General features: G+C 45.1%; 3 protein-coding genes across 3 annotated transcripts in view; 1 reads left to right on the top strand and 2 right to left on the bottom strand.

The window, feature by feature from the left end:
- The window catches only part of LOC120927931 (carbonyl reductase [NADPH] 1-like), an 11,940-nt gene extending 4,207 nt beyond the window's left edge, over positions 1–7,733 (bottom strand). Inside the window, exon 1 of the mRNA XM_040338948.1 lies at positions 7,400–7,733. Coding sequence (XP_040194882.1) covers positions 7,400–7,685 — 286 coding nt within the window. The 5' untranslated portion in view covers positions 7,686–7,733. The remainder of the gene's footprint in view (positions 1–7,399) is intronic.
- A 21,202-nt stretch (positions 7,734–28,935) lies between these two features.
- LOC120927930 (carbonyl reductase [NADPH] 1-like) lies at positions 28,936–43,936 on the bottom strand. The gene is made up of 3 exons (XM_040338947.1): positions 43,544–43,936; positions 34,260–34,367; positions 28,936–29,987 (listed from the first exon to the last, which is right to left on the bottom strand). The coding sequence occupies exons 1-3, from the start codon at positions 43,827–43,829 to the stop codon at positions 29,551–29,553; spliced, it is 831 nt and encodes a 276-aa protein (XP_040194881.1). The 5' UTR covers positions 43,830–43,936; the 3' UTR covers positions 28,936–29,550.
- Positions 43,937–67,020: 23,084 nt separating this feature from the next.
- Positions 67,021–137,119, top strand: SETD4 (SET domain containing 4). The gene is made up of 11 exons (XM_040338945.1): positions 67,021–67,247; positions 72,443–72,560; positions 79,636–79,731; positions 82,376–82,413; positions 92,789–92,877; positions 100,833–101,262; positions 107,285–107,459; positions 107,900–107,981; positions 124,611–124,691; positions 131,066–131,189; positions 136,835–137,119. Exons 2-11 carry the CDS (start codon positions 72,497–72,499, stop codon positions 136,964–136,966), a joined length of 1,311 nt encoding a protein of 436 aa, XP_040194879.1. The 5' UTR covers positions 67,021–67,247; positions 72,443–72,496; the 3' UTR covers positions 136,967–137,119.
- The last annotated feature ends 7,060 nt before the right edge of the window (positions 137,120–144,179 follow it).

Below are 144,179 nucleotides of genomic sequence, written 5' to 3'. Positions count from 1 at the left end.
AAGGCTGGATTCACACCTATGCATTTTTGTGCTTTTTGCATTTTTCAGATTTGCATTACAGAATGTGTTCCATATGAAACCATGATAACCACTTCAGCTCTGCACCATTTGGCTGGCCAAAGACCAGAGCACTTTTTGCGATTCGGCACTGCGTCGATTTAACTGACAATTGCGCGGTCGTGCGACGTGACTCCCAAACAAAATTGGCGTCCTTTTTTTCCCTCAAATAGAGCTTTTTTTTGGTGATATTTGATCACCTCTGTGTTTTTTTTTTTTTGCGCTATAAACAAAAATAGGAGCGACAATTTTGAAAAAAAAAAAATATATATATTTTGTACTTTTTGCTATAATAAATATCCCCCAATTTAAAAAAAAAAAAAAAAAAAGATACATTTTTCTCAGCTTAGGCGGATATGTATTCTTCTACATATTTTTGGTAAACAAAATCGCAATAAGCGTATATTGATTGGTTTGCGCAAAAGTAATAGCGTCTACAAAATAGGGGATAGATTTATGGCATTTTTATTATATTTTTTTTTACTAGTAATGGCGGCGATCTGCGATTTTTATCGGGACTATGACTTTATGGTGGACACATCGGACACATTTTTGGGACCATTGTCATTTTTACAGCGATCAGTGCTATAAAAATGCACTGATTACTGTGAAAATGACACTGGCAGTGAAGGGGTTAACCACTAGGTGGCACTGAAGGGGTTAAGTGTGTCCTAGGGAGTGATTCTAACGGGGGAGGAGCTACCAGTGACATGTCATTGATCACTGTTCCCGGTCACAGGGAACATTCGATCAATGACATGTCACTAGGCAGAACAGGGGAATGCCTTGTTTACAAAGGCATCCCCCTGTTCTGCTTTTGCTGTCCGCAATCGCGGGCCGCCCGGGAACATTGAGTTTTCGGGACCCGTGAGCACACTCACGAGGCACGCGCGTGCACCCACTGGGCAGCAAGGTTAAAGGGACATGCAGGTACGACCATTTGCCTGCCCGTGCCATTGTGTCGACGTATATTGCCGTGCGCTGGTCGCCAAGCGGGTAAATGGACTGTAGTGCAAATCTGCAAAATGCAAAAAGCATTAAAACTGCAAAGGTGTGAATCCAGCCTAAAGTTACTGTGTTACATGCTGGTACCTTATACATACAAAAATAAAGATAACTTCTAATGTGCATTCCTCCTGTTATATGTTCCTCAACAAAAAACGGGTGTAACATGTTCCAAAGGTAAATTTATCCTTTAAAGGGGTTGTAAAGGTTTGTTTTTTAGTTTCTAAATAGGTTCCTTTAAGTTAGTGCATTGTTGATTCACTTACCTTTTCCTTCGATTTCCCTTCTAAATTTTTTTTTTCTTTGTCTGAATTTCTCACTTCCTGTTTCTCCTCAGTAAGCTTTCCACTATCATCCGAGCCTTTCTGGCTGGGGGTTAGTCAGACAGAACAGCTTACTGAGGAGGAACAGGAAGTGCGATCAGCCTATCAGCGGCCGCGGCGGGACATTGCTGCGGCCGCTGATAGGCTGAGCGCACGGTGAGTCACCGACCCGCAGGAAGAGGAAGCTGACAGGAACCGGAGCACGGGCGGCGATAATGGAACAACGGGGGATCGTAGGCAGGTAAGTGAAAGTTTATTTTGTATAGTTTTACAGCCCAGGCACAGCGGGGGTTAAAAGTTTTAGCTTAGAGAACTCCTTTAATGCATCCTATGCATTAAGGTGAAAAAACATCCGACAGTACAGGACCCCCCTGAACCCCCGTTTTACTTACCTGACCCCTCGAAAGTCCCGCGCGCGTCCACGTGATCCTCTTCGGTTCCCAGCCTGGCCGTTGATTGGCTAGGCTGGACGGATTGATAGCAGCGCAGCCATTGGCTGGCGCTGCTGTCAATCACAGCGGATGACGCGGCGCGCCGGGGCCGAGTGATACAGTCGGCGGCTATGCTCGCTTTATACCATGCTCGCTCGCATGAAGGTGGAAAGCTTTTGCGAGGAGGAGCCGAGACAACCGCCGAGGGAGCCCAGAAGACAGGGTTAGGGGACACTCTGTTCAAAACGAGCTGCACAGTGGAGGTAAATATAACATGTTTGTTATTTAAAAAAAATAAAATAAATGTTTGCCTTTAGTGTTCCTTTAAAGCAGTGGTTCTCGTAAACCCTTGATAACATTTCACAAATTGTGGGGACCCCTAACAGTAAAATAATTTTCATAGTGTGGTGTCTCGCAGCAGTGACACCTATGCTGAAATCAGGAGATAGGGTCTCCTTCAGCCCCTCCCACTTCACTTTCCTCACCAGTCAGCTGACTTATAGTTTCTGCCTCCCAGCCTTGCCGTGAACTGAATGGCTGCAAAGAGGCTAAGTGGGCGGCCGCGAACTCTAGGAACAGCCCAGCAGGGCGGCCGAGAAAAGGCTGGGAGAGCGGTGTGGGCTTCAGAAACAGGCCAGGATTTGGTGACCCCTGGCAAATCGTCATTCGACCCCCAGGTTGAGAACCACTGCTTTAAAGGAACTTATTTAGAAAATAAAAAAACAAACCTTTACAACCCCTTTAATGCAATTCAACACAACACAGAAAATATACAAATGTACAGTATATAAGTAAAATAGTACAATCACCAAAGGTCCACTAAGGGGAGAAGTGGGGGTAGTACACCAAGATTGTTACATTATAAGAAGATCTGAAGTAAGATTGGTGTTTGAGGAAATCACGATTGCACAGATCTAGAAGGAGTGGCAATTCAACTGTGACCTGCTTGGCATGGACTACCTTGTATTTACTACTGCACTTTGCACATTGACTGTGGAATGTAACTTTATACAGTATTGTTGATAATCAGCAAATTTGACACATTCGTGTCTTTTTCGAAGGTATTAAACGTGATTGAATGCACTATTATCTATTGGATATAGTTTAGTTCTCCACTCAATGTAATACATTTTTTTTTTTTTTATTCAGTAATTGTTATTGGTATCATATCCATACAAAAGTACATTATAGGGTATATATCTATATATCTGTAAAGATTTACAGTATCCTGAATTGGTGTTTCATAGGGTTGTTAATAATTACAAAATCCTTAGACATAATTACAGTTTATGTTACCCAGATTACTAAAGGGAGGGGAGAGCTGTAAAAGGTATGATGAAGTTATGTAAGTTTAAAAGAAAGTAGGGTTGTCCCGATACCACTTTTTTAAGACAGAGTACAAGTACCCCCCCCCCCCCCCAAGTACTCGCCGATAACGATACTTTTATTTAATCGATACTTTTATTTAATCTAATGTGAATGAATGAATGACTTGTATAGCGCTACTCATGCGAACTGAATCGCCTCTGGGCGCTTTTTCCAGCCAGTGTCTGCTTGGCTGTTGCGGTCATTTTACCCCGTAGGATCGTGACACGCTTGGGACACACAGTCATACACACACAGATATACATATATATACACTGGGCCGATTTGGCAGTGGCACATGTGTCAGTATTTTTTTTTTACAATGCTTTCTTTTAAGGGGGTGGGGAATGGACTGTGTCAGTGTGTTGTTTTTTTTTTTTTTTATTATTATATTTACAATTATTTATTGCAATTATTATTTTTATCAGCCCTGTTGGGGGGCTATGGTGAGATATCAGGGGTCTTAACAGACCTCTGACATCTCCCCTTTAAGACAGGGAAAGGGACTAGGGGCACATATTCCCCAGTCCCTTTCTCAGCAGCCACCACTGCACTGAAAATGAATGGAAAGAGGACAGCCGCTCCTCTTCATTCATTAACTGAGCCATCGTAATCACAGGAGGTTACAATGTTTCAGTTATGTGAGTGGACAGAGTCAGTAATCACTGACTCTGTCCATTCAGAGAACTAAGGAGCCGGGTTTACCGACTCCTACCTCTGCTCTCCATCCTGACAGATCGAGGGGGACGGCAGCACGGAGGGGGAGAAGAGAGGGGGACAGATGCACAGGAGGGGGAGAAGAGATGGGGACAGATGCACAGGAGGGGGAGAAGAGATGGGGACAGATGCACAGGAGGGGGACAGATGCACAGGAGGGGGAGAAGAGAGGGGGACAGATGCACAGGAGGGGGAGAAGAGAGGGGGACAGATGCACAGGAGGGGGAGAAGAGAGGGGGACAGTTAGATGCACAGGAGGGGGACACGGAGAAGAGAGGGGGACACGGAGCAGCATGGAGGAGAACAGAGGGGGACAGCAGCATGGAGAAGGACACAGGAGAATGGAGGGTCAGTCAGCGGTGATCGTGTGTGAGAAGAGAAGCACCGATCACCGCTGAAAGCCTTGGGGGGGGAGGGGAGGGGGAAGAGAGAGAAAGGATCGGCTGTCAGACTTTGAAATCATTACAGGGTGATCGGTGCTTGGAACTCTCCCACTGCACAGATCACCGTTGACTGTCCAGGTATCCGGTGAAGCATCGGAGCATTTTCCCAAGTACAAGTACTCTGGCAAATGCTCAGTATTGGTACCGATACTAGTATCGGTATCGGGACAACCCTAAAAGAAAGTAATAAATAAACTACATGTACGTATTGTCATAGAAACTTGACATAGTAGTTAAGAATATACAGTATATGGAAAGAAATAAAAGCAACAAACTGGGTGTCTATAGTGTAGAAGGTGACATTTTCAAAAGCCCATTTATAAACCATCTTTTCATCAAATTGATACATGAACATTGGAATGGTGGAATGGTGGAGCCAACCTTCTCACGTGGAGTGGAACATATTACATTTATGTTGTCTACAAGTGCATTGTAAGTTGACCCCGTGGACAATACCACGTGTCAGGTGCCAGGTGACCTCCACTGACAAGATATTGATGATCTAGCAGCAGTTTGTCACCATAGTCTAGTAGGTATGGGGGTGCAGCTTGATTCGTATATTTAATTGTGTTAATTGGGAAGTAGGGGAATTTAGAATATCTGTAATTTCAGTGTAAATATGACATTGTAAAAGCTCTTAATGCTTCTACAGGCTCATAAAATACAGAATAGGACCTGTTGGGCCACAGTTTCTCCAACACTGTGAGGAATGCAACAAAGAAAACAACCGGATTACCAAATGAGGGGACGTCTGAGTGCACAAGCATTGAGTGTCTTTCATACACCCAAACTGTAGAAAGAGAAAAAGTAGGCAGCCAGCAGATCGAAGCATCCACATGTGAAAATTATTTTATTTGCTACAGGGTGATTGCAAAGAGAAAATCTTATGCATTTCAGCCCAAAGCCTTAGTCATAGCCAAGAACAGTGACCAAGGCTTTGGGACGAAACATGTAAGCTTTTATTTTTGTAATCGCTCTGTAGCAAATAAAATAATTTTTGCATGTGGATGCCTCGAGCTGCCGGCTGTCTACTTTTGCTATTGTGAAGAACGGCCTGGGAAAATTTGGAGAAGCTGTAAGGAGTCAGATACCATCTTCATAGAATTTTATGTGAGACCTCCCAGTGGTCTGTGTATCTAGACATTGATAACTTCACCTTAATGCCTGTCAGTCACTGCCTTTCCATAAAATCTTATTTTATTTCCTCCTCCCATTTACGCATAGAGGGCAATTTGATTTGTTTTTAAAAGTGTGGTTTACACATTGAAGTGATGGCCAGCCTAATTAGGTAGGGAGGTGGGGTACAGCATGAACATTTTTTTTTATTTATTTAGCAATTCATTGAATGAAAAATAATGCATAAAAGAGAACCTCAACATTTCAGGACAAAGTGGATGAGAGGCAAATCCTTTTGACCTACTGTATGTCTAGCTGAATGCTCCATCTGAACTGGCTCTCATATGACTTGATTCTTTGTACACTAACCAGGACAACTAAAGCATCTGTCCCCTGCCAAGCACCCCAACACCCAGGGCTGGTGCAAGGATTTTTGACACCCTAGACCAGGAGTCTCCAAACTGCGGCCCTGGGACCGGATGTGGCCCTTTGCTTGCCTTAATGCGGCACTTGGGGCACTATTCCATCCAACTCCAATGGGGCATAATTCTTGTTGCTGACACCAATGGGGCAATATTGCTCCAACTGACACCATCAATTCTTTCCATTGACACCAACGATGGGGCACTAGTCCTCCCACTGTCACCAAAGATATGGTATTATTTACTCCCACTGGACACCTGGACATTTTCTACTCCCAATGGCCCTAGCCTGGCCCCCCCTAGAGTCTGAAGGACCGTAAACTGGCCCTTTGTTAAGAAAGTTTGGAGACCCCTGGCCTAGACGAAACCTAATTTTTCTATCCCCTTTGCTCCACCCCTGAACTCATCTCCTTTTCCCTGCCCATGTAAATCCCACCTTTTTAATGAAGCGTCCCTCAAATGCAGCCTCGCCAGCGCCCATTCAACGCAGCCTCGCCAGCGCCCATTCAACGCAGCCTCACAAGCGCCCATTCAACGCAGCCTCACAAGCGCCCATTCAACGCAGCCTCACAAGCGCCCATTCAACGCAGCCTCACAAGCGCCCATTCAACGCAGCCTCACCAGCGCCCATTCAACGCAGCCTCACCAGCGCCCATTCAACGCAGCCACACCAGCGCCCATCCAACGCAGCCACACCAGGGCCCATCCAACGCAGCCACACCAGCGCCCATCAATGAATGTTTACTTGCTTCCATTGATTCGGGAGTCAGGACACAGACACAGTCCTCCGCCGCCGCTGTGCCTCTGCCACCACCTGAGACTTAGTTGCTTGCTGCAGAGAGAAGAGAGTAGAATCGCCAGTGGCTGGGTGCCCTAGTTTGCCTTGTGGTAGCACTGACCCTGCCAACACCACCTCCACAGACTTATGGACCTCTCATTCTAATGCCCTGGAGCTTGACTCAGGAGCCTGCTGAGTAGCTAAGGGAGCTCAGACCTTCCACACTGGTTGACACATACAACTTTACACATGGTTAACATCCTACAGTATGGTGTTGTCACCCTAGATCAGGATTTTTTTCTTTTCGATCATCATGTAAAAATAGAGGAAAAAAGCTCCCCCCCCCCCCAAAAAAAAGAAGCAACCACCACATCTAAGGACTTTAGATTAAGAATTTAGATTTAATGTTTGTTCTTGAAATTAGATATCAACACCTAAAGTACAAGTGTTCCTTTTGCGCTGAAAGTCCTGCAATCGGTCAACCGCTGGGAGCACAGTGTTAAATTTAGAGATACGCCAATTAAGTGAGGTATTGGGCAAATCTAATAATTTAGGCAGAAAATGTTTGATTCTCCTTAGAATGTGCAATGCGGTGTCTGATATGCAGAGAATTGTGAAATTAATGAACCCAGACAATCACAATTTTTTAACTCAATGACCATTTGCAGCTTAAATAAATATTATCTAGAAGAATCGGAAACTCACAACACACCTATTCCATTCTCCAAATTGAAGAACTCACCTTTAAATGCAATTCCGGCGTTATTGATCAGCACATCCAGCCCCCCATACTTTTCTTTTACGAAGTCTCGCAGGCATTGGATGCTTTTCAGATCATTGATGTCCAGCTGATGGAATAGCGGAGACAATCCTTCCTTCTTTAAAGCCTGAACAGCTTCTTCTCCCAGCTGAGGGTTCCTGGCTGTCAGATAGACATCTCCCTGGAACTGCTTACACAGAGCGCTGACTATAGCCAGGCCTATCCCTTTATTGCCTCCTGTGACCACTGCTACCCGGACACTAGACATGCTGCCAGTCACTGTGAAGGACAAAACAAATTAATAGCACAGTGTCAACTGCAACTGGCATTTATAATGAAGGCTCCACCCCAGGCATGTAGATAAGGAGGATCATATTCTGTCACTGTAACCAAGCACTACATATACACTTCATGCTGCTTTATTATAACACAAGTTTACTGCCATCTAGTGCTGAAAAAGTAAACTGTCGCAAATCACAGATACATTTTTCTCTTAGATTTTATTATTATGTTAAAAAAGGTTGAATGGGTTTGGGACTTTGTATGAGGCATGTGGTATACACTACCACAGGCCTCCATCCCTGTAAATGTGTAAAAAGGGTGGAGAGTTGGGACTTTAAATGAGATGCGTTTTTAGCATCATGCAATTAAGTATATATATGGAATATAAAAAATGTTTCCCTAATGACCAGGCTCAAAATTACCAACCAAAAAAGCACTAAACCAAATTAATCTGTCTAACTGTGTGTAATTAAAAACAGAGGTTTAGTTGCACGTATTTGGTAGGCATGTATTGGTTCCACTCCTGTTTTTGGTCTTTCCAGTGCTCTTTTTTGCCTGGCCAACTATAGGTAGGGGCAGGTTTAGGTTGCCACCTGCCCCCTATCTATTGATTAGCACACCTGTGCTCCTCTTTAGGAGGCTTTAAAAGGGCCCTTTCACATGGGCGGACGAACGGTCCGTTTTTTACAAGTCCGTTTACGGACTTGTAATGCTTCCCTATGGGATTGCAGACGTTAGCGGATGATGCATCTGCTAACGTCCGTAAGGATCCGCTTTTTCAAACAGAAGAAAACCCTATTTTTCTTCTGTCTGGCGGAACGGATCGGATGAATATGGACACACGGTCCGTATTCATCCGATTCCCCATAGGGGAGAGCGGAGGAAAGACAGGGCGGTCTCTGCACAGTGTGCGGGGACCGCCCTGTCCGCCGACAGCTCAGCGGGGATTTACGGATGATGCCCGCTGAGCAGACGGACACACACGGGGGGAGATCAATACGGATCCGCTCTGTGTGAAAGAGCCCTAAATCATAGCTAGGACTGCAGTTACACAGAGTGCCTTGAAGTTGGCGCTGCAGCTTACCAGGTATTTGCAAATACGTGCAACTAAACCTCTGTTTTTAATTACACACAGTTAGACAGATTCATTTGGTTTAGTGCTTTTTTGGTTGGTAATTTTGAGCCTGGTCATTAGGGAAACATTTTTTATATTCCATATATATATACTTAATTGCAAATTGCTAAAAACGCAAAAGTCCCAACTCTCCACCCTTTTTACACTAATAAAATCTATTTTATGAGATGAATATTCCAAAGAATTTTTTATTTATTTTTTATAAAGTCAGTCTAACTATGGTTAATCTAAAACGTGCGCAAAACCAATATCTCTGTGGAGATCAACACAAGGTTATATGAGTAAAAATATTTAATTAATTCATAATAACCTTAATAAACAATGTGCATTTCATTAAATGGCGAAAAAACAATAATATGACAAGGAAGGACAAGTTTGGAAATTTTCTGCCGAATGAACAATAAATTGAAAGGTTAATGTGGTTCCCGTCCAAACTGTTTTCACTAGGTATATGTGAAATAACTGATTCATTTATGTCCATTGAACGAATTATCGGTCATTACATAATGGCACCATCGTTTTCTCTCGCGGCCGAATGTTAGTTTTTCGAAAATGGGTTTGAACGATTTTTCATATAGTGTATGGCCAGTATAACACAGGCAAAATATACCACACCAGAAATCTACAGTGGGTGTACAACATCCTATACCACTGGCCTCGCCCTAGGTGTGACGAAATACATAGGGCGAGGCCAGTGGTATATGGTGTTGTACACCTGCTGTAGATTTCTGGTGTGGTATATTTTGCCTGTGAGTATATCTGCCTTCAATAAATTCCAACAGTGCATGGAATGCCTCCAGGTTGCCATATTGGAAGGAAGCAACATTGAACAGTTTCAGAAAATTACAGCAGTTGCAGATTAAAAGGAAGAGTTTATAACATTAAATTTCAAAATGGCTTTAGTACGCATAATATATGTCATATTTTTTATGAAAGTGGAGTTTTCCTTTATTTCCCTTATTTCTTTGAGGGATGTATTTTCTGTGTATGTATATATATAACGGAAAATTGTCATCAAATACTTACCGTAATTTTCCTTTCCTGGCCCATCCTCAGGTCAGCACACAACAGGTTAACATCTCCTCTGGAGCCCCACATTACCACCTGTATAGCTGAATAAAAGACAGCTCCTCCCCCAACTAAGATGTTCGATAACTTAGCGTGCGACAGGCCACTAGGGAGGGAGTCCTGTGCCGACGTGAGGAAAGGAAAATTACGGTAAGTTTTTGATAACAATTTTCTGTTTTCCTGGCCCACCTCACGTCAGCACACAACGGGATATACCAAAGCCAAAATAGGGTGGGAAAGAAGAAATTAAAGTGGAGTTCCACCGTGAATTTTTTTCCCCCAAAAATCCCACCAAAACAAAAAAAAAAGATGAAAAAAAAAATAGATTTTTTTTTTATACTTACCAGAAATAGTGGTTGCTATGCGGAAGTCCGTAATCTGCCTCTTCATCATCCGCGGTGGGTCTTCTTCCTCCTCGTCCTAGTCGCAGTGTCTTCTGGGGAATGGGGCACGCTGCCTTCTGGGAACTGTGTATATCCCAGAGAGCAACCGGCCCATTCACAAAGAGCCGCGATTGCGCAGTAGGAGATGGGCAGTGAAGCCGCACTGAGGATGGCGGCACCGGGAGCTGCTAGGATTCAGGGATCAGCCTTGGGGGGGGCCGACATCGCTGGCGAGTAGGACAGGTAAGTGTCCTTATTAACCACTTAAGGACTACCTCCTGCACATATACGTCGGCAGAATGGCACGGCTGGGCACAGGCACATACAGGTACGTCGCCTTTAAGAGCCCAGCCGTGGGTCGCGCGCACGCGACCCGGTCTGAAGCTCCGCGGCCACGGGACCTGATCGCCGCCGGTGTCCCGCGAACGGTCACAGGAGCTGAAGAACGGGGAGAGGTATGTGTAAACACAGCTTCCCCATTCTTCACAGTGGCAGTGTCATTGATCGCCTGTTCCCCGATATAGGGAAAGACGATCAATGATGTCACACGTCCAGCCCCGCCCCCTACAGTTAGAAACACACATGAGGTCACACTTTACCCATACAGCGCCCCCTAGTGGTTAACTCCTAAACTGCAATTGTCATTTTCACAGTAAACAATGCATTTTTATAGCACTTTTTTTTTTTTTTTAAATTGTTTATTTATATATCACATGAGGCCGGTCCGCACGAACCACAATACAAACAGTACATCTGTTGATGCTAACAGGCGCATATAACATTAACAGCATACAGTGGATATGCATCTCAACAGTTATAGCACTTTTTGCTGTGAAAATGACAATGGTCCCAAAAATGTGTCAAAATTGTCCGATGTGTCCGTCATAATGTCGCAGTCACGAAAAAAAATCGCTGATCACCGCCATTAGTAGCAAAAAAAAAAAAAGTATTAATAAAAATGCCATAAAACTATTCCCTATTTTGTAAACGCTATAAATTTTGCACAAACCAATCGTTAAACGCTTATTGTGATTTTTTTGTTTTACCAAAAATATGTAGAAGAATACGTATCGGCCTAAACTGAGGGGGAAAAAAAAAGTTTTTTTATCTCTTTTTTGGGGATATTTATTATAGCAAAAAGTAAAAAATATTGATTTTTTTTCAAAATTGTCGCTCTATTTTTGTTTATAGAGCAAAAAATAAAAAACGCAGAGGTGATCAAATACCACCAAAAGAAAGCTCTATTTGTGGGAAAAAAAGGACGCCAATTTTGTTTGGGAGCCACGTCGCACGACCACGCAATTGTCAGTTAAAGCGACGCAGTGCCGAATCACAATAAGGGGGGAAGTCCTTAACCTGCATATTGGTCCGGGTCTTAAGTGGTTAAAAGTCAGCAGCTACAGTGTTCGTAGCTGCCGACTTAAAAAAATAAAATAAAAAAAATAAAAGAAATTGTGGGTGGAACCCCTTTAAGAGATATCCTGACATCTAAAGAAAAGCTGCTAAAGCCAGATGGAATTGATCTCTCTTGACCCAAACTTGCTGGTCACATTTAGTGTGTAAGGTTAAACCAGACCTTCAAGCTAGCCCTTACCTATATCTCCCAAGCGATCCTGGCATAACTGCCTCAAAGATGATGAGAGGGGGTGTGTGCCTTTCCTCCAAATCAGCAATTTTCGCTATCTTGGCTGTATGCCCAGAAATCACTCTGTGTTAAACAGGAAGAGAACATTTCCTAACACGATCTGAACTTTCTAAACAGTATATAAATGTTAAGACAGCAGATATACATGTAAAACTTATGTAGGGAGATTTGGATCATCTCTGTGGATCATCTGAGGCTCTTCACTTCATTGGGTTTATGGAGGGTTTACATCCACTTTAATGAATGTGACAACCTGCTAGGTGTCATTGTCCTGGTCAGGATAAGATGATTGTTGGAGGGTCTTATGTTTCTTTGTTTTTTTTTTGCGTTTAGGGTTTCTGCTCCTAAAATAATGCAAAACCCCTTAATTTGCATAATCTCCTTGGGCACTCTTTTAAGAACCGTGTCCCACGTTGCCCCCTCCTAACTGCTAATCTTCTGTGTCACCAACAGGTGTGGAAAGCTCATATTTGCACAAAATATATGGAGAAAAGCATATTACTGTCTCTTTAACCACTTGCAGACAGTCGCACACACATATACGTCGACACAATGGCATGGCAGGAAAATGGGCGTACATGTACGTGCCTTTAAATTTGCGGCCTGGTGGGCGCACGCACTTCCGCCACGTGCCCCCTGAGTGTGCTCGCGGGAATTTTTTTTTTATATTTTTTGGAGGGATATTCATTATATCAAAAAGTAAAAAATATTGCATTTTTTTCAAAATTGTCGCTCTATTTTTGTTTATAGCGCAAAAAATAAAAACCGCAGAGGTGATCAAATACCACCAAAAGAAAGCTCTATTTGCGGGGAAAAAAAGGACGCCAATTTTGTTTGGGAGTCAAGTCGCACGACCGCGCAATTGTCAGTTACAACGACGCAGTGCTGAATCACAAAAAGTGGCCTGGTCTTTGGCCAGCCAAATGGTCCGGGGCTGAAGTGGTTAAGAGCCATCTGTCTTCATCCACTCACTTAGAAGCATCAGGTGAGCTTCAGGCAGCATTTCCAAAGGCAGACATCAGACACAGTTAAGCTGGATACACACTATACAATCTTCTCTGGATTCTTCCTTCAGATTCACCAAAACCACACAACAAGAGGCCAAACCTTAAGAGTCTCGATTTGTATGCAATCAGGCAGGCCCCTGCACTACATGGGTCAGCTAAATCTAAGGAAACCAGGCAACAAAAGTTGCATGGTGTGTATGGGGCCCCAGAGTCTGAGACAAAAAAACAGTCAGACCGTCAAGCCCACAGGTGTACACAGCATAGCAAGGGAGCCAGGACAGCACATCCAGAGACCGACAGGAGAGTCAGAATCTGAGGTAAGTCCTTACCTAGCAGGACTGCAGAGAGAAAGGGACAGAAGCCCTCAAAACTGCAGACCCCCAAGCAGGGCCGACCCGCCCTATAGGCTCACTATGCAAGGCGCTTAGGGCCCCTTGGTGAGAAGTCATTTTCGCCCCCTTACCCCGCTTCTCAACTCGCTGGCTGCATGGGAGAAGAGGTAAGAAGTCAGCACCCCCCGCTTCTCAATTTAATGTAAGATGTCATTTCCGACAGCAGAACACCCCCGCTTCTCAACTTTCTTTAATGTGACATGTCACTGTTGTCAGCGCCCCCTGCTTCTCATTTTTAATGTGCCATGTCATTTTGCTTAGGGCCCCAGGGAGGTCACGATCGGCACTGCCCCCAAGGTCTCATTACACCATTGCATGGCATCTGGCGGTCCCATCCTGTCCCTGCACCCTGTGACACCATTCACAGCTGCTCTTAGACTGTCAATAAAGCCAGGAGAGCAGTGCGGTGTGCTGCATATAAAGACAGGAAAGAATAAAAAACAAAAGGGAGAGACAGGGATAAAATTGCAGAGCTCTTCTAATACCACACCTGTACAATATATCAATGCTTTTTTAAAGGGGTTGTAAAGGTTTGTTTTTTATTTTCTAAATAGGTTCATTTAACCACTTCAATACCGGCCATTTTCACCCCCTTCCTGCCCAAACCAATTTTTAGCGCTGTCACACTTTGACAATTACGCGGTCATGCGACGTGGCTCCCAAACAAAATGGACATCCTTTATTTCCCATAAATAGAGCTTTCTTTTGGTGGTATTTGATCACCTCTGCGGTTTTTATTTTTCGCGCTATAAACAAAAGAGCGGCAATTTTTTTTCTCTTCAGTTTAGGCTGATACGTATTCGTCTAAATATTTTTGGTAAAAAAAAATCGCAATAAGCGTGTATTGATTGGTTTGCGCAAAAGTTATAGCGTTTACAAAATAGGGGATAGTTTTATTGCATTTTTATTTATTTTTAATTTTTTACTAGTAAAGCAAACAACTTACTTACCAACTGCAATGAACAGGTAGCCTGGAGCAGACCAAAAAAGAACAACTTAGTTGGGGGAGGAGCCGTCTTTTTTTCAGCTATACAGGTGGTAATGGGGACCTCCAGAGGAGATATTAACCCGTTGTGTGCTGACCTGAGGATGGGCCAGGAAATATATATCATCAGTTGCGTCACTAGGGTTGGTGTCGCCTGGTGCGAAAAAAATGGTGTCGTCCCCCCACAGTATAGACCCCCCTCCATTAATATAGACCCCCTCCCTTAGTATAAACCTCCCCCCTCAATACAGACACCCCCACCTCAGTGCAGACCGCTCCATCAGTATAGACACCCCCAACTCAGTGCAGACCCCCCAGCAGTACAGACTCCCCCTCAGTGCAGACCCCCCTCAGTTACAGACACCCTTACTCAGTGTAGTCCCCCCCTCAATGCAGACCCCCAGCAGTAAAGACACCCCCCCTCAGTTGCAGACCCCCCTCAGTGCAGACACCCCCAGCAGAACAGACACCCCCCTCAGTGTAGACCCCCCCAGCATTAGACACCCCTCCTCCATCAGTATAGATGCCCCCTTACCTTACAGACCTCAGAACAGCATATACACACAGCGGTGTGTCCCTCGAGCGCGGGCTCCTCCTCCTTTGTGGATGTAAAAAGAGAGGAGGGGGCGGCGGCTTCGTTCAGCTCCGCTGAGGGACACAGCCGCGGCATGAGCCGCGAGGCACAGGGCAGCGGAAGGGCGGTATTAGCGGTGCCTCTAGCCACGGGTGTCACCCCTCTGGCGAGTGTCACCCGGATGCGGCCCGCACCTGCCTAGCAACGCCACTGTATATCATCATCTTTATTTTTCCTGTTTACCATTATCATTAAAAGTGAAAGTAAAAGAAAACCACACATTTTGGGTTGCCCCCAGAAAAGTAATAGAGGGGAAATCTTCCAATGCGGACACTAGTTCTGCAGACCTTGAGGTCCCCAAGTAACCTATGAGACAGGAAGAGAAGGGAAATCTCTGCAATGGGATAAAGGTGGTGAACAAAAATCTGACGTGTTATAACTAGCCCAAAAAAAAAAATTGGATTTTCATCCGTTTGCAGAATCGGAGCATAGTGGACACCCATGAGATCGGGTGTCAGCGGATGATCCGCTGACACCTGCTATCCCATAGGGATACATATATGTTTGTATTTCATCTGAAAACGGATGGATGAAAAAACGGACATACGGTCCGCTAGTGGGAAAGGGCCCTAAGTGGCCGGGTTGGCCAAGTACTACCTCTGGGAGTCATGCTGCCCTAGTGAGAAATCCAGCCCTGGAGACAGAAGGGGGACATCAAGTCTCCGTGAGGCTGCTAGCGATGGGAGGAGCGTTCATCTCTGGTGTTTTGGACCTTGTTAAGAAAAGGCAGCGCAAGGCCGGTCTGCTCTGCCGCTGCTATAAACAAGGGTGGATAGAAGGCTTCTTGAGCAGTGATTGGAGGGGAAGTTGGAAGGAGTCCCATGCACCTGGCCTCTCACACACAACGTGTGAGCATCTGGTGGGGGGCTATGGGTGGCAAACTGCATCTGGTGGGGGGCTATGGGTGGAAAACTGCATCTGGTAGCAAGCTACGGGTGGCAAGTGCCACACTGCATCTGGTGGCAAGCTATGGGTGGCAAGTGCCACACTGCATCTGGTGGCAGGCTACGGGTGGCAGGCGACATGCTGCATCTGGTGGCAGGCAATAGTGAAAAGTGACACGCTGCACCTCGTGGCATGCGATGGTGGCCAGTGACACGCTGCATCTGGAAGCAGGCGATGTTGGCAAGTGGCATGCTTCAAGTGGTGGCAGGTGACAAGCCGCATCTGGTGGCAAATGGCACACTGCATCTGGTGGTAAGTGACAAGCTCAGAGCTCCCAATGATTTGCATTATAGCAAGTTGAACCACTTCACTGTATATTACAATAATAGCAATATAAATAATGTCATTCAATCATCTTGACACCATATCAAGCAGGGTGTTGGGGTGATTGAAGTGCTCATTCAACTGCCAAATTCCTCATCAACCCGACTCTCTCGCCCCCCCCCCCCCCCCGGTCCTTGGAAACATTTTCTCCACGAAACCGATCCCCTGTGCCAAAAAGATTGAGACCACTGGGTTACATAGTTAGGTTGAAAACATATTGGACATATGCTTTAGGGCAGAATGGGGCCCTAGACAAAGTGGCGGCCTTGGATCTCGACAATTTATTTTACTGGCATTGATTGCAATATGAAAAACCATCTCCTTTGCCTGTACCGGCATGTGGCTCCCATGTGACAGGCAGGCGCACAGCTTTGATCAATTGCAAGATCCTCCCTCTAATCATTTACTTCTGAAACATGAATATTGCCCTGTGGCTGTTGGTCTAAGTACCAGGCAGGAATGAAATGGAGAGAAGGGGACTTCATATGAAAATCTGGTGCCTCTGGATTGTGAAAGAAGGACTCGGATACAGCATTGGGTTGCTATGTAAACCTGTCTTGCTGCTTTTTAGTGGACAGCAGAGTTTTGCCTTTGCGTAATGATGCTGCAGATTTTCTAACAAAGCTTCAGGATAAGAGATTGCACAGTCATGGCCATCCTGCAGAATGTAGAGGTGTGCTTAATTCATCATTAATGGCAACATAGTAAATGTTCAACTAGGAGTTGCCATTACATACACCCCCAGTTAAATTTATTGGGCCAGATTCTCAGAGTTAGGCCCCTTTCAGACTGAGGCAGGAGCTGCGGTGGCGGTATAACGCCGCTAAAAATAGCGGCGCTATACCGCCGGGATTGCCGTGGGATTCGGCCGCTAGCGGTGCAGTATTAACCCCCGCTAGCGGCCGATAAAGGGTTAATACCGCCCGCAATGCGCCTCTATAGAGGCGCATTGCGGGCGGTATTGCCGCGGTTTCCCATTGTTTTCAATGGGAAGGAGCGGTGAAGGAGCGGTATACTTGCCGCTCCTCTCACCGCTCCAAAGATGCTGCTGACAGGAGATTTTTTTGTCTCCCGCCAGCGCATCGCCTCAGTGTGAAAGCCCTCGGGCTTTCACATTGAGTCTGCAGTGCAGGAGTTTTTCAGGCGGGATAGCAGCGCTATTTTTAGCGCTTTACCGCCTGAAAAACTCCTCAATGTGAAAGGGGCCTTACGACGGTGAATCTCAGGAAACACCGTCGTATCTCTGTTTTTTGACCCGGCCCGGGTATCTATGCGTATGATTCCTAGAATCATTTTCGCATAGATACGGCCAAGATCCGACAGGTGTAAGTGACTTACACTGTCGGATCTTAAATGTAATTCGCCGCTGGCCGCTAGGTGGCGTTTACGTTCAGGTCTCATTTGACTATGCAAAGGAGCCTGATACGCCGATTCCCGAACGAATTTGCGTCGCGTAGTCGTCACTTACGTAGTTTCCGTAGGCGTAAAGTTACCCCTGCTATATGAGGGGTAACCTTACGCCAGTCCGCCGTATGCCATGTTAAGTATGGCGTCGGGTCCGCGTCGTCTTTTCCCGTCGGGTACGTCGTTTTCCTAAGTCGTTCTTGAATACGACTTTACGTCAATGACGCACATGTCGGCGTCATTGACGTTTTCCGTCGTGAGCTGGAGCATGCGCACTGGGCTATTTTTCAGCCCGGCGCATGCGCAGTTCAATCGACGCGGGGACGCGCTTAATTTAAATACAAGCCGCCCCCTTTGAATTACGCAGGGATACGCCAGGCCATTTACACTACGCCGCCGCAAACTACGGAGCAAGTGCTTGAAGAATACGGCACTTGCTCCAGTAAGTTGCGGCGGCGTAGTGTAAATGGCTTACGCTATGCCGCCGCAGAATCTACCAGAATCTGGCCCATTCTGCTTAGTTATCCAGAACTTTCAATCGGATTTCAGATTTCTAGAAGAAATTAAGAACTAGAAAATATCGAGTCCCGCGGCCACGGAGCTTCGGACGGGGTGGCGGAAGCCCGCCGGCGGCGCGCGCGACCCCACGGCTGGGCTTAAAGGGCCACGTACATGTACGTGGATGTGCCCAGCCGTGCCATTCTGCCGACGTATATCGGCGTGAAGGGGTCCTTAAGTGGTTAACTCATCATTAGTGACAACATAGTAAATGTTCAACTAGAGTTGCCATTACATACACCCCCAGTTAAATTTATTCTGATTAGTTATCCAGAACTTTCAATCGGATTTCAGATTTCTAGAAGAACTGAAAAATCTTTGACTTGCTGCTCTCTGAACTATGGAAAAATGCCTTGAGCTATAAAAGGGGTTGTAAAGGTAAAACAAATTTCACCTTAAGGCGTTCTATACATTAAGGTGAAAAAACATCAGATGATGCCGGCCCCCCCCCCAGCCCCCGTTTTACTTACCTGACCCTTCGAAAGTCCCGCGCTCGCCCCCATCATCCTGCTCGAGTCGAAGCCCGGCCGTCGATTGGCTGCAGTGGATGGATTGAAAGAAGCGCAGCCATTGGCTGGAGCTGCTGTTAATCACATCCAATGACGCGGCGCGCCGGGGCCGAGTTTTACAGTGGCGGCTATGGCCGCCGCTGTATCACGGGAGCGCGCCCGCAACAGCTACACTCCCTTGCATTTCTGTGTGTAGTTGTTGCAGGGAGGAGCCGCGACAGCCGCCGAGGGACCCCAGAAGACCAGGATCAGGGGCATTGTGTGCAAAACGATCGAACTGCACAGTGGAGGTAAGTATAATATGTTTGTTATTTAAAGAAAAAAAAATACTGTCCGCTAGACATGTACACACTGAAATATTTTGTTTCGTAATTCTGTTTTCGTCCGAAAAATACATTTAGTTACTCCCGAAATTCGTTTTTATTTATTTTGTTTAGTTAAAAATGCATTCATGTGAAAATCCGAATTAAAGGGGTTGTAAAGGAACATTTCTTTTTTCATAATAAGCATCCTTTACCTGCAGACATCCCTCTTTTCACTTCCTCATTGTTCATTTTTGCTCAGAAGTTGCTCTATTTCTTCTCTGTTCTGTTCACTTCCTGCTTGTCTGATTGTTACTCACCACCGTGAAGGGAGGCTTTACTGCGGTGGTCAGTGACATGCTCGCCCCCTCCTGGGAACTACATCTGTGTGGCAGGACGCTCTCTATGTGTTAGAGACTTCAAGGTGGTGTGAATTACTGGGCGTGGCGCAATGCATACTGTCCACTGCATTCGTTTAGCATCATTAAACCCCTGCTGCAAAGAGCCCCCATGAGGTTACTTGTTCTGAACTGCTACTACTAGAGTGCGTTTGTTGCTGTGCCCACCAGTGTCCAGTTTTTCTAGTTTTTGAGCACTGCATGTCGCTGGAACAAGGGGTTTGTGCCCTGGGCACAGCAGAGCAAGGGGGTAGAGATTGAACACAGAGCAGTAAACCCATTCTACAGCATGCATGAACAGTGGAGGTGTTTCGTCAATATCTCCAACCCATCAGAAGCTCCAACCACGCCACTTCTGGTTTACTTAAAACCTTAGTAATTTCAGATTTTGACGAATTGGTGGTTGGACACAACACTGACAACCGAATAGAGTCCGGTACAGCCAGGAAGACTGAACTGTTTTGACAGCACAGTGGGTAATGAGGACAAAGTTGTTGCCGCCTCAGAGGTGGCCATTTGGTTGGCTAGTATCGGAGCAGAGTAAGAATCTCCGCTCATAATATCCTGCACCGGACTCTAGTTGCCAACATTGTGTCCAACCACCAATTCATCAAAAACTCCAATCACTGCTGGTTTTCAATAAAAAGTTAAGCGGTTGGAGAACTTGACAGAACACTGGAAAGGACTCAGTTCAGCATCCTTGCCCAGGGTGCAGGACGAACCTGCCCCGATACTGGCTGAGACCCAGAGGGAGGGTGACTGTCCAATGCAGGCTTTAGTAGCAGGCCCAAGGCCTTGTGGGCTACCTTTCACCTGACTTTATTTACAGGCTTTTCTTTAGTTCCAACCTACACCCACCCTGAGTGTGCCTATGTAAAAAAAAAACTATCTTCACCACCGTTATGCTTCCTTCTTCGAGCAGCTGCCTCTGTAAGATTTTTACAAACCTGGAGATAACATCAAATGGAGTAATGAAAACAAGGTAAAAGTAAAAAAAAAAAATAATGCTGGGAGTGGTAGTTTGGGGTCAAGTTTTGGTAAAGCCTAGGTAAATCCTTTAACCACAACAATACCAGCCCATTGTCATATGACGTCCACAAAGGACCTCTACCGATCCGGGTGGACGTCATATGACGTCCTGGGCTTTGTGGGGGGATATCTGAATGATGCCTGCAGCTAGAGGCATCATTCAGATATCCTTCTCTTCTGCCGGCGATTCTGCACAACGTAAGAACGATCATAGTGGCGGTTCCTTCTTACAGGCAGCGGGAGGGGACATCCCCCCCCTCCCACCGCCATCCGGTGCTTCTCCGGGCTCTCCCGTGCCATCGGGGGCCCGGAGAACGAATCATCCGGCGCTGGCAGGAAGCATAGAGATGACTGGTGACCAGATGGTCACCAGTCATCTCTATGACCGTCGGAGGACCCAGGCGCGATGTGATGACGTCACGCCTGTGTCCCCGTAAGTAAACAAAGCCACAATTGCGGCTGCTAAGCAACAGTTATCATGAGATTGGTGAATTTTTTTTCACCGATTTCATGCTTTCCAGCCTGGAGGAGAGATGTGGGGTCTTATTGGCCCTGCATCTCTCCATAAAGAGTACCTGTCACACACATTCCTATTACAAGGGATGTTTACATTCCTTGTAATAGGAATAAAAGTGATAATAAAAAAAAAAGTTTTTTAACGCCCCTGTCCCCAGTAGCTCGCGCACAGAAGCGAACGCAAGTCCCGCCGACATATGTAAACGCCGTTTAAACCACATATGTGTATCGCCGCGTGCGTTAGAGTGCCAGCAACAATTCTAGCACTAGATCTCCTCTGTAAATCTAAACTGGTAACCTGTAAAAATGTTCAAAGCGTTGCCTATGGAGATTTTCAAGTACCGAAGTTTGGCGCCATTCCATGAGTGTGCGCAATTTTAAAGCGTGACATGTTAGGTATCTATTTACTCGGCGTAACATCATCTTTCATATTTGACCAAAAAATTGGGCTAACTTTACTGTTTTGTTATTTTTTTTAATTCATGAAACAATTTTTTTCCAAAAGAAAAGCATTTGAAAAATTATTGCGCAAATACCGTGCAAGATAAAACGTTTCAATGACCGTCGTTTTATTCCCTAGGGTGTCTGCTAAAAAAACATATATAAATGTTTTCGGGTTCTGCGTAATTTTCTAGCAAAAAAATTATGATTTGTACATGTAGGAGAGAAGTGCCAGAATAGGCTCGGTATAGAGGTGGGTATAAAAGCCCTGTATGGAAGTGGTTAAAAAAAAGTTCCAAACATTAGATACCAACTTGAAGTTTTTATGTAACCTTTGTGATTTATTTTTTACTTGTGGTCATATGCCATCAGTCTGATTAAAAAAACATTACAGTACGTAAGAGTGGTACCTATGAAGTTTCTCCATGGAACTGCTCAACTGGCTTAATCCAGATAATCCCATTTCTCTTCTTCAGAAGTTTGGAAGCACTGTGGAAGTTTTCCTTCCAGTTACAAAAAGTAATTTGAAGTGGTCTAGGCATCTGATGTGAATAGCCAACCGGACAAAGCTACAGCTAATGAAGGACAGGTGCAATATCCCCCCCCACAAAGCATAATTAAAATTGAAATGAAATAGAAAAGTTTACACCTCAGGTTAGATCCAAACTATTCACACTATCGACTTGCTCGTCTATCTGCAACCAATACCAAGAATCTGGATATAAATGACTTTCTCACTGGCATCGCTCCCCTAAATTGTTACACTCAATTTACCCGCCTATTTCAGATTCCTGTTGCCATTGCAACAACCCACAAGCAGACCTACTACATATTTTCTGGACTTGCTGCTCAAGATTTTTGGACTCGGGTTCATACCATTACTCAGAGGTTCACCAGTCAATCCTACGCCTAAAGACCCAGGTTTCTTTCTCGTACACCACAATGACCTTCCTCTCAAAACATACCAAAATTCGGTCCTCATTCACTTAGTTAATGCAGACCGCTCCTGCATCCCATCTCTTTAGAAATTCTCTTCGCCACCCACTGTAGGACAATGGCTCCATTGAGTTCATGATATTGAAGCCCAGGAAGCCCTTGTGTGACATACCAAACCGGGACAGGGGCTTTTGGAGGGGACTGCAGGGTAGCCTCTTGCCTACCGACTATGGGCCCTGGCTTTTGAGGGGGCTCTACTCTTGGGAGGTGTGTGCCTGGGGACCCTTGGAGTGGTCTTGCTTCGCATTTCGGTCCATGTCTCCCCAAACACACAGACTCTGCAACGCTAGGACCCAGAAACAGATGTGGGGCCTCTGTGCCTAAACCAGCAATGACTGCATTCGACTGTGAGACTCAGAGATTTTAATATACCGTATTTATCGGGGTATAGCGCGCTCCCGCGTATAGCGTGCACCCCTAAACTTGACCCGGATTTCTGTGAAAAAAATATTTTTTGTACTTACAGTTTTGGTGTCTTCCGCAGCGTCGATCGGCGGCCTCGTCGGGTCCGGCGTCCGTCTGCGGCTTCAGGTGTCCTCTTCGTCGGGTCCGGCGTCCTTCTGCGGCGTCCTCCCCACTCGTTTCCCGCGCCGAGTTTGAATACTGCGCCGACATATACCAAGCGCAGTACACTCGTGTATCGTCGGGCAGGCTCGGCTACTCTCGCGTCCAGGACGTCAGCACGAGAGGCGCCGAAACTGCCCGAAGATACGAGTGTACTGCGCTCGGTATATGCCGGCGCAGTATTCAAATTCAGTGCGGGAAAGCGGGTATCGGCGTATACCGCGCACCCCCGATTTTGCCCTGATTTTCAAGGCAAAATAATGCGCGGTATACGCCGATAAATACGGTAATCAGTTCAAAACAACCTGATGCTGGTGTCTCCTGCTATAATCTGTTTAAGGTGTTAAGTGTCTTTGCCTCATTGTGTGCCTCCTAGGTGTGAATTCCCATTGTTAACTGAGTCACCTATTGTTTGTCTGTTGGTTAATCCTCCCGGAGGTTCCTACATGATGGGATTAATCTTGTATCTACCTTACCTCGTTATCGAACCATTGTTTGATGTTTATGCTTATAATGTGTATGTATCCAGGGTTGTGGGCTTTTTTCCCGGGTTGTCTGGGTACCCCCTGACTAATCAAGGCTTGTTGTTAATTAGCATACTGTGTACGTTTATGTTTTCCGTTCCTTAGATGTGCTAATTGTCTACTATAATATGATCAAGCTCTTAACTGATCTTGCATGGTATATATTCTGTGTGAATTTACAATAAAGTCAGTTCCAGTTTGCACCTAAGCTAGCGTCGTCTAGTCCTTGGGTGCAATATTCAGCTACAATACCTGGTTCCAGACTGGAGGAAGCTATATCTTGATGGAGGCTTCAAAGCTGGGTGCTGGGCGGTCCATACCACATTGACACAACCGTAATTTATATTGCTCATCACCTATAGATTATCTTTCTGCATACATATTGACCTATATATCTTGCCGATTGGGCAAGAGATCTTAATTCCCCTCGCACCCCCTTTCTTTATCCCCCTCTATTTTCCATACAACCCCCCTTGCCCACTCCCCCCCTCCTTCCTCATGCCTTTACATACAGTTCATCACCTTCCCTTTTGCTTTTTCTGATCTTTACTTGTAGACGGCATTATGTCATCATCCATCTCAGGTTGTGATTTGTCATAACAATAATTTCTTATCTCATTATTAATGCTTCAAAGAAAACTTATTTTAGTGTCCTTACATTTGTTTATTGTATATGCTTCCTATACATTTTCTCTGTATTGTAATACCTTATAAGAATATAATAAAAAAATGTGCAAGTGCTCCTGTTTAGGGCAATTGAGGAAGGAGGAGGCTGGTGCACACAGCCCCATCCTGAAGAAACAGAGCAAGCTTTTTCTAACCTTTCAATTTCACAAGAAAACTCATTCATAAATACTATTTGCTTCCCTATAGATACTGGATGATGGCTTGGATCTGATCAGGTTGAAAGCATATCTGCTAGTGTGTGTGTACCTTCAGGACTCACCTGTTAGTTACCTGCTGTACTGGCTGCCCCCCCCCCCCCCCCCAGACAAATTACACGTTATCAGTTAGGGCCCTTTCACACTGGTGCGTTTTTGCCACGTTTTCGCGGTAAAAATAGCGCTATTAAAACGCTCATAAAACGCTCCCCATGCCCCCTCCATTGAAATGAATTAAAAACCGCTGTAAAAACGCGGTAAAAACAGAGCGTTAAAATTGCGGTAAAACACCGAGATTTTACCGCGATTTTACAGCGTTTTTAATTCATTTCAATGGAGAGGGGCATGGGAAGCGTTTTAATAGCTATTTTTACCGCTAAAACGCACCAGTGTGAAAGGGCCCTTAAGGTTTTAATTTTCATGTTTCAACCATACCCGGCACACATTTACTTCATTTGTAGGATCAATAAAGCTACACCATCTTTAAATTAACTGCTTGCTAACATTGCTATACTGTATATGTTGTCCCAATGTTCATATAATAGATTGGTCATGCACACACACATATAGACATGGTGTGGTTTGTTTTGTTCCAAATTGAAATTCGGACAAATTTTTCATTATTTGGAAATGCAGTATCCGAATTACAATAGTAATGAATTTAAACTAATCCGAAAGAATGAAAAACACAATTTCGGACCAAATTCACACTCAAATCGTTTTCAAATTTGAATAGTTTTCGAATGGCTGAAGAGAATAAAATAGAAAAAGAATAGAATAAAAAATATAATATAATAAAACACAACAACATAGAAAAAAAAAATAGAAAAAAAAAAAAGGGGATAGAATAAAACAGAACAAAAATAAAATAAAAAATAAAAACAGAATTAAATAGAAGAGAAAAGGAATAGAAGAGAATAAAAAAAATTGAATAGAATATAACCATTCTTCTGAAATTCGAATTTCAAATACAATAGAAAAAACAAAAACAAAAATATAATAATAAAAAAAAAAAAAAATTTAATAAAAATAGAATAAAAAAATAGAAGAATATAACTTTCTTCCAAAATTCAAATACAATGAATTAAAATTTTAATAGAGCAGAAAAGAATAGCAAATTTTAATAGAATACATTTGAATTAGAATAGATTAAAATAGAATAAAAAAAATAAAAGAATAGAATAAAAAAAAAACACGAATACAAATATGAATATAACAATCTTCCAAAATTTGAATTTTGAAGAGAATAAATTAGATTTCGAATTGATTTGAATTTTCTAAATTTGAATCAATTCGATGAAAAAAAATGTAACTTAACAAAATGTATGTAAATACTGAATTGAGACGAAACAAAACCATTTTTTTCCATTCTGTTCATGTCTACACATTCTCCATATTTGTGAAGTCCATTTGGAACCATGACATTGTGACCTAATGATGTATTGTCATTCTTCACGTTTGCCAAGCCTCGCTAAACCATTGCATACACTTATTATTGTGTACACATTATTAATGCAGTAGAAATGCGCATAAAATTAACAACCTACTTAAGTGATAAAAAAGTTTGTTTTTTTATAATTAAAATAACAAAGATGTTTTACTTAGCTGCTCTGTGTAATGGTTTTGCACAGAGAGGCCCCGATCCTCCTCTTCTCAGGTCCCCTACAGGTTCTCCTGCCACCTGCTATGGGGGGCACTCGCACATGCTTGTTCCAGATCGTCGCTCCATGTGCCCATAAGATGCATAGATCGGGGCTCGGCCCCACCACCCACTCCCTCATCACTGGCTGTGATTGACAGCAGCCAATGGCTCCTGTGGCTGTATCCGAGACAATGTAGAAGGGAGAGAGCCTCGGCTCTTGTGCACATTGCTGGATCGAGATCAGGCTCAGGTGTGTATTTAGGAGGGCTCCTGGGGGCAGGGCCATCTTAATGCAAGGGCACTGCCCAGGGGCCCAAGGTACATGGGGGCCCCACAATAATCTTGCATTACATCATACTTGCCAATTGTCCCGAAATTGCTGGGACAGTAATGCTTTTTACTAAACTGTCCCAATATGGTCGTGTCTCGGGAAGCATCCCACAACCTATTCTGTGCCCTCCTGATCCCAGTATTGTGCCCTCCTGACCGCACCCCCCCTGTACTGTGCCCTTCTGCATTCCCCCCTGTACTGTGCCCTTTGTGTTGACTAGTCTTTGTTTTCCTTTTTGTAAAATCGATTTTATTGAAAGCACTAATGAATATATGTTTAATTCTATCAACTATTTATACTTTATTTCTTGAAAGTATATGTGTAAATTGGGGCAAGCTGGGGCCCCAGTGCATTGCTTTGCCCAGGGGCCCATGTTGCTATTAAGACGGCCCTACCTGGGGGGAGACTTGCATGAAGACGTTTTTTTTACCTTCTGCCTTTACAACAGGGGTCTCAAACTGGCGGCCCTTTGCGAAACTACAAATCCCATGAGGCATTGCAAGGCTGACAGTTACAACCATGACTCCCTCAGGCAGAGGCATGATGGGACTTGTAGTTCTGCAACAGTCAGAGGGCCACCAGTTTAAGACCCTCTGCTTTACAACCACTTAAAAAGAAAAATCACTATTTCCCATTAGCCATTAAAGGAATGTAAATTCACACTTTGCTATAATATTTTTATATTTTTTGTAGGTCGGACCGTTCAGGTCCGCCTGTCAGTTTTGTTGGCGGACCAGAACGGCCGCTCCATGCAATCCTATGGAGCGTCGGATGTCAGCTGAGACCCGATAAAATCAGAGGTATGGCGATACGTTCCCCATTCATCAATGGCTGATTGGATCGGGTGAGATGCTGTCCGTTTTTATCAGATCTCTCTCCATAGGAGACAGCGGCACTCAGTGACTTATCATCCACCGGCTCAGCGGAGATCAGCGGAGAGATCTCCCTCTGAGCAGGCGGACTCCGTAGCGACAGAGTCCGCCTCGTGTGAATGTAGCCTTAGATCAGGGCTCGACAAATCCCGGTCGCCATGGCGACTAGAAATAGGGTCCTGGCGACTTGGCTTGGAAGGGGGGGGGGGGGGCAAAAAAAAAAATATTTTTTTTTGTGAGCTGGCGCCATCTGGTGGTGAGCCTTTGGTATTACAAGTTATTACCACCAGATGTGTAAACTGGCGCCATCTGGTGGTGGCCGTTGGTATTACACGTTAAGCATTACAAGTTAAACAGCAATTCTAATGTCATTTTTCACTATTTTCACTGCCATCTTCTTCCCTCTAATTAGAACCCCCAAATATTATATATATTTTTTATCCTAACACCCTAGAGAATAAAATAGCGATCGTTGCAATACTTTCTGTCACGCCGTATTTGCGCAGCGGTCTTACAAGCGCACTTTTTTGGGAAAAAATTACACTTTTTTTCATTTAAAAATAAGACAACAGTAAAGTTATCCCCATTTTTTTTAATATTATGAAAGATAATGTTACGCCAAGTAAATTCATACCCAACATGTCACGCTTCAAAATTGCGTCCGCTCGTGGAATGGCGACAAACTTTTACCCTTTAAAATCTCCATAGGCGTTGTTTAAAAAATTCTACAGGTTGCATGTTTTGAGTTACAGAGGAGGTCTAGGGCTAGAATTATTGCTCTCGCTCTACCATTCGCGGCCATACCTCACATGTGTGGTTTGAACACCGTTTACATATGCGGGCGCTGCTCACGTATGTGTTTGCTTCTGCGCGCAAGCTCGTCGGGACGGGGCGCGTTTTCTGGCTCCTAACTTTTTTAGCTGGCTCCTAGATTCCAAGCAAATTTGTCAACCCCTGCCTTAGATTGTAAAATGTTAAAGAATGCGGGTAATGTATTTCGTTGTGTTTTTTGTCTGCAAAACAGCGTGTTATGACATAGATTATCATTTATTAAATAGGTAAAAAAAGCCACAATTTTAGTAAATTGTTTATTACTACAAAAAAACAGAATATAGGAAAGGCAGGTAATTCACATCAACATCAATAAGTGCTTTCGGAGACTGTAGCGGTTCATACAGAGAGGGATACACAGCCCTAAACATATTACCTTTCATGGGAGAGCCGAGGGCTGTGTGAGGTCTGAGCCTTTATCTTAAAGCGGAGGTTCACCCGTACATGACACATTTTCCCCTTAGATTCCTGCTCGTTTTCTCTAGGGGAATCGGCTAGTTGTTTTAAAATATGATCCGTACTTACCGTTTACGAGATGCATCTTCTCCGCCGCTTCCGGGTATGGGCTGCGGGACTGGGCGTTCCTATTTTGATTGACAGTCTTCCGAGAGGCTTCCGACGGTCGCATCCATCGCGTCACGATTTTCCGAAAGAAGCCGAACGTCGGTGTGCAGGCGCAGTATAGAGCTGCACCGACGTTCGGCTTCTTTCGGCTACTAGTGACGCGATGGATGCGACCGTCGGAAGACTGTCAATCAAGAAGGAACGCCCGCTCCCGAAGACCCATACCCGGAAGCGACGGAGAAGATGCATCTCGAAAACGGTAAGTACAGCTCATATTTTAAAACAACTAGCCGATTCCCCTAGACAAAACGAGCATCCATCTAAGGGGAAAAATTGTTTTATGGGTGAACTCCCGCTTTAAATCAATTGTACTGAGCCGAGATGTCAGGAGTGGTCCCATAACAGATACTCCTGGAAAAATACTATCTATAACAGCTTTTCCCAACATTTGTACCCCAGAAAAACCCCCCAAAATAATTTTCAGGTCTCGGGGGAACCCTTACTAAAACCAACTAATCTTGGTCAATGGAAACAATGTTAGTCATTAGGATGAATAAAAACCTTACAATGGTCTTCAGAATGCCCCCCCCCCCCCTCTACAGATAGCTAAAAAAAAACTAATAAAAATTATTGATGTAATTTTGCCAAGTGGTGTTGGCCCCGAAAACTATGGAGGAACAAATAGGAGGCCAATCGGCCACAACTCAAGAAACTGGCAGCAACCTCTGGGGGAACCCTGGTTGAGAACGGCTGATCTATAGTCACGTCTACACAACAAACCAAGTGGTTTCGGCATTGGTGAATTTCAGTTGAGAGATCAGACCTCACAAAGCTCTACTGTGCGAGTTAATTTTATCTATCCTCCATCTGTAAAAAGAAAAAAGGACCATTTCAAAGAACCTCTTTTAAGGCCTACAGGGATTAAGGCATGGTCATTTACCAATTCACCAAAATATACTTGGAATTGGCATCTACCATGGCTGCACTTTCTTCTCACTGACCAGCTCTCCATATGGTGAATCAACAGACTCTGGCAGAAGAGCGAGATAGACTGGGGTCACGGCCCCTTCATCAGGAGACTTGGTGGCATTGGGACCAGCCATATCGGTCCTCACCCAGCCCGGGCAGCAGGCGTTGAGGATGATCCCATCTCCTTTTCTGGTCTCTTTCAGCATGCGTGCCTGGATTCTGGACAGCACGGTCACTCCGATTTTAGACATCCCGTAGGCGGTGTTTGCCCAGCCTTTCTTTTGATGGACTCCGTTCTTGGCATCTTCGACAAATTGCTCCATAAGCTTTACCAGCTCCTCCTCAGTAATGGTATCACTGCGGAATCTTTCCTGAAACTCCTGGCTACACTGTGCCAGAGCCCTGGGGCTCACCATACTGGATACGTTTACCACTCGCCCTATCAGAAGAAAACAAACAAGGGATGTTAGAAGGTGTTATCAGAAGCGCAACTAGAATTTTCAGGGCCCCCGGTGCAAGAAACAGTGAAGGACCCCCCCCCCCCCCCAAGGGCATTGCTAGGTCAACAAAAGATCTTGGGCTAGAGCCCATAGCAGTGTAGCAAGCAAGTAAAGAAAGTCATACGCTTGGGTGGGTATACACATGTATACAATATACGTGTGTGTGTATATATTGTTACATAACTGAGTGCAGATCCTCCTTGCATCAGGGTCCCCAGAGAGCCCCGCCTTACATCAGAGTCCCCAAAGAGCCAATTCCTTACATAAGGGTGCCCAAAGAGCCTCCCCCACTTACATCAGGGTCTCCAGAGAGCCCTCCCTTACATCAGGGTCCCCAGAGAGGCTCCCCCATACATCAGGGTCCCAAAAGAGCATCCTCCACTTACATCAGGGTCCCCAGAGAGCCCCCCTTACATCAGGGTCCCCAGAGAGCCCCCCTTACATCAGGGTCCCCAGAAAGCCCCCCCATACATCAGGGTTCACAGAGAGCCCCCCATACATCAAAATCCCCAGAGTGAGCCCGCCCAATACACCAGGGTCCTCAGAGAGCCTCCCATACATCAGGGTTCACAGAGAGCCCCCCGCCCCATACATCAGGTTTCCCAGAGTACCCCCCCATACATCAGGGTTCACAGAAAGCCCACCCCCCCCATACATCAGGGTTCACAGAAAGCCCACCCCCCCCATACATCAGGGTTCCCAGAGTGCCCCCCATACATCAGAGGGCCCCCCATACATCAGGGTTTCCAGACTTAAACACCCCCCCCCCCAGAGGTTCCCCTGTACCTGGCTGGCTGTGCACCTCCAACCCCCAGCACAGGGGGAGGTGGGAGGCAGCGATCGACAGCTCTATGATGTCCATTGGCAAGGGGATCTCCCTGGGGCTTGGAATTCTCTTCCTCAGTCTGTACAGTGGAGGGGGGAGGGGCCCTTTGACCCGAGCAATTTACACTGAAGAGTGAAACTTGTAGCTGCCCGGGTCAGAGGCCCCTCCCCCCTCCACTGTATACATGCTGAAGGAGAAATACAACCCCCAGGGAGATGCCGCGAGCACCATACAGCTGCTGATCGCCGCCTCCCACTCCCTGCACTGCATCCCAAACTGAAAGTTGGAGATGCAGGGGGAGATGTCGGGTCTTGGGGGGGCCCCCACAGCGGCAGGGCCCAGTCGCAACGGCGACTGCAGCGACCCTGAAAGTTCCGCCACTGCAGAAGATAGTCATTTTTGGAAAGTAACGCACTTCCTGTCCTAGGATGACAACGCTCACTCACTGTACTGTATCTGTGAGGTAGCAATGTTGTCACCCTAGGACAAAACTACAGAACACCCACCCCTTCCTCCTCATCTGCATAACACAGGGGGGCGATGTTCTGTAGTCCATATAGGGAACTGAGAACCAAGCTGATAACAGTCAGCAGAGTGTACAAAAAGTTAGCTGCTCAGATCTAACAAAACAATTTAGCATAAGTTCCAAAAATGAAGCAAACATGTAAAGTTCACTAAAGAGTTACCATTGGAAGATTTACCCCCCCCCTTCATGACCAGGCCATTTTTTTGCAATAGGGCACTGCGTTACGTTAACTGACAATTGCGGCACTGTAACCAAATAAAATGTATGTTCTTTTTTTCCCCCACATATAGAGCTTTCTTTTAGTGGTATTTGATTATTTGATCACCTCTGCGGTTTTAATTTTTTGAACTATAAGCAAAAAAAAGACCAATTAAAAAAAAAAAAAAAAAAATGTTTTACTTTCTGCTATAAAAACACATCAAATTAAAAAAAAAAAATGTAAAAAAATAAATAAAAAATAAATCAATTTAGGCCAATGTGTATTCTGCAACTTATTTTTGGTAAAAAAAAAATCCCAATAAGCGCAAACTATGGGACATATATACACACACACACACACACACACACACACACAGTGGGGCAAAAAAATTAAAAAGATGAGAGGCCTGTAATTGTCATCATAGGTATACCTCAACTATGAGAGACAAATAGCTGGATTCAGGTAGAGTTAGGTCGGCGTATCAGCAGATACGCCGACCTAACTTGGAATTTGCGCCCACCTAAGTTTAAGTGTATTCTCAAACAGAGATACACTTAAACCTATCTAAGATACGACGGCTTTTGCCGTCCTATCTTAGGGTGCAATATTTAGGCTGGCCGCTAGGTGGCGCTTCTATTGCGGCCGGCGTAGAATATGTAAATCACTAGATACGCCGATTCACGAACGTACGCCCGCCCGACGCAGTACAGATACGCCGTTTACGTAACGCTTTATCAGGCCTAAAGTTATTCCATCAACGAGTTGGAATAGTAATGTTAAAGTATGGCCACCGTTCCCGCTTCAAAATTAGAAAATTTTACGTCGTTTGTGTAAGTCGTCCGTGAATAGGGATTTACGTTGTTTACGTACACGTCGAAATCAATAGGCCCGTGCGGCGGACTTAGCCGCAATGCACACTGTGAAATGTAGGCGCACGGCGCATGCGCAGTTCCAAAAAAACGTCAATCACGTCGGGTCAAGCCTAATTATCATAAAACACGCCCCCTCAGCCGAATTTGAATTAGGCGAGCTTGCGCCCGCCGCATTTACGCTACGCCGCCGTAACTTAGCAGGCAAGTACTTTGTGAAGCATGTACTTGCCTAGCTAACTTACGGCGGCGTAGTGTAAACACGCTAAGCTACCCTGCCACAAAGTTAGGACACCCTACGTGAATCCAGCTAAAAATGTGGAAACAAATCCAGACAATCACATTGTCCGATTTGGAAAGAATTTATTTGCACATTTTTTTTATATATTTTTTTGGGGATATTTATTATAGCAAAAAGTAAAAAATTTATATTTTTTTCAAAATTGTCGCTCTATTTTTGTTTATAGCGCAAAAAATAAAAACTGCAGAGTTGATCAAATACCACCAAAAGAAAGCTCTATTTGTGGTAAAAAAAGACGCCAATTTTGTTTGGGAGCCACGTCGCACGACCGCGCAATTGTCAGTTAAAGCGATCGCAAAAAGTGGCCCGGTCATAGACCAGCAAAATGGTCCAGGGCTGAAGTGGTAAAAAAAAAAAAAAAAAAAAAAAAAAGGAACCTTTACAACCCCTTCAACACTGGTCTGTAGTGCATGTTCATACCTCAATACCATAAATAATAACATATTCGATTTTTCACTCTGGCAGTATATAGTGAGTTTGGAAATTGTAGAGAAATGCTTAAATACTGCATTACAATTTAAAGCGGGAGTTCACCCATTTATTAATTTTTTTTTTTCTCCCCTTAGATTCCTGCTCGTTCGGGGGAATCGGCTATTTGTATTAAAATATGATCCGTACTTACCCGTTTTCGAGATGCATCTTCTTCCGTCGTTTCCGGGTATGGGTCTTCGGGAGCAGGCGTTCCTTCTTGATTGACAGTCTTCCGAAAGGCTTCCGACGGTCGCATCCATCGCGTCACGAGTAGCCGAAAGAAGCCGAACGTCGGTGCGGCTCTATACTGCGCCTGCGCACCGACGTTCGGCTTCTTTCGGAAAATCGTGACGCGATGGATGCGACCGTCGGAAGCCTCTCGGAAGACTGTCAATCAAGAAGGAACGCCCATTCCCGCAGCCCATACCTGGAAGCGACGGAGAGGATGCATCTCGTAAACGGGTAAGTACTGCTCATATTTTAAAACAAATAGCAGATTCCCCTAGAGAAAACGAGCAGGAATCTAAGGCTAAAAAGTGCCCTCTAAGGGTGAACCCCCGCTTTAACTACACCTATTAGATTTTAGAATATGACTAAAACGATTGCAGAAGACTAAAATGGGATTAAAACTGAATCGAAATTTGCTGCCAAAATGACCACTGGTGTGGACAGGCTCTTGGGCGTCAATGCAGTAAAACTGTTTTATGGAAGAAAAAAATGAATGTAGTGAGGAGAGAGCAGGGCGGGAAGTTTTGTAGTCCAGAAGGCAGGCCTGACAACGCCGGTTGGGATCTCAGAACAGAAGGAGTGCTCTGCTGTCAGCCCTAACAGGATGTCAGGCACACACTGGATTTCTGGCAAATCAGTTACTTATCTATCATTGCAGTGTTGTTAGAGTAATAAAACATGAGGGGGGGGGGGGGGGGGAGCATGTGCTGCAAGAGATGTATGGGGTATATTTTTTTTATTATTTTGACAAAACACATTTATCATCCCATAAACTTTACACAAAAACTTACCATGGGGTTTAATGAGAGGGAGAAGCTCATGGCAGGCGTCAAGAGTCGCAAAAAAGTTGGTTTTGAGAGTAACCTCAGCCTGGGTGCCAAATGGAGTGTCATCTTTAACTGGAAAAAAATTAAAACTAGATTTGTTAGGAATTTTATTTCTAAAAAAAAAAAAAAAAAAAATTATATATAATATAATATTAAATGAAACAGACTTAGAATTATAAAATGAGAGCAGTTAGATTTTACATCTAAACTTTAGCTAGGCCCCTTTCACACTGAGGCACTTTGCAGGCGCTAGAACGCTAAAAATAGCGCCTGCAAAGCTCCCTGAAAGAGCCGTCACACTGGAGCGGTGCGCTAGCAGGAGGGTAAAAAATAAAAAGTTCTGCTAGTCGCATCTTTGAAATGAATGGGCACCGCGGCTAAATCGCCGGCAAAGCGCTGCAGTGGCTTTAACTAGCGCTGTTACTGATTACAATTTTCGTGTTCAATTAATCGATTTTTTTTTTTAATCGATTGACTAGTTTCGAATAATTTTAACGCACATACATAATTCGAATCGCCATCATATATAGTCCCCACTGTAATATCCACAGACATCTCCCCCCCACTGTAATATCCACAGACATCTCCCCCCCACTGTAATATCCACAGACATCTCCCCCCCACTGTAATATCCACAGACATCTCCCCCACTGTAATATCCACAGACATCTTCCCCCACTGTAATATCCACAGACATCTCCCCCACTGTAATATCCACAATCACCCCCACTGTAATGTCCACAGACATCTCCCCCACTGTAATGTCCACAGACATCTCCCCCACTGTAATATCCACAGACATCTCCCCCACTGTAATATTCACAGACATCTCCCCCCACTGTAATATCCACAGACATCTCCCCCACTGTAATATCCACAGACATCTCCCCCACTGTAATATTCACAGACATCTCCCCCACTGTAATATTCACAGACATCTCCCCCACTGTAATATCCACAGACATCTCCCCACTGTAATATCCACAGACATCTCCCCCACTGTAATATCCACAGACATCTCCCCCACTGTAATATCCACAGACATCTCCCCCACTGTAATATCCACAGACATCTCCCCCACTGTAATATCCACAGACATCTCCCCCCACTGTAATATCCACAGACATCTCCCCCCACTGTAATATCCACAGACATCTCCCCCACTGTAATATTCACAGACATCTCCCCCACTGTAATATCCACAGACATCTCCCCCACTGTAATATTCACAGACATCTCCCCCACTGTAATATCCACAGACATCTCCCCCACTGTAATATTCACAGACATCTCCCCCACTGTAATATTCACAGACATCTCCCCCACTGTAATATCCACAGACATCTCCCCCACTGTAATATCCACAGACATCTCCCCCACTGTAATATCCACAGACATCTCCCCCACTGTAATATTCACAGACATCTCCCCCACTGTAATATTCACAGACATCTCCCCCACTGTAATATCCACAGACATCTCCCCACTGTAATATCCACAGACATCTCCCCCACTGTAATATCCACAGACATCTCCCCCACTGTAATATCCACAGACATCTCCCCCACTGTAATATCCACAGACATCTCCCCCACTGTAATCTCCACAGACATCTCCCCCACTGTAATCTCCACAGACATCTCCCCCACTGTAATCTCCACAGACATCTCCCCCACTGTAATCTCCACAGACATCTCCCCCACTGTAATCTCCACAGACATCTCCCCCACTGTAATATCCACAGACATCTCCCCCACTGTAATATCCACAGACATCTCCCCACTGTAATATCCACAGACATCTCCCCCACTGTAATATCCACAGACATCTCCCCCACTGTAATATCTACAGACATCTCCCCCACTGTAATATCTACAGACATCTCCCCCACTGTAATATCCACAGACATCTCCCCCACTGTAATATCCACAGACATCTCCCCACTGTAATCTCCACAGACGTCTCCCCACTGTAATCTCCACAGACATCTCCCCCACTGTAATATCCACAGACCATCTCCCCCACTGTAATATCCACAGACCATCTCCCCCACTGTAATATCCACAGACCATCTCCCCCACTGTAATATCCACAGACATCTCCCCCACTGTAATATCCACAGACATCTCCCCCACTGTAATATCCACAAACATCTCCCCCACTGTAAACGGCACGATGACTGAAGCAACGGAACGTACGTACCATTGCTTCAGTTTGTTCTAGTGTGCATGAGGACAGGGGAGATATCCTGGGTAGCCACAGGTAAACCTGAATATAGGCTTACCTGTAGCATAAAGTTGCTGTAAAGGGTTTACAACCACTTTAATATGAGTTTAACTACTTGCTGACCGGCTCACGCCGATATACGTTGGGAGAATGCCTCTCCTGCGCAAACTGACGTACCTGTACGTCAGTTCATAAAATCAGGATAGCGGGCGCACGCCCGCTGGTCCCACTGACTCGATGTCCTTGCCACGATCACAGGGTGCTGGCGGAAAGGTAGGACGGGGAACTGCCTATGTAAATAAGGCGATTCCCTATTCTGCCTAGTGACATGACAGAGATCTACTGTTCCCAGTGATCGAGAACAGTGGTGTCTGTCATGTTTCAGTAAGCCCATCCCCCCTACAGTTAGAACACGCTGAGGAAACACACTTAACCCCTTGCTCGCCCTCTAGTGTTAACCCCTTCCCTGCCAGTGTCAATTGTATTGCACTGATCAATGTTAGAATGTCTCTGGTCCCCAAAAAAAATTGTAGTTTGGGGTCAGATTTGTCCGCCGCAATGTCGCAGTCCCGCTAAAAATCGCAGATCGCCACCATTACCAGTAAAAACAATACAAAAAAAGTCCCTAAATTGGTCCCGGAAACCAATATTTCCCCATTGCGATTTTTTTACCGAAAATATGTAGAAGAGTATATATCGGCCCAAACTGATGAATAAATTAGTTTCTTTATTTTTATTTTTTGGATATGCATTATAGCAGAAAGTAAAAATTTTTTTTTTTATTGTTTGTTTATAACGCAAAAAATAAAAATTGCATCAAAATAAAGCTACATTTTTTGGAAAAAAAGGACCTCAATCTTGTTTGTGTACAGCGTTGCACGACCGCGCAATTGTCAGTTAAAGCGAAGCAGTGTCGTATCGCAAAAAGGCTCTGGTTATTAAAGAGGGATTACACCCACGATTTTTTTTTTTTTTTAAAGACACTTACCTGTCCTATTCGCCCGCGATGTCAGCCCCCCCCCCCCCCCCCCCCCCCCCCCCCCCCCCCCCCCCGAGGCCGATCCCTCGATTCTGGCAGCTAGCGGCACCGCCATCCTCAGTAAGGGAAACAGGCAGTGAAGCCGCGCGGCTTCACTGCCCATTTCCTACTGCGCATGCCGCTTTGTGAATGGACCGGCTGCGCTCTGGGATACACACAGTAGTTCCCATTAACCAGAAGACACCGCAAGAAGAACGGAGGAAGAAGACCTGCCGCGGACGATGAAGAGGCAGATTACAGACTTCCGCTTAGCAACAGCTATTTCTGGTAAGTCAAACTTTTTTTTTTTTCTTTTTTCAATTTTTTTTTAGGATTTGTAGTTCCAAAAAAAAATTGAGGGTGGAACTCCACTTTAAGGGGGTAAAACTTTTAGGCTCCATTCACACCTTGGCTTATTTACGCCCGACGCTCGTGCCGCTGGAGGGGTGATTTTACAATGTTGTCTATGGAGATGGTTCACATCTCCACGCCGAAACGCCTGAAGCTCAAAACAAGTCCCGGACCCTTTTTTTCAGGCGGCTTTCGGCGTTCGGCATAGACAACAATGTGTTGTTAAAAAAAAAAAAAAAAAAAAGGTTAAAAAGACCCATTTTGTCACGGCAAATCGCGGTACAATACGCCGCAATTTGTCGCGGCAAAATATGCCGCGTTATAGTGTGAATGCAGCCTTAGGGGCTGAAGTGGTTAAGTATCTCCTCCATCACAGTGAGCTGAGCCTTTTGTAGGTTTTCGAATAAAAGCGTTTATTCTTCACCCCGTCTAGAAGTGCGATGTCATCCTGACTCGTCCTCCATAAGAACCTGAAAATCTTGTTTCCTTGTGAAATTCTGGACCTGATTATAGTCATTGCCACAACATGCTTCAAAGTAAACCGTTTCATGATGTTGTAGCATAAACATAGACCACATTTTTGACTTTTAATTCTTATTTAGCAGTGGAATGTTTGTAGCTTTTACTATATGGCCATGACTCAGCACTCCGAATTTTATCGACACTTTATCAGATAATGCGATAAATTCATCATACACAACCGTTCATTCATACAGATCTATGCAATATCACATAGGCACTAATAGGTTTTTGCTTGTCCATTGGGGTGCATGACATTCAACGCACCACGATGAACAATTTATGACATATGTCATTTCTTTGTAACCACTGGACCTCTGGAAGATTTACTCCCCTTCATGACCAGGCAATTTTTTTTGCGATATAGCACTGCGTTATTTTAACCGCTTAAGACCCGGACCTTTTAGGCAGCTAAAGGACCCGGCCAGGTTTTGCGATTCGGCACTGCGTCGCTTTAACAGACAATTGCGCGGTCGTGCGACGTGGCTCCCAAACAAAATTGGCGTCCTTTTTTTCCCACAAATAGAGCTTTCTTTTGGTGGTATTTGATCACCTCTGCGGCTTTTATTTTTTGCGCTATAAAACAAAAATAGAGCGACAATTTTGAAAAAAATGCAATATTTTTTACTTTTTGCTGTAATAAATATCCCCCAAAATTATATAAAAAAAAATGTTTTTTCCTCAGTTTAGGCCGATATATTCTTCTACCTATTTTTGGTAAAAAAAAAAAATCGCAATAAGCGTTTATCCGTTGGTTTGCGCAAAATGTATAGTGTTTTCAAAATAGGGGATAGTTTTGCTTTTTTATTAAATTTTATTTTTTTATTACTAATGGCGGCGATCAGCGATTTTTCGTGACTGCGACATTATGGCGGACACTTCGGACAATTTTGACACATTTTTGTGACCATTGTAATTTTCACAGCAAAAAATGCATTTAAAATGCATTGTTTACTGTGAAAATGACAATTGCAGTTTGGGAGTTAACCACAAACCACAAAAGGGGTTATGTATGACCTAATATGTGTTTCTAACTGTATGGGGGTGTGGCTGTAGGTGTGATGTCATCGATTGTGTATCCCTATAAAAGGGATCACGCGATCGATGATGCCGCCACAGTGAAGAACGGGGCAGCTGTGTTTACACACAGCTCTCCCTGTTCTTCAGCTCCGGGGACCGATCGCGGGACTCCAGCGGTGATCGGGTCCCAGAGCTTCGGACCGGGTCGCGACCCACGGCTGGGTACTAGCACAGGACATACCTGTACGTGCTTGTGCCCAGCCGTGCCATTCTGCCGACGTAAATGTGCAGGAGGCAGTCCTTAAAGCGGAGTTCCGGCCACAATTTCACTTTTTAAATATAAATACCCCTGTAATACACAAGCTTAATGTATTCTAGTGAAGTTAGTCTGTAAACTAAGGTACGTTTTGTTAGGTTGTTACAGCATTTAGACACTTTATAAAATAGAAATTGACTGGGGTCATCTTAAGTGTGGGCATCATGAAGGCAGACTGTATGACTTCCTGGATTTCAGCCTTGCACAAGCAGTGTCAGATCAGGTTTCAGCACCTGTGCTGTCCAAGTCACATGATTCTTTCCTGGAAAGTTACACCCACTACATTCCCAGGAGTCTGTGTGGTGTAGGTTAGGAAGCATTAAGCACCTAGGTGCAGGAAGAGGGAAGATTAACTGTTCTGCCTAGCAACAACACTTTGAAGGCATCTAAAAAAAAAAAAAAAAAAAAAAATGTCATAAAGGACTAATGACATTTTTTTAAAACTACTGATGTAATGTTATATTTATGGATGGAACTCCACTTTAAGTGGTTAACTGACAATTGCGTGGTCGTGCAATGCTGTACCCAAATAAAATTTCCTTCCCCATAGAGCTTTTTTTTGGTGGTTTCTACATTTGTGTTTTCTATATTTTGTGCTATAGACAAGAGAAGACTGACAATTTAAAGCGGAGGTCCGCCCCTTTCACACGGACGGATAGAATGGCGCTTTTAGCTGCGGATTTTCTAGTTTTCTACCGCAGCTAAAAGCACACAATGCTTTCCTATGGCCCCATTCACACACAGTATTTAGCTACGTTTTCATTAGATGCGGTTTGGTGCGAATAGAAAAAATAGAATTGAATGCGTCCAGGTGCGATGCAGCTATATGCACGTAACCGCAGGTAGTCGCAGTCTTTTTTGTCAACTGCGGATAGCAGCATGAGAAAAAACAAACAAAAAGGAAGCACATCATAATCCAAAAAATATAAAGGGTTGCTATGGGAATGACTACCGCAGCTAAACGCGGCCGCATGTAACTGCACGTAATCGCAATGTACAAATGCAGCTAATCGCAGTGCCTGGAGCCTTGAATTTCACAAAACATTTTACATGCTTTTAACTAGGGCCAAAACAACTAATCGATTATGAAATGAATCGATTACCATTTCCATAATCGATTAATCGGCCAGTAAAATAATGGGGTTAAAAAATAAATAAAAAATTAGCCCTTTATAGTACAAAAAGAGCAAATCTCTAATGTAAATATCACCTTCACTGTCCCACACTAAAAACGAACCCAGTAGCGATTATTTGCTCTTTTTGTACTAATTTTAGTTTTTTTTAACCCCCATTATGTTACCAAACATCTCAGGCCGGGTTCACACCTCTGTGCTTTTTGCAGAAACACACTACAGTTCATTTACATGGTTTCACATTCATGATTTTGAAGGCTCCCGATGCTTCACTGATCCCTTTTTTTTTTTATTGTACAGTGGCCGGAGAGGGCGGGAGGAGTCAGTGGCTGGGGAAGGCAGGAGAGGGCGGGGGGAGTGCGGGCGGAGTTTGGCTGGAGAGGGGGTGGGCAGCACACACTGGGGAGTTTCAGGCCGCCGCCACCCTTCCACGACTGACGATGACTTAGCGCGGAGATAGCGGGCGGAATGGCGGTGACAGGGAGGCAGCCGCTGTAACAGTGACACACAGCTCTGATAAGTCTCGGCTGTGACTGTGACACAGCCGAACAGACCGAAGCCGCCTCCCCTTCTTCTGTATAGTCTACAAGTGCTGTGCACGGCACGCTGATCATCTGAGCAGCCGAGGTGCACAGCATTACGGGTCTGAAGGGGGGGGGGTGTCTGTGTTGTGGGGGGGTCTTTATTGTAGGGGGGGGTGTCTTTATTGGGGGGGGGGTGTCTTTAGTAAAGGGAGGGGTGTAAAGGGGTCCAGAGATGCAGGGTGCTGTGTAATTTAAAGGGGTCCAGTGATGCAGGGTGCTGTGTAATGTAAAGGGACCCAGAGGTGCAGGGTGCTGTGTAATGTAAAGTGGTGCAGGGTGCTGTGTAATGTAAAGGGGTGAAGTGTAATGTAAAGGGGTGCTGTGTAATGTAAAGGGGTCCAGAGGTGCAGGGTGCTGTGTAATGTAAAGGGGTCCAGAGGTGCAGGGTGCTGTGTAATGTAAGGTGGTGCAGGGTGCTGTGTAATGTAAAGGGGTGCAGTGTAATGTAAAGAGGTCCAGTGATGCAGGGTTCTGTGTAATGTAAAGTGGTGCAGGGTGCTGTGTAATGTAAAGGGGTCCAGTGATGCAGGGTGCTGTGTAATGTAAAGGGGTCCAGTGATGCAGGGCGCTGTGTAATGTAAAAGGGTCAAGAGTTGCAAGGTGCTGTGTAAGGTAAAGGGGTGCAGGGTGCTGTGTAATGTAAAGGGGTCCAGTGATGCAGAGTGCTGTGTAATGTAAAGGGGTCCAGAGGTGCAGGGTGCTGTGTAATGTAAAGGGGTCCAGTGATGCAGGGTGCTGTGTAATGTAAAGCAGGGGTCGACAATATCCAGGCGCCAGGTCGCATTGGCGACAAGAAATTGTGACCTGGCGCCCGCGGCGGCCTGTGTCTTTGTGCGCCCCCACCTCCCCCGCCGCTCTTCGAAAGCTTCTGTGAGCTGGCGCCATCTGGTGGTGGCAGTTGGCATTACATTACATTGGCAATGCAGCAATTATAAATGTGTAATTTCTCACTGTTTTCACTGCCATCTCCTTCCCTCTAATTAGAACCCCCAAACATTATATATATTTTTTATTCTAACACCCTAGAGAATAAAATGGTGATCGTTGCAATACTTTGTCACACCATGTATGTATGTATGTATATGATTTTTTTTATAAAAAAAATATGGAAAAAAGGGGGGTTGTCATCTGGGCCCCTGGGGACCTCCGGACCCCCCCTTTTTTTTTAAAGGGGTTTGCCATCCGGGCCCCTTACAGGTGTACTGCCTGTACCCCCCTTATGGCGGCCCTGATCGCGGCGATACCTCATGTGTGGTTTGAATACCGTTTACATATGCGGGTGCTACTCACGCATGTGTTCGCTTCTGTGCGCGAGCTCGTCGGGATGGAGCGCATTTTCTGGCTCCTAACTTTTTTAGCTGGCTCCTAGATTCCAAGCAAATTTGTCAAACCCTGATCTAAACGCATCAAAAATACACCAGAGAGCTTCTAAACGCATCTTGAATACATTACAGTGCATCTATACACATCAAAAATACACCACAGTACATCCAAATGCATCAAAAATACACCACAGTGCATCTAAACACATCAAATATACATCACACAGCTTCTAAACGCATCAAAAATACACCAGAGTGCATCTAAACGCATCACATTATCAAGGATGAGCTCAGGCTTATTCGCAACTCCACGTGCCCACACCCGCACAGTTTAGGAAATGTCTCACTACCTGCCAACTTTCTGGCGGGCGTAGGCACGTGGAGTTGCGAATACGCCTGAGCCCATCCTTATTTATAATCAGTTACAGCAAAAGTTTTTTTTGTTTTGGGATAAAGGCTTTACATAAACAAATAAAAGTGCATCGATGCAAGCATGCCTGTCAGTGGTAAATGGTTTGCTTCATGTCTGTAGGAGAGCTTGTTCTGTTGTTGTTGTTTTTTTCAACAGACTTACTGGCTGGTTCACCAGATGAAAATCAAGGGAAAAAAAGAAAAACGAATGCGGCCATCACATCTAAGATTTGTTAAATATTTGCTTTTGGCTTTAATACTGCGTTAGTTACCCAGCATGTTACATTACCCCCCCCACATTTATGTTCAGCCCTTCTACCCATGGTGTCAGACCCATGCAGGACTCACCTTTAAATGCAATGCCGGCGTTATTGATCAGCACATCCAGCCCCCCATACTTGTCCTTCAGGAAGTCCCGCAGGCATTGGATGCTTTTCTGATCATTGATGTCCAGCTGATGGAATAGGGGAGACAATCCTTCCTTCTTCAGGTCCTGCACAGCTTCTTCTCCCAGCTGAGGGTTCCTGGCTGTCAGATAGACATCTCCATGGAACTGCTTACACAGAGCTCTGACTATAGCCAGGCCTATCCCTTTATTGCCTCCTGTGACCAATGCCACCCTCACTCCAGACATATTGCCAGTCACTGGGTGCAATGTACAGCCTAAGACACCGAGCTAGCTTCTGCCAGGGGGTGATGTTGGGATGGGAAGCTCTAGAATTTCTCAACTCCACCCAGCACAACAACCAGACACTAGAGGCAGACCTGCACCTGGCTGCTTCTGTCTCTCAGCAACAGCTTGCCATCTAGTGGAGACAAAGAGAAATGCTACAAGTCATTACAAGGACTGCTTTAAAACTTCTGCAACATGAAAAAAATATAGGGCTAGATTCAGATAGAATGGTCTATCTATGCGCCCGGCGTAACGTATCTCAAAATACGTTACGCCGCTGTAATTTAGGGCGCAAGTTCTGTATTCAGAAACAACTTGCGCCCTTAGTTACGGCGGCGTAACGTATCTGTGTTGGCGTAAGCCCGCCTAATTCAAATGTGGATGATGTGGGCGTGTTTTATAACTGTGACCCCACGTATTTGAAGTTTTTTACCCCTCGTGAAAAAAATCACAGCGCGCATGCTCGAAATTCCGCCGCAAAACGTCATTGCTTTCGACGTGAACGTAAATTTCGTCCAGCCCTATTCGCGAACGACTTACGCAAACAACGTAAAATTTTAAAAACTCGCATAAATATACGGAAGCGCCACCTAGCGGCCAGCGTAAATATGCAGCCTAAGATACGACGGTGTAAGTCACTTATGCCGGTCGGATCTTAGGGAAATCTATGCGTAACTGATTCTATGAATCAGGCGCATAGTTACGACCCCGCGCACTCTGAGATACGCCGTCGTATCTTCCCTCTGAATCTAGCCCATAATTTACAATAAATTTGTAGCTATGCACCCCCCCCCCAATGGATTTTCTGTTGGAAACAATGTAAGCCCAAAAAATGCATATCAACAAATGTTAAAGCGGATGTCCGCTGAAAAAAAAATATTAAAAGCCAGCAGCTACAAATACCGCAGCTGCTGACTTAATATTAGGACATGGTTAATTAGATTTGGGGATAGTGGCGCTGCTTATATTTAAGTGTACACAAGATGTCCTATATTTTAGGGCGATGTTGTATTTGTAGGGGTGCTCCAATTACTAGGAGAGACCAATGGAGGTGGGTCTCCTAAACCTTATTATCGTTTATCCAAACGACCAGGTGCTACCCCCTATTATTGCTTGTAATCCGCACTGGTGTCCCAATGATCCGTTGGTTCTTCCAGTGGAATTAGTACGTGTACTTCAGAGGGAGTATGAGATCAGCCAATAAGTTAAATTGTATTCTGGTAGTGTCCTATATGCTAGGTATCACATGTGCTTTTAAAGTATGACCTTGAAGTGATAATATGTGCAATATGTGTTCAAATCCAATATTCCTTGATATCCAAATAAAATATAAATAAAACACAGAGAAAATATATGTATAAAGTGTCCCCCAGGGCACTATAAGTGAAAATTAGGGGTTTACCCCCCTTTGGTGGCTAAACAAATATGAATAAATGCCAACCAGATAATATGTGAATAGTTGGTGCCTAGTTCCAGGGCACTGTGCAGGCAAAACGTAAAGATTATATGGTGAACCTTAGTGTGAATCGCTTCTACCAAATGGTGAAAAACAAAACAATATATATATGTAAATATGTAAAGAAAAAATAATAATAATAAAAAATATTGCAAATAAGGACAATACTGTACGGTTATGACCACCCGCAAGAAGTATTAACCTGGTATAAAGGTTAGGTGCAAAGCTAAAGTTGTTACATAGAATAGGATAAACAAATGTGGATAAATATATGAACCAACTGTGATTATTTAAAACACAGTCCCAAAGGAAGTGAACATGTGAGGAATGAAGTGGAATGTCCAAGTTCACATATATAAATAATCAAAAAATGGATGAGCATAGACACCCCACAGTGGGTGTGAGCAATAGTGTTGCTAGAAAAAATCTCTTAATTAAATAGGATCTCAAGAACCAAACAATAGTTCAGTTTGGAAACAATGTATCGCTGGTATTAAAAGTGCATGATTGGAGAAACAAAATAGTGACTTCATGTGATTTTCTTCTCGATTGATTTAAACGTGACTTTTGTGCTCCCCCTGTTGGGTCCCCACTCACCAGATGTTGGTACCCCTAGGGGCAAAAGGCAATGGTGGTGGTACCTCGATACTTGTTGTTGTGCTGGTGTATAAAACGGCAAACCAATGCTTTATCACCTCTCCAGAGGGGGAGGGAAGAAAATCCAAGCAGCTTCCAGGTGTCCGAGGGATATTGATTAAAGGAGAAAAAAAGAAAAAATCCACATAGCGTGACACTGCGTTTTGTAAAAGAAAAAGACCATTCGTCTTTATTTAAAAATTATATATTGGGTGGTATAGCAAACCAATCAACAATCCCAAATCCCCGTGGGATATATGTACAGGTAAGCTGTTTTAGGAAACCACTTCCATGGAATAAAAAGGGTTTTTTTTGAAGATCAGAAGACCAATCAAAAAAAGGATTTTGCAGAAAAATTAAAAATAGAGAAATAAAAATGTGGAAACACAGTAAGCCCTGTTATCTGTTCCTACTCTCGAGCTAGCTAGCGAAGCCTGTGCCAATCGGTGCCGCCGTGCAGCAAGCAGAGAGCGTCCGTGGCTTTCCCTGTCAGGCAAATCGCGGCTCGGAGGACAGCGATGCAGTCAGCTGCTGGGCCGTGCGTACGTGTGTGCTTGCGTCTATGGTCACCTGACGCGTTTCGTCGTATGACGTTCTCAAAGGCGATTCAAGCTCCAGACGTACGCTCATGTTTTTTATACACGGCTTTGGATGTGTCCCGCCTATCGTGAGGGAATTGAATGGCTGGCTCTACGGTTACTTTAACCCTTTGGTCCTCCCACCTATTACCCTTGGTATAATCTATTAGCATTATGTGGAAGGACACAGCCGGCGCCGTAGACAAAAATAGCACTTTCTATTTATGTTAAACAATCTAGTGATTAAGCAATTGTTAATGCCCCAGTATGAACATGTAATAAGTGAAGTCCATATGATGAGAATCCATTATACTACAAACTTTCTGATGCAAATACACAACACATCTATACAGTGATGATAAAGAGACTAATTATTGAATAATGATAATTAAATTTGTATATATTTATATAACCACATTAATTAAATAAATAGTTTTCCTGACCTGTGGGGTCAGGGGGAAATATTATGCAGAATGTATGGGATGGTAGTGGTTGGAATATGAGACTCAAATCAGTGTCAAGGAATCCTATCAAGATTCCATAAATATCCAATACTATAAATAATTCTATGCAGATACCTCCATGTATTTATAGTGTATTATCCCATGTGCATGGTGGGCAAGCTTTATGTGGGGGAGCCCGTTATTCCCCCGTGATGAAGGAGGGTGGGGCGGGGGGTTTTTACCCCCTAAAACAGCATTATATTGTCATCTCAGGCGATCTATTTAGGTGAATAATCTATATACTAGGAGGAAAGAAAAGGAATGGTTCCATACTTCTCTCTCAGATTAGTATGACGTGGAGTTCTTATTCAAAATTTTGATCCATATATGGAAAAACAAAAAACAAAATATATATATGAAATACTGCATATGTGCCTTTCTATAATGCCGGATTTTTCTATATTCCAATGGGGCCTATCATTTATTTCAGATTGGTGCCGGTAGCTTGTAAAAGGAATATTTAGGAACCCCATAACTTTTTATGGAATATAGTCACCTCCTATCTAAGGATGAGGGATGTTATGGACCAGAGCCCATTTCTTTTAATTGAGATAGAGTTGTTTGAAAATTTTTTTATATTTAGTTTTGATCTTATATTGGTACTTTATATATGATAACTTTATTTGCTTTTATTATGCTTAGTCTGGAGGTGAGGAATTGATACTTCTAGGATGGAGTTCACCTATTGGTTCTGCTGTTTGATTCTGTCAGAGAGTATTCTTAACAAAAAATAACCTTTTTTTTAAAAAGATTCCTTTTTGTGTGGAATAAATCAGGGGATACGTTTTATCTGAAGTATTGTTGGTAAGGGTCGGACCTCCAATGGGGTATCTAGTTATGATGATCTTATTTTTATTAAAAATCGGAAATGAAACAATTCAAATCTATGTCTAAGTTTAGGCCCCTAGGCGCTAGAGATCCCATCTTGTGTATCCATCTTGTTTCATTTTGTGACACTTGTACTCGTTTATTGCCACCCCGCCAGTGATCCTTGATCATATCGATCCCAAAGAAGGTCATGCAACTCGGATCTTTGTGGTGTTTCTCTGCGAAGTGTCTCGAGAGGCTGTGCTTAGAGAAGCCTTTTTTTATGTTTCTTATATGTTCTCGGATTCTTACACGCAGGGCTCTGGTGGTACGGCCTATGTACTGTAGGTGGCATGGGCACTCAATAACATAAGTCACGTGCGTGCTATTGCACGTGATTAGTTCTTTTATTTGGTATTCCTGGTTATATACTGTGGATTTAAATGTGGTTTTTTTCCGGGGTTGGGGTCGGTTGGTTCTGCATGGGAGGCACCGTTGACACCTATAGAAGCCTTTAAGGTCTGGGCATATGTTGATGTTCTGAGGAGGATCTAATACATTATGCACTAGATGTGTCCTTAAGGTGGGAGCTCTTCGGTAGATGAACTTGGGGCGAGGTGGAAGAATGTTAGCCAGTGTTCTGTCTTCTCTGAGGATGGGCCAGTACTTTCTAAAAATCTTCTCCACTTGTCGATACTGGTTATTGAATCCAGTGATAAAGGATAAATCCATTTTTGGTACTGTTGTGGATTTCTTTTTCTTCAACAGTGTTTCCCTGTCCATTGATCTGATATTGTTCTTTAGTTTGGTTAATAGATCTTCTTTATAACCTTTTTCGAGGAATCTCTTAATGAGTACTTCTGCTTGGATATCATAATCTTCTAATCGTCGACAGTTTCTCCTTACTCTCAGCAGTTGTCCTTTTGGGATATTGCCTATCCACTGGGGGTGGTGGCAGCTGGAGGTGGATATGTATCCATTTCTATCGGTTTTTTTGAAGAATGTTTTTGTGCAGAGCTCCCCATTGTGCTTAAAGATCTGTAGATCCAGATAGTCAACAGACTGATCATGCCATTTCCCCGTAAAGGTTATACCAAATCGATTATTATTTAATTCCTGTATGAAGGTTTTTAGGCTGTCTTCTGTCCCATCCCAGAGGATGATAAGATCATCTATGTATCTTCTGTAGTGTCGTAGCTGAGGTATAATCTGCCCATATATATGTTCTGATTCCCACATGTCCATAAATAAGTTAACGACACTGGGGGCGTAGCGAGCCCCCATCGCTACGCCCTTCTTTTGTACATAGAACTGTTTCTTGTACCAGAAGTGGTTATTTTCCATGGCCATTTTCAAGCCCTCTAATATAAATGTTACTTGTTCTTGCCTCATTTCAGTAAGTTCATGCAGTGCCTTTTCCACTCCTTTTAGTCCGTCTTTTTGCCTTATACTTGTGTATAACGAGTCCACATCTATTGTTGCCAATAGTAGATTCTCAGTGTTCTTGATATTCCCTAATTCTACCATTAGTTGAGTGCCATCCTTCAAATGGGATCTCCCTTTCGTTACCAGTGGTTTGAGGTATTGGTCCAGGTATTCTCCTAGACGCGAAAATATGGAATTTATACCACTTACGATCGGTCTTCCTGGCGGTTTCTGTAGTCTTTTGTGAATTTTAGGCACCTGATATATGACTGGTGTCTTAGTGGACTCAGATATCAGGTACTTCGCCTCTTTAGTGTTCAGGATCCCCAGTCTTACTCCCTTCTTGACATATTTGGATAATTGTTTTTTATATGTGGGTCCAGGGTTCTTCTTTAGCTTCACATATGTGTCAGGTACATTTAACAAATTCTCCATTTCAGCTTCATAGTCAATTTTATTGAGTATAACTAGTCCTCCTCCCTTGTCCGCCGGTCTAATGACCACTTCCTTCTTCTCTCCAATTTGTTTTATTGTTTTCCAGATATTCTTATTACCTTTCGATTGCTTTTTCTCCAATGTCTCAATGTCTTTTTCCACCATCTTCCTAAAGGCACTGAGGCATTGGTTGCCAGGGGTCTTCGGATTGTATAACGATTTGTTTTTTAAATTAGTGTGTACATACATCTCGGGTTCTGGCAACCGTGTATCTTTATTTAGAGTAAAATGTTTTTTAAGGTTTAACTTCCTCATAAACTTTTGTAGATCTATATATGTATCAAATTTATTTAATGTCTTTTCAGGGGCAAATTTTAGGCCGAGATCTAGTGCTTTCCATTCCTCATCTGAGAAAATGGCATTGCTGAGGTTGTAAATCCCCTCACCTAGTACTCTCTTTGCCTTTTTCTTCTGCCCCCCTCTCTTTCCTCTTGTGCATCTCCTCTTGGTTGGTACCACTCCATTGTAGTGTCCGTTCTCTCCCAGTTCGGAGTTCGGCCTGGTCTCCCATTCATTGATTGGTTCCGTTGGGTGTATTGGTCTGTAGGTTCTTGGTGTCTTTCTCTGTCTCTCGGTGTATTTTCCCATCCATTGGCTCCTCCTCGATTCCTGATATGTCCTGCCCACCGGGGGTTCCTGTATGTGGTGTTGGACTGTCGTCTCCCTTGAGGTCTGTTGTTGTGATTTCCTCTCTGAAAACCCCCGTTTTCAGTTCGTTCTCTTTGATAGGGAAGTTGTCTCCCTACTCCGTATCCCATATTTGGGGATCTATATCTTCTAGGGGTGTTATGATGTTCAGTGTTGCCTCTTCCGGACTCTCGTCTTCTTCTTGGTTCTCTTATGTCTATTCTTGGTCTTGTATGTGGGTGGGTGTCATTTCTTGGCTGTTGTTCTGGGGTCAGTTCAAATCTTAATCTAGGTCTACCGTCCATTTCTTCTGGTTCAATATCCTCTAAGTCCTCACTTGAACTTTCAGACAGGGAGTTTTCATCTATTTCAAAAAGGCAGTCATCCTCCACTTGCCACTTGTATACTTTGTTGTTCTTATAGTCCAATACATCCCTTTTAAACTTTTTTTGTTTTTTTAGTTGTATGTCAGTGTCATATTTTTTTATGTGAGTTTGAAGCTGTATCTCCTTTTCTTTATACTCGGGTTTGCTAGTGAAGGGAACTAGAGAGTTTTTTAGGTCTACTATTTGTGATTCCACTCCTTTAAGTTTAATTTGTCTTCTCTTTATAATGGTCTGTAACAAGTCACTTTCACATTTACTGAAGAACTGGAACCATTTTTCTGTCAATGCTGGATCATTTAGATGGTCGTTCGGGTTTACATCCCATCTCAAGCGTCTAGGTGTTATTTTTTCTTTTACATAGGTTTCAAGGGTGGCTATGTCCCACCAAACCCTTAATTGTTTCTCTAATGCATGTTTCAATTGTTTTAACAGGCTTTCCATATCTTGTTTTATGTTTACTTGTTCCTGGCTGAAAATACCTCCTACATCAATGTTTCTGTTTGACATATAGCCAAAGATGTCCATAGCTGCAGATCTAAAATCAACTAATTTAGTTGCTAGAAAGATGGATTGGGGGGATCCGCGCTTAGGATAAAAAGGATTAATTAAGCTGCTGCCTCCCTGACAGGTTTCAATGAAACCTGGAAGTAATGGTTAATTAGATTTGGGGATAGTGGCGCTGCTTATATTTAAGTGTACACAAGATGTCCTATATTTTAGGGCGATGTTGTATTTGTAGGGGTGCTCCAATTACTAGGAGAGACCAATGGAGGTGGGTCTCCTAGACCTTATTATCGTTTATCCAAACGACCAGGTGCTACCCCCTATTATTGCTTGTAATCCGCACTGGTGTCCCAATGATCCGTTGGTTCTTCCAGTGGAATTAGTACGTGTACTTCAGAGGGAGTATGAGATCAGCCAATAAGTTAAATTGTATTCTGGTAGTGTCCTATATGCTAGGTATCACATGTGCTTTTAAAGTATGACCTTGAAGTGATAATATGTGCAATATGTGTTCAAATCCAATATTCCTTGATATCCAAATAAAATATAAATAAAACACAGAGAAAATATATGTATAAAGTGTCCCCCAGGGCACTATAAGTGAAAATTAGGGGTTTACCCCCCTTTGGTGGCTAAACAAATATGAATAAATGCCAACCAGATAATATGTGAATAGTTGGTGCCTAGTTCCAGGGCACTGTGCAGGCAAAACGTAAAGATTATATGGTGAACCTTAGTGTGAATCGCTTCTACCAAATGGTGAAAAACAAAACAATATATATATGTAAATATGTAAAGAAAAAATAATAATAATAAAAAATATTGCAAATAAGGACAATACTGTACGGTTATGACCACCCGCAAGAAGTATTAACCTGGTATAAAGGTTAGGTGCAAAGCTAAAGTTGTTACATAGAATAGGATAAACAAATGTGGATAAATATATGAACCAACTGTGATTATTTAAAACACAGTCCCAAAGGAAGTGAACATGTGAGGAATGAAGTGGAATGTCCAAGTTCACATATATAAATAATCAAAAAATGGATGAGCATAGACACCCCACAGTGGGTGTGAGCAATAGTGTTGCTAGAAAAAATCTCTTAATTAAATAGGATCTCAAGAACCAAACAATAGTTCAGTTTGGAAACAATGTATCGCTGGTATTAAAAGTGCATGATTGGAGAAACAAAATAGTGACTTCATGTGATTTTCTTCTCGATTGATTTAAACGTGACTTTTGTGCTCCCCCTGTTGGGTCCCCACTCACCAGATGTTGGTACCCCTAGGGGCAAAAGGCAATGGTGGTGGTACCTCGATACTTGTTGTTGTGCTGGTGTATAAAACGGCAAACCAATGCTTTATCACCTCTCCAGAGGGGGAGGGAAGAAAATCCAAGCAGCTTCCAGGTGTCCGAGGGATATTGATTAAAGGAGAAAAAAAGAAAAAATCCACATAGCGTGACACTGCGTTTTGTAAAAGAAAAAGACCATTCGTCTTTATTTAAAAATTATATATTGGGTGGTATAGCAAACCAATCAACAATCCCAAATCCCCGTGGGATATATGTACAGGTAAGCTGTTTTAGGAAACCACTTCCATGGAATAAAAAGGGGTTTTTTTGAAGATCAGAAGACCAATCAAAAAAAGGATTTTGCAGAAAAATTAAAAATAGAGAAATAAAAATGTGGAAACACAGTAAGCCCTGTTATCTGTTCCTACTCTCGAGCTAGCTAGCGAAGCCTGTGCCAATCGGTGCCGCCGTGCAGCAAGCAGAGAGCGTCCGTGGCTTTCCCTGTCAGGCAAATCGCGGCTCGGAGGACAGCGATGCAGTCAGCTGCTGGGCCGTGCGTACGTGTGTGCTTGCGTCTATGGTCACCTGACGCGTTTCGTCGTATGACGTTCTCAAAGGCGATTCAAGCTCCAGACGTACGCTCATGTTTTTTATACACGGCTTTGGATGTGTCCCGCCTATCGTGAGGGAATTGAATGGCTGGCTCTACGGTTACTTTAACCCTTTGGTCCTCCCACCTATTACCCTTGGTATAATCTATTAGCATTATGTGGAAGGACACAGCCGGCGCCGTAGACAAAAATAGCACTTTCTATTTATGTTAAACAATCTAGTGATTAAGCAATTGTTAATGCCCCAGTATGAACATGTAATAAGTGAAGTCCATATGATGAGAATCCATTATACTACAAACTTTCTGATGCAAATACACAACACATCTATACAGTGATGATAAAGAGACTAATTATTGAATAATGATAATTAAATTTGTATATATTTATATAACCACATTAATTAAATAAATAGTTTTCCTGACCTGTGGGGTCAGGGGGAAATATTATGCAGAATGTATGGGATGGTAGTGGTTGGAATATGAGACTCAAATCAGTGTCAAGGAATCCTATCAAGATTCCATAAATATCCAATACTATAAATAATTCTATGCAGATACCTCCATGTATTTATAGTGTATTATCCCATGTGCATGGTGGGCAAGCTTTATGTGGGGGAGCCCGTTATTCCCCCGTGATGAAGGAGGGTGGGGCGGGGGGTTTTTACCCCCTAAAACAGCATTATATTGTCATCTCAGGCGATCTATTTAGGTGAATAATCTATATACTAGGAGGAAAGAAAAGGAATGGTTCCATACTTCTCTCTCAGATTAGTATGACGTGGAGTTCTTATTCAAAATTTTGATCCATATATGGAAAAACAAAAAACAAAATATATATATGAAATACTGCATATGTGCCTTTCTATAATGCCGGATTTTTCTATATTCCAATGGGGCCTATCATTTATTTCAGATTGGTGCCGGTAGCTTGTAAAAGGAATATTTAGGAACCCCATAACTTTTTATGGAATATAGTCACCTCCTATCTAAGGATGAGGGATGTTATGGACCAGAGCCCATTTCTTTTAATTGAGATAGAGTTGTTTGAAAATTTTTTTATATTTAGTTTTGATCTTATATTGGTACTTTATATATGATAACTTTATTTGCTTTTATTATGCTTAGTCTGGAGGTGAGGAATTGATACTTCTAGGATGGAGTTCACCTATTGGTTCTGCTGTTTGATTCTGTCAGAGAGTATTCTTAACAAAAAATAACCTTTTTTTTAAAAAGATTCCTTTTTGTGTGGAATAAATCAGGGGATACGTTTTATCTGAAGTATTGTTGGTAAGGGTCGGACCTCCAATGGGGTATCTAGTTATGATGATCTTATTTTTATTAAAAATCGGAAATGAAACAATTCAAATCTATGTCTAAGTTTAGGCCCCTAGGCGCTAGAGATCCCATCTTGTGTATCCATCTTGTTTCATTTTGTGACACTTGTACTCGTTTATTGCCACCCCGCCAGTGATCCTTGATCATATCGATCCCAAAGAAGGTCATGCAACTCGGATCTTTGTGGTGTTTCTCTGCGAAGTGTCTCGAGAGGCTGTGCTTAGAGAAGCCTTTTTTTATGTTTCTTATATGTTCTCGGATTCTTACACGCAGGGCTCTGGTGGTACGGCCTATGTACTGTAGGTGGCATGGGCACTCAATAACATAAGTCACGTGCGTGCTATTGCACGTGATTAGTTCTTTTATTTGGTATTCCTGGTTATATACTGTGGATTTAAATGTGGTTTTTTTCCGGGGTTGGGGTCGGTTGGTTCTGCATGGGAGGCACCGTTGACACCTATAGAAGCCTTTAAGGTCTGGGCATATGTTGATGTTCTGAGGAGGATCTAATACATTATGCACTAGATGTGTCCTTAAGGTGGGAGCTCTTCGGTAGATGAACTTGGGGCGAGGTGGAAGAATGTTAGCCAGTGTTCTGTCTTCTCTGAGGATGGGCCAGTACTTTCTAAAAATCTTCTCCACTTGTCGATACTGGTTATTGAATCCAGTGATAAATCCGGCATTATAGAAAGGCACATATGCAGTATTTCATATATATATTTTGTTTTTTGTTTTTCCATATATGGATCAAAATTTTGAATAAGAACTCCACGTCATACTAATCTGAGAGAGAAGTATGGAACCATTCCTTTTCTTTCCTCCTAGTATATAGATTATTCACCTAAATAGATCGCCTGAGATGACAATATAATGCTGTTTTAGGGGGTAAAAACCCCCCGCCCCACCCTCCTTCATCACGGGGGAATAACGGGCTCCCCCACATAAAGCTTGCCCACCATGCACATGGGATAATACACTATAAATACATGGAGGTATCTGCATAGAATTATTTATAGTATTGGATATTTATGGAATCTTGATAGGATTCCTTGACACTGATTTGAGTCTCATATTCCAACCACTACCATCCCATACATTCTGCATAATATTTCCCCCTGACCCCACAGGTCAGGAAAACTATTTATTTAATTAATGTGGTTATATAAATATATACAAATTTAATTATCATTATTCAATAATTAGTCTCTTTATCATCACTGTATAGATGTGTTGTGTATTTGCATCAGAAAGTTTGTAGTATAATGGATTCTCATCATATGGACTTCACTTATTACATGTTCATACTGGGGCATTAACAATTGCTTAATCACTAGATTGTTTAACATAAATAGAAAGTGCTATTTTTGTCTACGGCGCCGGCTGTGTCCTTCCACATAATGCTAATAGATTATACCAAGGGTAATAGGTGGGAGGACCAAAGGGTTAAAGTAACCGTAGAGCCAGCCATTCAATTCCCTCACGATAGGCGGGACACATCCAAAGCCGTGTATAAAAAACATGAGCGTACGTCTGGAGCTTGAATCGCCTTTGAGAACGTCATACGACGAAACGCGTCAGGTGACCATAGACGCAAGCACACACGTACGCACGGCCCAGCAGCTGACTGCATCGCTGTCCTCCGAGCCGCGATTTGCCTGACAGGGAAAGCCACGGACGCTCTCTGCTTGCTGCACGGCGGCACCGATTGGCACAGGCTTCGCTAGCTAGCTCGAGAGTAGGAACAGATAACAGGGCTTACTGTGTTTCCACATTTTTATTTCTCTATTTTTAATTTTTCTGCAAAATCCTTTTTTTGATTGGTCTTCTGATCTTCAAAAAAAACCCTTTTTATTCCATGGAAGTGGTTTCCTAAAACAGCTTACCTGTACATATATCCCACGGGGATTTGGGATTGTTGATTGGTTTGCTATACCACCCAATATATAATTTTTAAATAAAGACGAATGGTCTTTTTCTTTTACAAAACGCAGTGTCACGCTATGTGGATTTTTTCTTTTTTTCTCCTTTAATCAATATCCCTCGGACACCTGGAAGCTGCTTGGATTTTCTTCCCTCCCCCTCTGGAGAGGTGATAAAGCATTAGTTTGCCGTTTTATACACCAGCACAACAACAAGTATCGAGGTACCACCACCATTGCCTTTTGCCCCTAGGGGTACCAACATCTGGTGAGTGGGGACCCAACAGGGGGAGCACAAAAGTCACGTTTAAATCAATCGAGAAGAAAATCACATGAAGTCGCTATTTTGTTTCTCCAATCATGCACTTTTAATACCAGCGATACATTGTTTCCAAACTGAACTATTGTTTGGTTCTTGAGATCCTATTTAATTAAGAGATTTTTTCTAGCAACACTATTGCTCACACCCACTGTGGGGTGTCTATGCTCATCCATTTTTTGATTATTTATATATGTGAACTTGGACATTCCACTTCATTCCTCACATGTTCACTTCCTTTGGGACTGTGTTTTAAATAATCACAGTTGGTTCATATATTTATCCACATTTGTTTATCCTATTCTATGTAACAACTTTAGCTTTGCACCTAACCTTTATACCAGGTTAATACTTCTTGCGGGTGGTCATAACCGTACAGTATTGTCCTTATTTGCAATATTTTTTATTATTATTATTTTTTCTTTACATATTTACATATATATATTGTTTTGTTTTTCACCATTTGGTAGAAGCGATTCACACTAAGGTTCACCATATAATCTTTACGTTTTGCCTGCACAGTGCCCTGGAACTAGGCACCAACTATTCACATATTATCTGGTTGGCATTTATTCATATTTGTTTAGCCACCAAAGGGGGGTAAACCCCTAATTTTCACTTATAGTGCCCTGGGGGACACTTTATACATATATTTTCTCTGTGTTTTATTTATATTTTATTTGGATATCAAGGAATATTGGATTTGAACACATATTGCACATATTATCACTTCAAGGTCATACTTTAAAAGCACATGTGATACCTAGCATATAGGACACTACCAGAATACAATTTAACTTATTGGCTGATCTCATACTCCCTCTGAAGTACACGTACTAATTCCACTGGAAGAACCAACGGATCATTGGGACACCAGTGCGGATTACAAGCAATAATAGGGGGTAGCACCTGGTCGTTTGGATAAACGATAATAAGGTCTAGGAGACCCACCTCCATTGGTCTCTCCTAGTAATTGGAGCACCCCTACAAATACAACATCGCCCTAAAATATAGGACATCTTGTGTACACTTAAATATAAGCAGCGCCACTATCCCCAAATCTAATTAACCATTACTTCCAGGTTTCATTGAAACCTGTCAGGGAGGCAGCAGCTTAATTAATCCTTTTTATCCTAAGCGCGGATCCCCCCAATCCATCTTTCTAGCAACTAAATTAGTTGATTTTAGATCTGCAGCTATGGACATCTTTGGCTATATGTCAAACAGAAACATTGATGTAGGAGGTATTTTCAGCCAGGAACAAGTAAACATAAAACAAGATATGGAAAGCCTGTTAAAACAATTGAAACATGCATTAGAGAAACAATTAAGGGTTTGGTGGGACATAGCCACCCTTGAAACCTATGTAAAAGAAAAAATAACACCTAGACGCTTGAGATGGGATGTAAACCCGAACGACCATCTAAATGATCCAGCATTGACAGAAAAATGGTTCCAGTTCTTCAGTAAATGTGAAAGTGACTTGTTACAGACCATTATAAAGAGAAGACAAATTAAACTTAAAGGAGTGGAATCACAAATAGTAGACCTAAAAAACTCTCTAGTTCCCTTCACTAGCAAACCCGAGTATAAAGAAAAGGAGATACAGCTTCAAACTCACATAAAAAAATATGACACTGACATACAACTAAAAAAACAAAAAAAGTTTAAAAGGGATGTATTGGACTATAAGAACAACAAAGTATACAAGTGGCAAGTGGAGGATGACTGCCTTTTTGAAATAGATGAAAACTCCCTGTCTGAAAGTTCAAGTGAGGACTTAGAGGATATTGAACCAGAAGAAATGGACGGTAGACCTAGATTAAGATTTGAACTGACCCCAGAACAACAGCCAAGAAATGACACCCACCCACATACAAGACCAAGAATAGACATAAGAGAACCAAGAAGAAGACGAGAGTCCGGAAGAGGCAACACTGAACATCATAACACCCCTAGAAGATATAGATCCCCAAATATGGGATACGGAGTAGGGAGACAACTTCCCTATCAAAGAGAACGAACTGAAAACGGGGGTTTTCAGAGAGGAAATCACAACAACAGACCTCAAGGGAGACGACAGTCCAACACCACATACAGGAACCCCCGGTGGGCAGGACATATCAGGAATCGAGGAGGAGCCAATGGATGGGAAAATACACAGAGAGACAGAGAAAGACACCAAGAACCTACAGACCAATACACCCAACGGAACCAATCAATGAATGGGAGACCAGGCCGAACTCCGAACTGGGAGAGAACGGACACTACAATGGAGTGGTACCAACCAAGAGGAGATGCACAAGAGGAAAGAGAGGGGGGCAGAAGAAAAAGGCAAAGAGAGTACTAGGTGAGGGGATTTACAACCTCAGCAATGCCATTTTCTCAGATGAGGAATGGAAAGCACTAGATCTCGGCCTAAAATTTGCCCCTGAAAAGACATTAAATAAATTTGATACATATATAGATCTACAAAAGTTTATGAGGAAGTTAAACCTTAAAAAACATTTTACTCTAAATAAAGATACACGGTTGCCAGAACCCGAGATGTATGTACACACTAATTTAAAAAACAAATCGTTATACAATCCGAAGACCCCTGGCAACCAATGCCTCAGTGCCTTTAGGAAGATGGTGGAAAAAGACATTGAGACATTGGAGAAAAAGCAATCGAAAGGTAATAAGAATATCTGGAAAACAATAAAACAAATTGGAGAGAAGAAGGAAGTGGTCATTAGACCGGCGGACAAGGGAGGAGGACTAGTTATACTCAATAAAATTGACTATGAAGCTGAAATGGAGAATTTGTTAAATGTACCTGACACATATGTGAAGCTAAAGAAGAACCCTGGACCCACATATAAAAAACAATTATCCAAATATGTCAAGAAGGGAGTAAGACTGGGGATCCTGAACACTAAAGAGGCGAAGTACCTGATATCTGAGTCCACTAAGACACCAGTCATATATCAGGTGCCTAAAATTCACAAAAGACTACAGAAACCGCCAGGAAGACCGATCGTAAGTGGTATAAATTCCATATTTTCGCGTCTAGGAGAATACCTGGACCAATACCTCAAACCACTGGTAACGAAAGGGAGATCCCATTTGAAGGATGGCACTCAACTAATGGTAGAATTAGGGAATATCAAGAACACTGAGAATCTACTATTGGCAACAATAGATGTGGACTCGTTATACACAAGTATAAGGCAAAAAGACGGACTAAAAGGAGTGGAAAAGGCACTGCATGAACTTACTGAAATGAGGCAAGAACAAGTAACATTTATATTAGAGGGCTTGAAAATGGCCATGGAAAATAACCACTTCTGGTACAAGAAACAGTTCTATGTACAAAAGAAGGGCGTAGCGATGGGGGCTCGCTACGCCCCCAGTGTCGCTAACTTATTTATGGACATGTGGGAATCAGAACATATATATGGGCAGATTATACCTCAGCTACGACACTACAGAAGATACATAGATGATCTTATCATCCTCTGGGATGGGACAGAAGACAGCCTAAAAACCTTCATACAGGAATTAAATAATAATCGATTTGGTATAACCTTTACGGGGAAATGGCATGATCAGTCTGTTGACTATCTGGATCTACAGATCTTTAAGCACAATGGGGAGCTCTGCACAAAAACATTCTTCAAAAAAACCGATAGAAATGGATACATATCCACCTCCAGCTGCCACCACCCCCAGTGGATAGGCAATATCCCAAAAGGACAACTGCTGAGAGTAAGGAGAAACTGTCGACGATTAGAAGATTATGATATCCAAGCAGAAGTACTCATTAAGAGATTCCTCGAAAAAGGTTATAAAGAAGATCTATTAACCAAACTAAAGAACAATATCAGATCAATGGACAGGGAAACACTGTTGAAGAAAAAGAAATCCACAACAGTACCAAAAATGGATTTATCCTTTATCACTGGATTCAATAACCAGTATCGACAAGTGGAGAAGATTTTTAGAAAGTACTGGCCCATCCTCAGAGAAGACAGAACACTGGCTAACATTCTTCCACCTCGCCCCAAGTTCATCTACCGAAGAGCTCCCACCTTAAGGACACATCTAGTGCATAATGTATTAGATCCTCCTCAGAACATCAACATATGCCCAGACCTTAAAGGCTTCTATAGGTGTCAACGGTGCCTCCCATGCAGAACCAACCGACCCCAACCCCGGAAAAAAACCACATTTAAATCCACAGTATATAACCAGGAATACCAAATAAAAGAACTAATCACGTGCAATAGCACGCACGTGACTTATGTTATTGAGTGCCCATGCCACCTACAGTACATAGGCCGTACCACCAGAGCCCTGCGTGTAAGAATCCGAGAACATATAAGAAACATAAAAAAAGGCTTCTCTAAGCACAGCCTCTCGAGACACTTCGCAGAGAAACACCACAAAGATCCGAGTTGCATGACCTTCTTTGGGATCGATATGATCAAGGATCACTGGCGGGGTGGCAATAAACGAGTACAAGTGTCACAAAATGAAACAAGATGGATACACAAGATGGGATCTCTAGCGCCTAGGGGCCTAAACTTAGACATAGATTTGAATTGTTTCATTTCCGATTTTTAATAAAAATAAGATCATCATAACTAGATACCCCATTGGAGGTCCGACCCTTACCAACAATACTTCAGATAAAACGTATCCCCTGATTTATTCCACACAAAAAGGAATCTTTTTAAAAAAAAGGTTATTTTTTGTTAAGAATACTCTCTGACAGAATCAAACAGCAGAACCAATAGGTGAACTCCATCCTAGAAGTATCAATTCCTCACCTCCAGACTAAGCATAATAAAAGCAAATAAAGTTATCATATATAAAGTACCAATATAAGATCAAAACTAAATATAAAAAAATTTTCAAACAACTCTATCTCAATTAAAAGAAATGGGCTCTGGTCCATAACATCCCTCATCCTTAGATAGGAGGTGACTATATTCCATAAAAAGTTATGGGGTTCCTAAATATTCCTTTTACAAGCTACCGGCACCAATCTGAAATAAATGATAGGCCCCATTGGAATATAGAAAAATCCGGCATTATAGAAAGGCACATATGCAGTATTTCATATATATATTTTGTTTTTTGTTTTTCCATATATGGATCAAAATTTTGAATAAGAACTCCACGTCATACTAATCTGAGAGAGAAGTATGGAACCATTCCTTTTCTTTCCTCCTAGTATATAGATTATTCACCTAAATAGATCGCCTGAGATGACAATATAATGCTGTTTTAGGGGGTAAAAACCCCCCGCCCCACCCTCCTTCATCACGGGGGAATAACGGGCTCCCCCACATAAAGCTTGCCCACCATGCACATGGGATAATACACTATAAATACATGGAGGTATCTGCATAGAATTATTTATAGTATTGGATATTTATGGAATCTTGATAGGATTCCTTGACACTGATTTGAGTCTCATATTCCAACCACTACCATCCCATACATTCTGCATAATATTTCCCCCTGACCCCACAGGTCAGGAAAACTATTTATTTAATTAATGTGGTTATATAAATATATACAAATTTAATTATCATTATTCAATAATTAGTCTCTTTATCATCACTGTATAGATGTGTTGTGTATTTGCATCAGAAAGTTTGTAGTATAATGGATTATCATCATATGGACTTCACTTATTACATGTTCATACTGGGGCATTAACAATTGCTTAATCACTAGATTGTTTAACATAAATAGAAAGTGCTATTTTTGTCTACGGCGCCGGCTGTGTCCTTCCACATAATGCTAATAGATTATACCAAGGGTAATAGGTGGGAGGACCAAAGGGTTAAAGTAACCGTAGAGCCAGCCATTCAATTCCCTCACGATAGGCGGGACACATCCAAAGCCGTGTATAAAAAACATGAGCGTACGTCTGGAGCTTGAATCGCCTTTGAGAACGTCATACGACGAAACGCGTCAGGTGACCATAGACGCAAGCACACACGTACGCACGGCCCAGCAGCTGACTGCATCGCTGTCCTCCGAGCCGCGATTTGCCTGACAGGGAAAGCCACGGACGCTCTCTGCTTGCTGCACGGCGGCACCGATTGGCACAGGCTTCGCTAGCTAGCTCGAGAGTAGGAACAGATAACAGGGCTTACTGTGTTTCCACATTTTTATTTCTCTATTTTTAATTTTTCTGCAAAATCCTTTTTTTGATTGGTCTTCTGATCTTCAAAAAAACCCCTTTTTATTCCATGGAAGTGGTTTCCTAAAACAGCTTACCTGTACATATATCCCACGGGGATTTGGGATTGTTGATTGGTTTGCTATACCACCCAATATATAATTTTTAAATAAAGACGAATGGTCTTTTTCTTTTACAAAACGCAGTGTCACGCTATGTGGATTTTTTCTTTTTTTCTCCTTTAATCAATATCCCTCGGACACCTGGAAGCTGCTTGGATTTTCTTCCCTCCCCCTCTGGAGAGGTGATAAAGCATTGGTTTGCCGTTTTATACACCAGCACAACAACAAGTATCGAGGTACCACCACCATTGCCTTTTGCCCCTAGGGGTACCAACATCTGGTGAGTGGGGACCCAACAGGGGAGCACAAAAGTCACGTTTAAATCAATCGAGAAGAAAATCACATGAAGTCACTATTTTGTTTCTCCAATCATGCACTTTTAATACCAGCGATACATTGTTTCCAAACTGAACTATTGTTTGGTTCTTGAGATCCTATTTAATTAAGAGATTTTTTCTAGCAACACTATTGCTCACACCCACTGTGGGGTGTCTATGCTCATCCATTTTTTGATTATTTATATATGTGAACTTGGACATTCCACTTCATTCCTCACATGTTCACTTCCTTTGGGACTGTGTTTTAAATAATCACAGTTGGTTCATATATTTATCCACATTTGTTTATCCTATTCTATGTAACAACTTTAGCTTTGCACCTAACCTTTATACCAGGTTAATACTTCTTGCGGGTGGTCATAACCGTACAGTATTGTCCTTATTTGCAATATTTTTTATTATTATTATTTTTTCTTTACATATTTACATATATATATTGTTTTGTTTTTCACCATTTGGTAGAAGCGATTCACACTAAGGTTCACCATATAATCTTTACGTTTTGCCTGCACAGTGCCCTGGAACTAGGCACCAACTATTCACATATTATCTGGTTGGCATTTATTCATATTTGTTTAGCCACCAAAGGGGGGTAAACCCCTAATTTTCACTTATAGTGCCCTGGGGGACACTTTATACATATATTTTCTCTGTGTTTTATTTATATTTTATTTGGATATCAAGGAATATTGGATTTGAACACATATTGCACATATTATCACTTCAAGGTCATACTTTAAAAGCACATGTGATACCTAGCATATAGGACACTACCAGAATACAATTTAACTTATTGGCTGATCTCATACTCCCTCTGAAGTACACGTACTAATTCCACTGGAAGAACCAACGGATCATTGGGACACCAGTGCGGATTACAAGCAATAATAGGGGGTAGCACCTGGTCGTTTGGATAAACGATAATAAGGTCTAGGAGACCCACCTCCATTGGTCTCTCCTAGTAATTGGAGCACCCCTACAAATACAACATCGCCCTAAAATATAGGACATCTTGTGTACACTTAAATATAAGCAGCGCCACTATCCCCAAATCTAATTAACCATTACTTCCAGGTTTCATTGAAACCTGTCAGGGAGGCAGCAGCTTAATTAATCCTTTTTATCCTAAGCGCGGATCCCCCCAATCCATCTTAATATTAGGACACTTACCTGTCCTGAAGTCCAGCGCCGTCCGCAGCAGAGGACGTGCGATCGCTTTGTCACTCTGCTGCCCCCCTCCCCCGCCATCCTCGGTGAGGGAACCAGGAAGTGAACCCGGTTCCCTACAGCGCATGCGCAAGTCGCGCTACGTCTGCCGATTGGCTCCCGCTGTGTACTGGGAGCCGAGTGTTCCCAGAACACAACGGGGGGGGGGGGGGGACGGGACGGGAGGTGGACGTCATGCCCGCAGTCTGCCCGAGACTGTGTGGCCGGAAGTGGGTGCAAATACCTGTCTGCACCCCCCTCCCCCTGAAAAGTGTCAAATGTGACACCGGATGGGGGGAGGGTTCCGATCAGTGGGAGTTCCACTTTAGGGTGGAGCTCCGCTTTAATGCATGCTGTTGCATGTTTTTCCCCACACGTTGCAATACACTGACTTTCACCCCTCGTTTACATTGACTGCAGCTTTGAAATCATGCGACTTCATCTGAAATCGCACAATTTCAAAGCTGTATGTCAGTTCGACTTTGGGTGTAACCTGGAAGACATCTGCGTGGCTTCATGCACAGATGTCTAATTGTCTATACAAGTCGCACCCGAAATCGTAAAAGTAGTGCAGGAAATACTTTTATAAATCGATTTGAACAGTGCGATTGCTGGCCATAGGGTGTGACTTGTCATGCGATTTGACCTGTCCAATGTGAACGAGGGCTTAAAGTGGTTGTAAACCCAGAAAAAAAACCCTGTAAGACAAAAGCATAATGAGCTAGTATTTATTGCATACTAGCTCATTAACCACTTAAAGGAGTTGTAAATGAAAAAAAAAAAATTCACCTTAATGCAATCTATGCATTCTTCTGTCTGTAAGTCCACACAGTAATGAGAAGCTTTCTCCCTGGTGTGAAGAAAGCCTCTTGAGGGGGCGAGCAGGAGTGTCAGGACGCCCAATGTGTTCCCTAGGGAGTGATTCTTACTGTGGGGGGAGGGGACTGACTGGGGGATTTGACCGATTGGTGTCCCTATGTACAAGGGACACAACATCAGTCTCCTCTCCCTGACAGGACGTGGATCTCTGTGTTTACACACAGAGATTCACGTCCCTGGCTCTGTGACGAGCAATCACGGGTGCCCGGCGAACATTGCAGCCGTCAGGCACACGCATCGGGTCCCCAGTGATGCGGCGAGCACACGCGCTCCACACTGTGGGAATCCCAGGACGTCATATGACTATAGTCTGGGCGGGAAGCGGTTAAAAACCAACGCACTACAATGAACGGTAATAGGATGTGGTGCGCTGAAACGCAAGGTGCAGTGGGGTGCCTCTCCATCTCATCCAATTAGAGATTGCTTTGCATTTATTGAGAAAATACAAAGCATTTTCTGAATGGGGTCTGTGCCCAGTAGGCGATTACTATAGTAGCAGTACCTTCTACAGTGGAACCTCGGATTGCGAGTAACGTGGTTAATGAGGGTTTCGCAATACGAGCATTGTATTTTAAATACACCTGACAGGGCTTTCACACTGGAGCGGTGCGCTAGCAGGATGGTAAAAAAGCCCTGCTAGCAGCATCTTTGGAGCGGTGTGTATACCGCTCCTGCCCATTGAAATTAATGGGCACCGCGGCTATACCGCCGGCAAAGTGGTTGCAGTGGTTTTAACCCTTTGTCAGCCGCTCGCTGGGGATAAAAGCGCCATGCTAGTGGCCAAATAGCGCAGCGAAATTGACGGTAAAGCGCCGCTAAAAATATCAACGCACCCACCGCCCCAGTGTAAAAGGGGACTAAAGAAGAATTGTGCTTTTTTTTTACCACTACTATTGCTTTATATTGGCTTTTGGAATTTACAATTGCAGCAATTTAGAAATCAGATGAAAGGTTTAGCGCTGAAAAACACTTTTTGATAGATAAAAAAGTGCATTTTATATACAACTCTTTAGATCAGACCAAAATGAGGGACACATTAGGAGGAATGAGGGACAGAGGGACAAGTTCCTGCCAAATCAGGGACAGTCCCTCAAAATCAGTGACAGTTGGGAGCTATGCCCTATGTGGGGGGCCTTGTTTACCCACACAGGGATGCACAGACGTTCTTTGCATCCAGTCCCATTGTTGTCGATTGGGACACGGCGTCTGTGTCTGTGCAGTCGCTGTGTCCCAGCAGACATGGGGATGCATGGAACATGTATGTGGGTAAACATGGCCCTCACATGTGGAACAGATTCATGCGCCCCGCCTGAAAGAGGTGGTCTATGTGAGGTAACTGCATGGTAAACACCTAAGGACTGTTTTTTAAATAGTGCTGCAGGCTACTGTACATAATACTGACGTTAATAGTAAAAGCTGCAAATTTATATCACTATTATTTTATATTTGTTGCTCTTATTTCAATTGCAGGTCACTGAGAGGAAAGCTCAGGGAAAATGGCCGCCTCCTGCACTGAGGACACTCTGAGTAGGAGGAGAAGATTGGAGTTGTTACTAGTGTCAGCAATGTCATGACTGGGAAACCAATAGTTTGCGACGTTTAGAGCAACAACCCGGAAGTGGAAGTATGTCTCCCCACGTGTGGTCTTCTCTCTCTCCTGTGTACATATAGAAGTGAATGTGGCAGGCAGCCGTGCTGTGATCGGGTATGAGTCCTCTGCACCCCACCATCACAGAGGACATAGCCTGTCTATGAGGTACACTATGCATGCTTGGGAGTTTGACTTTTTAAACAGATAAACAAGTTAATAACAGCTATTATGCACATACCAATAAAACGTGACAGCTTACACCTACAATGTACAAACATAAACTACTTTTACTTGAAGAATAAATGAATGTTTTGAATAAAAGTGACTATGCAGAGAAGAGACCCCAGCAGAGGCTCTGAAAAAGCATCATTATCATCAGTGATGTCACCCGTATGCCCGTTACACACGATCAGAAAATCGTACGAAAAAATGCAGCTTTTGTAGCGATCGTATGATAATCGGAGCTTTCGAGAGTCGATCAGGACAGTTCATCCGATATTAGTTGATCGGCAATGCACAATACGTATTTTCGTAAGAGGCCAGATCGTACGATTTTTGTTTAATCAGTACAGCCGTCGTTCGAAAATGCGATACTAATACACTACAACACATGACATCACAAAGTTTAATTCTCTCGTCCGAGAATTTTTGTGACTTTAGTAAACGCATCAGATTCGATCTGAGATTATCATGCAAAAAAAATAAAACAATGGACGATCATTCGTCCGATAATCTCATCGTGTGTACGGGGCAAAACAGTGGTGTATTTTGGTTTTGTGATGCCCTAGGCTAGAATAAAATCTGTCTCTAACCCATCTAAATTTGTCCCACCCAAGCCGCGGTATGCCTTTTTGTCTCGGGGTCTTATGAGGAAGCTGCAGCCGTTCACAGTGAACAGCGGTGGCTTCCTCATCAGAACCTGAGACATGATTCGTCCAAGTCCCACATATGGGGTCAATGGAGCCGAGGATGGGTTCAGGACGGGGTCAGCAGGGCAGAGGATGAGGCGGCACTGATGAAGCTGCGCTGATAGGCAGGACTGATGAGAAGGCACCGATTGGCAGCACTGATTGGCGCCACTGATGGGCAGCACTGATTTGCACAGATTGGTAGCACTGATAGGTGGCACAGATTGGCATCACTGATGGGCACTGATTGGCTGCACTGATTGGTAGCACTGATAGGCACCCCATTGATGATCAGTGCCCTGACTATCAGTGTAGATCAGTGTTTCTCAAATGCCGTCCTCAAGGCCCCCCGACAGGTCATGTTTAGGCTTCCCATTATTTTGCACAGGTGATTTGATCATTTTCACTTCCTTGGTAATTACCACAGCTGTTTCATCTGAGGGAAATCCTGAAAATATGACCTGTTGGGGCACCTTGAGGACTGGAGTTGAGAAACACTGGTGTAGATGTCCTCTTTTTACACTTGCCGCTTACCAACTCTATCCTCTACTCACGCTGTGACAGCCTGAGGAAAGGAATGCCGAGATCCGGCAAGTGTGTTTACATTGTTATCAGCTGTGATTGGATACAGCTGATCACGTGGTAAAGAACCACTGTGATTGGCTGTTTATCCCGATCTGTGGTCAGCTGTGTCCGAAGGATACAGCAATCACAGATCGCGTCCAGAAAGCGCACAGCAGCGGTTCTTGCATCAATAGATGCCCTCCCAAAACCAGATGACTGGCATTTCACTATAGCACTGTCGCCCCCCCCCCCCCCCATGAAAAATGCCACCCTCGCGGCAGATACACCCCTGCACTAGGGTGCCCACTTGTCCCGGATTGCCCGGGACTGTCCCGCAATTGACATGTTTGACCCCAGTGACAAGTCCGGTCTCAGTCAGTGAGGCTGGAAGCGAGGCCTGCACCTAGTGCAGCACTGCTGTCCCTACCAGGGGTGGACTGACCACTCATTGGGCCCCCGGGCAATAGAAGATTATGGGGCCCCCAGGCTTACAGATGGCCACCACGCCAGGAGGCAGTGCAGAGGCAGGGCAGCTAAAATCTTAGAATTTTCACATCAAAAGCATGTCGGTTTCGAACATTTCAGGGACAGATGTAAAAAAAACACAGATTTTTACATACTGTCCCTGGTTTTATTGAGCCTGGCAACCCTGATGGGGCCTCCAATGGCATGGAGCCCTCGGGCAGTGCCCGAGAGTCCCAATGGTCAGTCCGCCCCTGGTCCCTACCCACCTCAGCGCCTCCTCCTTCTCCGGCACCCAGCGGCAAGCAGCAGGGACTGGTGTCATCTTCACTCTCCAGATAGTGACGCCACTCCTTTCCTTCTACGCATGTGGCTCATGCAGAGGGAGTGACAGCAGCACTGCATCTGGTGGCAGGCTATCGGTGGCAAACGACACTGCATCTGGTGGCAGGCTATCGGTGGCAAACGACACTGCATCTGGTGGCAAGTGGCACATTCACCTGACAAATAACCCGTCGCCAAATTCCCCATCAACCCCGAGACTACATTTCCCCCCCGCCCCCCTCATCCTTTTTTGGGGAAGGTGAGAGAGGGGGTGTGTCCCTGAATGGCAGTTTGGAAATGTGGTCACCCTACCCTGCACCCTTAACCCTTTTGCTAACAAAGCTGTTTTTGCACATTTTTAGGCCTGAAGAGTATAATTGAAATGGCACGCACAATACACAAAATTTCAGCACACATAGATGCAATATATTACCCAATTTTTGGTAAAATAAAAAAGATAATGTTGCGCCAAGTAAATAGATACCCAACATATTAAAGCAGTGTTAAATGCAAACATTTATTATATTACAGCTTAACAATTCTTAGATGTGTTGGCTGCATTTGTTTTCTTTTTTTAGGCTTTCTTTCTTTTATTTTCATCTGGTGAGACAGCCAGCAAGTCTGTTGTTTTTCACAAGCTCAAGCTCTCCAGCAGAATATATCAATTTACATGGATGAGACAAACCACTTAACACTGATGCCGCATACACACGACCGTCTTTCATGTCATGGAAAAAAAACAAAGTTGCATACACACGATCGTGATAAAAAATGCTGGAGCAAAGCGCGGTGACGTGAAACACGTACGACGGCACTATAAAGGGGAAGTTCCATTCGAATGGCGCCACCCTTTGGGCTGATTATGCAAATTTCCCTTTTCGGAACTTGCTTCTGAGCAAGCACTTTTTTTCCCCGTCGTTAAAGTGTACACACGACCGTTTTTCACGATGAGAAAAAATAAAGCATGTTCTAAATTTTTAATGGTCATTTATCTCGTCGAGAAAAATGCTCTGGAGCCCACACACGACCGTTTTTTAAGGACCAATGTAAAAAAAATGCATTTTTCAGTCGTGTGTACGCGGCATCAGAGTGGTGCTTACAACGATCATCTTTTATTTATTAATGCAAAACCTTTATCCCAGATGCAGAAGAATTTTTTTTTGCTGTATATAAAGTGTGAGCTGGAGTTTGACTTAAATGTTTTATTGTATCTAAATCTGCGAATACATTTAAGAGTCCCCCCTCCCCCCCAGACTGTATGTCCCCCCATGCTGCTGTCTGCTGTGCCTCCTGTTCTCCTTCCTCCAGAGTTGTGTCTCACTAAACCAGGAGGTGTGTTGCTGGCCGAATCACCAGGTTGAACAGAGGGGAGAATCCAAAGAAAAGAAAACTGATGCAGATACCACATCTAATGATTAGTAAGCTGCAATATAATAGATATTCGGTCTTGGTTTTAATAAGTCTTTAAGCCTTAACCACTTAAGACCCGGACCAATATACAGCTAAAGGACCTTGCCCCTTTTTGCGATTCGGCACTGCGTCGCTTTAACTGACGATTGCGCGGTCGTGCGACGTGGCTCCCAAACAACATTGGCGTCCTTTTTTTCCCCACAAATAGAGCTTTCTTTTGGTGGTATTTGATCACCTCTTCGGTTTTTATTTTTTGCGCTATAAACAAAAATAGAGAGACATTTTTGAAAAAAATTCAATATTTTTTACTTTTTGATATAATAAATATCCCCAAAAAATATATAAAAAAACGTTTTTTTCCCCTCAATTTAGGCCGATACGTATTCTTCGACATATTTTTGGTAAAACAAATCGCAATAAGTGTTAATCCATTGGTTTGCGCAAAATTTATAGCGTTTACAAAATAGGGGATAGTTTTATGGCATTTTTATTAATATTTTTTTTGTTTACTACTAATGGTGGCGATCAGCGTTTTTTTTTCGTGCATGCGACATTATGGTGGACACATCGGCCGATTTTGACACATTTTTGGGACCATTGTCATTTTCACAGCAAAAGGTGCTATAAAAATGCAGTTTACTGTGAAAATGACAATTGCAGTTTAGGAGTTAACCACTAGGGGGCGCTGTAGGGGTTAAGTGTGACCTCATATGTGTTTCTAACTGTAGGGGGGCGGGGCGGGACTTGTGACGTCATTGATCGTCTTTCCCTATATCAGGGAACAGACGATCAGTGACACTGCCACTGTGAAGAACGGGGAAGGTGTGTTTACACTCACCTCTCCCCGCTCTGCAGCTCCTGTGACCAATCGCGGGACACCGGTGGCGATCGGGTCTGCTAGTCCCACGGCTACGAAGCTTTGGACCAGGCCGCGGGCGTGCGCCACCCACGGCTGGGCTCTTAAAGGGGACGTACCCTTACGTGATTGTGCCCAGCCGTGCCATTCTGCGGACGTATATCGGCGTTAGGCGGTCCTTAAGTGGTTAAAGTAGAACTCCATGAAAAAGTTTTATTCTTCCATGCAGTGGGGCTCTGCTCGCACTGCATGGGTAAACTTCTCGGTTTGTAGAGGGGTGCAAGAAAATGGCTAATTGGGCCCAATTTGGGCATTTTCACTTAGGGATGTACTTACTTTTGTTCTTAGCGGTTTAGACATTAATAGCTGTGTGTTGAGTTATTTTGAAGGGACAACAAATTTACACTGTAAGACCCGGTTCACACTGGGGCGACACGACAGGCGGCTCAGCCGCCTGACGTGTCACGTCCCATTCAATGCAATGGAACCGTTCTAATAGGAGCGACACAAGTCGCTCCGACTTAGAAAAAGGTTTCTGTACGACTTCGGGGGCGGCTCCGGCCGACCTGCATTGACTTCTTCACAGAAGTCGTTTTGCAAATCGCCTCTGAAGTCATCCTCAGGACGCCTTGCAGAGTCGCCCCCGAACTCGTGACGCTGCTGTGTGAACCGACTCTTATACAAGCTGTACACTCACTACTTTACATTGTAGCAAAGTGTAAATTCTTCAGTGTTGTCACATGAAAAGATAGAAGAAAATATTTACAAAAATGGGAGGGGTGTACTCACTTTTGTGAGATACTGTATATTGAAATAAAATCTGTTGTGCTTTTCAGGCTGGTCCGTGGTTCTTCCATGTGGAGTCTATACGTCTACCCTGTAGAGTCGATATGAAGACGAATAAAGGACGCACAGGCCGACGGAGGAAACGGAAACACATGGAAGTATCTGCAGGTAGAAGGGCAGGCTTTGTTTTGTTCCGTACTGGCCAAAGATTTTTTTAGGGGGAAGGAGAACTAAGCAGAATGTGATCCATCACACCATGATTGGGCATCTGATGCCTTCATAACCACACCAGAAGATTCCAACCAGGGCTGGACTGGGACAAAATTTGGGCCCTGGACTTCATCCAGACAGGCCCACTTTGACAGGTCTCTCCCATGGCGGTCGGACAACTCCTGCTCCCCTCCCCCCCTTCACTAGCCATTATACTTTATTAGAGTATAACGGCTGGCACTGGTACTCTTATAGGCAGTACCAGGGGGAAAGCTAGACATTATTTCTCCCGGGCCAAAGAATCAGTTTGGTACCCCGCCTAATGGGACAAGATTAGGCAGAAGTGAGAAACTCCAAAGCCATAGCTGTTGAGTTAGTTGTCTGTCCCCTCCCCCGTGCTCCTTCTGGTCCCCCCATGCTCCTCTGTCGTCCCCCCTGCTTCTCTGTTCCCCCCAGGTGAGCGCTGCGGGGAGAGGAGGTGAGCTCTGCGGGGAGGGAGAGACAGAGGAGTGGAGGGGGGTGGCGGTCCGCTGTCACTGAAGCAGGCCCACTGAGCCATCGGCCCACCGGGAAACTCCCCGTAGTCCCAATGGCCAGTCCATCCCTGATTCTAACCCTATTTACTGGTCTACTTTTCTGCAGATGCCTGAACTTAAAGTGGAGGTTCCATCAAAAAAACAATTTTGCTTTAAACTGTAGCTTACAACTAAAAAAGAAAAAAAAAAAAGACATTTTTTTTTTTTTTTTACTCATCTGGAAATGCCTGTTGCTATGCGGTCCCACGAAATCTGCCTTTGAAACCACCTAGGATTCTGACATCATCTCCCTCTAATGCTCCTGGGAAATGATGACACACATTTCCCAGGAGCATTAGAGGCAGTGCGCTGTCCAATTATTACTCCCCATCCAAGACTTCCAGGAAGTAAGTGCCTGTAGGCTTCACAATGCCCACAAGCAAAACGGTGTAGATATAGTTTTATAAACTATCTTTTTTGAATATCTTTGCGGATCGGCGGCGGATTGTAAAATAGTAAGTGACCGGATTTATATTATAAAAACGCAGGATGAAAGGACATACATTTAAAAAAATGCTAATTGTGGTTGGAACTCCACTTTAAAGTCGGGTTTACATACAGTTGTGCTCATAAGTTTACATACCCTGGCAGAATTGACGATTCTTTGGCCATTTTTCAGAGAATATGAATGATAAACACAAAAACTTTTCTCTCACTCATGGTTAGTGTTTGGCTGAAGCCATTTATTATCAATCATCTGTGTTTACTCTTCTTAAATCATAATGAAAACACAAACTACCCAAATGACCCTGATCAAAAGTTTAACAACAAAAACCTGGGGAATGCCCAGGGAAAAACCAAGCCTACTTACCGACCAGCTAGCAGACAACCAATTAACCTGTCTAACACTATGCGTTAAAAACAGGGGTCTAGTCCGCACGCATTTGCAAACGCATGCGTGAGCCACAGAGCCGCGCCAAGGCACCCTGTAATATCTGTGGTCCTAACACTAAACAATGAGTGTCCCCACAGTGGAGGCACATGCATTTTAATGGATAGATAGGGGCAGGTGGACTGAAGGGGAGCCACCCCTTCTTAAAGGTACAAGAGCACACCAAACACCCAGCATATAGCACAGTGGCTGCAAAGGTGTTGGTGCACTGCTGGACACTACAAGCACCATAGGTGAAACACAAACATGTCCACCGCCCCCATCTATAGCTGGCTATCGCAGTAAGTAGCATTGGAAGGCTAAAACAGATAACAACAAAAACCTGGGGAATGCCCAGGGAAAAACCAAGCCTACTTACCGACCAGCTAGCAGACAACCAATTAACCTGTCTAACATCAAAAGTTTACATACCCCAGTTCATAATACCGTGTATTGCCCCTTTAACATCAATGACCGCGTGAAGTCTTTTGTGGTATTTGTGGATGAAGCTCTTTATCTTCTCAGATGGTGAAGTTGCCCCATTCCTCTTGGCAAAAAGCCTCCAGTTCCTGTAAATTCTTGGGCTGTCTTGCATGAACGGCACATTTGAGATCTCCCCAGAGTGGCTCAATGATATTGAGGTCAGGAGACTGAGATGGCCGCTCCAGAACCTTCACTTTATTCTGCTGTAGCCAATGACAGGTCGGCTTGGCCTTGTGTTTTGGACCATTGTCATGTTGGATTGTCCAAGTACGTCCCATGCACAGCTTCCTGATGAATGCAAATGTTCCTCCAGTATTTTTTGATAACATTCTGCATTCTTCTTGCCATAAATTTTGACCCAATTTTCTCTGCCTTTGTAGCTCACACACCCCCAAAACATCAGCGATCCACCTCCGTGTTTCACAGTAGGAATGGTTTACCTTTCATCATTGGCCTTGTTGACTCCTCTCCAAATGTAGTGTTTATGGTTGTGGCCAAAAAGCTAAATTTTGGTCTCATCACTCCAAATGACTTTGTGCCAGAAGGTTTGAGGCTTGTCTCTGTGCTGTTTGGCGTATTGTAAGGTGGATACTTTGTGGTATTTGTGTAGTAATGGCTTTCTTCTGGAGACTCGACCATGCAGCCCATCTATCTTCAAGTGCCTCCTTATTTTGCATCTTGAAACAGCCACACCACATGTTTTCAGAGAGTCCTATATTTCACCTAAAGATATTTGTGGGTTTTTCTTTGCATCCCGAACAATTTTTCCTGGCAGTTGTGGCTGAAATTTTAGTTGGTCTACCTGACCGTGGTTTTGTTTCAACAGAACACCTAATTTTCCACTTCTTGATTAGATATTGGCATTCTCAATCCCTTGGATATCTTTTTATATCCCTTTCCTGTTTTATACAGTTCAACTACCTTTTCCCGCAGATCCGGCCAAGTATCACAACATTCCTCAGCCCTGACATAACTATAAACATTGTAACATTTGTGTATCTTGAGATACGCCGCGTAAGTGTAAATATGCGCCGTCGTATCTATGCGCCGTGCCCACAGAACTAGATACGCCTGAAAATAGGCTTCATCCAACTTTCCTACGCCGGCGTATCGTGGGCGCATATTTACGCTGGACGCCTCATTGCAAATATGCAAATGAGGGAGATACGTTGATTCACGAACGTAGTTGCGCCTGGCGCATAATACACGCGGTTTGCGTAAGGCTTGCGTCCGGCGTATCTTTAACAGCAAGTGGGGGCGAGTGCTTTGTGAATCCAGTGCTTGCCACTCTGCGCTACGCCGGCATAGCCTAAAAAAGATACGCGACGCCGGCATAAATATGCGCCAATGTATGTGAATCCGGGCCAATACCTTTTTCTGACACTTGTTTGTTTCAAGTTTAAATCATTATTTTTTTGCTAGAAAATTACTTAGAACCCCCAAACATTATATATATATATATATATATATATATATATATATATATATATATATATATATATATATATATTTTTTTTTGCAGAGACCCTAGAGCAGGGGTCTCCAAACTGCGGCCCGAGGGCCAGATGTGGCCCTTTGCTCGCCGTTATCTGGCCCTTGGGGCACTATTCCTTCCACTGACACCAACAAGGTGGCAATATTTCTCACCGATAAGAATGATGGGATACTATTCCTCTTACTATTAGGGGCACTACTCCTACTGACCACCAACCCCGAAGCCATATTTATTCTCACTGATGCTGGGCCTTGGATATTTTCTCCCCCGCTGGCCACAATCCGGCCCTCCTAAAGACTGAAGGACAACAAACTGGCCCACTGTTTAAAATGTTTGGAGACCCCTGCCCTAGAGAATAAAATGGTGGTTGTTGCAATATTTTATGTCACACTCTATTTGCGCAGCGGTATTTCAAATGCAATTTTTTGGGAAAAAAATACACTTTAATGAATAAAAAAAAAAAAACTAAACAGTAAAGTTAGCCCAATTTTTTTGTAAATATTTACAATAATGGCGCACACTGACAAAAGATAAAATAACTTTCCATAAAAAGTCCTTTGAGCTGATAGCTCTGAAGTGAGAAAAACAGTCTCTGAATCTGGGCAGCCTTGTGTGGGGAGCCGAAGCCGGACTCCAATACATGGAACAGAAACAGCTTGTGCTGCTTGTGAAGGAGCCAGTACGTCGTTCACCGAAGGACGATTTCCGGGTAGGCTCTGCGGCTACCAGACCGAGGGCTGGAGCGCAAACGATGCTGGGACGCAACGGCATGAGGGGGAATGACGTCACACCCAAGGACCAAGATGCAACGCGTTTTCGGTGAATGCGCCGTGAATTGGTAGGAATCACAGTGCGCACCTTTATCAAGCTGGGTGTAATGGCTGTATACAGCCTGTTTATATCTGCCTGTGTGGTGTTGACACCTAATGGTAGTAGGATGTAAATACACCCAACAATATATGAGAGATTTACACTGATAATGGCACATGTTTAAAATAGGAAAACAACTAATAAAATATGTACAGTACTCTGTTAACCGGAAATGCTATAGATAATACACTGTAGTGGACCCGTAGAAACTATTTAAAATACTGAAGAATAAAAATAAAATTTAATGTAATTTAAAAAGGGGGGGGGGGGGTTGAATTATAAAAAGTTACAAAAATGCTCTTTTATTGGACTATCCAAAACGACTCAAAAATTGAACTTCCGCTTTTCGGAATCCTCCCCCCTCCGGTGTCACATTTGGCACCTTTCAGGGGGGAGGGGGGAGCAGATACCTGTCTAATACAGGTATTTTGCTCCAACTTCCGGACATAGATACCCGAGCCACCCGCGGGTATCTACGCCACTTCCGGCACCTTCTCCCCCCCTCCACCTGCTGTCTTCTGGGAGACACAAAGGTCCCAGAAGACAGCAGGGACCAGTGAGGATGCGCACTTCCTGATTACCTTTCCGAAGATGGCGGCGCCTCCACCCGAGTGCCGAGGGACAGATCGGCTTTGGGTGCTGACATCGCGGACGCCCTGGAGTACAGTAGGTGCACGCGATATTGTGTCAATCTCGCTCCCTTTCTCGGCGAGATTGACCACCTACGAGCCCCATCGCGGGAGCCAGCGCCGAGCTGGCTTGCCGCGATAGCATCACGCTGATTCTCGGCGACAGGGTGCCGACATCTCGCACTCGCTTGAATGGTGACAGCACATTCCAGCAAGCGCGTCATAGAAGCGACGGGAGATCCGACTTGGATTCCCGCCAATTCTACACGTGTGCGGCGTTTGTTATGAATCCTGAGGGGGAAGTCCCCGCCGGATTTTAAATAAAAATCCAGCATGGGTTCCCCCCTCAGGAGCATACCGGGCCCTTAGGTCTGTTATGGGTTGTAAGGAGAGCCCCCCTACGCCGAAAAAACGGCGTAGGGGGTCCCCCTACAATCCATACCAGACCCGTATCCAAAGCACGCTACCCGGCCGGCCAGGAAAGGAGTGGGGACGAGCGAGTGCCCCCCCCCCTGAGCCGTACCAGGCTGCATGCCCTCAACATGGGGGGGGGGTTGGGTGCTCTGGGGCAGGGGGGCGCACTGCGGGGCCCCCCCCACCCCAGAGCACCCTGTCCCCATGTTGATGAGGACAGGGCCCCTTCCCGACAACCCTGGCCGTTGGTTGTCGGGGTATGCGGGCGGGAGGCTTATCGGAATCTGGGAGCCCCCTTTAATAAGGGGGCCCCCAGGTACCGGCCCCCCCACCCTAAGTGAATGGATATGGGGTACATCGTACCCCTACCCATTCACCTGGAGGAAAAATGTTAAAGTCAATAAACACAACACAAGAGTTTTTTAAAATAATTTATTAGTCTGCTCCGGAGGCCGCCCCCTGTCTTCTTTAGCTCTGTTTACCAGGGGGGGCTTCTTCTTTGACGTCTTCGGGTGGGGGCCGCTCTTCGCCGCCGTCCGGTTCTCTTCCACCGCCGGGGGGGGTCGCTTTTATAAAAGCGTCCACTCCTCGGCGGGTTTCCTCCGACGTCTTTGGCGGGGGGTGGTGTGCTTCTTCTTCCGCTATCCGGGGGGGTCTTCTTCGGCTATCCGGGGGGTCTTCTTCACTCTCCGGGGGTCTTCTGTTATGTTCGCCGCTCTCCGCTGTTGACTCGGCGCACCCCGGTTCTTCCTCCAGCTGTCCGGTGCCTTCTCCTTCAGCGCTGAACGTCTATCTTCTTCTTCCGTGCTGTGACGTATTCTTCTTCTTCTGGGCTGTGACGTCATCTTCTTCTCTTCTCCCGATGTTGACATGCCGGCTCTTCTCGCTGAAATGACGGGTGCGCGGCTTGCATCGGACCTATATAGGCCTCACAGTCCCATCATGCTCTGTACCTACCCATGTGATACCTACCCACGTAGGGTTGTCGGGAAGGGGCCCTGTCCTCATCAACATGGGGACAGGGTGCTCTGGGGTGGGGGGGCCCCGCAGTGCGCCCCCCTGCCCCAGAGCACCCAACCCCCCCCCATGTTGAGGGCATGCAGCCTGGTACGGCTCAGGGGGGGGGGGGGGCGCTCGCTCGTCCCCACTCCTTTCCTGGCCGGCCGGGTAGCGTGCTTTGGATACGGGTCTGGTATGGATTGTAGGGGGACCCCCTACGCCATTTTTTCGGCGTAGGGGGGCTCTCCTTACAACCCATAACAGACCTAAGGGCCCGGTATGCTCCTGAGGGGGGAACCCATGCCAGATTTTTATTTAAAATCCGGCGGGGACTTCCCCCTCAGGATTCATAACAAACGCCGCACACGTGTAGAATTGGCGGGAATCCAAGTCGGATCTCCCGTCGCTTCTATGGAGCGCTTGCTGGAATGTGCTGTCACCATTCAAGCGAGTGCGAGATGTCGGCACCCTGTCGCCGAGAATCAGCGCGATGCTGTCGTGCTAAAAACACATTCTCGGCGGCAGGTACTGTAAGTGTCCTTACTTTAAAAAAAAAATTTAGGCGGAACTCCGAAAATGTAAACTGATATCTGACTGGTGCTACAGACAGCTCCGCTCTTTGGTTTTTGCAGTGTTTTATTTTTCTTTTCAAACTTTTCAAACGAATGCATTATGCATATAATCTTTCTTCTTGTAGTGAATCAAAGCTGTGACATCCGGTACGTTCAGCTGAGAAAGTGGCTGAAGATCAGGGGCTTCTGTGACAGCCAGCTGAGGACAGCGCATTTTCCAGGTAACATTCTCAGGTGCACTTCAGTGGGAATTATTATTCTCTAGGATTTATACAGCACCAACAGTTTGCACAGCGCTTCACAACATGGGGGCAGAGAGTACAGTTACAATACAATTCAATACAAGAGGAATCAGAGGGCCCTGCTCGTTAGAGCTTACACTCTAAAAGGGAGTGATAAAAAACGTAATAACTGTGGGGGATGAGCTGATGGAGAAAGTGGGGACAGGATAGGCGTCTCTGAAGAGAGGGGGTTTCAGGGATCCCCTAAAAGTGGACAAATTAGGAAATAGCTGGACAGATTGGGGGAGGGAAAAGGAAGCCTGAGAACGGTTTGCTGTGGTGTTGCAGCATGCCCAAAAAATGGTTCTTGAGAGGTGTGGTGGGGACTTAATTAAAAAATAAATAAAAATAACAAACATGTCATACTTACCTCCGCTGTGCAGCTTGTTTTGCACAGAGTGGCCCCGATCCTCTTGTTCTGGGGTCCTTCGGCGGCTGTCTCGGCTCCTCCCTTCATCAGATAACCCCCTTTCGGAAGCGCTTTTCCAAGGGGCTTACCTTGCAGGCGCGCTCCAGAGTCCAGTATTTGCATCCATAGACACGAATGCCGGACTCAGCCCCGCCCCCCCAGCGCCTGTGTCATTTGGATTTGATTGACAACAGTGCGAGCCAATGGCTGCTCTGCTATCAATCTATCCAATGAAGAGCCGATAAGCCAGCACGTTCTCGACGCAGGACTTTCGAGGGCTTAGGTAAGTAAACCGGGGGGCTGGGGGGCCTGTAACTATCAGATGTTTTTTCACCTTAAAGCGGATGTGCCATGAAAAAAAAAAATTAAAAGCCAGCAGCTACAAATACTGCAGCTGCTGACTTTTAATATTAGGACACTTGCCTGTCCTGGAGTCCAGCGCCGTCCGCAGCAGAGGACGAGCGATCGTTCGTCACTCTGCTGCCCCCCCCCCCCCCGCCATCCTCGGTGAGGGAACCAGGAAGTGAAGCGCTCCGGCTTCACAACCCCGTTCCCTACGGCCCATGCGCGAGTTGCGCTGTGCCGCTGATTGGCTCCCGCTGTGCTCTGGGAGTCGAGTGTTCCCAGAGCACAACGGGGGGAGGACGGGAGGTGACGTTCTGCCCGCAGTCTGCCTGGGACTGTGTGGCCAGAAGTGGGTGCAAATACCTGTCTTTAGACAGGTATCTGCACCCCCCTCCCCCCTGAAAGGTGTCAAAATGTGACACCGGAGGGGGGGAGGGTTCCGATCAGCGTGAGTTCCACTTTAGGGTGGAGCTCCGCTTCAATGCATAGGATGCATTAAGGTGAAAAGAACAGAAGGTTTACAAGTTCAACCCCTTTAACCACTTCTGTACACCGTAGGACATCATATGACGCCCTAAACTTTAGTGGGGGATATCTGAACGATGCCAGCTACAGGCATCATTCAGATATCCTTCTCTTCAGGCGGCGATTCTGCACACCATAAGAATGATCATAGCGGCAGTTCCGCTGCTTGATCGTTCTTATAGGCGGCGGGAGGGGACACCCCCCCCTCCTGTTGCCATCTGGTGCTTCTCCGGGCTCTCCTGTGCCATCGGAGGCCCAGGGAACAAATCGGCCACCAGTAGATGATGACGATAGAGATTTCCGGTGACCATATGGTTAACGGTTATCTCTATGACCGCCGGAGGCCCGGGTGCGACGTTATGACGTACCCGGAAGTGAACAAAGTCGCAATCGCGGCTGAAAGCATGAGATCAGTGAATTTTTTTTTTTTGATCTCATGCTTTCCAGCCTGGAGGAGAGATGTGGGGTCTTTTTGACCCCACATCTCTTCATAAAGATGACCTGTCACACACTATTCCTATTACAAGGGATGTTTACATTCCTTGTAATAGGAATAAAAGTGATAAAAAAAAAATGTAAAAAAAGTGTAAAAAAAAAAAATGTAAGTAAAAAAAACAAAAATGTAAACGCCCCTATTCATATTTGAGGTATCGCTGCGTGCGTTAGAGCGAGAGCAATAATTCTAGCACTAGACCTCCTCTGTAACTCTAAACTGGTAACCTGTACAAAAATTTTAAACGACGCCTATGGAGATTTTTAAGTACCGAAGTTTGGTGCCATTCCATGAGTGTGCGCAAAGTTAGGTATCTATTTACTCAGCATAACATTATCTTTCACATTATACAAAAACATTGGGCTAACGTTACTGTTTTTTTATTTTTTAACTCATAAAACCGTTTTTTTTTTCAAAAAAATAGGCGTTTGAAAAATGATTGCGCAAATACCGTGCGAGATAAAAAGTTGCAATGACCGTCACTTTTTTTCCTAGGGTGTCTGCTGAAAAAAAATATATAATGTTTGGGGGTTTGGAGTAATTTTCTAGCAAAAAAAATTATGATTTTTACATGATAGGAGAGAAGCGCCAGAATAGGCGCGGTATGTAAGTGGTTAAAGTAAACCTGCACTTTCCTTATTCAGGGCAAGCAACAGGTTCTCTTTAATGCCACCCTTCCTAGCAGCATATACTCACCTTTGTTTTGCTCCCCCATCCTACTGCTGAAACAACAATATTCAGGAAAATATTCGACTGTTTTGGGAGATCTCATCTCATGGCATTGTTTTCATTTATTTATTTTTTTCTTTCAGATACGGGCAGGGGTCTGATGACAACACATCTACTGCAGGTTTGTGGTTGATATCTTTACACTACTTCGAAGATGTTTAACCAGTTAACAACTGCCCTATAGACGATATACGTCTACAAGGCGGTTGCTTAACTCTGGGAGGGCGTCCATGGACGTCCTTCCAGAATCGCGCTCCCGCGCGCCCTCTGTGGCGTGAACGCGGGAATGTATGTGACCGCCGGGTCATCACGGATCACGGTAAATCGCTGCTGATAGCGGCGGTTTACCACGTGATCGCTCCGTCCAATGACGGAGCGATCACTTGTAAACAAACCGGCGTCATGTGATGACGCCGGTTCCTCCCTCCCCTCTGTACCGAACGGTACAGTGTGAGAGGAGAGGGGAGAGAGCGGATGCAGCACGAGTGCTGTGGGCTGGATCTGTGACACATGCAGTCACAGATCCAGCCAGCCATCCATCCCTGCTCAGCCATCCCTGCCCCATACTGTGCAATACACAATACCCATACTGTGCACTACTCTGCAATACCCCACACTACTCTGCAATACCCCACAATACTCTGCAATACCCCACAATACTCTGCAATACCCCACAATACTCTGCAATACCCCACAATACCCTGCAACGTCGCCTATGGGGATTTTTAAGTAGCGAAGTTTGGCGCCATTCCACGAGCGTGTGCAATTTTGAAGGGTGACATGTTGGGTATCTATTTACTCGGCGTAACTTCATCTTTCACATTTATGCAAAAGAATGAAGAAAACATACTAAATTTGATAAATTTTATAACAGAAACCAAGAAAAATTCATTTTTTTTACAGAATTTTCAGTCTTTTTTCTCTTATAGCGCAAAAAATAAAAAACCCAACGGTGATTAAATACCACCAAAAGAAAGCTCTATTTGTGTGAAAAAAAGGACGAAAATTTCATTTGGGTACAGTGTTGTATGACTGAGTAATTGTCATTCAAATTGTGAGAGCACCGAAAGCTGAAAATTGGTCTGGTTAATAAGGGGGTTTACGTGCCCAGTGATCAAGTGGTTAATCTCCTTATTTTTTTTAATACAGTGAAACCTCGGATTGCGAGTAACGCGGTTAACAAGCGTTTCGCAATACGAGGACTTTTTTTTAAAATCCTGACTCGGTTTGCGAGTGTTGTCTTGCAATACGAGCAGGATTTAAGCCAATGCGATGTGCAGTACCACATGTGGGGGTGCTGGAGCCGTTCAGAGCTGTTCAGAAATACTCAGTTCCCGAGCCTTTCTGAGGGTTTCCGAGTATAGCCGAGCTGTCCCGAGTATTTCCGAGGCTCTCCGGCACCCCCCCTCCACCTCTGGCCACATACAGTATTGCATGCCATAGAAGTCAACGCGGAACAAATTATTTTTGTTTCCATTGACTTCTATGGGGAAACTTGCTTTGATATGCAAGTGCTTTGGATCACGAGCATTCTCCTGGAACGGATTATGCTTGTAATCCAAGGTTCCACTGTATATAGTGTATATGTATGTACATACCTTTTCACGTTATTAAATTCAGGTACACAAAGCCAACTCCATTAAGAGACATGGTTTGATGGTTGAGTTGGTTTGATTGAGTTTGGTGTGGAGGAACTAGGGGTGATCTGCACCATGGCTGTCTTAATGAGAGGGCACACGTGGGCACTGCCCAGGGGCCCCAGCTGCATGGGGGGCCCTTCACTTTCCCCAAAGTAGTTGGACCTTGAGCCCACGCTGCCCCGAAACTGGCCCCATGATGGCACTGAGAGTGATAGATACATAGGGGAGGCAGTCTGCCTCCTACCTTCTTGATGTCTGTTTACCTGCACTGTCATCATTGTAGGGGCCCCAGAGCACTACTTTGCCCAGGGGCCCATGATGCTATTAAGACGGCCCTGATCTGCACAGAGCCCTGATCTCAACCCTACTGAACACCTTTGGGATTACATTTGGAGTTTGGTCTTCTAGACCAGTATCAATACCCCACCTTTCCACAGAGACACTCTGGTGGAAAGCCTTATGTTATAGCCACAAATGGAGGGGAGAGGGGACAACCAGGGCCATGGTTTTGGAATAGAATGTGCAACAAGCAACTGCAATTTTGGTGTATTGGTCAAGTGTCCTTATTGGCCATATAGTGTATATGCGTATACTATTTGTATGTACAGTATCTCACAAAAGTGAGTACACCCCTCACATTTTTGTAAATATTTTATTCTATCTTTTGATGTGACAATGCTGAAGAAATGAATAAAAGGGGGGGAGGTTTTGGGACTTTAAATGAGATGCGTTTTTAGCAGTATGCGATTAAATATATATATATATATGGAATATAATTTTTTTTTCCATAATAGCCAGGCTCAAAGTTACCAGCCAAAAAAGCACTAAACCAAATTAATCTGTCTAGCTGTATGCATTAAAAACAGAGGTTTAGTTGCATGAATTTGCAAATACCTGTAGTAAGCTGCAGGCCAACGTCAAGGCACTCTGTGTGCTGCAGTCCTAACTGAAGAAATTACATTTTGCTACAATGTTGTGTAGTGAGTGTACAGTTTGTATAACAGTGTAAATTTGCTGTCCCCTCAAAATAACTCAACACACAGCCATTAACATCTAAACCGCTGGCAACAAAAGTGAGTACACCCCTAAGTGAAAATTTCCAAATTGGGTCCAAAGTGTCAATATTTTGTGTGGCCACCATTATTTTCCAGCACTGCCTTAACCCTCTTGGGCATGGAGATCACCAGAGCTTCACAGGTTGCCACTGGAGTCCTCTTCCACTCCTCCATGACGACATCACAGAGCTGGTGGATGTTAGAGAATTTGCGCTCCTCCACCTTCCATTTGAGGATGCCCCACAGATGCTCAATAGGGTTTAGGTCTGGAGACATGCTTGGCCAGTCCATCACCTTTACCTTCAGCTTCTTTAGCAAGGCAGTGGTGGTCTTGGAGGTGTGTTTGGGGTCGTTATCATTGGTAGCAACCCGCCGTCCATGTTTTGCAAGTCAGCTTTACTCTCTCTTGGAAGACACGGACGGCGGGTTGCTACTAATTTTTATCAGCATCATCCTGACACCTGTTTGTACTCTATAGGTGTCTGACACTTAAAAGTATATTCTATGAAGGGTTAGCCACTATTGGCTCCCTCTTCACAAGTGTTTGGTACTATTGTCTATTCTTGTAAGTTCCTCAGTCTTGCTGATAAGTTCATGATGACCACCCCCGTCCTAAGTATTTTATAAGGAGATTGGGCATTACATAACGTTTAAGACATACGGATCCGTTGATTGGTGGATATGTCTGCCAGACCTGCCCATACATATTTTGCATTTTACATTTTATACCACTGCAAGCTCCTGAAGAAGCGCCTAAAGGCGTGCAACATGTAGAGTTTCCTCATCACGCCTCAACCACCAACCAGTCTTTTCCTTCAACTATTACCACCTGAATCAAATCAGTGTTGATCTTTTTGTATTGTGGTAACAATTGGTTGTGTTATGTGTTGTGAGTGCCGTGTAGATCAAACACCATGTTTAGTTTTAAAGTGGAGTTCGACCCATAAATATAACATTACATCAGTAGTTTTAAAAAAATGTCATTAGTCCTTTAAGAATTTATTTTTATTTTTTAGATGCCTTCAAAGTGTTGTTGCTAGGCAGAATAGTTAATCTTCCCTCTTCCTGCACCTAGGTGCTTACGCTTCCTAACCTACACCGCACAGACTCCTGGGAATGTAGTGGGTGTAACTTTCCAGGAGTCTGTGCACTGCCCAGTCTCAAAGAATCATGTGACTTGGACAGTACAGGTGCTGAAACCTGATCTGAAACATATTACACTGCTTGTGCAGCACTGAGCATGTGCGAGATCTGCAAGGCTGAAATCCAGGATGTCATACAGTCTGGCTTCATGATGCCCACACTTAAGATGGCCCCATTCAATTTCTATTTTATAAAGTGTCTAAATGCTGTAACAACCTAACAAAACGGACCTTAGTTTACAGACTAACTTTACTAGAATACATTAAGCTTGTGTATTACAGGGGTATTTATATTTAAAAAGTGAAATTGTGGCCGGAAGTCAGCTTTAACATGTTAGGCCAACAATGTTATTTTTAATCATGTTTAACCACTTGCCGCCCGCCACACGACTATGTACGTTGACAGAATGGCACAGGCAGGCAGATTGGCGTACATGTACATCCCTTCAAATCTGCCGCCCAGCGGGCGCGTGCCTTACGAGTGCGACCGCGGGTCCCGGGAACTCGATGTTCCTGGGAGTCCCGCAATTGCGGTTGGCAAGGGCAGAACAGGGGAATGCCTTTGTAAACAAGGCATTCCCCTATTCTGCCTAGTGACACTATCACTGATGACCGTTCCCCGTGATTGGGAACGGTCATCAGTGACGTGTCACGTGTAGCCACGCCCTCTAACAGTAAGAATCACTCCCTAGGGAACACTTAACCCCTGCAGCGCCACCTAGTGGTTAACCCTGTCACTGCCAGTGTCATTTTTACAGTAATCAGTGCATTTTTATAGCTGTAAAAATGACAATGGTTCCAAAATGGTGTCAAAAGTGTCCGATGTGTCCGCTATAATATCGCAGTCACGATAAAAATCGCTGATCGCCGCCATTACTAGTAAAAAAAAAATATATTAATAAAAAATGCCATAAAACAGTCTCCTATTTTGTAGAAGCTATAACTTTTGCGCAAACCAACTAATAAACGCTTATTGCGATTTTTTTTTTTTTACCAAAAATATGTGGAAAAAAAAAAATATATATATATATATATATATTTTTTGGGGGGATATTTATAATAGCAAAAAGTAAAAATGTTGCATTTTTTTTCAAAATTTTCGCTCCTTTTTTGTTAATAGCGCAAAAAAAAAAAAAAACGCAAAGTGATCAAATACCACCAAAAGAAAGCTCTTTTTGTGGGAAAAAAAGGACGTCGATTTTGTTTGGGAGCCACGTCGCACGACCGCGAAATTGTCAGTTAAAGCGACGCAGTGCCGAATCGCAAAAAGTGGCCTGGTCTTTGACCACCAAAATGGTTCGGGCTGAAGCGGTTAATACATTTTCTGACTTTTCTGCTTAAAATTATGGTGTGCATCTAAAGTCCATGGGGTAGATTCAGGTAGGGCTGCGCACTCTTACGGAGGCGCAGCGTACCGTTTTAACGCTACGCCTCTGTAAATTACTTGCGCTACGCTTCATTCACGAAGCAGTAGCTCCGTAATTTGCGCGGGCGCTCCGTAAAACTGGCCGGCGTAAGCGTGCGTAATTTAAATGATCCCGTAGGGGGCGTGGATCATTTAAATTAGGCGCGTTCCCGCGCCGAACGTAGTGCGCATGCTCTGTCGGGAAACTTTCCCGACGTGCATTGCGGTAAATGACATCGCAAGGACGTCATTTGCTTCAACGTGAACGTAAATGGCGTCCAGCGCCATTCACGATTCACTTACGCAAACGACGTAATTTTTAAAAATCGCGACGCGGGAACGACGGGTATACTTAGCAATGGCTGCCCCTGCTAATAGCATGAGCAGCCTTACGCAGAAACCGACGAAAGCAAACGGCGTAAAATGCGAACGCAGGGCGCGCGTACGGTTGTGAATCGGCGTGAGTATGCAATTTACATACGCTACGCTGATCACTACGGGAACGCCACCTAGCGGCCATCGTAAGAATGCAGCCTGCGATAACACGGCATAAGAGCCTTATGCCAGTCATATCTTAGGCTGCAGTCGGCGTATCGAGCTTTCTGAATACAGAAAAGTCGATACGCCGGCGCAAATTAGCAATTGCGCTGCGTATCTATGGATACACAGACGCAATTGCTTTCTGAATCTACCCCCATGTTTTTTGCTCTTACCAATATCCTCAGTTAGGACGTTGGCACGCTTTACTATTTTGTACCCACAACGCCATCTTGTGGTGATACATTAAACCCTAGTTTTCAAGTATAAAGTGTAGATACACAGGGCCAGATCCACGTACAGCGGGCTTAACTTAAATATTGGGATTTAAGTTACACCGCCGCAAAATTTCTACCTAAGTGCCCGATCCACAAAGCACTTACCTAGAAATTTTCAGCGGTGTAACTTAAATCCGTCCGGCGCAAGGCGGGCCCAATCTAATGGGGCGAGTCCCATTTAAATTAGGCGCGCTCCCGTGCCGGACGTACTGCGCATGCTCCCGACGCGATTTTCCCGACGTGCTTTGCGCAAAGTTACGTTGCGCCGAGTTTTGTGAATCGCGCCGAGTAAAAAAAGTTGCGTCGGGAAAAAAAAGAGATGCGGCGGGAAAAAAAAAAAAAAAAAAAAAAATTTGACAGCGTCGCGGGAAAGAATGGTCTACTTTTACAAGGTGTACTAACTTTACACTTTGTAAAAGGTACCCTATCTTTGCGTTTGCAAACTAACAACTTACGGAGACTTCACAAAGGGAAACCGCTTTGTGGATATCCGTAAGTGCTAATTTGCATACCCGAAGCGGAATTTCGACGAGAAATGCCCCCAGCGGCGGCCACGGTACTGCATCCTAAAATTTGACAGTGTAAAAGTATTACACCTGCCGGATCTTAGGGATATCTATGCGTAACTGATTTTGTGAATCAGCCGCATAGATAGAAACAGGGATACGACGGCGTATCAGTAGATACGCTTGCGTATCCCTTTTGTGGATCTGGCCCACACTCACCAGACTTTGTTGAAATAGGCTTGCAGGCCTCACAGACCTACTTTAAAATCCTTCAGGCAATTCCTTGGAGATCCTCCTCCCAGTGTTGGATATCGCTCCAAACGAGATGTCACCAGTGGATCAATAAAACAAACAAAAAAAAAAGACGAACTCCTCATAGTGTAAAATAGTTTATTAAAAGCCTCAAGGGCTAAAACAGTAAACAGATAAAAACCACAGTCTTAAAGTGATATTAAAGCTTCGCAATTTAAAAAAATAAAAATAACAATCATGTCATACTTACCTCCACTTTGCAGTTCGTTTTGCACAGAGTGGCCCTGATCCTCCTGTTCTGGGTTCCCACGGCAGCTGTCTCGGCTCCTCCCCACATTAGATAACCCCCTCTGGGAAGCTCTCTCCCAAGGGGGATACCTAAGGGCGCGCTCCTGTGGCATACACTCGGCATTCATCGACGCGTAGTGTATGACTCGGCCCCAGCCCCCCGGCGCTATTGGATTTGATTGACAGCAGCGGAAGCCAATAGCGCCCGGCGGGCGCGATCATCACCAATGGCGCCTGGCGGGCGTGATCACCGCCATGCACCCGCGGTCGCTCGTTACAGAGCGAGAACTGGGAGCTGTGTGTGTAAACACACAGCTCCCGGTCCTGTCAGGGGAGAAATGCCTGATTGTCTGTTCATACAATGTATGAACAGCGATTTGTCATTTCCCCTAATCAGTCCACCCCCTTCAGTTAGAACACACCCAGGGAACATACTTAACCCCTTCCTCGCCCCCTAGTGTTAACCCCAGTGTCATTTTTATAGTAATCAATGCATTTTTATAGCACTGATCGCTATAAAAATGCCAATGGTCCCAAAAATGTGTCAAAAGTGTCCGAAGTGTCCGCCATAATGTCGCAGTACCAATAAAAATCACTGATCGCAGCCATTACTAGTAAAAAAAAAATATTAATAAAAATGCCATAAAAGTATCCCCTATTTTGTAAACGCTATAACTTTTGCGCAAACCAATCAATAAACGCTTATTGCGATTTTTTTTTAACGAAAAATATGTAGAAGAATACGTATCGGCCTAAACTGAGGAAAAAAATAGTTTTTTTTATATATTTTTGAGGGATATTTATTATAGCAAAAAGTTCTGCAGCTCTGTTACCCGATCGCGGGACACCGGCGGACATCGAGTCCATGGGTCCCGCGGGCACAGTCACGGAGTGTGCGTCCACATAGAGGGAATTTTAAAGTGACGTAAATATACGTTACTCTGCCCAGCCATTGAAAAAATCATTTTGAATCTTGAATCGAGTTGCGAGGGCAAATCGATTCAGATTTTGACCAAATCGATTTTTTTGGATTATTTTTTTTCATAGGACCGGCGCTCCGTGGACTAGGAGAGGGAAAATATGATTAAGCACTAGATTTAGTGCGAAATGCGTCAGCTGCCCAGGTTTCTGTTTCGTTTGCTGTGACTTGTAGTGCTATTCCTAATTCAATAAAGGCAACCATTGTTCAGAGTGCGGCTGTCCAGAAACATCCTTTGTTCCTGCTCCGCGGACTAGGCCGAAGCTGCGGCCTCGTCTAAAAAATCCTGCCCGCAGTTCGCTGCATTCCTCTGAAAAGGCTGCGAGGCCGGGCGCCCGTTCGCGGCCTTTTCTCAGGATCGCGGCGAGCTGAGGGCAGGATTTTTTAGTCGGCCTAGTCCGCGGCCTTTTCCCAGGATTGCGACGGACTAGGCCGAAGCCGCAGCCTCGCCTAAAAACTTAGGACCGCAGGTTTTTTTGGGGCCAAAGTCGCCCAGCTCTAGTAGCTATTAGGGCAAAAAACATATTTCTTCTTTTTTCGATATAGTAAGTAGGTAGCTCAGGGACAGGACTTTAGAAATTAGAAACGGGCAGCACACAAACATGAAATTGACTCTCACAGTGATACTGACAGCAGTGTGCAGCAGCACAGATCCTCAACACAACATGTCCCCTCCTGAGTCACAGTGACAGTCTCTCTCCACACCAGGTGGTCCCTCCACCCCAAACAGCATTGACAGTCTTGCTCCCGACTTGCCTTGCTCCCATCCCTCAGATCCGCACACGAGGCTCCGTCCACTCCACTTGGCTCCCTTGCACCATGACATCACACGACACTCACAGGCACCACCTCCACCAGTCTCGTCCCCTGCCGGCACAGACTGAAGTTGGAAGAAGGCACTTGGACGGTCTCGGCTGCCTCCGGACCAGAACTGGGCATGTGCAGTTCCGAGCAGAGTGTCGCAGTCATATTTTTTACTGGCAACCTCTTCTCTTACTGGCATTTACTGGCAGAAGAAAATTGACCATTTTTCTACTGGCTGCCAGTAAAAATACTGGCGGTTGGCAACACTGGGTTTTATAGAGCCAGTAGGAATTAGGGCCTCTTCACATTACACCGCTGAATAAACGGATAAAAAATGGGTTTTCTGGATGCCTATTACCTAGTATGCACCTGTAAGGCCTCGTCCGCGGACCGTTTTCATCGGACATGTCCGCTCGGAGTTTTCAGTCTGATGGTTGTACACACCATCAAACCGAAATCCGCGCAGACAGGATACGCGGTGACGTGGCCGCGCTGTCGCGGCAACGTGCGTGACCCTGGAAGGTCAATGCTTGCACGCATGCGTCGAATCACTTTGACGCATGAGATGGCTTTCGGCCAAGCGGACATGTCCGGTAAGTCGTACAGACGACCGAACATGTCCGACGAACAGGCTTCCAGCGGACATGTTTCTTAGCATGCTAAGAAACATTCACCCGCTGGAAACCTGTCCGATCCGCCGGAAAATTGTCCGGTCGGCCGTACACACGACCGAACATGTCTGCTGAAACTGGTCCGTGTACGAGGCCTAAAACGTGTAAAAAAAAATGCACCAAAAACGCAAAGCAGGTGTGTTTCTCATGAGTTTTTGCCACAATTTTGGTAAAAAAAACGCAGCAAAAACGTTTTGGTCCTCTGTAAAAATAAAGGGCCAGATTCATATAGGAGAGCGGCGGCGTAACGTATCGTAGATACGTTACACCGCCGCAATTTTTCATCGCAAGTGCCTGATTCACCAAGCACTTGCGATGAAAACCTACGCCGGCGGCCTCTGCGCATGCTCCGTTTCCGAACTCCCGCCGTGCATTGCGCGCCGTGACGTCATTTTTTCGAACGGCGACGCGCATAGCGTAATTCCGTATTCCCGGACGGCTTACGCAAACGACGTTGATTTTTACATTTCGACGCGGGAACGACGGCCATACTTTAGACAGCAATACGCTTGCTGACGAAAGTTAGGGCAGCTAAAACGACGACTAACTTTGCGACGGGAAACTAGACTAGCGGCGACATAACGAACGCGAAAATCCGTTGTGAATCGCCGTAACTCCTAATTTGCATACCCGAAGCTGGTTTACGACGCAAACTTCCCCCAGCGGCGGCCGCGGTATTGCATCCTAAGATCCGACAGTGTAAAACAATTACACCTGTCGGATCTTCTGGCTATCTATGCGTAACTGATTCTATGAATCAGTCGCATAGATAGAAACAGAGATACGACGGCGTATCAGCAGATACGACGGCGTATCTCCACTGTGAATCTGGCCAAAGATCATAACGAACCTCAAACAGCTATTTGTATTTGATAAACTCTGACATAGGAAGCCAAGATGGCTTATACAATCTCAGCCAATCTCCTTGTCTCTTCTCAGCCAGGAGATCTGATCATTTCTTTGCCGGAGTCCTGTCTTCTTACCACCGACACGGTCCTGGAAAGCTACCTTGGAGATTATATCAGAAGGTTGGTATTATAATGGCAAATCTGCGTTTTTTTTTAAATTCCTTGTAAATGTGACATTTGGGTTTTCCAGTGTGCAAAGTTCCACCTCCTCGGTGTAAATGTGCGGTTGCAGCTGATGGGAGTGAACTCTTTCCATCCACAACTCCTAGAGCAGTAGATGCCGACTGGTGACATCACAGTTCTATAGGTTGTCTGCCTGCACATTTGCACTGAGGAGTTGGAGCTTTGGGGCCAGATCCACAAAGAAGTTACGCTGGCGTATCTATTGATACGCCGCGTAACTTCTAGGTTGCTCCGGCGTATCTTTGTTTTGTATCCACAAAACAAGATACGCCTGAAGCTGGGCTAGATCCGACTGGCGTACGTCTTAGTATGCCGTCGGATCTAAGGGGCATATTTACGCTGGCCGCTAGGTGGCGTTTCCGTCGATTTCCGCATCGAGTATGCAAATTGGCTAGATACGCCAATCCACAAACGTACGTCCGGCCGGCACATTTTTTTACGTCGTTTCTGTAAGGCTTTTTTCGGCATAACGTTACTCCTGCTATATGAGGCGTAGCCAATGTTAAGTATGGACGTCGGGCCAGCGTAAAATTTTCCGTTGTGTACGTCGTTTGCGTAAAACGTTCGCGAATAGGGCTTTGCGTAGAATGACGTTCACGTCGAAAGCATTGGCTTGTTGCGGGTTAATTTGGAGCATGCGCACTGGGATACCCCCACGGACGGCCGCATGCGCCGTTCAGAAAAAACGTCATTTACGTCGGGTCAAGATGTATTGACATAAAACACGCCCACATCTTATCTATTTGACTTGCGCGCCCTTACACCGACACAGTTACACTACGCCGCCGTAACTTACGGCGCAAATTCTTTCAGGATACGGAAAATACACTGAAAGTTACGGCGGAGTAGTGTATCTGAGATACGCTACGCCGGACGGAAAAATGCGCAGAGGTACGTGGATCTGGCCCTTGGCGTCTACATCTCTGTTGCTACATGGCCGCATATGAAAAAAAAAAAGGCATTTATGTTGCAATTTAAGCTAAAATGTGTGCAGGCTAAGACCCGGTTCACACAGGGGCGGCACAACTTTGGGGGCGACTCGGCAAGGCGATCTCAAGACGACTTCAGAAGCGACTTGCAAAATGACTTCGGTTTTGAAGTCAATGCAAGTCGCCCCCAAAGTCGTGCAAGAACCTTTTTCTAAGACGGAGCGACTTGAGTCGCTTCTATTAGAATGGTTCCATTGAACAGAGCGGAGCGCGACTTGTCAGGCGGCTGAGTCGCCTGACGAGTCACCCCGTGTGAACCGACTTTCCATCTATTAAATCTTCTGCCTTGTTTTAACTTTAAGGGCCAGTTCACACCAGACGCAGTTCCGTACAGTTCTGTGCGCTTTTTTTCTGCACAAAATGCATGCAAAGGGCTAGATTCAGATACAAGATACAACGGCGTATCTCCTGATACGCCACCGTATCTCTGAGTGCGGTCGGTCGTATCTATGCGCCTAATTCAGAGAATCAGTTACGCATAGATATCCCTAAGATCCGACAGGTGTAAGTGTCTTACACCGTCGTATCTTAGGCTGCATTTTCAGGCTGGCCGCTAGGTGGCGCTTCCGTATGTTTACGCAAGGAATATGCTAATTAGGTAGATACGGCGATTCAGAAACGTACTTTCGGCCGGCGCAATTTTTTACGTCGTTTACGTTAGGCTTTTTTTCGGCGTATAGTTACCCCTGCTATATGAGGCGTAGCTAATGTTAAGTATGGCCGTCGTTCCCGCGCCGAGTTTTGAAATTTTACGTCATTTGCGTAAGTCGTTCGCGAATAGGGCTGTACGTCATTTACGTTCACGTCAAATCCAATACGTCCTTGCGGCGTACTTTAGAGCAATGCACACTGGGATATTTTACAGTCGGTGCATGCGCCGTTCAAAAAAAACGTAAAAAACGCGGGGTCAAGTTAAATTTAAATACAACACGCCCCCAACATCCCCATTTAAATTAGGCGGCCTTACACCGCAACACATACGTTACGTGGCCGTAACTAAGGGCGCAAGTTCATTCTGAATACAGAACTTGCGCCCAAAGTTACAGCGGCAAAAAGATCCGCTGATCTTTCTGAATCTGGCCCACAGTGTTTTCCATGTATTTCAATGGCTCTAGTTCACACCATGCTGTCAGTTTCTGCACCGGAAACTGACCGGAAACTCATACCTCCCAACTTTTTGAGATGGGAATGAGGGACACCTATCAGCAAAAGTAGGCAGTGATAGGACACACCCCTTGCCACACCCCCTTAAAGGAGAATTGCACAAAAAATACAAGATTGCAACCCACAAGTGCTTTTTTTTACCACTACTATTCCCTTATATTGGCTTTTGGAATTTACAAATGCAGCAATTTAAAAATCAGATGAAAGGTTTAGCACTGGAAAACCCCTTTTGATAGATAAAAAGTGCATTTTATATACATCTATATAGATCAGACCAAAATGAGGGACAAATGAGGAGGAAAGTGGGACAGAGGGACATTGCTCCAAATCAGGCATAGTTGGGAGCTATGCGGAAACTGACTGCATGGTGTGAACCAAAGCCATTGGAATACATGGAAAAACACTGTGGCCCGGATTCAGATACAATTGCGTATCTATCGGCGGTCGTAACGTATCTCAGATACATTACGCCGCCGTAACTTAGGGCGCAAGTTCTGTATTCAGAAAGAACTTGCGCCCTAAGTTACGGCGGCGTAGTGTAAATGTGTCGGCGTAAGCCCGCCTAATTCAAATGTGGATGATGTGGGCCTGTTTTGTTCAAATTAATTGTGACCCCACGTATTTGAAGTTTTTTACGAACGGTGCATGCGCCGTCCGTGAATGTTTCCAAGTGCGCATGCTCCAAATTACGCCGCAAACTGTCAATGCTTTCGACGTGAATGTAAACAACGTAAAATACGACGCTGTTCGTGTGTTTCCGACGTCCATACCTAACATGACTTACCCCTGCTTTATGAGGGGTAACCTTACGACGGAAAAAGCCTTATGCAAACGACGTAAAAAAATGCGCCGGGCGGACGTACGTTTCTGAATCGGCGTATCTACCTCGCGTAAATCAAGGAAGCGCCACCTAAATATGCAGCCTAAGATACGACGGTGTAAGACTTACGCCGGTCGGATCTTAGGGAAATCTATGCGTATCAGGCGCATAGATACGATCCCGCACACTCAGAGTTACAACGGCGTATCCGGAGATACGCTGTCGTTACTCCTATCTGAATCCGGGCCTGTGCATGCATTTTTAGTGCAGAAAAAATGCGCACGGAACTTTACAGAACTGCGTCTGGTGTGAACTGGCCCTAAAGATTTTTTTCTGCCAGTAAGTCCCTTATACAGCCCACTTCCTATTTCTGCAGCATATTTGGCAAGTACAGAATCACAGTATATATAAAATAATATGCAAAGTGGTTGGAGGGAAGCTTCAGAATGGCAAAGATGTTTTTACAAATTATGTGTGCAGACTGCAGTTCCTCTTTAATGGAAAGCATCATTTTAAAGTAGGTTTATTGTTTGGCCTTTCCTTCTGCTTTCTTAAATCACTTTACTGCAAGAGTCTTTGGCCCCTTCCACACAGGGTTGTCCATCAGCTTTATGGCAATAAAACCTCTTTGGGTTTGGGTTGCTGCCTTTTTGGTACAGACTTATGGTTGTTTCCATGTGTAGACTTAGAAAAGTAGGAAGAAAGGTGTCCAAAATTGTAAGGTGGGTTAAAAATTGTTTATTGAAAGTAGCAACAAGTACATGGAACCAGCGCATATTGAGGGGAAGGACTCCCCCTTGCAACCACAGCTGTCATTGTGTCAGTCCGCTCTCTGATACCACGCAAAAATATAACTTTTTTCCATTTAATAGAATGCAACAGCCCTGAAGAAGGGGGAGTCCTTTACCCTGAAACACATTGGCTTAACCACTTAAGCCCCGGACCATTTTGCAGCTAAATGCCCAGGCCAGGTTTTGCGATTCGGCACTGCGTCGCTTTAACAGTGCGACGTGGCTCCCAAACAAAATTGGCGTCCTTTTTTCCCCACAAATATAGCTTTCTTTTGGTGGTATTTGATCACCTCTGCGGTTTTTATTTTTTTCGCTATAAACAAAAATAGAGCGACAATTTTGAAAAAAAATGCAATATTTTTTACTTTTTGCTATAATAAATATCCCCCAAAAACATATATCAAATTTTTTTCCCCTCAGTTTAGGCCGATACGTATTCTTCTACATATTTTTGGTAAAAAAAAAATCGCAATAAGCGTTTATCGATTGGTTTGCGCAAAAGTTATAGCGTTTACAAAATAGGGGATAGTTTTATTGCATTTTTATTAAATTTTTTTTTTTTGTTACTATTGGCGGCGATCAGCGATTTTTTTCGTGACTGCGACATTATGGCGGACACTTCGGACAATTTTGACACATTTTTGGGACCATTGTCATTTTCACAGCAAAAAATGCATTAAAATTGCATTGTTTATTGTGAAAATGACAGTTGCAGTTTGGGAGTTAACCACAGGGGGCGCTGTAGGAGTTAGTGTTCACTTAGTGTGTGTTTACAACTGTAGGGGGGTGTGGCTGTAGGACTGACGTCATCGATCCTGTCTCCCTTATAAAAGGGATCACTCGATCGATACGCCGCCACAGTGAAGCACGGGGAAGCCGTGTTTACATACGGCTCTCCCCGTGCTTCAGCCTCGGGGGCGATCGCGACGGAGCAGCGATAAACGAATAGCTGCGCCGTCGTCCCGGATCGCTCCCCGAGGGAAGCCGCACGCAGCGGGGGGGGGGGGGGGGTTGTCCCGATCGGACCCCCCACCCGCTAGAAGGCAAGGACGTATATATTTTTTTGGGCACCGGGTGCTCCTTCCTATTTTTCCAGCTTGTTGCCTGCAGCCTGTCAAAGTTTAAAGCCCTGTACACACGGCTGGGATTCTCGTCAGGAAAAAAACATTGTTTCTCTTATCGTCCTCGTTTTTTTTACACTACTTGGGGACGTCCCACTTGTCAAGACTTGAGAAGGCTGTGTCTGTCCATAGACGATGAGAGAAAATAGGATATATTTGTACTCACTGTAAAATCCTTTTCTCTGTCGTCCATGGACGGACACAGCACCCACCCCTCCTTTTTAGGTTTGTACTGCTTGTTACAAACTGAGGCTGCATGCTGCAGGGAGGAGGGTTATGTCCGGAGGGACCGCCCCCTGGGCGGGGCTGTTCAACTCTGTTAAAGTAACATGTATTTAATTATCTAACATGTTCTGCCTAGTCCTCTCCTGTGAACAGGAACATAACCCACTTGTCAAGACTTAAAAAGGCTGTGTCCGTCTATGGACGAGAGAGAAAAGGATTTTACGGTGAGTACAAAAAATCCTATTTTTTCCTGACAAGATTCCTGGCAAGATATTTGCGCTGGCCGAGTGTACACACGTACGATTCAAAAGAACCGCCATTTTTTTGAATGGCACGAACGCGGTGATGTCATCGACTACGACGAGCTTGCACTCGTCACATTCGATGCCGTCGCCGCCATCTTGCTTCACCCTACCTATGCTTTGGAAGCTACCGCGCATGCGTCAAAGTCATTTTGAGAATGCGCGGGTTTCCATGGAGGCAGGTAAGTGTACACACACTCGGGTTTCTCGGCAGGAAAACACTGCTGAGAATTACGACGAGAAAATAGAGAGCAGGTTCTCTATTTTTCTCGTCTAGATTCTGGGCAGTTTTCTCGACAAGAAACCTCAAAGCCTCGTACACACGCTCGGTTTACTCGGCAAGAAAGCTCTGCCAGCAGTTTTCTTGCTGTTTCTGGCCGAGAAAACCTTGCGTGTGTATGAGGCTTAAAGTGACACTAAAGGCAAGATTTTTTTTGTTTAAAAATAACAAACATGTTATACTTACCTCCGCTGTGCAGCTCGTTTTCCACAGAGTGGCCCCGATCCGTGTCTTCTGGAGTCCCTCGGCGGCTGTCTCTGCTCCTCCTTGCAAAAGCTTTCCACGTTCATGGGAGCTCCCTCGCTTTTGCGAGCACGCTCCCGTGATACAGCGGCGGCCATAGCAGCCGACTGTATTACTCGGCCCCGCCCCCTGGCGCGCCGCGTCATCCGCTGTGATTGACAGCAGCGCCAGCCAATGGCTGCGCTGCTATCAATCCACCCAGCCTAGCCAATCAACGGCCAGACTGGGAACCGAATAGGAAGACGAGAACGCGCACGGGACTTTCGAGTGGAGAGGTAAGTAAAACGGGGGCTCGGTTATCAGATGTTTTTTTAAGGTAAAAAAAATGTTACCTTTACAACCCCTTTAAGGCAAGCTACGGCAGTTCGAGGAGCTCCTTGATTCCAAACTTAACTTAAAGAGGAACTGCAGTCTGCTCATCTAATTTGTAATAAAAACATTTTTACCACTCTGAAGCTTCCCTCCAACCACTTTGCATATTATTTTATATATACTGTAATTCTGTACTTGCCAAATATGCTGCATCTCTCTCCACTGAGTCTGGCTGCAACCATTTTAACTGTGGGCAGCTGTAGTTGCTGCCTGTTCACTTCCTGTATTTACACAGACACACAGAGGCATACCTCCAGCTCTGCAGCTTTCATTGGCCCTCATATGACTCAGCCTTCCTCCCTTCCTGGCAAACTCTCACCAGAGTGAGGGAGAGCTGTGTATGATGTCATAAGCCTAGGCTTTTTACCAGACAAGAAACAGGAAGATGGACTGCATAAGGTATTTACTAGCCTCCTGGGCGGTGTTCCCGAGTCTGACTCGGGGTGAGATTTTTGGGCTACGATCGGTAACCCCGAGTCAGACTCGGGCTCGCCTCGCTGGATGTACAGGGAATTTTACTTACCTTGTCCCTGGATCCAGCGATGCCACCGCGCTGTGTGAGCGAGCAGGACCTCGCTCGATTCACACAGTGCCTCCGTGTGACGCCGATCTCCGTTCCCTGCGACGTTACGACGCACGGGGACGGAGAACGGCGCCAAATTCAAAAAAGTAAATAAACACCTTACATACAGTATACTGTAATCTTATAGATTACAGTACTGTATGTAAAAAAAACACACCCCCCCTGTCCCTAGTGGTCTGTCCTGTGTCATGCATGTCATTTTATATAATAAAAACGTTTCTTTCTCCCTGCAAACTGTAGATTGTCCATAGCAACCAAAAGTGTCCCTTTATGTCAAAAATAGTTTTAGATCAGCAAAAAAACAGCGATAATAAATTATAATCACTTGCAGAATTGTGCGATAGCGATTTGTGGGGAAATTCGTCATAAAAAAAAAAAAATAATGACAGCGACAATTCTGCAACTGAGCAAATTTCAGTGATTTTGATTTGATTACATTATTGAATAATTTTTATTATAATTATATTATTATTTGTTATAATTATTTATAATTATTTATTATATTATAATTTATAATTTTGTTTTTAAAAAAATGTCATACCCGGGATGCCTATTAGAAGCTTGTTTGGTCAGATTTAAGTGAGTTATTTCTAAAAATGACAGACCTACAATATAAAACGCCAAATTTCCTTGCAAATAATGGTACCGCTTTCAGCATGTTTTTTCTGAAAGAATCATACCGCCAGGGAGGTTAACAGAAAAAAATAGTTTTACTATCCAAAGTTAAAACAACAACAAGGGCAGAAGACTTAATAGATGGAAAGATGAAAAAATGACTGAAGTTCCGCTTTAATCTGCAAGTGGGCCTGGGAGCCACTGCAGCCTGGAGCTCTACTACCTCCTTCCCTTCTGCTATTGTACAGCAAATTTTCTTTCCCCATGCCCACCATCGCTATGCCTTCTGGCAATATGGATGGGTTTACTCAAAAGTGGAAGTACATTTTAAGCTGCAATATTCAAATAATTACATGTTTACTAAATATATTTTGTCATTATGCTTAGGTGGCGTCCCCCTGTCTCCCCTTTGTTGGCGTTGTGCACTTTCTTAGTCGTAGAGAGATACACCGGTGACCGGTCCCTGTGGAAACCATATCTAGATGTATTACCCAGCAGGTATGACTGCCCAGTTTATTGGGATCCAGAAATAGTGATGCTCCTTCCAGAACCTGTCCGACAAAAAGCCGAGCAGCAGAGGAGCGTCGTTCAGGAGTTCTACTCTTCCCATGTGTCGTTCTTCAGATCCCTGCAGTCCTTGTTTCAGGAGAACGCCGAGAGTATCCTGACCTATGACGCTGTGCGCTGGGCCTGGTGCGCAGTCAACACTCGTACAGTTTATATGAAACACGCACAGAGAGACTGCTTTTCTTCTGAACAGGATGTGTATGCATTGGCACCATTCTTAGATCTACTGAACCACAGCCCTGGTGTGCAGGTAGGATCCCGCATATTTCCACAGCTTGTTTACCAGTCATTGGTTCTGGTTTACCCAGTAGGCATATCCAACTCTTTAAAGCGGAGTTCCGGACACATATTGATCCGAGCATAATGCATTATTACATTAAAAAACGATTAAATATGTTTAACCACTTGCCCCCCTTCCTGTCCTGGACATTTTTTAGCTTTCAGCGCTGTTTCACTTTGAATGACAATTGCGCGGTCATACAACACAGTACCCAAACTACATTTTTATCATTTTCTTCCCACAAATAGAGCTTTCTTTTGGTGGTATGTGATCACCTCTGTTTTTTTGTTTTGTTTTTGCGATATAAACAAAAAAACAACAACGTCAATTTAAAGAAAAAAAGTGATGGGCACTGATAGGCAGCACTGGATGGGAAGCATTGATGAGGAGCTACTGACAGGCACTGATTGGCTCTTTGATGGGGCACTGATAGTCATTACTGATAGGGCACTGATTGGCACTGTTATGGGCACTGATCGCACTGTTGTGGGCACGGAAAGGCATTTATTAGGGGACAGGCTGGCAGGTGTTGGGCACTGATTGGCACCTTTTGATGGGGGCTGTGCTGATAATCAATGTGCTGATTATCAGCACAGACCCCCCCCCCCCTTCTGACAGGGAGAGCCGATGAAAGTCTCTCCCTGTCAGCGAGAACCAGCACTTCCTGGTTCGCACGTAGATCAGCTGTGATTGGTCACAGCTGATCACGTAGTAAGAAGCCTCCGTCAGAGGCTTCATACCACGATCTGAGTTGCTGTGTCAGACTGAAACACAGCACCTACGATCTCCGCACTGCGCGCCCCAACCGGGCGTGCACCGCATGTGATATCCTGATCATGTTATATGACATCCGGTCAGGATATCACAACCACTTTGCCGCCGTCATTCTGCTATATGGCGGGTGGCAAGTGGTTAATAGTGGATGTTGATAAATAGGTAGATTCAGGTAGGGGCGCGCTAATTTGCGGCGGCGTAGCCTAGCGTGTTTACACTACGCCGCCTTAAGTAAGAGAGGCAAGTTTGTGATTCTCAAAGCACTTGCTTCCTTACCTAGGGCGGCGTAGTGTAAACGCGGCGGGCGTAAGGGCGCCTAATTCAAATGGGTTGGAGGGGGGCGTGTTTAATGGTAATGAGGCTTGACCTCACGTTTTTGAATTTTTTTTGGCTACTGCGCATGCGCCGGGTGCCTACATTTCCCAGTGCGCATTGCGGCTAAGTACGCCGTACAGGCCTATTGATTTCGACGTGGACGTGAACGACGTAACTCCCGATTCGCAGACGACTTACGCAAACGACGTAAAAAAATTCGAACCTCGCGGCAGGAACGGCGGCCATACTTTAACATTGTTATTCCACCTAATAGGTGGAATAACTTTAGGCCTCCTAAGGCCTTACGGAAACGGCGTAAATCGACTGTGGCGGCCGGGCGTACGTTCGTGAATCGGCGTACAAACTAATTTACATAATCTACGCCGACCGCAATGGAAGTGCCACCTAGCGGCCTTCCGAAAAATTGCAATCTAAGATAGGACGGCGCAAGCCGTCGTATCTTAGATATGTTTAAGCGTATCTCTGTTTGAGCATACACTTAAACATACGTCGGCGTAGATTCTGAGTTAGGCCGGCTTATCTACAGATAAGTCGGCCTAACTCTTACTGAATCTACCTAAAAATATTTATTTTATACTCACAAGTTTGTACATCCTCTTCTGCCCATTGCCATCATGATTGTGTGCATGTGAAGCCCAATCGATACCTCTTCCGGGATTAGCGATGGAGAGGTGCATGCTGGGTAACAACCATCATGCACCTCTCGATCTCGCACATGTGCGATTCACCGGCGTCCGTAGCGCCAATTGTTTCTAAAGTTGCCCACAGACTCCTGGGAAATGATGACTCACATTGCCATCATGATTGTGGGCATGTGAAGCCCAATAGATACCTCTTCCGGGATTAGCAATGGAGAGGTGCATGCTGGGTAACAACCATCATGCACCTCTCGATCTCGCACATGTGCGATTCACCAGCGTCCGTAGCGCCGATTGTTTCTAAAGTTGCTCACAGACTCCTGGGAAATGATGACTCACATTTCCCAGGAGCACAGGCGAGCGAAGTGACGAGGAGTGATGCGGACCAAGAAGTGGCAGATTAGGAGGACTACATAGCAACAGGGCATTTCTGGTAAGTATATAAAAAAAAAAATTTCCCCCCAAATGTTTATTTTATAGGTTTAAAGGTGTGTAATTATATAAAAAAATAAATTCAGGTTGGAACGCCACTTTAGGGATAGATCTACACTGGTGTTTGCATGGTACCAAGCCACGTCTGTTTTGATTGGGGGCTGAGGTGCCCCACTCCCCATCCGCTGCCTTTTGTGTTCAGTGACTGTTTTGCTGAGCACATTGCATGGCACCTGAATGGGAACAAATCCACTATTTAGTGAGCCCTAAATCCAGCAGACAGGAGGGCTTCTCTGCTTTCTGTTTGGGGGTCACTAAACACAGCCAGAGACAGACAAGGTCCTTATACACCTTTCCTAATTCAAGCAAGAGAAAGAACATTTTTAATGATGACATCATCAGAGTGTGACTGTCTCCTTTCATGCAAGTTCATAGAGCAGTGCATAAGAGCACCGTGACCACCCAGAAATTATCTGTACTCAGGGAACTGCAATCTGATTGGCTTTCATGGGCTTTGTAATTAACTTTGTTATTCTGCACAAAAGGTACAGAGATCCTCCCTGATCCTCCTCAGCTAACGTGTTTTACCCAAATAGGGCTTAGTCTTAGACCTCTATGACTAAGCCCTGTCTGGATAAAAGTTAGAGAGTGCGGAGTGTCTGGGTTGACTTTCTGTATCTTTTGTGTGGATCAATAAAGATTATTTCCGCTGATGTCATTGGCAGTGCGGTCAGATATTTTGGGCCAGATTCTCAAAGAGATACGACGGTGTATCTCCTGATACATCGTCGTATCTCTGAGTTAGGCCGGTCGTATCTATGCGACTCATTCATAGAATCAGTTACGCATAGATATGCCTAAGATCCGACAGGTGTAACTGTGTTACACCGTCGGATCTTAACTGCATTTTAAAAATGGCCGCTGGGGGCGTTCTCGCTGATTTACGGCGAGGATATGTAAATCAGCGAGATACGCCAATTCACGAATGTACGCGGGCCCGACGCAGTCACTTTACGTCGTTTACGTAAGCGTTTTCCCGGCGTATACTTACCCCTGCTTCTATGAGGCACAGCCAATGCTAAGTATGGCCGTCGTTCCCGCGTCAATTTTTTTTTCTTTTACGTTGTTTGCGTACGTCGATTCTCCAAATCGCTGGACGCAAGTTACGCTCACGTCGAAACCAATGACGTCCTAGTGACGTCATTGGGAGTAATGCACGCCGGGAAAATTCGCGGACGGCGCATGCGCATTTAAATCGGCGCAGGGACGCGCCTGATTTAAATACTACACTTTCCCTAGCCGCGGAATTTGAATTCCGCCGGGGGATTTACGATCCGTCGCCGCAAGTTTTGAGGTAAGTGTTTTGTGAATTACCTACTTGCCTCAAAAACTTGCGGCGGCGGATCTTAAATCACATAGGTTACGCGGATCTAAAGATCCGCTAACCTATGTGAATCTGGCCCTTTGTGTGTACATGTGCAGAGCATGGACATGCTCCATTTGACTGGCACCTATACTCACACACAGGCAGATACAGGTCTGAAAAGTGACAGTTTTCTTTACTTTTTTTTTTTAAATAATGCAGCGTACACACGACCCTTTTTCATGACGAGAAAAATGCAATTTTTAACATTTTTTTTTAGAACCTGCTCTATTTTTTCTCGTCGTTTTTCACATCGTTCTTTTAATTCTTGTCGTGAAAAATGGTCGTGTGTAGGCTTTAATGAGGGGGGAAAAAACACGCATGCTCAGAAGCAAGTTATGAGACGGGGAAATTAGCAAAAGCAGCCCAAAGGGTGGTGCCATTCGAATGGAACTTTCCCTTTATAGTGCCGTTGTATCGAAGCAGTACTTACCGTTTTAGAGAGCGATCTTCTCCGCCGCTTCCGGGTATGGGCGTTCCTATTTGATTGACAGGCTTCCGATGTTCGCATACATCGCGTCACGAGTAGCCGAAAGAAGCCAAACTTCGGTGCGGCTCTATACGGCGCCTGCGCACCGACGTTCGGCTACTTTCGGAAAATCGTGACGTGATGTATGCGACCGTCGGAAGCCTGTCAATCAAATAGGAACGCCCATACCCGGAAGCGGCGGAGAAGATCGCTCTCTAAAACGGTAAGTACTGCTTCGATTAAAAAAAAAACACCCGATTCCCCTTGACAAAACGAGCATCAATCTAATGTTAAAAATTTACTTTTTGGGTGAACCTCCACTTTAAGCTAGTGCATTGTTGGTTCACTTACCTTTTCCTTCAATTTCCCTTCTAACTGATTTTTTTCTTTGTTTTCTTTGTCTGAATTTCTCACTTCCTGTTCCTCCTCAGTAAGGTGTTCAGTAAACTGTTCTAAATGACTCTCCACCTCTCGGATGATGGTGGAAAGCTTACTGAGGAGAAACAGGAAGTGAGAAATTCAAACAAAGAAAAAAAACATTTAGAAGGGAAATGGAAGGAAAAGGTAAGTGAACCAACAATGCACTAGCTTAACGGAACCTATTTAGAAAATAAAAAACAAACCTTTACAACCCCTTTAAGAGGAATCACAACAAATCACGTTGAGAAAAACGTTGTTTTTTTTTCATACCATGAATAACGGTCGTGTGTACGCGGCATTACAGTTATGCAGAACATAGACGGTGCAGATTTTTTTCCTGAACCATAGGATTCCCCCATCAACACTGCTGACATGGGAATCCCTCCTGCCAAGCAATTGTCTGCTCCCGATGAGGGGGCGGGCGGGGGAAGCCATCCCTGCCAGGAGAAGACAGTTAGCCAGATTCAGATAGACTGGCTTAATTTTGAGGCGGCGTAGCATATCGCATATACGCTACGCCGCCGTAAGTCAGAGAGGCAAGTTCTGTATTCACAAAGCACTTGCCTCCTAAGTTACGGAGGCGTAGCGTAAATGGTCCGGCGTAAGCGCACCTAATTCAAATGATGAACAGGGGGGCGTGTTTTATGTTAATGACTAGTGACCCGACGTGATTGACGTTTTTAACGAACAGGGCATGCGCCGTTCGTGAACATATCCCAGTGTGCATTGCTCCAAAGTACGCCGCAAGGACGTATTGGTTTTGACGTGAACGTAAATTACGTCCAGCCCCATTCACGAACGACTTACGCAAACGACATAAAATTTTCAAAATTCGACGCGGGAACGACGTCCATACTTAACATTGGCTGCGCTTCCTAATAGCAGGAGCAGCCTTACGACGAAAACGACGTAAGCAAACGACGTAAAAAACTACCGCCGGGCGCATGTACGTTCGTGAATCGGTGTAAGTATGTAATTTGCATACTGTACGCTGACATCTATGGGAGCGCCACCTAGCGGCCAGCGTCAGAATGCACCCTAAGATACGACGGCGTAAGAGACTTATGCCAGTCGTATCTTAGGCTAAAGTCGGCGTATCTAGCTTTCTGAATACAGAAAGTAGATACGCCGGCGCTACTTGGCAATTACGCGGCGTATCTATGGATACGCCGGCGTAATTGCTCTCTGAATCTACCCCAGTGATTTTTGCTAGCGATAATCACAAGTAAATTCAGCAGGCTGGTTGTATCCAAGTTGATTGATCAATCGATCGGTAGCCTGCTCACACACGGTTGGAATCTCAGCCAGTTCCTGCTGAACCGGCCAAGATTCGAACCGTCTATGGTCGGCCTTCGTCTTTTTTTGAGCATCACATGTGGGATGAGACTCTTTCACAGGGGGAGGAGAGCAGCCTTCCAAGCCTCCCTGTCATGGATGAACGTCAAGCTTTTGTGACCGGCAAAGGTACTTAATTTACTTTCTATAATTTGTTCCATTCAGGTGGAAGCTGCATTTAATGAGAAGATCAGACGTTATGAGATCAGGACTAAAGTGAAGTATAGGAAGTATGAACAAGCATTTATTTGCTATGGACCCCATGATAATCAGCGACTTCTGCTAGAATACGGATTTGTGGCGGCTCATAATCCCCATCAGAGTGTCTATGTGACTCCAGGTAAGAGGATGCCAGGGCTGGATCTTCTGGCCTAATATAAACAACACAGGATGGGGCATTTACTAAAGGCAAATAGCCTCTAAACTTTGGAAGTGCCGTTTCACTTGGTTTCCCAGAGTGTAATAAATGTGGTAAGCTCTGCTGATTTCCATCATCCAATCATGTTCAAGCAAAAATGTTCCTTGCACCCGATTGGGTATTTTTTACAAAGTGAAGCTTTAACGCATTCACTAAGGTCTGGGAAAAATGCGTTCAACTGCACTTGCAAGGTGTGCAGTCTATTTGTCTTTAGTAAATCCACCCCATATTGTCACTGCTTTACAAAAACGATAGGCTAGTGTAATTGTGACCTGTAGCAGCCACTGCAGATATACACATTTTCTTTTGACCGTTTTTCCTAGCTGTTCTGACAGTGTTTTGTTGTTCTCAACTATTTGTAGATGTCATCCTCCAGTTTTTATCTCGCACAGACAAACAGCTACAGAAGAAATGGTCACTACTGAAGGAAAATGGATTTTTAGAGTAAGTTGAGGGTTCTGCTGGTTGCATTGAAATTAAAGTGATTTCAAAAGTTTTCTTTAACCACTTAAGCCCCGGACCATTTTGCAGCGAAATGCGCAGGCCAGGTTTTGCGATTCGGCACTGCGTCGCCTTAACAGACAATTGTGCGACGTGGCTCCCAAACAAAATTGGCGTCCTTGTTTCCCCACAAATAGAGCTTTCTTTTGGTGGTATTTGATCACCTCTGCGGTTTTTATTTTTTGCGCTATAAACAAAAATAGAGCGACAATTTTGAAAAAAATTCAATATTTTTTACTTTTTGCTGTAATAAATATCCCCCAAACACATATATAAAAAAAAAAAATTTCCTCAGTTTAGGCCGATACGTATTCTTCTACCTATTTTTGGTAAAAAAAATCGCAATAATCGTTTATCGATTGGTTTGCGCAAAATTTATAGCGTTTACAAAATAGGGGATAGTTTTATTGCATTTTTATAAAAAAATTTTTTTACTACTATTGGCGGCGATCAGCGATTTTTTTTCGTGACTGCGACATTATGGCGGACACTTCGGACAATTTTGACACATTTTTGGGACCATTGTCATTTTCACAGCAAAAAATGCATTTAAATTGCATTGTTTATTGTGAAAATGACAGTTGCAGTTTGGAAGTTAACCACAGGGGGCGCTGTAGGAGTTAGGGTTCACCTAGTGTGTGTTTACAACTGTAGGGGGGTGTGGCTGTAGGACTGACGTCAACGAATAGCCGTGCCGTCGTCCCCGATCGCTCCCCGAGGGAATCCGCCCGCCGCACGCAGCGGAGGGGGTCCCGATCGGACCCCCCACCCGCTAGAAGGCAAGGACGTATAAATACGCCCATCTGCCTGTCCGTGCCATTTTGCGGACGTAAATAGTCGTGCGGCGGGCGTTAAGGGGTTAAAGTGGTTGTAATCGCATACTAGCTCATTATGAAATACTTACCTTAGATTGAAGCTGTTGCAGTGGCCCCGCAAATCATGGTGACTGGCAACATATCTCCCTGAGTTATTTGCAGGTTTGCGGGCTCCGGCGCTGTGATTGACCTGAGCTGCAATGACGTCACTCTCGCGCATGTGCGTGGGAGCCGCCGGTCACGACACGGCTGCTAAAGAAACGGCACGAGCGTTTTGTTTCTTCAGTGTGCATGCGCCAACGTTGGAGCAATCGTATATAGTAAATATCTCCTAAACCATGTAGGTTTAGGAGATATTTACAGTACCTACAGGTAAGTTTTATTATAGGCTTACCTTTAGGTACAAATGGTGTAACTAGGTTTATACAACATTTTATACATACCTACTCTGTGCAATAGTTTTGCACAGAGCAGCCCTGATCCTCCCCTTCTCAGGCCCCCCACCGTTGCTCCTGGCTCCCCCCCCCCATAGAAAGCCGCTTTCTATGGGGGCACTCGTGCAGGATCACTCCCAAGCCACCCTTGGCAACAGAATTTTTTTTACCTAATGCAAAAAACTTAGAGTCGTTTCAGGCTCCTTCAGAAAAAATAGAAGTCACAAGCTACAAATATTGTAGCTGCCAACATTTAATGTTAGGTCATTTACCTGTCCAGGAATCCAGCAGTGTCCTCACCTGAGCTGATTTTTCAATCGGCTATTGGATGCTGGCGCCCCCATCTAGTCTAACGGAAACTGGCAGTGACGAATTGACCCTAAACCCCAACATCAGAAGTCATATAACAAAGTATGTTAATAAAATGTTAAACAATACTGTGTGAAAATGAAATCACAATTAGTAGTGACGCTTTAAACAAATTCAGTATAGTGTCCATAATAATAATGTCCATAAAATCTGATCATTTTTCTCTATCGTACATCACGGGACACAGAGCGGCATTCATTACTATATGGGTTATATGGAGTACCTTCAGGTGATGGACACTGGCAATCTCAAACAGGAAATGCCCCTCCCTATATAACCCCCTCCCATAGGAGGAGTACCTCAGTTTTTACGCCAGTGTCTTAGGTGTTGGTCATGGTTTAGCTTGCCTCCGCATCCTTGGGATTAGGTGAGCTAACCGGTTCTGTCCAAAGGCCTCAGCGCTAAAGTGGTCAGTAACCGAAACCCTTGGGGTATAGCCCATAATGCTTTTCTTTTTAGAGAGCTGGACCCTGGGCCCAGAACTTAGAAACCTTTGGGGGCCTAATGTTTCTGTTGCCAGGGTGCTATATGGGCCCAGGACAGTGGATCCTTCATAGGAACCCAGGGCCTGATGGGGGAAGATTGGGCCTCTTGCTTGGCAAAGTCCTGCGGCATGGAGCAGGTAAGTGAGGGGAAAACTTGCGGAACTTGGTTCTTAGCAGGTTTTTTCTGGGGGGTCACAGGGGACATGCCTAAAGTTATGCGCTGCATCTGGCAAAGCAAGTCACATATCTTAATGATAGGATGGCTCTATGTGTTTTTCCCCATAAGAAGTGACCTCCCTGGTAGTGTTGAAAAGCATTGAGTATGGCTGTGTGTGTGTGTGTGTTCAGAGAGCTGTGCTTACCTGCAAGCCTCCAGGCGATGCTGCATCGGTTCTTCCTCCTTAGCCTGGATGACAGGCAAACGCTGGCCTCCTCGTGGGCTCCCTTCCCCCCACCCCCCCCCCGTCGGCGGGCGCGTGCGCGTCCCCGTGTTATAGGCGCAATTTTGCGCCGTTAGCTGAGGGGGGAAGGGCGGGTCAGTTAGTTTAAGGAAGGGGCGGCCCTTCCTTTTCGTTCCATCAGCTCAGTCTATACTGGAACTGAGGAGGAAGAGACCAGAGCGGCAGCACGGGGCGCCGAGGACACACAGTGGCCAGAAAAGATATTACAGTCTTCATAAGACTGTCTTCAAGCCTAGAAATAGGCTGTTCTTTTCTATCTCAGTAGTTTTTTCTTGGCAATACTACTAAGGGGGACAGAATGTTTTTTCTTTCTTGGATTTAAAAAAAAAAAAAAAAAAAAAAAAAAAAGAAAAGTAAAAGATCCATCAAGGGGAGAGAAGGCATTTTTTATCCCCCAAACAGGTGTTTGGGCAATTAACTATTTATAGTTCCAAATACCGATAAGTTAGCAGGCGTACCTCGGTATTGTACCATGGCATCCGGGTCAGAGGGTACAAGAGGTGGGGATTCCCCCAGAGAGTCTGAGGTCTCGGACAAAGTTATGCCGCTGCTTTCCCGAGAGGGAGCCTTGGGGCCATCGGGATCTGGGGCTGGAGCTGACTCGGGTCAGTCCAACCCTAAGATGGTCACGGACGAGGTATTACTCACCTCTTTAAAAGAGATGGAAAAAAGAATGGAAAAAATGATAGCCATGGCTATGCGGGGCAGAAAACGGAATAGATCTCCGTCGCCCGAGCGTGGACCCTCAGAAGAGGAGGTCCTTTCCTCAGGGGAATTGGACGACCTCTTGGACAAGGACCAAGTAGGTTCGGGGATCGAGGATCCGGATACAGGGGAGTCTGGAGCAGTCTCCCAAGGGGAGAGCTGGTGGGTTCAAGCCTTAACGGACTTGGTCCATAGTGCATTCAACTTGCCAGTACCAGATCTCCAAGTATCGACGGTTTCAGCTTTGGGCTCACTAAGGGCGCCTCAAAACAACGCAGTGTTTCCGATCCATCCTCTGCTAGAGGAAGTTTTGTTCCAAGATTGGAGCAAGCCAGATAAGATCTTTTTACCACCTAAAAGATTCTCTGCCCTATATCCTATGGAAGATAAATTTTCCAAGAGATGGGCTACCCCTGCGGTGGACGCAGCCATCTCATGTGTTAACAAATCTTTAACATGCCCTGTAGAAAACATACAGGTGTTCAAGGATCCGGTTGATAAACGCTTGGAAGCACTACTTAAAAACTCCTTCACTACTGCAGGGGCAGTAGTGCAGCCAGCTGTGGCTGCGATTGGGGTTGCTCAAGCATTATCGGATCAAACTAAGCAGATGCTTAAACTTATTCCTGCCCAGCAGGCAGAAGAATTTTCGGATGTCCCTAGGGCCATACGCTTTACGGTAGACGCGATTAAGGATTCTATCCAGCAAGCGTCACGTTTATCGTTATCCCTTATCCATATGAGAAGACTCTTATGGTTAAAGAGCTGGGAGGCCGAGCCCCCATGCAAGAAGCTCCTGGTAGGGTTCCCCTTCCATGGAGGACGACTCTTCGGAGAAGACCTGGATACATTCAGACCATTTCAAGCGGCAAAAGCACTCTTTTGCCAACTAAGAAGAAGTTTCAGGGGCCTGCGTTTAAACGACAGTACTCCCCTGGGCAGGGGCCCTCTAATGCCAAGCAGTATCGACGGCCTCCTGCGAAAGCAAACTTCAGCTTCAACAGCAAATCGCAGGGACAGGCTGCTAGAGGCAGGAAGCAGTGGTTTCGCAAACCAGCAAAACCAGCCTCCAAGCCGACCTTATGAAGGGGCGCCCCCACCCACGAAGGTGGGGGGAAGGCTGCGTCTCTTTTCAGAGGTTTGGGAAGCCAGCATTCCCGACAAGTGGGTACGGTCTTCCGTGGCCACGGGCTACAAATTAGACTTCCTAAGGTTTCCTCCTCCTCATTTCCAGGAGTCAAGAATTCCAAACGATCCGGAGAAGGGAGCCGCATTAATGACGGCATTAAATCATCTACTCTCCCAGGAAGTAATAGTAGAGGTACCAGTCCTGGAACAGGGGCTGGGTTTCTACTCCAACCTATTCATCATCCCCAAGTCCAATGGAGATGTCAGGCCAATTTTGGACCTAAAGATGGTAAATGCATACCTAAAAGTCCACTCATTTCGGATGGAATCCGTGCGGTCAGCAGCTGCCACACTCCAAAAGGACGACTTCATGGCGTCCATAGACATAAAGGATGCCTACCTTCATGTTCCAATTTATCAGCCACATCAAAGATATCTACGCTTTATGGTGGCTTCGCGTCATTTCCAATTCGTGGCGCTTCCCTTCGGGTTGGCTACGGCCCCCCGGGTGTTCACGAAGGTCCTAGCTCCAATCCTAGCCAAGCTAAGGATCCAAGGGGTCACGATCCTAGCATACCTGGACGACCTCCTAGTCATAGATCACTCGTCTCCTGGCTTGGAACGAGCAGTGGCCCTCACGGTCCAATACCTCGAGAGGTTCGGCTGGGTCCTAAATCGAGAAAAGTCAGCATTCCAGCCCACAAGGCAGTTGGAATATCTCGGCATGAGGTTAGACACAGAACAACAAAGGGTGTTTCTACCTCTGATGAAGGTCAAAGCCATCAAGGAATTAATCCTACTGGTTCTAAGCAAGAAAGAACCGACTATTCGCCTATGTATGAGGTTACTAGGCAAGATGGTGGCCACATTCGAGGCGGTACCGTACGCCCAGAGCCACACTCGCATCCTGCAGGCAGCCATCCTGTCAGCATGGAGCAGGAGGCCACAGGCCTTGGATATCCCGTTGCCGCTCTCATCAAGAGTCCGACAAAGTCTGTGTTAGTGGTTAGACCCTCAGAATCTACTGAAGGGGAAGTCTTTCAGCCCAGTGGCTTGGAAGATAGTGACCACAGACGCCAGCCTGATGGGCTGGGGAGCAATTTTGGATGGTTGCACTCGCCAAGGTACTTGGGCAAAGCCAGAGAGGCAGTTGCCCATCAACATCTTGGAGCTCAGAGCTGCTCGACTAGCCCTCAGGGCTTGGACGTCCAAATTGCAGGGGTTCCCGGTGAGAATTCAATCAGACAATGCCACGGCCGTGGCATACATAAATCACCAAGGGGGAACCAGGAGTCAAGCCGCTCAGAGAGAGGTGAGCTTGATTCTCCTATGGGCAGAGGCTCATGTGCCCTGCATATCGGCAATATTCATTCCAGGAGTGGACAACCTTCAGGCGGACTTCTTAAGTCGCCAGACTCTGTTGCCGGGGGAATGGTCTCTACATCCACAAATCTTTCAAGCACTCTGCCAAAAATGGGGAGTGCCGGACGTGGATGTCATGGCATCGAGACTCAACAAGAAGCTAGACAGGTTCATATCCCGCTCAAGGGATCCGATGGCCTGCGGAACCGATGCGCTGGTTTGCCCTTGGCATCAGTTCAAACTTCTTTATGCTTTTCCCCCGCTCCAGTTACTACCCCGCCTGCTGCGCAGGATCAGGGTGGAGCACATACCAGTCATCCTGGTAGCTCCAGCATGGCCCAGAAGGGCATGGTATTCACTAATCCTAAAGATGGTAGTGGGAGACCCTTGGACTCTTCCTCTACGGCCAGACCTGCTATCGCAAGGTCCGATCCTCCACCCTGCCTTACGGCATCTAAATTTGACGGCCTGGAAGCTGAATCCCTGATTCTCAGGGGTAGAGGTCTGTCTCAGAAAGTAATCTCTACCCTAATCAGAGCCAGGAAACCGGTCTCTAGGGTGATTTATTACAGGGTCTGGAAGGCCTATGTAGGCTGGTGTGAGTCCAAGCTATGGCTTTCTCGCAAGTTTACCATCGATAGAGTATTACGTTTTCTCCAGCTAGGAGTGGATAAAGGATTGGCATTAAGCACAATCAAAGGACAGATTTCAGCTTTGTCAGTGTGGTTTCAGCGGCCGCTGGCCACCCACTCGCTGGTTAAGACCTTCCTTCAAGGGGTCTTACCCGCCTTGCCCGTGGGATTTAAATCTTGTTCTGTCAAGTTTACAGAAACAACCGTTTGAGCCATTGGCTGAAATTCCTTTGGTTTTACTGACAAGGAAGTTAGTATTTTTGGTCGCCATAGTTTCCGCCAGAAGAGTATCGGAACTGGCAGCCTTATCCTGTAAGGAACCATATCTTATTTTTCATAAGGACAAGGTCGTTCTCCGCCCTCATCCTTCCTTCCTACCGAAGGTTATATCCAGTTTTCATCTAAACCAGGATTTGGTATTACCATCCTTCTTTCCTAAACCTACTTCCAAAAAGGAAGGGTTGCTGCATACCTTGGATATTGTCAGGGCCATGAAGGCCTATCTTGAAGCTACAGAGAAGATCCGGAAAACGGATGTGTTGTTCATTTTACCGGATGGGCCCAAGAAGGGGCAGGCAGCTGCAAAATCCACCATCTCAAGGTGGATTAAGCAGTTAATCACTCAGGCCTACGGCTTGAAAGGGTTGCCTCCTCCGTTATCATTAAAGGCTCATTCTACTAGGGCAGGGGTCTCCAAACTACGGCCCGCGGGCCACATCCGGCCCGCCAGGCCATTTATTCCGGCCCGCAGCGTGAATCCTTAGTTCCCCTGTTAGTTGTGGAACCTGCGCTGCATATTCGCCCCAGGCAATATGCAGCGCAGGTCCCGCAATCCCTCCCGGCGTCTCACTGTGTGTGTTGGCTGCTGGCTGGGACCACGGCATCCCAGCAGCCAATGAGGTGTTTAGGGCAGACCTGTTGCCGCCTCCCTGCTCCCGCCTCCCGCCTCGCTGTTAACCAGTAACGAGTGTGTAATACCAGCGGGGCGGGAGTCGGGAGATGCAGCAGGTCTGCAGTGCACAGCCAGTGATGGAGAGTGGAGACGCGCTGGACAAATGCAAGGAGGGGGGCTTATACACTTGTGTGGGGGTGGGTTGAATGGCGCTGATGGGGCACAAACATCTGGGGGCTGATGACTCTGATGGGGACACACGTGGAGGGGGTTTTTCATACTGATGGGGACACAAATTTTGGGGGACTGATGACTCTGCTGGGGACACACGTGGAGGGGGTTTTTCATACTGATGGGGACACAAATTTTGGGGGACTGATGACTCTGCTGGGGACACACGTGGAGGGGGGGTTGTAGACTGATGGGGGCACAAATGTTGGGGGGCTGATGACTCTGATGGGGACACAAATGTGGGGGGGGCTGATGACTCTGATGGGGACATAAATGGGGGGGGGGGGGCTGATGACTGATGGGACATAAATATGGGGGGGGGGGGTGATGACTCAGATGGGGACATAAATGTGGGGGGGGGGGGTGATGACTCTGATGGGGACACAAATATCTGTGGGGTTTGATGGGGACACAAATGTGGGGGTGCTGGTGGCTCTTATGGGGACACAAACATGTGAGGAGGGGGGCTGATGGCTCTAATGGTGACACAAATATGCAGGCGGGGGTGGGCTGTGATGGGGACACAAATGTGCAGGGAGACTCGGATAAATGATGGGGGGGCTCTAATGGGGACACCAATTTTTGGGGATACTGATGGGGAAACAGATGAATGCGGAGACTGATGGGGACACAGATGAATGGGGACACAGATGAATGGGGACACAGATGAATGGGGACACAGATGAATGGCGACACAGATGATGGGGACACAGATGAATGGGGACACAGATGATGGGGACACAGATGATGGGGACACAGATGATGGGGACACAGATGATGGGGACACAGATGATGGGGACACAGATGAATGGGGACACAGATGAATGGGGACACAGATGAATGGGGACACAGATGAATGGGGACACAGATAAATGGGGACACAGATGAATGGGAAGACTGATGGGGACACAGATGAATGGGAAGACTGATGGGAACACAGATGAATGGGGAAACTGATGGGGACACAGGTGGATGGGGACACAGGTGGATGGGGACACAGGTGAATGGGGACACAGATGAATGGGAAGACTGATGGGGACACAGATGAATGGGGACACAGATGAATGGGGACACAGATGAATGGGGACACAGATGATGGGGACACAGATGAATGCGGAGACTGATGGGGACACAGATGAATGGGGACACAGATGAATGGGAAGACTGATGGGGACACAGATGAATGGGAAGTCTGATGGGGACACATATGAATGGGGACACAGATGAATGGGGACACAGATGAATGGGGACACAGATGAATGGGGACACAGATGAATGGGGACACAGATGAATGGGGACACAGATGAATGGGGACACAGATAAATGGGGACACAGATAAATGGGGACACAGATAAATGGGGACACAGATGAATGGGAAGACTGATGGGGACACAGATGAATGGGAAGACTGATGGGGACACAGATGAATGGGAAGACTGATGGGAACACAGATGAATGGGGAAACTGATGGGGACACAGGTGGATGGGGACACAGGTGGATGGGGACACAGGTGAATGGGGACACAGATGAATGGGAAGACTGATGGGGACACAGATGAATGGGGACACAGATGAATGGGGACACAGATGAATGGGGACACAGATGATGGGGACACAGATGAATGCGGAGACTGATGGGGACACAGATGAATGGGGACACAGATGAATGGGAAGACTGATGGGGACACAGATGAATGGGAAGACTGATGGGGACACATATGAATGGGGACACAGATGAATGGGGACACAGATGAATGGGGACACAGATGAATGGGGACACAGATGAATGGGGACACAGATGAATGGGGACACAGATGAATGGGGACACAGATAAATGGGGACACAGATAAATGGGGACACAGATAAATGGGGACACAGATAAATGGGGACACAGATAAATGGGGACACAGATGAATGGGAAGACTGATGGGGACACAGATGAATGGGAAGACTGATGGGGACACAGATGAATGGGGACACAGATGAATGGGAAGACTGATGGGGACACAGATGTATGGGGACACAGATGAATGGAAAGACTGATGGGGACACAGGTGGATGGGGAAACTGATGGATGGGGACACAGATGGATGGGGAAACTGATGGATGGGGACACAGATGGATGGGGAAAATGATGGGGACACAGATGAATGGGGAGACTGATGGGGACACAGATGAATGGGAGACTGATGGGGACACAGATGAATGGGGAGACTGATGGATGGGGAGACTGATGGGGACACAGATGAATGGGGAGACTGATGGGGACACAGATGATGGTGACACAGTTGGATGGGGAGACTGATGGGGACACAGATGAATGGGGAGACTGATGGGGACACAGATGAATGGGGAGACTGATGGGGACACAGATGATGGTGACACAGTTGGATGGGGAGACTGATGGGGACACAGATGAATGGGGAGACTGATGGATGGGGAGACTGATGGGGACACAGATGAATGGGGAGACTGATGGGGACACAGATGATGGTGACACAGTTGGATGGGGAGACTGATGGGGACACAGATGAATGGGGAGACTGATGGATGGGGAGACTGATGGGGACACAGATGAATGGGGAGACTGATGGGGACACAGATGATGGTGACACAGTTGGATGGGGAGACTGATGGGGACACAGATGAATGGGGACACTGATGGGGACACAGATGATGGTGACACAGTTGGGTGGGGAGACTGATGGGGACACAGATGAATGGGGAGACTGATGGGGACACAGATGATGGTGACACAGTTGGATGGGGAGACTGATGGGGACACAGATGAATGGGGACACAGATGAGGACACAGATGAATGGAGAGACTGATGGGGACACAGATGGATGGGGACACAGATGATGGTGACACAGATGAATGGAGAGACTGATGGTGACACAGATGATGGTGACACGGATGTAAAGCCTCATGCACGCTGGAAGTTTAGCCCCGCTGCATGATGCTCCAGCGTTTAGGTGCCAGCAAAGAATAGAGGAGCACCATTCAATCTTGCTGTCAGCAGTAAGTCAAATTCTATTCTATTTCTACTGTGGATTTATTTATAAATTATGTTTCCGGCCCGCGAATATGTGTAAAATATAGAATGTGGCCCTCGAAGTAAAAAGTTTGGAGACCCCTGTACTAGGGCCATGGGCGCCTCCTGGGCAGCACACCACCAGATCTCTATGGCTCAAGTTTGCAAGGCGGCAACCTGGTCTTCTGTCCACACGTTTACAAAATTCTACCAGTTGGACGTAAGAAGGAATACTGATACAGCCTTTGGGCAGGCAGTGCTGCAGGCTGCAGTTTGAGACCCTCGGATTCCGGGGGCTCCCCTTTTTTGAGTTAAATTTAAAATTTAAAATTATTTTTCTCAACTAAGTTGGATTTATTATGATTTGAGTATATTTCTAAATTAAATCCTTTTGTCTTGGAGATGTTCTCCCTCCCCTCATTGTAAGCATTGCTTTGGGACATCCCATATAGTAATGAATATGCCGCTCTGTGTCCCGTGATGTACGATAGAGAAAAAGAGATTTTTAATACAGCTTACCTGTAAAATCTTTTTCTTGGAGTACATCACGGGACACAGAGCTCCCACCCCTCTTTTGGGGACCATTTTGGGAGGCATACTGCTTGCTACAAAACTAAGGTACTCCTCCTATGGGAGGGGGTTATATAGGGAGGGGCATTTCCTGTTTGAGATTGCCAGTGTCCATCACCTGAAGGTACTCCATATAACCCATATAGTAATGAATATGCCGCTCTGTGTCCCGTGATGTACTCCAAGAAAAAGATTTTACAGGTAAGCTGTATTAAAAATCTCTTTTTTCCAGTGTACTCGGCTTAATGTGCTTTTATTATGCGATATTACTTCACACCCAATGTGCTCATGTGAATAAATCACTCACCGGAACACAATGACCTCTTTAGCTAAAAAGTAGGTCGCTTGTCTCTTTAAATCCTCCTCTACTTATATGTGATAGCGGGTGTCCACTACATCAGTCATATTGGACCCTTTAAATATGGCCAAACGATTTTGCTGCAAAGTATTCCTCTTGCTTACACAAAGTTTAGATATCTGTCCAATCGTGTCTCCTCCACTCCACCATAGAAAATCAAGACATAGGGCCAGATTCATAAAGACTTACGACGGGCGTATCAGTAGATACGCCGTCGTAAGTCCGAATCCGCGCCGTCGCAACTTTAACCACTTAAGCCCCGGACCAATATGCTGCCTAAAGACCCAAGGGGCCAAATTCTCAAAAACTCTGCGTAACTTAAATTTCAGCAGTTAAGTTACACTGACTTAAAATTTCTACCTAAGTGCCTGATCGTCAAAGCACTTAGGTAGAAATTACACGCTGTGTAACTTAAGTGCCGCCGTCGTAAGGCGGTCCTCCTCTCCTGGGGGCGTTTAAAATTTAAATGAGGCGCGCTCCCGCGCCGGCCGTACTGCGCATGCGTGTGACGTAATTTTCCCGACGTGCAGCGCGCGAACGTAATTAACGCCGGTCGGCTTTGAGAATTTCGACGGGACACTAAAGTTGCGACGGGTGAAAAAAAAAGACGCGCCGGGAAAACAATTAATTATAAAAAAAAATGACAGCGTCGCTCAGCATGCATTCCTGAGAGGGAGAACTCCATGCCAATTTTCAAAGAAAAAAACGGCATGGGTTCCCCCCCCAGGAGCATACCAGGCCCTTAGGTCTGGTATGGGTTGTAAGGAGACCCCCCCACGCCGAAAAATTGACGTAGGGGGTCCCCCTACAATCCATACCAGACCCGTATCCAAAGCACGCTACCCGGCCGGCCAGGAATGGGAGTGGGGATGAGCGAGCGTCCCCCCCCCTCCTGAGCCGTGCCAGGCCGCATGCCCTCAACATGGGGGGGTTGGGTGCTCTGGGGCAGGGGGGCGCACTGCGGGCCCCCCCACCCCAGAGCACCCTGTCCCCATGTTGATGAGGACAGGACCTCTTCCCGACAACCCTTGCCCTTGGTTGTCGGGGTCTGCGGGCGGAGGCTTATCGGAATCTGGGAGTCCCCTCAAATAAGGGGGCCCCCAGATACCGGCCCCCCACCCTAAGTGAATGGATATGGGGTACATCGTACCCCTATCCATTCACCTGTAGGCAAAAAGTAAAATGTAGTAAACACACAACACAAGGCTTTTTAAAATATTTTATTATTCTGCTCCGGATGCCCCCCCTGTCTTCGTTATTAGCTCAATTAGCAGGGGGGGCTTCTTCCGCTCTCCGGGGGTCTTCCACTCTCCGGGGGTCTTCTCCGCTCTCCGGGGGGGCTTCTCCGGACTCCGGGGGGCTTCTTCCATCTTCTCCCCTCTTCCGCTCTTGACTCGGCGAACCCCGGTTCTTCTGCAGCTCTCCGGTGCCTTCTTCTTCAGCGCTGGCTGCCTGCTATGTTTGTGTGTTAGCTCGATTTCAAACAGGCAGCCGGCGCGGTCTTCTGTGATGCCAGGGTCTTCTGGTCTTCTGTTCTTCCGATGTTGCCTCGTCGCCTGTTGTCGCTGTAATGATGGAAGCGCGCCTTGCATCCCATTTATATAGGCATCACCGTCCCATCATGCTCCGGTAGGTACCCACGTGGTGGGTGCACGTGGGTAGGCACCCACCACGTGGGTACCTACCGGAGCATGATGGGACGGTGATGCCTATATAAATGGGATGCAAGGCGCGCTTCCATCATTACAGCGACAACAGGCGACGAGGCAACATCGGAAGAACAGAAGACCAGAAGACCCTGGCGTCACAGAAGACCGCGCCGGCTGCCTGTTTGAAATCGAGCTAACACACAAACATAGCAGGCAGCCAGCGCTGAAGAAGAAGGCACCGGAGAGCTGCAGAAGAACCAGGGTTCGCCGAGTCAAGAGCGGAAGAGGGGAGAAGATGGAAGAAGCCCCCCGGAGTCCGGAGAAGCCCCCCCGGAGAGCGGAGAAGACCCCCGGAGAGTGGAAGACCCCCGGAGAGCGGAAGAAGCCCCCCCTGCTAATTGAGCTAATAACGAAGACAGGGGGGGCATCCGGAGCAGAATAATAAAATATTTTAAAAAGCCTTGTGTTGTGTGTTTACTACATTTTACTTTTTGCCTCCAGGTGAATGGATAGGGGTACGATGTACCCCATATCCATTCACTTAGGGTGGGGGGCCGGTATCTGGGGGCCCCCTTATTTGAGGGGACTCCCAGATTCCGATAAGCCTCCGCCCGCAGACCCCGACAACCAATGGCAAGGGTTGTCGGGAAGAGGTCCTGTCCTCATCAACATGGGGACAGGGTGCTCTGGGGTGGGGGGGCCCGCAGTGCGCCCCCCTGCCCCAGAGCACCCAACCCCCCCATGTTGAGGGCATGGGGCCTGGCACGGCTCAGGAGGGGGGGGGACGCTCGCTCGTCCCCACTCCCATTCCTGGCCGGCCGGGTAGCGTGCTTTGGATACGGGTCTGGTATGGATTGTAGGGGGACCCCCTACGTCAATTTTTCGGCGTGGGGGGGTCTCCTTACAACCCATACCAGACCTAAGGGCCTGGTATGCTCCTGGGGGGGAACCCATGCCGGTTTTGAATTTAAAAATTGCCGTGGAGTTCTCCCTCAGGAATGCATACCAAATGCCGTCGCTGGAATGGGCCTTTACAAGGTTTGGCTAACTTTCCACATTGTAAAACCAGCCCTAATTTTGCGCCGGCAAATTCGGAACTTAGGCAGAAATCAAAGTGCTGAAATGCTTTGAAAATCTGCTTAAGTCCTCATTTGCATACGCAAAGCTGGATTTCAATGAGAAATGCCCCCAGTGGCGGATGCGGTACTGCATCCTAAAATCTGACCGTGTAAGTGTCTTACACATGTCAGATTTTCTGCCTAACTTTGGAAAAAGCCTTTTGAGAATCGTTTCCAAAGTTAGGCACAGGGATACGCAGGCTGAACAGCAGTTAAGTCTGCGTATCTCTTTTGAGAATTTGGCCCAAGGTGTTTTTACAGTTCGGGACTGCGTCGCTTTAACAGACAATTGCGCGGTCGTGCGACGTGGCTCCCAAACAAAATTGGCGTCCTTTTTCCCCCACAAATAGAGCTTTCTTTTGGTGGTATTTGATCACATCTGCGATTTTTAGTTTTTGCGCTATAAACAAAAATAGAGCGACAATTTTGAAAAAAATGCAATATTTTTTACTTTTTGCTATAATAAATATCCCCCAAAAACATATATACAATTTTTTTTTCCTCAGTTTAGGCCGATACGTATTCTTCTACCTTTTTTTGGTAAAAAAAATCGCAATAATCGTTTATCGGTTGGTTTGCGCAAAATTTATAGCGTTTACAAAATAGGGGATAGTTTTATTGCATTTTTTTTTTTTTTTTACTACTAATGGCGGCGATCCGCGTTTTTTTTTCGTGACTGCGACATTATGGTGGACACTTCGGACAATTTTGACACATTTTTGGGACCATTGTCATTTTCACAGCAAAAAAAGCATTTAAATTGCATTCTTTATTGTGAAAATTACAGTTGCAGTTTGGGAGTTAAACACAGGGGGCGCTGTAACATTTAGTGTTCACTTGGTGTGTGTTTACAACTTATGGGGGGTGTGGCTGTAGGACTGACATCATCGATCGAGTCTCCCTAATAAAAGGGATCACTCGATCGATGCGCCGCCATAGTGAAGCACGGGGAAGCCGTGTTTACACACGGCTCTCCCCGTTCTTCAGCTCCGGGGAGCGATCGCGACGGAGCGGCTATAAACGAATAGCCGCGCCGTCGTCCCGGATCGCTCCCCAAGGCTTACCGACCTCCGCATGTACCGGGGGGGGGGGGGGGGTCCCGATCAGACCCCCGACCCACGTCAAGCAGAGGACGTACGTGCATGTGCCTGTCCGTGCCATTCTGCTGACGTATATTTACATGAGGAGGTCGGCAAGTGGTTAAGCGTATGCTCAAACTAAGATACGCTTAAATGTTGCTAAGATATGGCCGGCGTAAGTCTCCTACGCCGTCGTATCTTAACTGTCTATTTATGCTGGCCGCTAGGGGCGTGTACGCTGATTTACGCCTAGAATATGTAAATCAGCAAGATACGCCTATTCACGAACGTACGCCCGGCCGTCGCAGTAAAGATACGCCGTTTACGTAAGGCAATTTCAGGCGTAACGATAAACCACCAAAAACATGGCGCAGCCAATGTTAAGTATGGACGTCGGGACCGCGTCAAATTTTTCACGTTTTACGTCGTTTGCGTAACTTGTCCGTGAATAGGGCTGGGTGTAATTTACGTTCACGTCGAAACCAATGAGTCTTTGCGGCGTAATTTGGAGCATGCGCACTGGGATACATTTTACGTCGTTTGCGTAACTCGTCTGTGAATAGGGCTGGGTGTAATTTACGTTCACGTCGAAACCAATGAGTCTTTGCGGCGTAATTTGGAGCATGCGCACTGGGATACGTCCACGGACGACGCATGCGATGTTCGTTAGAAACGTCAAATACGTGGGGTCACTAGTATTTTGCATAGAACACGCCCCCAACCAGCCTATTTTGAATTAGGCGGGCTTACGCCGGCCCAGTTACACTGCGCCGCCGTAAGTTACAGGGCAACTTCTTTGTGAATACAGGACCTGCTGCTCTAACTTACGGCGGCGTAGTGTATCTGAGATACGCTACGCCCGCCGAAATCTATCTGAATCTAGCCCATAGTATATAGAACCAGTGTTTAAAATAATGCTCACATTATAAGGTGCTTAAACCGGCACATATACAACCCGCCGGTGTTAGTATTGGAAACGCCACCGCCTCGCTCGTGTTCTGAAGCTGGCGTGCGTTCCACCTACCGGGACTAGAAATTATGCGTCGGATGTTCTGCCTCTACGCACGTTTCCTCAATCTGATGTCATCAGTAAGCTGATGTGTCCCATTGATTTATATGAAGGATGATTTTTTGTTTTTTTTTTGTTTTACAATCAGTCCACTTAAAATAATTGCTAAATAATGTCATAGGGTGGAATAGAATAGGTTAAAAAAATTATTCAAATTTTTCTAATTATGTTTTATTTTAGAAATTTGACATTTGGACAGGATGGGCCCACCTGGAAGCTTCTAACAGCTCTCAGACTTCTGTGTCTGGGTTCTGAAGAATTGTAAGTTGCTTTTTCAACATTTTAATTCCATTGTTTTTTTTATTGAAAAATTAAAGGCATAGTCATACATAAATGCAGTAGAAAAGCGTTAGACAGCAACAAAATGTACAATGGGTTGTGAGGAACAAGTACAGATAACCATACATAACAAATTACAATGGCAGACAAGTGATATACATAGCAACCATCCAGTGCAAACCACAACGTAAGACATAACCGGTATTAGGTCCCCGCTCTCCGTGTGCCCCAACGGGAACACACTGGGGTGGATTCAGCAAGCAATTACGCCTGCGTATCCATAGATACGCAGCGTAATTGCTAAGTAGCGCCGGCGTATCGACTTTCTGTATTCAGAAAGCTCGATACGCCGACTGTAGCCTAAGATACCACTGGCATAAGGCTCTTATGCCGTCGTATCTTAGGCTGCATTCTGACGCTGGCCGCTAGGTGGCGTTCCCGTAGTTGTCAGCGTAGAGTATGCAAATTGCATACTCGCGTTGATTCACAAACGTACGCGCGCCCGGCGTTCGAGTTTTACGTCGTTTGCGTTCGTCGCTTTCTGCGTAAGGCTGCTCCTGCTATTAGGAGGCGCAGCCAATGGTAAGTATACACGTCGTTTTTTCCCGCGTCACGATTTTCGAAATTTACATTGTTTGCGTAAGTGAATCGTGAATGGCGCTGGACGCCATTTACGTTCACGTCGAAGCAAATGACGTCCTTGCGACGTCATTTACCGCAATGCACGTCGGGAAATTTTCCCGACGGAGCATGCGCAGTACGTTCGGCGCGGGAACGCGCCTAATTTAAATGATCCACGCCCCCTACGGGATCATTTAAATTACGCGCGCTTACGCCGGCCACTTTTACGACACGCCGCCGCAAATTACGGAGCAAATGCTTCGTGAATGAAGCGTAGCTCAAGTAATTTACGGAGGCGTAGCGTAAAAACGGTACGCTGCGCCGCCGTAGTAGTGCCCGCCCCTACTTGAATCTACCCCACTGTGCCCAGAGGTTCGAGGACTATCATACTAACCTTTTTCAAAAAAGAATTATATATATATATATTTAAATATATGTTTTATTATTATTATTTTTTGTATGTGTACAAGTGTACAAAATTCATCTCGGTATTTCTAATTCATAGCAAAATGAAAATATTTCAAGGCTTAGTTCACTTTTGTATTTGGTCCTTTATAGCTAAACTATGTGCCAGTAAGATAATGTATTACGTCTTTCCCAAGATTACTATCATGGTTACACATATTGATTTATATAGTGCCATCAGTTTGTGCATTGCTTTACATATACACAAAATGACAAGGATTGTCAAAGCAATGTCTAAGACCCATTTCACACACTTGTTTTAGCGGCGCTTTACCGATGTTTATTGCCCTGTACACACGATCGGTTCGTCTGATTAAAATGGACCGTTTTCATCGGACGAACCGATCGTGTTTGGGCGTCATCGTTTTTTTTCCCATCTGTGAAAAAAAATAGAATCTGTTTTAAATTTTTCTTATGGTTAAAAAACCGATAGAAAAAAACGATCGTCTGTGGAGAAATCCATGGGTCAAAAATCCACGCATGCTCAGAATCAAGTCGACGCATGCTCGGAAGCATTAAAGTGGAGTTCCACCCATAAATATAACATTACATCAGTAGTTTTAAACAAATGTCATTAGTCCTTTAAAGCCCTGTACACACGGTAGGACATCCAACAAAATTTCCCTTGGATTTTTGTCCTAATTGATTTGTCCTGCCACACCCATAGCATACACACAGTCAGACTTTTCTGCAAACTTTTCTAAAAGTTTCCTAACATCACATGTTTTTTTTTGCTATTTTCTGCTCTTTACCGCCACCCTTTGGTTAACTTCTGCTATTGTTTGTTGCTTTTAACATTGGTTTTGAGCATTCGTATTTGCACTTTGTCCAAAAGTTGGTTGGATTGCTGTACACACAGTCACACAAAGCACCATCGGACTTTTGTTGCCGAAAAGTTGGTCCGTTCGCAGACCCAACTTTTTGTTGGATGAAACCAGAAAAAGTTGGTCTGATGGAGCGTACACACGGTCGGACAAATTTGAAAAGTTGCAGATTTTGAAGTTGGTTGGCCAAAAGTCCTACCGTGTGTACAGGGCTTAAGAAAACATTTTTTTTTTTTTAGATGCCTTCAAAGTGTTGTTGCTGGGCAGAATAGTTAATCTTCCCACTTCCTGCACCTAGGTGCTTAATGCTTCCTAACCTACACCCCACAGACTCCTGGGAATGTAGTGGGTGTAACTTTCCAGGAGTCTGTGCACTCCCCAGTCTCGAAGAATCATGTGACTTGGACAGTACAGGTGCTGAAATCTGATCTGAAACCTATTACACTGCTTGTGCAGCACTGAGCATGTGCGAGACCTGCAAGGCTGAAATCCAGGAAGTCATACAGTCTGGCTTCATGATGCCCACACTTAAAATGGCCCCAGTCAATTTCTATTTTATAAAGTGTCTAAATCAGGGGTCTCAAACTCAAATTACCTGAGGGCCACAAGACAAGTTTTCATATGCCATGGGGGGCCGCATGCAAACTTTCAAACTTCAAAAAAAACAGTACTGGTGTCAGCGAGCGCATTATTACCACCAGCACTGGTGTAAGTCAGGGGTTGACAAATTTGCTTGGAATCTAGGAGCCAGCTAAAAAAGTTAGGAGCCAGAAAACGCACCCCGTCCCGACGAGCTTGCGTGCAGAAGTGAACACATATGTGAGCAGCGCCCACATATGTAAACGGTGTTCAAACCACACATGTGAGGTAGCGCCGTGATTGGTAGAGTGAGAGCAATAATTCTAGCTCCTCTGTAACTTAAAACATGCAACCTGTAGATTTTTTTTAAACGTCGCCTATGAAGATTTTAAAGGGTAAAAAAGTTTGTCGGCATTCCACGAGCGGACGCAATTTTGAAGCGTGACATGTTGGGTATGAATTTACTCGGCGTAACATTATCTTTCATAATATTAAAAAAAATGGGGATAACTTTACTGTTTTATTTTTTAATTAAAAAAAGTGTAATTTTTTCCCAAAAAAGTGCGCTTGTAAGACCGTTGCGCAAATACGGCGTAACAGAAAGTATTGCAACGATCGCTATTTTATTCTCTAGGGTGTTAGGATAAAAAATATATATAATGTTTGGGGGTTCTAATTAGAGGGAAGAAGATGGCAGTGAAAATAGTGTAAAATGACATTAGAATTGCTGTTTAACTTGTAATGCTTAACTTGTTATACCAACGGCCACCACCAGATGGCGCCAGCTCACAAAAAAAAAATTTTTTTTTTTTTGCTCCCCTCACTTCCACCCTGCCTGCGGGCCATTTATAACTGGTCCGCGGGCCGCAAATGGCCCGCGGGCCGGTACTTTGAGACCACTGGTCTAAATGCTGTAACAACCTAACAAAACGGACCTTAGTTTACAGACTAACTTTACTAGAATACATTAAGCTTGTGTATTACAGGGGTATTTATATTTAAAAAGTGAAATTGTGGCCGGAACTCCGCTTTAACTTTTTCTCAGCACGTCGTTGTCTTTTACGTCACCGCGTTGGACACGATCGGATTTTTAACCGATGTTGTGTAGGGAAGACTGGTCAAAGTCAGCTTCATCGTATATCTGATGAAAAAAATCCATCGGTCCGTTTTCATCAGACAAACCGATCGTGTGTACAGGGCATAAGTGGCACTTTTCCGTTGCTAGCGGGGAACTTTTAACCCCAAAGAAGGGGTTAAAAGTGCCCGTGTTGCAGCGCTTCCAAAGCACTTTTCATGCACTTTGTGCTGCCCATTCAGTCCAATGGGTGGGGCGTTTTGGGAGTGCTAAATACAGCGCTCACAGACCACCCCAAAGATGCTGCTTGCAGGACTTTTCCTAACGTCCCGCAAGCGCACCGTCCCAGTGTGAAAATTTACACTGAAATGAATAAAAGGCGGTTTATTATTATAATACAGGATTTATATAGCGCCAACAGTTTGCGCAGCTCTTTACAACATCAGGGAAGACAGTACAGTTACAATAAAATTCAATACAGGAGGAATCAGAGGGCCCTGCTCATTACAGTCTAGAGGGAGGGTTAAGTGGAACAATGGGTAGTAGCTGTGGGGGGTGATCAGATGGACAAAATTAAAATACAGTTGTTAGTTGTGGGCTTCTCTGAAGAGGAGGGTTTTGAGGGATGCTCTAAAAGCTAATAGAGAAGGTGATAGCCAGAACAGATTGGGGTAGGGAGTTCCATAGGCTTACAGGCGCTATTTCTATCACTAAAATGCCTGAAAACTGCCTCAGTGTTAAAGGGGTCTAAGTGCTGGACCAGGCCACTGGGGGATTTTTACTAAGGCTGGTTCCTCACAGGCATGTCCGTTGTCCGCAACCACCTGCTTAGCAAGGGAACTCCCCGCTGAGCAGGATGATGACAGGTCTCTCCCCAATGTATCTCTCGGTTGCCTGCGTTCAAACATTTTTTACAGGTAGCTAGTCAGTCAGTATTAGAGCACAATTTAATGGCAAGGCAGGGATGGACTGGCCATTGGGACTACAGCAGGGCCATCTTTTCCATTGGGCACGCTGGGAAGTTGCCCGGGGGCCCTGCTTGCCTGGGGGGCCCCACCGGCTGCCCAGCAACCCCAGTAAAAAAATGTGGAGAGTGACGGGTTAGAACTGCCCATGCCCAGTTTGCGGAAATCACAGAGAAGATCCGGTCCTCCACGAGTGCGGGGGGTTGCTGATGTAAGGGGGGAGTGAATGCAAAAATGTAAGGGGGCACTGATATAAAGGTTCCCCCTCCTATATTAGTGACCCCCCTTACCTTAGTGTATTTACTCTACGGAAGGTGGTCTCTGGTCACCAGAGTGCCCCCCACATCAGAGTTCCCCTTTACATCAGAGTCTGCAGGATTCCCCCTTACAATGCAAGGGGGAACTCAGTCTGCGGACCCTGATGTAAGTGGGAAAGAGAAAGCAGTGGACTCTGATATAAGGTGGTCTCTGGTCACCATAGCCCCCCTCCACATCAGAGTTTCCCCCTTAGATCATGATCTGCAGCGTTCCCCTTTACATAAGAGTTCCCTTTCACTGTAAGGGGGAATCCTGCAGACTCTGATGTAAGAGGAAACTCTGTGCTGGCTGGGTTATAGTAACCTGACCTTCATGTCAATGAAGAAATTTTTTTTTTTTTTTACTTTTGTTTAACTTAAACACATCGCTAAAAGCACTAGCTATATGTTTATAGTTTAAATACTGACATTTGCATTGTTCGGCACTGAAAACTGTAATTTTAGGTACTTTTTTCGCAGTGGCAGTAAAAAATGTGGTTCTGCCAGTAAATTTTATGATTTTTGTCAGTAAATTCTCGAGCGTGATTGTGTAAACAGGGCCCCAGTGCACTGTATTGCCCGGGGGCCTATAATGCTCTTAAGATGACACTGGACTACAGGGAGTTTCCCGGTGGGCCGATGGCTCAGTGGGCCAGCTTCGGTGACAGCGGACCGCCGCCCCCCTCCGCTCCTCTGTCTCTCCCTCCCCGCAGCGCTAACCTCCTCTCCCTCCCCGTAGCGCTCACCTGGGGGGAAAAAAGAAGCAGGGGGAGGAGCAGGGGGACTACAGAGGAGCATGGGGGGGACCAGAAGGAGCACGGGGGGAGGGGACAGACAGCTGACTCAACAGCTATGGCCTGGGAGTTTCTCACTTCTGCCTAATCTTGTCCCATAAGGGGGGGCACCAAACTGATTCTTTGCCCCGGGTGAAATAATGTCTAGCTTCCCCACTGGTACTGCCTATAAGAGTACCAGTACCAGCCGTTCTACTCTAATAAATAGAACGGCTAGTGAAGGGGGAGAGGGGGCTTGGGTGGCCGGGGGGGTGCAGGAGTTGTCCGGCTGCCATGGGAGAGACCTGTCAAAGTGGGCCAGTCTGGATGAAGTCCAGGGCCAAATTTCTGTCCCAGTCCAGCCCTGTGGCAAGGTAAGCAATGACACTCACAAGATAAGGATTCAAAAAGGGCTCATCTGTATATGGCATCTCTCTTGATGTCTAAGGCGGGCATCCACGCGTTGCAGGGGGTCCGCTGTCGCTCCTGTGGCCACCAGGAAGTCGGCCGGAGGTTGGAAGGTTGCAATAGTAGATTTTAGCTAAATGGTTGGGGGGACCAAAAAAAAAATATCTCGACTGCTTTTTTTTTTTTTTTACCACCCCCTAATTGAAAGAGGCCCTATTCTGTAATCCATTATGTTTTACGGGAAGGTAAAATGAAGGGGATGCTTTTTGCAGTAAATATAAAATTCACTATAAAACCCGCCTGTTTTTCTTTCCACTGTGAGATCTCAGTATAGTTTTGTGTTGTTTTAGCACATACTGGAAAAAAGTTCTTCTGGGAAGTTTTGTGTCGGAGTCCAACGAGAAGAGCTGCATGGAACTTGTGAGGAAGATTTGCCAGCACTTACTAGAACAGACTTCATGGGCTCTACAGAAGGTGAGTCAGGCAGACGCTGGAATACAGCGATCGTCTTTAGGTTGGCGTTTGGCTTGTTCCTGAATGTATGACCTAAAATGTTAACCCTTCAGTTCATGTTTTTTTATTTTTTGCGCTATAAAAAGTAGCGGCAGGTGTTTTTTTTTGTTGGGGGGGGGGGGGCACAACAAACAATTTCCCCCCCTCCCCGTGGCACTTCACACCTCCCCCCAGCTGTCTGCCGGTATACTGCCACTTACGCCATTGGCGGCAGGGATCGGTAGGCACACAGCATCAGGGATCGGCGGGCACATCGGGTAGGGGATCAGGCTGCGGCGGGCATCTGGCAACGTCTCCTTTGTCCTCAAGGCCCCGTACACACGAGAGGATCGATCCGCTGGAATTTATCCGCGGACCGGTTTCAGCGGATAGATCCCCTGGTGTGTACAACCCAGAGGATTTTTATCCGCGGATATTTTTCGGGCCGATGGATTTCCAGCGGATCAAAATTTCTTAGCATGCTAAGAAATCGATCTGCTGGAATCCAGTCCAGCGGATTGATCCGATGGTCTGTACAGACTCACCGGATCAATCCGTCCGAATCCATCCCTCGCATGCGTCGTAATGATTCGACGCATGCGTGGAAGTCCTTATATTACAGCGTCGCGCACGTCGCCGCGTCATCATCGCGGCGACGGCGCAACACGTCACCGCTGAGGGAATTCCGCGCGGATTTTGATCTCATGGTTAGTACAACCATGAGATCAAAATCCACCAGAGGATTTATCCGCGGACCTCTCGTGTGTACTAGGCCAACTCTTCTGAGGTCATGGTGGCTTCCGCCGTGCATCTCCTCCCCTCCGCCTAGGAGTCCAATAGCATCACCTGTCCTTTCAGCCAATCGGGTGTCGGCTATAAGACCTGCTTCCTGATTAGCCGGGAGGAGGATCAGTGTTGCAACAGCGAATATTAATTTGCAACACAACTGGATGGGCTCCGGACACAATGTTTTGCGCCCCGAGCCCACCCTATTTTGAAGCCTATTAGAGCTCTAATCAGGTGCTTCAAAACCCCCCCCCCCCCTATTCCCACCATAGAAAGTCATGCGCCCGGCGTCCTGAAAGGGGCCAGCGCATGGATAGGGAGGCCGGCGGCAGGGTTTGGGTGCGCACGCAATGCACAGGCCACCCACTGGCTATATACAAAAAAAGTCAGACAATTTTGAAAAAAACAATATTTTTTACTTTTTGCTCTAAAACATATCGGATAAAGAACATTAATAAATCACATTTCTTCATCAATTTAGGCCAATATGTTTTCTGCTACATATTTTTGGTAAAAAAAAAAAAAATATCCCAATACGCGTATATTGATTGGTTTGCGCAAACGTTGGGAGCGGCGATGACAGGAAATATAGTCGAGGGGACATGGTGGCGGCGGTGGACGGGACCGAAGCGGACTTCGGGGGCTTCGATTTCAGGTAAGTGACACATAATGAGCTAGTATGCAGTGCATACTAGCTCATTATGACTTTCTTTCTTTTGCAGGTGTATTTTAAAAAATAAGGACAAACAGAGGGTTTACTTCCTCTTTAAGGCGTCAGCATAATAAGACATTTTAGCCAATTTCATGCTCCCAACTTTGTGGGAACAGTTTGGGGATGGCCCTTTCCTGTTCCAACATGACTGCTCACCAGTGTACAAAGCAAGGTCCATAAAGACACGGATGAGTGAGTTTTGGGTGGAGGAACTTGACTGGCCTGCACAGAGTCCTGATCACAACCCGATAGAACACCTTTGGCATGAATTAGAGCGGAGGCTGCGAGCCAGGCCTTCTCATTCAACATCAGTCCCTGACCTCACAAATGCTCTTCTGGAAGAATGGTCAAACATTCCCATAGACACTCCTAAACCCTGTGGACATCCTTCCCAGAAGAGGTGAAGCTGTTATAGCTGAAAAGGGGGGGCCAACTCAATATTGAACCCTACGGACTAAGACTGGGATGCCATTAAAGTTCAGGTGCGTGTAAAGGCAGGTGTCCCAATACTTTTGACAATATAGTGCATGTGTATTTTTAACCACTTGACCACCAGGCACGTAAACCCCCTTAATAACCAGACCAATTTTCAGCTTTCGGTGCTCTCACAATTTGAATGACAATTACTCAGTCATACAACACTGTACCCAAATGAAATTTTCGTCCTTTTTTTCACACAAATAGAGCTTTCTTTTGGTGGTATTTAATCACCGTTGGGTTTTTTATTTTTTGCGCTATAAAAGAAAAAATACTGAAAATTCTGTAAAAAAAAATAATTTTTCTTTGTTTCTGTTATAAAATTTGGCAAATTTAGTATTTTTTCTTCATTCTTTTGCATAAATGTGAAAGATGAAGTTACGCCGAGTAAATAAATACCCAACATGTCACCCTTCAAAATTGCACACGCTCGTGGAATGGCGCCAAACTTCGCTACTTAAAAATCCCCATAGACGACGTTGCAGGGTATTGTGGGGTATTGTGGGGTATTGCGGAGTATTGTGGGGTATTGCGGAGTATTGTGGGGTATTGTGGGGTATTGCGGAGTATTGTGGGGTATTGCGGAGTATTGCGGGGTATTGTGGGGTATTGTGGGGTATTGCGGAGTATTGCGGGGTATTGCGGGGCATTGCGGAGTATTGCGGGCATTGCAGAGTATTTTGGGGTATTGCACAGTGTGGGGGCATTGCAGAGTGTGGGGGCATTGCAGAGTGTGGGGGCATTGCAGAGTATGGCTGGTACTGCAGAGTATTGCACAGGGAGGGATCGATGGCTGGATCTGTGACTGCATGTGTCACAGATCCAGCCCGCAGCAGCTGCTGCTGCTTCCGCTCTCTCCCCTCTCCTCTCTCACACTGTACCGTTCGGTACAGAGAGGAGAGGGAGGAACCGGCGTCATCACATGACGCCGGTTTGTTTACTAGTGATCGCTCCGTCATTGGACGGAGCGATCACGTGGTAAACCGCCGCTATCAGCGGCGATTTACCGTGATCCGTGATCAGCCGGGTCCGGAGGAGACTCCCGTGTGCGCGCCCCACAGGGCGCGCGGGAGCGCGATTCTAGGAGGACGTACATTGACGCCCTCCTAGTGTTAAGCAACCGCCTTGTAGACGTATTTCGTCTATAGGACGGTTGCTAACTGGTTAATGATATATATATATACACACCCACACACACACAGTTGTGCTCATAAGTTTACATACCCTGGCAGAATTTATGATTTCTTGGCCATTTTTCAGAGAAAATGAATGACGACACAAAAACTTTTCTTTCACTCATGGTTAGTGTTTGGCTGAAGCCATTTATTATCAATCAACTGCGTTTAATTTTTTAAATTTATAATGGCAACAGAAACTACCCAAATGACCCTGATCAAAAGTTTACATTCCCTGGTGATTTTGGTCTGATAACATGCACACAAGTTGACACAAAGGGGCTTTAATGGCTAATAAAGTGGTTGTAAACCCTCCGTTACTTGTTTTACCTACAGGTAAGCCTAGATTAAGGCTTACCTGTAGGTGTTTGCAATATCTCCTAAACCTCCACAGTTTAGGAGATATTTACCGCAAAGCATGCACTGTTGTCTACGAACTGGGGTATGTAAACTTTTGATCAGAGTCATTTGGGTAGTTTGTGTTGTCATTATGATTTAAAAAGAGTAAACACAGATGATTGATAATAAATGGCTTCAGCCAAACACTAATAACCATGAGGGAAAGAAAAGTGTTTGTGTTATCATTCATATTCTCTGAAAAATGGCCAAGAAATCATAAATTCTGCCAGGGTATGTAAACTTATGAGCACAACTGTGTGTGTGTGTGTGTGTGTGTGTGTATATATATATATATATATATATATATATATATATATATATATATATATATATATATATGTATATATATATATCTCATTAAAAATACACATGCACTATATTGTCAAAAGTATTGGGACACCTGCCTTTACACGCAGGATGTCTCCAATTTACAAGCCGACCTCAATGCTCTGTCTAATTGGGCGACTGAGTGGCAGATGAGGTTTAATGTTGATAAATGTAAAGTTACTGTAAAGTTAAAGTGCACTTGGGGGCTAAGAATATGCATGCATCATACATACTAGGGGGAGTACAACTAGGGGGATCTGTAGTGGAGAAGGATCTGGGGGTTTTAGTTGATCATAAGCTCAATAATGGCATGCAATGCCAAGCTGCGGTTTCCAAAGCGGGCAAAGTCCTTTCTTGTATTAAGAGAGGTATGGACTCCAGAGGGAGAGATATAATGTTGCCCCTGTACAAATCATTAGTAAGACCTCATCTGGAATATGCAGTTCAGTTTTGGGCCCCAGTTCTCAAAAAGGACATCGGAGAACTGGAGAAAGTGCAGAGAAGAGCAACCAAACTGATAAGAGGCATGGAGGAGCTCAGCTATGAGGAAAGATTAGAGGAATTGAATTTATTCACTCCTGAGAAGAGGAGAATTAGGGGGGATATGATCAACATGTACAAATATATAAGAGGTCCATACAGTGAACTTGGTGTTGAGTTATTCACTTTACGGTCAACACTGAGGACAAGGGGGCACTCTTTACGTCTAGAGGAAAAGAGATTTCACCTCCAAATACGGAAAGGTTTTTTCACAGTAAGAGCTGTGAACATGTGGAACAGACTCCCTCCAGAGGTGGTTCTGGCCAGCTCAGTAGATTGCTTTAAGAAAGGTCTGGATTCTTTCCTAAATGTACAGAATATAACTGAGTACTAACATTTATAGGTAAAGTTGATCCAGGGAAAATCCGATTGCCTCTCGGGGGATCAGGAAGGAATTTTTTCCCCTGCTGTAGCAAATTGGATCTCATGCTCTGCTGGGGTTTTTTGCCTTCCTCTGAATCAACTGTGGGTATGGAGTTGGGTGTATAGGATTTTACTGTGTTTTTTATTTTGTTTTTTTATTTTTTGTGGTTGAACTGGATGGACTTGTGTCTTTTTTCAACCTGACTAACTATGTAACACGCACCTGAACTTTAATGGCATCCCAGTCTTAGACCGTAGGGTTCAATATTGCCAGGGTATGTAAACTTATGAGAACAACTTTATATGTATGTGTATATATATATATACACACACACAGTGGAACCTTGGATTACGAGCATAATCCGTTCCAGGATATCAAAGCGAGTTTTCCCATTGAAGTCAATGGAAACGAAAACAATTAGTTCCGCATTGACTTCAATGGCATGCAATACCGCATGCGGCCAGAGGCAGGGGGGGGGGGGCGCCGGAGAGCTTTGGAAATGGCCGGAAAGGCCCGAGGACAGTTCGGCTGACCTCGGAAAGACTCCGTTCACGAGCCATTCTAAGGTTTGCCCAGGTCAGCCGAAACGTTCCTCGGGCCTTTCTGGCTGTTTCCGAACGGCGCCGATCAGCGTGGTTCGGCTCCAGCGCCCCCCCCCCCGAACCTCAGGCCAAACGCGGTACTGCACACCGCTTTGGCCCGAATCCTGCTAGTTTTGCGAGACAACTCGCGAACCGAGTTAGGATTTAACGCTTGTTAACCGCGTTACAATCCGAGGTTCCACTATATATATATATATATATATATATATATATAAAATCGTTTTTTTTTTGTTTTTTTTTTTTAGATCTCTGCTTGGAAAAAAGAACGCACAACAAGTCACCATCTTGCCTTGGTGGAAGAATTACGACTGGAAGAACTGAGGATTCTGCAAAGTTCGGACAAACTTCTACAGAACGGGGTCCTTCTGTCACTGTAGATCTGTGCTTGTATGTGATGTTTACATATGCACATGTTTTACAGCCGACTCTCGCCCTTTTCCAGCATACCTCATTTTAAATGTAGCTGTAAATATTTGTATGTTGGGGGCTGCACTACATAGAAACACAAGGAAAGAAGAGTGAAAAAAAAAGGCCGATGCCCATTAAGTTTTATTTATGTTAGTTCTCATGATATTACTGTAGATCCAGAAAAGGGCAAAGCTAACTGCAGGGAGGCAGCTGTCATTTTATTCCTACAATGGGAAAAAATCCTTTCCCTCTTGACCCTGGACAGATCATTTCTATAGAGACCCTGATAAGTAAGTAAAAGATTTTAGCGAATCACATACCTGTAAAGAAGAAGCAGAATACTTACTTTTCCTTCAGCCCACTCTGCTGTACTCTGCGCCGATCCTGAGTAATGGTCCAATGAACAATACTGGGAGTGTCGATCTCCTTCTTCCCTCTCACTGTTTTGTCCTGCCAACCTCCCCATCATTACTATCCCCTGTAATTCATGGAGTTCACAGGAGAATCGGTAAGCACTGCAGGGGAACGAGCAGATTCACAAAATCTGCAATACTCACCTCCCCTCTAACAGTCCGACATCCGCGGGGGCGGGGGTCCCTTGCCAATGCTGGCACCTTCTCCCTTGCTTCTTCTGGATGCCGGGTCTTTGGCTGTTGTGAGATGATGCAACTTCTGTGCATTCGCAACTCAGTGTACATTTTATAGAAGAGTGTGACCAGGCAGGTATGTTTATATTATTGCAGAAGGGACATTGCATGTATAAAGAGCTCGCCTGCTCATAAGTCTTTTATTTTTAGACTTTAGTTACACTTTAAGTGTTCGTTTGCCAGTGGACTTTGGGAGACCAACAACAGAACAGAGTTAAAGAGGTTGTAAAGCCTAAACATTTTTTACCTTAAAGTGGAGTTCCACCCAAAAATGAAACTTCCGCTTTTCGGAACCCCCCCCTCCCCACCGGTGTCACATTTGGTGCCTTTCAGGGGGGAGCAGATACCTGTCCAATACTGGTATTTGCTCCCACTTCCAGACATAGATACCAGCGGGTGGCTCGCGTATCTACACCACTTCCTTCATCCCCCCGCTGCCTTCTGGGAGACACACAGGTCCCAGAAGTCAGCAGTGACCAGTAAAATCGAGCAGCGCGAGTTGTGCATTCACAGTAGGGAACCAGGAAGTGAAGCCGCAAGGCTTACCGAAGATGGCAGTGGCAGCACACGAGAGGCGAGCGATAGATCGACTTTAGGTGCCGACGTCACGGGAGCCCTGGACAGGTAAGTGTCCATATTTTAAAAGTCAGCAGCTGCAGCATTTGTAGCTGCTGACTTTAAATTAAAAAAAAATTGGCGGACCTCCGCTTTAATGCATTCTTTGCATTAAGGTAAAAAAATGTAGGTGTCAGTATCTTTCCCCCACCCTTTTACTTACCTGAGCCTTAATTCGATCCAGGGCCGTACACGTCTGCAGCTCTTCTCTCCCCTCACTTCCGGGTCTCGCTGGCTTTGCTGGAGAAACAGGAGCCTTTGGCTCCCAGTGCTGTCAATTAAAGCCATTGACGAGGGGGCAGGGGGTGGGGCCATGTCCCAATGTCTGTGTTAATGGATGGAGCAGCGGGGCTCAGGTGCGAGCATGCACGAGTGCCCTCATTGGAACTGGACAGAGGGGAGGGGCCAGGAGCGCTGGCATGGGACCAGAAAAGAGGAGGTTTGCGGTCGTTCTGCGCAATTCCGCACAGAGCAGGTTAGTTTAGACATGCTTGTCATTTAAAAAAAAAGAAATGACATTTACAATCACTTTAAATAGTGGCGTCAAAGGGATAGGTAAGTATCCTTATTTCTTCTTAACAGGTATGTCGTTTACCCAAACTTTTTACTTGTGTGACAAGGTATTTTTAAAGAGGAATTCCAGGTATTGATGTTTTATACATTAGTCAAATTAGGCAAATTACTGAAGTCCTCACCACTACTCCAGTGATCTCCAATTGCTTCTGGGTCCTGTGCCAAGCAGTCGTCCTTTGAACATAGGAGGTCGGCCACTTGACTCGGGCGTCATTAAAAAAAAAATGATTTGTATTTTTGTATTTGTATGTTTTATAGTCATTTTAGATGTTACTATAAATATTTAACAAATGTTTTTATACAAAGATTTTATATATCAATAAAAACAAAACAACAACAAAAACACTTGTTTTAGCTCTTCTTTCAGGGAAGACGACCCCCGGGGTAAAATCTTCTCCAGGACATAAAGAGAAGTACAGGGAGTGCAGAATTATTAGGCAAATGAGTATTTTGACCACATCATCCTCTTTATGCATGTTGTATTACTCCAAGCTGTATAGGCTCGAAAGCCTACTACCAATTAAGCATATTAGGTGATGTGCATCTCTGTAATGAGAAGGGGTGTGGTCTAATGACATCAACACCCTATATCAGGTGTGCATAATTATTAGGCAACTTCCTTTCCTTTGGCAAAATGGGTCAAAAGAAGGACTTGACAGACTCTGAAAAGTAAAAAATAGTGAGATATCTTGCAGAGGGATGCAGCACTCTTAAAATTGCAAAGCTTCTGAAGCGTGATCATCGAACAATCAAGCGTTTCATTCAAAAAAGTCAACAGGGTCGCAAGAAGCGTGTGGAAAAACCAAGGCGCAAAATAACTGCCCATGAACTGAGAAAAGTCAAGCGTGCAGCTGCCAAGATGCCACTTGCCACCAGTTTGGCCATATTTCAGAGCTGCAACATCACTGGAGTGCCCAAAAGCACAAGGTGTGCAATACTCAGAGACATGGCCAAGGTAAGAAAGGCTGAAAGACGACCACCACTGAACAAGACACACAAGCTGAAACGTCAAGACTGGGCCAAGAAATATCTCAAGACTGATTTTTCTAAGGTTTTATGGACTGATGAAATGAGAGTGAGGCCTCGTACACACGACAGAGAAACTCGACGTGCTTGGCACGTCGAGTTCCTCGTCTCGTTTTGGGATGAAGCCGCCGAAGAGCTCGGCGGGCCGCCTTCTCCTATAGAACAACGCGGCCAACGAGAAAATAGAGAACATGTTCTCTATTTTCTCGTCGAGCTCCTCGGCGGCTCCATCGAGCCAAAACTGTACAGACGACAGAGATTCTCGGCAGAATCCGGGTTTTGACCGAGTTTCTCGGCGAATTCTGCCGAGAATCTCTGTCGTGTGTACGAGGCCTGAGTCTTGATGGGCCAGATGGATGGGCCCGTGGCTGGATTGGTAAAGGGCAGAGAGCTCCAGTCCGACTCAGACACCAGCAAGGTGGAGGTAGAGTACTGGTTTGGGCTGGTATCATCAAAGATGAGCTTGTGGGGCCTTTTCAGGTTGAGGATGGAGTCAAGCTCAACTCCCAGTCCTACTGCCAGTTTCTGGAAGACACCTTCTTCAAGCAGTGGTACAGGAAGAAGTCTGCATCCTTCAAGAAAAACATGATTTTCATGCAGGACAATGCTCCATCACACGCGTCCAAGTACTCCACAGCGTGGCTGGCAAGAAAGGGTATAAAAGAAGAAAAACTAATGACATGGCCTCCTTGTTCACCTGATCTGAACCCCATTGAGAACCTGTGGTCCATCATCAAATGTGAGATTTACAAAGAGGGAAAACAGTACACCTCTCTGAACAGTGTCTGGGAGGCTGTGGTTGCTGCTGCACGCAATGTTCACACAGATCAAAACACTGACAGAATCCATGGATGGCAGGCTTTTGAGTGTCCATGCAAAGAAAGGTGGCTATATTGGTCACTGATTTGTTTTTGTTTTGTTTTTGAATGTCAGAAATGTATATTTGTGAATGTTGAGATGTTATATTGGTTTCACTGGTAAAAATAAATAATTGAAATGGGTATATATTTGTTTTTTGTTAAGTTGCCTAATAATTATGCACAGTAATAGTCACCTGCACACACAGATATCCCCCTAAAATAGCTAAAACTAAAAACAAACTAAAAACTACTTCCAAAAATATTCAGCTTTGATATTAATGAGTTCTTTGGGTTCATTGAGAACATGGTTGTTGTTCAATAATAAAATGAATCCTCAAAAATACAACTTGCCTAATAATTCTGCACTCCCTGTATTAGGAAGACATTCAGGTATTTTCACCTCCGGTGTCGAGGATTTCATCTTCTTTCTTTAGCTTTACAAATCATTCCTTTATACCCCAGTGGGAAGCTCCACATTTGAAACCTCTGGTTTACATTGTGAATAAAGCCTTAGCCTGTCCATCGTCAGCTCAATAATAGCAATCTGTCCCCATTTCTGGTTCCTTTGGAAGCAATAACCATAATGGAAGTAAAGTATCTCGCAAAAGTGAGTACACCCCTCACATTAGTTACAGTGTATATTTTTAGCACTGAGCACTGTATTAATGTCACTGGTGATGTCAGTGGCAGTTAGTCAGCCCCCCCCCCCCCCCCCAGCATCAGTTAGTGTCTCAGGGCCAGATTCACAGAAGAGATACGACGGCGTATCTCTGATACGCCGTCGTATCTCTCAGAGTATCTATGCGACTGATTCATAGAATCAGTTACGCATAGATATCCCTAAGATCCGACAGGTGTAATTGTCTTACACTGTCGGATCTTAGGATGCAATACTTCAGCCGCCGCTGGGTGGATTTTGCGTCGTATTCCAGCATCGGCTATGCAAATGAGGATTTACGGCGATCCACAACGGTTTTCACGGTCGTTACATCGTCGCTAGTAATAGTTTTCCATCGCAAAGTTAAGGCTGCTTTAACATGGCTTAACTTTAGTCGAGCCATAATAAAGTATGGCCGTCTTTCCCGCGTCGAATTAAAAAAAAAAATGTCTTGCGTAAGACGTCCGGGAATACGAAAGTACGCTACGCACGTCGCCCTTCCAAAAAATGACATCACTTCGCGCAAAGCACGGCGGGAATTTCAAAACAGAGCATGCGTAGTACGTCCGGCGCGGGAGCGTGCCTAATTTAAATGGCACACGCCCCTTTGAATTAGGCGGGCTTGCGCCGGAGGCCGCCGGCGTAAGTTTTTACGCAAGTGCTTGGTGAATCAGGCACTTGCGATGAAAACTTGCGGTGGTGTAACGTATATACGATACGTTACGCCACCGCACTTCTACGTGAATCTGGTCCAAATTGCCTGCTGCACTATCGCAGTCCTATTATAAGTTGTTGATCACCGCCATTAGTAGTATAAAAAAAAAATCCAGTATACAGTATCTCACAAAAGTGAGTACACCCCTCACATTTTTGTAAAAATTTCTTTATATCTTTTCATGCGACAGCACTGAAGAAATGACACTTTGCTACAATGTAACGTAGTGAGTGTACAGCTTGTATAACAGTGTACATTTGCTGTCCCCTCAAAATAACTCAACACACAGCCATTAATGTCTAAACCGCTGGCAACAAAAGTGAGTACACCCCTAAATGAAAATTTCCAAATTGGGCCCAATTAGCCATTTTCCCTCCATGGTGTCATGTCACTCATTAGTGTAACAAGGTTTCAGGTGTGAATGGGGAGCAGGTGTGTTAAATTTGGAGTTATCGCTCTCACTCTCTCATACTGGTCACTGGAAGTTCAACATGGCACCTCATGGCAAAGAACTCTCTGAGGATCTGAAAAAATGAATTGTTTCTCTACATAAAAATGGCCTAGGCTATAAGAAGATTGCCAAGACCCCGAAACTGAGCTGCATCACGGTGGCCAAGACCATCCAGCGGTTTAACAGGACAGGTTCCACTCAGAACAGGTCTCACCATGGTCCACTAAAAAAACTGAGTGCAGGTGCTTAAAAAAAACAATGCCGTCACAATTCATCTAAAAGGTTGGCATTATATAACATTTTTGGTTTTGGGTACAATACTGCTTTAACCCCATTCACTTCCTTTCCTTCAGTGTATGATCTATACAGTACTGAAGCACTGTATCTAATGCACCATTACCAGACTATGTGCTTGAACTCCCTCAATACCAACATGGTTCTTCATTTGCCCCAAAAAGTAGCAAAACATTAGCTCTCCTTGTGATATCTACTTTCCATTTTGGTCACTTGTCCTATCAATTTTATATGTTTTGTACAGAACGTAAAGCAAAGTTTTTTTTTTGCGGGGGTTGGTTCAAAATCTTTGGCCAAAACTCAAAAGATGTCCAATACCACCAAAATAAAGCTCTGTCTAAAAAAACAAACAGTAAATAACGGGTAAATAAACAAAAGGATATATAAAGGACTGGTACTCTGTTGGTTAAAATGACATATGTACAGCTTGAAAAAAAAAAAAAATATATATATATATAAAGGGGTAGATTCACGTAGAATGGCGTTTCTTTGTGCGGGCGTAACATATCCTATTTACGCCTCCGGCGTAGCGTTAATAGGCCGGCGTAAGCCCGCCTAATTCAAATTGTGAAGAGGTGGGCGTGTGTTATGTAAATCAACCCTGACCCGACGTGATTGACGTTTTTCACGAACGGCGCATGCGCCATCCGTGGAATTTCCCAGTGTGCATTGCTCCAAAGTACGCCGCAAGGACGTATTGGTTTCGACGTGAACGTAAATCACGTCCAGCCCCATTCACGGACGACTTACGCAAACAACGTAAATTTTTCAAATTTCGTCGCGGGAACGATGGCCATACTTAACATTGGTACGCCGCATATACGCCTCATATAGCAGGGGTAAATTTACGCCGGGAAAAGCCTAACGTAAACGGCGTAACTGTACTGCGTCGGCCGGACGTACGTTCGTGAATTCGCGTATCTAGCTGATTTACATATTCTAGGCATAAATCAGCGTACACGCCCCTAGCGGCCAGCGTAAATATGCAGTTAAGATCCGACGGCGTAAGAGACTTACGCCGGTCGGATCTAATAGAAATCTATGCGTAACTGATTCTATGAATCGGGCGCATAGATACGACCGGCCAGACTCAGAGATACGACGGTGTATATGGAGATATGCCGACGTATCTCTTTTGAGAATCTGGCCCATACTGTGTGTGTGTGTGTGTGTATATATATATATATTTATATGTATATATATATATATGTATATATATATATATATATATATATATATATATATATATATATATATATATATATATATATATATATATATATATATATATATATATATATACACAGAGAGATAGTATGACATATGTACAGCTTAAAAAATTA

Source organism: Rana temporaria, chromosome 2 (genome assembly GCF_905171775.1).
Source record: "Rana temporaria chromosome 2, aRanTem1.1, whole genome shotgun sequence".
Taxonomy (NCBI): domain Eukaryota; kingdom Metazoa; phylum Chordata; class Amphibia; order Anura; family Ranidae; genus Rana; species Rana temporaria.
The sequence above is the reverse complement of the archived record's forward strand: the minus strand, read 5'-3'. Positions and strand labels throughout refer to the sequence as shown.

Bases quoted from the DNA above. Each gene is read 5' to 3' on its own strand.
- SETD4 (XM_040338945.1), top strand. From the start codon at position 72,497: ATGAAGACGAATAAAGGACGCACAGGCCGACGGAGGAAACGGAAACAC. The intron at 72,561-79,635 runs GTAGAAGGGCAG...TTCTTCTTGTAG, and splicing joins ACACATGGAAGTATCTGCAG to TGAATCAAAGCTGTGACATC. The intron at 124,692-131,065 runs GTAAGTTGCTTT...GTGTTGTTTTAG, and splicing joins TGTCTGGGTTCTGAAGAATT to CACATACTGGAAAAAAGTTC.
- LOC120927930 (XM_040338947.1), bottom strand. From the start codon at position 43,829: ATGTCTGGAGTGAGGGTGGCATTGGTCACAGGAGGCAATAAAGGGATA. The intron at 34,368-43,543 runs GTGAGTCCTGCA...ATTTTTTTCCAG, and splicing joins CGCCGGCATTGCATTTAAAG to TTAAAGATGACACTCCATTT. The intron at 29,988-34,259 runs GTAAGTTTTTGT...TTCTTCTGATAG, and splicing joins CCCTCTCATTAAACCCCATG to GGCGAGTGGTAAACGTATCC.